This window comes from Tursiops truncatus, chromosome 21, assembly GCF_011762595.2.
Source record: "Tursiops truncatus isolate mTurTru1 chromosome 21, mTurTru1.mat.Y, whole genome shotgun sequence".
In the NCBI taxonomy this organism is placed as follows: domain Eukaryota; kingdom Metazoa; phylum Chordata; class Mammalia; order Artiodactyla; family Delphinidae; genus Tursiops; species Tursiops truncatus.
In genome coordinates this window covers 14081007-14225185 of record NC_047054.1, presented here as the reverse complement: position 1 = coordinate 14225185, position 144179 = coordinate 14081007, and the positions used below count along the sequence as shown (strand labels likewise).

Here is a 144179-nt window from a genome sequence, read left to right as displayed (position 1 = left end):
AATATTGGCAACTTAATGTGGTTCAACTTCATAGATTTTGGTCTTGTTTTTACTTCAGGAACATTTATTTTGAATTATTACTTAAATTTTAAGGTTCAGATCTTGATTGGGTTGAATCTCAAGAACAATGAAGTCTTTTCCTAGCTTTCTTCTGATGTAGTCATAATGCTGGCAACTTGACCAGCTTGTTGACTTGGCTGTGAATGACTTTCATAACAATCAAGTGACTTAGGACTGCCCATTCCCCTCACTCCCAAAGGCCAATGACTTGTTATGCAGAGGGTGCAGAATTCACTTAGAATTTAGGTCAAGTTCAGACTGAATTTGAGTTACACTTTAATAAACCAGGACTATCAATACATCTCTATAAATAGATACTGTTTGGGGCATCACTGGTGAGTCCTATGATACCAAGGGTTAAAAAAAAAAAAGGCAGTTAACATCTTAGAACATTTAGTTTGAAATTATGTACCCTTGACCTTCCCAAAGAATCTGTCTACGTGTAAATACTATTGTGTTTTTGCCTGTCAAAGCTTTGAGGAAGCAGTTTACATCTCTGAGCAATCCAAATACCTCTGAAGTTCATGGATTTCTTTTTCTCGACAAACCTAGAGTCCTTTTTAATTAATGCAAGTGTGCAAAGATTGTCAGAATAGTTGGTACAGGTTATGCCCTGAAAGGCGTGAATCACTGCCTGAGGTAAAAACCTAAAAGCATAGCACTCCCTGGCGTGAAACAACTGAGGTGCAGGAGGCCTTCATAGGACAATTGACCTCGCCTCTGCCGTCACCTGGGTTCGTGCATGGCCTCATCAGCGCTTCCTGGTAACAATATGAAGTGTCAAGCTCAGCACGTACAGAAGGCGACCTGGACTAGAGCCTGGCTGAATAAGGGATCAATGACTTGCAGGTTACCAGGCAAGACAATAAATAGAAGTGAGAAAGATGCAAGCAAAACTGGCAGGAGAAATGAGGGTAGTGAGTAGAGTGAGTAGCCAACAGCAGGGCACAGCTGCAGAAAGTTGTAGAACTAGCGCTAGAACCTGACCTGGGAGGTGCTGACTGGAATGACCGTGCTCTCTTTACAGAAAAGGCCGATTAACTTCCAATCCTTCCCTGTCCTCAGTGAAATGTGTGACTGGAGGCCAGCTACATCCCAGGAACTAGGCTTGCCCTGGAAACGCCATGAAGAGCAAAATCCACATAGTCTCCTGCTTTGTGAAGCTTGGAGTTTGGGACATGAGACAAATATCAACCACACAGATATGCGTAACTGGTATATGTCTTTTTAACATCACATTTTTGGAGGGGAATTCCAGCTTTTTAATTTTTCCCCCTTTTACTCAAAACAAAACAGGAGAAATAATACAGGATTAAACCTGCAAAAGTATTTAACTGGTAGAACACGTATACAACAAAAATGTCTGGATAGGAAGGTAAGCTTATTTGCAGGAAGGTAGTTTGTATATGAAACATTAAAAAAATCAAACATATGCTACATGGATGCCACTGTTTACAGCAATATTGAAGGAGAGAAAACACTTATTTAGAGACAGATAGACCACAACGTCTAGTTTTTACAGCATCAGTGCAGTGAGTTCACAAAACTATATTCCGTGTAGGTAAACAGAGTTTAAGAATTGTTCCCAAATATGTCTCATTTTCGGCCCTCAGAGGTTCATTCCCACATATTTCAACTACTCTAAATTTCTAGCTACTGAAAGGGAGGATGATTGATTCTCTTCTTTCCAAGGAGTTACAAAATCTCTGTAGAGCAGAGGCCAACGGTCACCACCGCAAGTCTGCTCTCACCAGTAGCCCTTGCATTTTTCAGAGAAATGTCTAGGAAAAAAGTCAGACTCCACCCTAGTCACTACCTTCTATGCCAAATCTCTATGTGTGACATATATCTCTATGTGACACATGTACATATGAAATGTGATGAAAAGAGGTGCAGAGAAGTGGTACATCCCCAAGAAAGCCTGCACCAGGGATTATCACGTACTCTGAATGGTCAGAACAGGCTTCCTGGGGAAGTAACAGTTGAGCTACAACTAGAGAGAAGAACAGACTCCTGGGAGAGATGGGAAGGGGCTGTGGAGAGAGGTGACAGAAGGTGGTGGATGCTGAGAGCAGAAGGCAAGGGGCGAGGGCACGTGATACGAGTGGAGGCTGCAGGGACCATCAGAGGCCAGATGATGTTAGGCTCCAGAGGCTACAGGAGGGATTGGGATCTTTATCCTAGAAGCACTGAGGACCATTCAAAGTGTTTTAAGCAAGGTGATTACGTATTCAGGTTTTCTTTATGAAAAGACCATTCTGGAATGACTAAACACACTTAGCAACCGAAAGGTTTCCCACATACAAATACAGTGTGGGAAACAAGTTTGTCCCAGGAGAACAGCGCCCCCTAGGATGACGCAGTTTGAGGAACCACGTGTGTTAGCTGCGGCAGTATAGCGAAAACGTAGGGAAGTGTTTAAGGCCAGAACAAGACTTTTTAACAATGTTTTATTTTCATCCGTCCAGTAGGGGTTAGCACTTGGCAGGCATCCTGCACCAGAGCTAATCCCTCCCTGGTTCTGTTTACTGAGACAGAAGCTGAGCTGAACCCCCAACTGAGTATGACTAATTACCTATATTATATAAAGAAGCTTTTTGTTACAGAAAAACAAAACATGCCAGTAGTTGGTAGAATGTGTGTTCAGTGTGACTGCAACTGGGAAGCCATCGCGTCTCTTCCTAAAGTTTGGATTTTTCTTTTTGGTCACCGGTGCACAAAGCCTTTTTGTTTATTTCCATGTCAACAATTGCTTCAGAAAGTTCCCTCATCCTGCAGTGGTCAAAATTATACCCACTCGGGGTGGGGGGAATTCCATTTTCATAGAGGCCTTTTACAAGCATGCGTGGTTTTATGTAGGATATTTCAGAAGTGTAAAAAACCACACACTACTCTCATAGAGTTTGTACAGTAAAACATTGCCTAATTCACGCCTGTGTCTGTCTGTCATATTGACATTATTAGAGTAAATCTAAGCCTCAATAAAGGGATACTAATGTTACAGTGTACGGAGAAGTGGGGGTACTGCTTTGATTATGGAATATCATTTGTCTAGCACTAAATACAGTCCAAAAAGCCTTTGTGCAACCAAGAAGTCCTTCAGGAGGAGAAGGGATAAACCGTAGTACATGCAGACAATGGAATATTATTCAGCACCAAAAAGAAATGAGCTACGAAACCATGAAAAGACGTGCAGGAAACTAAAAGGCATGTTACTAAGTAAAGAAAGCCAATCTGAACTGGCGATATACTGTACGATTCCAACAGTGTGACATTCTGGAAAAGGCAAAACTGTGGAGTCAGTAAACAGTTCAGTGGTTGCCGAGGGTAGGAGGTGGAGGGAGGGATGAATAGGCAGAGCACAGAGGATTTTTAGGGCAGTGAAAACACTCTGTATGATACCATAATGGTGGATACACATCGTTATACATTTGTCCAAACCTAAAGAACGTACAACACCAAGAGCCAACCCTAACGTAAACTGTGGACTCTGGGTGATTATGATGCGTCAGTGCAGGTTCATCCATTAAAACACATGTACCACTTTGGTGGGGGGATGTTGACAATGGGGGAGGCGGTGCATATGTGGGGGCAGGTGGGTACACAGGAAAGCACTGCATCTTCCCCTCAGCTTTGCAGTGAACCTAAAATTGCTCTGAAAATTGTCTCAATAGAAGTTTTTGTTTGTTTGTTTTTGCGGTACGCGGGCCTCTCACTGTTGTGGCCTCTCCCGTTGCGGAGCACAGGCTCCGGACGCGCAGGCTCAGTGACCATGGCTCACGGGCCCAGCCGCTCCGCAGCATGTGGGATCCTCCCGGATCGGGACACGAACCCGTGTCCCCTGCATCGGCAGGCAGACTCTCAACCACTGTGCCACCAGGGAAGCCCTCAATAGAAGTTTTTAGGGACTTCCCTGGTGGCGCAGTGGATAAGACTCCGCGCTCCCAATGCAGGGGGCTGGGGTTTGATCCCTGGTCAGGGAACTAGATCCCACATGCATGCCGCAATTAAGAGTTTGCACGCCACAACTAAGGAGCCCTCGAGCCGCAACTAAGATCTGGCACAACCAAAGTAAATAAATAAATATTTTAAAAAGTTTTTTATGAGGAATAACACACAAAGAAGATGTTTATATGAGATATCATGTTTGGCTAGTTTCAGTACAATGCTATCTAAAAGATACAGCCAGTTATATATTTGTATCTTCTGCTAAAACAGTATTTGAATGCCTCCAAGGCTATAAGCTTGCATGACTAGGACAAAAATAAAACCTATTGGGAAACGAAGAATCTAGAGGATGAGTTGGTTGTGGGGGAAACATTATGATTTCTACTTAGAAGCACTTTTTTTATCTCAGAAAAACACCCAGAACTCCTTCTGCTAATGCTGAATATTATTAATGACACGTTATAGTGGTATTAAAATACAGTTTTTGCTATACTTTTCCTATACACTGAGAGAAATGGATAAGGATTTTGAGATACACCTCTATTTTTGACTTAACTGCACTTTGTATATCCACACTAGCACACCAATATAAGGTAGGATAAAACACAGGTTTGCATGGGATGCTATGCTGGTATTTATTAATAGAACTCTACCTATACAGAAATAGTAGTAAAATAATAACAGGTTTTATGTCAATTACTCAAGTATTTTTGGAGTAAATGATAAGATTGTGTTGAAAAGTAAATTGTAAGTTTCTTTGCTGAAGTTGCCGTGATTTTTTTCCTTTGCGTGTCCTTATATATAAAATGCTCACACGTGTCGCATGCCAGGATCTAAGCAGACAGAGAGGAGACCGAAGCTAAGCAAGGAGCCTGGGAAGCACAACCTAATCCAATTCATGCCACCAACTATAGCAAGTATAGCCCCCAAGTAACTCATTGTACAAAAGGCAAGCTTAGCCCTGGTGGAGGCTATTTCTGAGACCTAAGGATGTCCAGCTGTTAAGTAAGGCAGCGATAGAGAAGAAACTTACTGTGTCAGCTCATACTAAAACACCAAGCGGGCACTGGCATCATTTTGACTATTTACTCCGTGGCAGAAATACAGCCAGCCCGTGGGGGAGGGAGGAGGTATGTATGGTATTGGTGCGACAGGTATAAAGGAAGCAGGGTCTGCTACGGAAGCTTAAGGCAGATGAATAGAGATTTGGGGCAAGGTTCCAGTCAAAGTTGGCAGGAAGGGTACTGAAATCTTAGGCAGAGGAAATGGAGGCCTAATATCACTGCGATGAACTGGCCCAAGTGGTCCTTGTTAACAATAACCATAAAAATAATAACAGCCACCACCTAGTGGACGCTTGGTGTGTCCTGGCACATTATGTATATCATCTCATTTGGATTCAATTTTTACAACAACCCAATGTGGTAGTTACTAGCGTCTCCACTCTTAGAGGTGAGGAAAGTGAAATATTGAAAGATTTGATAAGTTAGGCAAAGTCACACAAGCAGAGGTGGGATTGGAGGGCAGGCTTTCTTTCCGACTGTCCACACCCGTGCTACCAGATTCCACTAGGGGTTAAATCCTCTGACCAACTCTGTCCTGCTTAGAATTTGATGAGAATTAGATGATCTGAATCAACCGCTGGGTTTGTTGGAGATTTTATTGAAGGACTCTGAAACTCTCTTTTTTCCATACCACCCAACTGTACAGCATTACACTCAGTCAGTGAATATTCATTGTTCATTTTGGATTGTTGAAATCCAAGTTAGGAAGATTAAGGATAAAAATGATTAGAGCAACAACAGAACCTTCTCCTTTACTACCCCAGGATGAAGACTTAATGCTGCCTGGGAGAAAGCAGTTCTCTTCTCTATCGAGGCAGGATGCAATATGTATCTTCTCATAAACCATGATCCTTTGGGACCTGCCTGTACTTGCCATCTGCACAATTTTGAACAGTTGGTCAATTATGTCAATTGACCCAAATTAATAAATGTACACATAACTTGAGTTAGACATCCAGTGGCTAGCCAAATGAACTAATGCAGGATGTCTTTTCCGGGATTCTCTATTCCCATGTGTATCTGGCATATAGTAAGCTCTCAGTAAAAGTTGGCTGCTCTTATGTGTGTTACTATTATTATGTACAAAGTAATCGATGTTACAGCTAAAAAGGTTTTAGATTGAGAGCCCTCTACTAAAATGCTTCTGTGTTTCTAGTGGCCATTAAACAGGACATCATTGGAGACTTTGGAGATTAGCTCATGAGCATCTCAACTCATTGAGACAACTCAGCTGTGCCTTTTCTTCTCTTAATGGCAGATCTTCTTACTCTCCAAGGCACTATTTAAACTATTTAAATAACTGATGAGATCATTACTGTTATCAGAAAAGTTCAGCCTGAGCAGCTATCTTTACTAGTAAATGTAAAGTATTTGTTTCAGTAGAACTTCTTACACGCTTCATAACACTACAGAAGAAGCAGGTAACAGCAGAGCAGAGACGCAGCTCCAGAACTTCTGGGTCCAAACAACAGTAAGAGTATATTAACCTAATGTTACATTTTTTTCAGTCTGAGGTGTGGTTAGAGTCAATCCTTTGTGTGAAGACAATTTCAGGTTGAATTTCTCTATGATTTTTTAAATCAAATGAACACGAAGCCCTTACCTGTCAATCAGACTCACACAAAATACATTTCATACCCAGCACAGACTGTTACTGATGATTAGTAAAATATATAACAAAAGTAATAGTATGTGCAACATCGGTACCCAGGAGTGCCCAGACCCATGACATAGAGCTTCCCGAGTCCCCATTTCTGCCAGGATGAGGTTTGGTGTCTGAGAGAGAAGTCTGTGGCGAATAGGTAATACAAAGCTGCGTGTAGGGGTCTCTCAGCTTACTTATCTTCCATATCATGTAGCTTCTTCTGGTTCCAGTGTTTATTCTTCAACACAGCTGCAGCCCACACATTGCAAGTTTATTGACAGTATGTGATCTATTCTAGACAGACACGGCATATCATGCTAAAAGCGTTACTAGATGAGTAATCCATGTATGGCAACCCTGAGAGACCCCGATTTAACGGTTCACCTTTGCACAGGGTTCTGCTCATGGCCAGGTTTGCTTCTGGTGTTCATTAGGAGGGAGAAATTGTTTACAGACCTGCTAATAACCCTTTCCTTCCTAAGAAGGAAGAGAAGTGAGCTGGAAGTTCAAAGACGTTTGAAATACAAAGCAGCCAGCTGTTATTATCAGAACATCAAGTGCTATCAAGTGTCAACCACTTACGTTCCAGTCTGTTTTAACCTGAATGCTGCAGAGTGTTAAAATCACCATTGCTTGATATCACAGTGAATCAGAACTAAGATAAATTTAAGTGTGGGGGAAGAAAAAACTCTCCTCTCTCCTCCTTTTTAGAATCTTTTTAGAATCAGATTAAAAAGCAGTGGTAAATTAGCAATGAGAGATGGGTCTCTGAACACTTTGGACTTCATTGGAAAATATTAAAAACAATGATTGACCTGCAATTCCTTTCTTGACAATGATTTATCATGACTTATTTGTCTTTGTGAGTTAAAGCTACCACTTTTTGACTGATTTTTATAAACCAGTGTACTATGCTAAGCACTTTTTAATTTATCTCAATCAAACCTACAACAGCCTTGTGTGATAGGTAATTATGTCTAATTTGCAAAAAAGAAATTATTCTCTCAGAGGAAAATGATTTTCAATGGAAGCGCGAGGAGCAATGGGCCAGATGTGAGCTCATGCTTTTCTCTTTCCAATCCACTGTCCTCATAGCCACCACATCATAATTGTGCCTTCACCTGAGATGTTCCTCTTGTGCTCATCCCGGAAAATTTCTGCATATTTTTTTTGCCATCTGACTCAAATATAATTTCTTCTGTTGAGCCTTTCTTGACTGTCAGGCAGAATTCATTACTCTCAGTGATTGTCCTGGGTATTGCGTATGTACCTCTTTCAAAGTACTTTTTACGCTCCTACAACTGTGTATCTGTCTCTTCCTGGAGACTCTGAGATCCCGTAGGGTCAGTACTTGGTCTCTCTCATTTTATTGTATTCCTAATATCCAGCATAGTGTACACTTAGTAAAATCACTATATGTTTGTTATTTGAAAGAATAAATGGTGAAAACTATTTCACGAATTAGATAAGATAGAATCCAGACTGTATATGCATGTAGTGTAAAATCAGAGAGAACACAAGCATGAGTGCTAATTGGGCTGCATTGTGTAGGTGGAGCTCGCCTCTCAAATGAGGCTGATGAGTAATTTCCAGATAGGTTTCTGACATTTAGAATGAGCTGCAATTCTTCTACTTGCCAAGTTTATATATTCCTGTGGGTGATGCTCCCAAAGATATTTGTGCTTCAACTTATTTGTTGTACTCAGTAAAAGGTTATATATAAACCAAGTTACAAATGAGTAGGTAGGATCATGTTGCATCTGATTTTAAACAGTATGTATAACCAAGACTGTGTAGAAAGGGGACAAGTTGTACTCTTCACTCCCCCACTCTTTGAAGAGTTCAGTACACCAAACGTTTGCCAGCCTAAGTGGTTGACATAGAGATGAATAAGGCATATTTGTTCATTTCAAGGGTGGTGGGTGACAGGAACTCTCAGAAAAAATGTTCGAGAGCAATGCTCAAGTGCAGGTCCACATAAACAAAGGAGAGCAGAGGAAAGATTGGAGCCTAATCACAAATAATAGCATCGCTGCTCATTCCAAGGTCAAGGCTGTGACATGCAGACCTCACTGGAGTTCAATAACCATGTACAGGGTTATTCTTTCAGCAAAAGTGAGTACATTGATAAGCAAAACTAGGAATCACGTGACTTCATATGGTGCCTAAATGCATTAAGCACTCCCACAAGCATCACTGTCAGGTTGAAATGGCCTCGTTTCACCACTCCCCGATTCGTAGATGTGTGGAAAACCAGAGAGGGGAGCAGCAGTGTCAAGGGATGCCTTCATCAATGCCCACCTCAAATAAGCATACCCTCTAAATAGAAGAGAAGGCCCTTCAGCCACCTTCCATCAGAATCAACATTCCTACATTATTTTTTGTAGCAATTGGGAGCCATGAATGATGCTAAGTGGCCTCCCAAGAGTCAGCCTTGAGCTGTTTGCTTTTGGCAGAATGTCGGACTAGATATTCTGAGGGGCCCTTTCACTGGAAAACACCTACGTCCTGCATTAAACATCTTTCAGAGCTGTAAGTACTAAGTTTTATTCACATAAAAGCAAAGTCCCTGTAAGGTACAGCAGTCAGGACCAGAAAGGTGAGTGGTACCCCGGACTACACTCCCCTCCCACCCCCGCCTCCATGAAGCTGAAGTGCTTCTGAGTCAGAAGTGCTCCCTGGATCTTGGCAAGAGAAGATGCATTTCCTCTCTAGAGAAAAACATTGCGACCACTCAGGCTTTTCAAGTATTAAATTAAACCAAATATTTTTGCATTAAAGTGACTGACTCTGTAATCAAAATTTTTTGCACAGAGAAATTACAGGCCCAGATGGCTTTACAAGTAAAATCTTCAACAAAAGCCAGATGCTCAGAAATACATCTAGCGAGAGATGTTTAAAAATAGCATGGAGAACACTAGAAAACTGTGCTGAAAGACAATAACAAAGACAAAAGCCACGGAGAAAGTCTATGTTCCTGGGTAGGAAAACTCAGTATCATAAAGCTCCAAGCAGTGTACTCAATAATATTCACTCTCCAAATTAATCTAGGTTCAACCCAATTCCAGTCAAACCCCTATAGTTTCTGTTTTTTCTTTCTCTTCTTTTTTTTTTTGACAAACTTGACAATATGGTTCTAAAATTAAGATGGAGTAGCAAACACCTAAGAATAGACAAGATGCTGAAGACAGAGAATTGGAGAAATCATTTTCTACCACAGAGGAAGACATATTGCAAAACATGGTCAATTAAGAAAATGTGGTGCTGACACTAAAATCAACAGACTGAGAAGAGGAACGCAATAAAGAGCCGAGAACTAGACTAACACGTATACGCAAAACCGAAGTAAGAAAGCAGTGGTGGCATTGCAGATAACTGAAAAAAGGATCAAGCTTCCAAAACAGCCCTGGGACAATTGGTTATCCATGTGGGGAAAATTGACCCCCTTCTACACACCATATCCCAAAATAAGTTCCTGATGGATGAAAGACTTAAATGCAGTACAAAAAAACTTCAGATCTTCTAGAAGAAAATTAGGAAAATCATTTTATAAACTTAATAGTGAAGAAGGGCTTTCAATAAGACCTAAAACTACTACTAATAAAAGACGGATAACTATATCAGATTCTTTACTTAAAGTACATCAGAAGACTTTATAAAGAACGTTAAAAGGACAACCCATTGGGAATTCCCTGGCGGTCCAGTGGTTAGGACTCACTTTCACTGCCATGAAAGCAAGTGGCACAGGTTCAATCCCTGGTTGGGGAACTGAGATCCCGCAAGCTGCGTAATACGGCCAAAAAATTAAATAAAATAAAAAAGGACAACTCGTAAGCTGGGAGGAGATACATGCAATACATATAACTGAGAAAAGAATCATATTTAAGACTGCTACCTGTCAAAAAGAAAAACCCCCAAACAAGTAGAATAACAGGCAAAAGACATGAAGAGTTATTTCAAAGAGAAGGAAGCCAAATTACAAATAACTACAAGATATTTACCCTCACTAACTTTTCAGGAAATATGTCTTGAGATCTCAATGAAGCACAATTTTATAAACATTAGTTTGGAAAAATAAAGATCTGATTATTCAAATTGCTATAGCAACTTACATAATAAATTATTATAACAGTCAATATGGCAGTACCTCATAAATTTGAATACTTGCCTAGTAGCCTAGCATAAAAGTGTCATGATATCATTGTTCACAATAGAAATTGTCAATGACCTGATATCCACTGATAAAAAAATGAATAAATGTATTTTGCCTGGTAGAACATGATTTGGCAGAAAATCAGTTAGCTCCTGTTACCTGAAATAACTTGAAAAAATCTTGGAAACATAATATTGAATGAAATGGCAATTTTCTGAAAACGGCATACAGTCTAGGAAAAAAAATTTATGTAACTTAAAAACAAACGAAATTTAATATAATTTTTTCCATTTTGTGACTAAATTTTTAAAAAAGTTTTTAAAAGAGGTAATGCTAAGCATTATCTTGGGGGAAGAGGAAGTAATAAAATGAAGAAAATTCACACAGGTTGATTAAAGGTATTTGGGGGAGGAGAGGAGTCCACAGGTGTTCCTTTTGTTATTATGCCTCATTGTAGGTAACATATAGTTTTTGTCTTCAGCAAACATTTTACAATATCTTTGAAGAGTTAGTATTAAGACATTATTTCTTCAGCTAAACAAAGACACTGAAGCAAGTGTTTTCATTAAGTATTTGCTGTAACATAGAAGGAACAGCAAATCTGAGCATCGTCTGCACAGAGTAACAGCTAGAAATGCTCTCCCATAAAAAGGTGATGATTTGAGGAGACGCTCCAAAAAGAAAGAACAGAGTTCTCTTTGTTCTAATGTTAAGTGTGTGATCTTTAGGATTTTGAAAATCTTACCATAACTGGCGATTACGATGGCAGCATGTATAATAAAATGAGCTCCAAACTGAAGTTTAGATCCATTGTTTAAACTCAGATTTATCACTAATTAGCTTTGTGATTATGGGGAAATCACTTAATCTCTTGAGCCTCATATTCTGCATCTGTAAAATGTAGCTGATTTATGAGCGTTGATGTTTTCCCTAACTACTCTCTTAGCAACTTTCAAGGATACAATACAGTGGGTTTTTTTTTGCGGTACGCGGGCCTCTTACTGTTGTGGCCTCTCCCGTTGCGGAGCACAGGCTGCGGACGCGCAGGCTCAGCGACCATGGCTCACGGGCCCAGCCGCTCCGCGGCATGTGGGATCTTCCCGGACCGGGGCACGAACCCGTGTCCCCTGCATCAGCAGGCGGACTCTCAACCACTGCGCCACCAGGGAAGCCCCAATACAGTGTTCTTAACAATAATCCCCATGCTGTGAATTAGGTCCCCAGAACTTATTCATCTTGTAACTGGAAGTTTGTACCCTTTGACCAGCAACTCCTCATTTCCCCCACTTGCTAGCAACCACCGTTCTGCTCTCTGTGTCGGTCACTTTGGCTTTTTGATTTCACATGTAATTGAGATCATTCAGTAATTGTGCTGCTTTGACGTATTTCACTTACGGTAATACTTTCAAGGTTCATCCAAGTTTCCACAAATTATAGGATTTTCTTTTTTTATGGCTAAATAATATTCCATTGTATATATTTATGCATTTTTTATATATATATATATTATACATAATATATATAATGGCAGGACATCTCACTGCAGTGCTAGAGCCTTGGGTGCAGTGGAGGGACCACCAGGCTCTGCCACTAGCTGACCCTGGAAGCTTTCTGGATTTATTTTCTTACAAGTATTGATTATTCTTGGTTTGAAACTTATTTCCAAAGTGCCCCAGGGGTTTCTCAGTCTCTGTTCCAGGGGCACGGGTGGTGCTGGAGCTCCTGTCCCGGCTTATCAATTCTGTATTCATCTCATTTTAAAAAAATTTATTTATTCATTTTTTATTTTTGGCTGCATTGGGTCTTTGTTGCTGCACGTGGGCTTTCTCTAGAGACTTGAGGACGCGGAGACAGGGAAGGGTAAGCTGGGACGAAGTGAGAGAGTGGCATGGACATATATACACTACCAAATGTAAAATAGATAGCTAGTGGGAAGCAGCCGCATAGCACAGGGAGATCAGCTCAGTGCTTTGTGACCACCTAGAGGGGTGGGATAGGGAGGGTGGTAGGGAGGCTCAAGAGGGAGGGGATATGGGGATACATGTATATGTATAGCTGATTCACTTTTTTATACAGCAGAAACTAACACACCATTGTAAAGCAATTATACTCCAATAAAGATGTTAAAAAAAAGAAGTTGGCATTATTTTAAAATTCATTAATTATATTTTAGATTCACTCATTGTTTTTGAAAGAAAAAAATTAAAATATCTGAACTATAATATCATTTTCATAAGTTCTCCCAATGAAACATCATTTAACATGTCCCATTCATATAATTAACAACTGCGTTTTAAAAGTTTCTTTCCCAGTCTCTTACGCTCAGGAATAAAATGACAGTTACAGGCCTCAGAATCTATTGGAATGATTATTCTTGGCTGAACTGGCTAGTTGGCAACACAGTTCATTTTGTTAGTTTGTTGCTAAGAGTCGAATATTTTTGGCATTAGCATCTTTGAGTCCTCTGCTTTGTGGCTGTTGTTGCCTGGGGTAACTTTAGAAGTCAGATCTTGAGCTGAAATTCACTCTGAAATAATACTTTTATGTGAAAGTTTGCTGTGTACTCTAAGACTATACTCTCTTCCTTAGATATACAATTTAATGGCAATGTTGGAATAAAATATGACTTCCTAAGGCCTTATTTCCCCCCAAGTATGTGGCACTCAAATAAATATCTGCCCAACAGGCACCTCTTAGCAGAGGGCCACCATCTAGACTCACTTTACGAAGGGACCTATCTTTTTTCTTCCACAGATGGTGATTCTAGTTTAACGGTGTAGTGGCCGAGGTGTTTCGAGCCCATCCCTGCGATGTCCAGGCACAGCTTGCGGGTAGAAGTTTCTAAAGAGCTTTGTGGGAGCCAGATAAAGACGGGTAGGTAGTACCTGTCACTTTTCATGGGCTCTGCACAACTTGCCCTTGACAATACTTAAGTATCTCTGGTTAGTAGGAATAACAATTTTTTATAGGGTGCTCGAACTAACACTGGACTCCAGTAATTTTTGAAAACTCGAGGGCTACAAATTGAAGACACACTAAGGTAGAACAGCGAGGGGAATGACATTTAAGGCGTCAAGAAATTTCTCAATTCTAGACTCTAGAGTCTAGAATTAGTCTTCCGTTCACAGACTAACTGCTGCGCCCTCTGGTGGGCACACGTGGAAGCTCTGACGATTTCACACTGCCCTTTCCACGACTTGCACCTACATCACTCTTCCCTAGATTTTCTTCCCACCAGTTTTTAAATTTTTTTTGAAGTCACTAGCCAGCTGGCCGACTTACTAGACACTGTCCACAAGTCAGGGAAGATTTGTAGTCCAGGCCTTTTCTCTGTCCACAGATAGTGGACAAACCCAAATACTGATGCACATTCTGTCCCTAAGAGGGTTTCTTTGTCAAAGTTGTGAAATAGTATAAGCTTCAGCCCCAAGCCAGCTGGTCTCTGCAAGCTGGGGGGCCAGGGAAACACAGCCGGAAAGGAAACCTTGAGGAGGAACTTGACTCACGGAGTCTTGGAGTGGTTGTATCTCCATCCACTTCCAAACGTGGGTTGTGTGTGTGTGTGTGTGTGTGTGTGTGTGTGTGTGTGTGTGTGTTGAGGGGAGGTGTATTTTTCTTTTTTTTTTCCCTATCACCAAGCCCTCAGAACTCAAAGGTTTTTGCTTGTTTGTTTTAAATATTGCATCGTGATCTTTACGATACTGAGTAATTAAGGGAGGGGATTCCGTTCCCATGTGGAGCAAAGCAAGGGTGGGGAAGAGACTGGAAATGACCAGACGGTTGCGGGGTGGTAGAAAGCGCTGCAACAGCTGAAGGGAAGCCACAGAGAGATGGCAAGAAGTCCTGAGGCTTGTGACTCAGCAAGGTGGCAAGTGACAACGGGAATGGCTTGGTGGAAGACAGTTGATCACTCCCTCTGCAGTCCTAGAGGTCTTTAGGAGCACACCTTGGTACCCAGGACCCAGTGTCACCCGCTGCTGAGGATTCCTGTAGTTAGTCACTAAGGGGAAGTGAGGGGTCCCCAAAGGGGGGTGGGGGCTCTGGAGCACGTGGTTTAAAAGACAAACTACTGTCTAGGGACTCGATATTTACAACAATTATATTTGAAAAGTCAAGCGACTTTGAATTGGAAGCAGTTGATTTGATCTAATGTTTCCAGATACTACATATACATAGAATTTGTTTACTTATAAATTAAATGCATTCTGTCCAGATGCTATGGTTTAAAATGTGGCAAAAGGAGGTATCAAAGTGCCATCTAGAGGGAAAGTGGAGAATTGAGCAGAAAATACTTGCAAAACTTCTTGTCTTTTCTTTCTTTTTCCCCCTGTAGAAGCAACAACATGATATTATGTTATAATGATAATAATAATACCTTATCTTGCATGGTGGTACAAGGAGTAAAACACACAGCAGGCACTCCACAAGAGGGACATATTGTAATATTCTTTTTTTTTTAATTAATTAACTTATTTATTTATTTTTGGCTGCATTGGGTCTTTGTTTCTGCGCGCAGGCTTTCTCTAGTTGCTGCGAGCGGGGGCTCCTCTTTGTTGTGGTGCACAGGCTTCTCATTGTGGTAGTTTCTCTTGTTGGGGAGCACGGGGGCTTCAGTAGTTGTGGCATGCGGGCTCAGTAGTTGTGGCACACGGGCTTAGTTGCTCCACGGCATGTGGGATCTTCCCGGACCAGGGCTGGAACCCATGTCCCCTGCATTGACAGGCAGATTCTTAACCACTGCGCCACCAAGGAAGTCCCATATTGTAATATTCTTACTTGCATTCTTTTCTTATTCTTGTTAGTCAAAATGGTGTTACTATATTTATTAATGATACTAATTGCTGGGCCCACTGAATTTTAAGTCTAAGATATCCACTTAACAAGCTGTTCACTTTTTTTTTTTAATTTCCTCTTTGACTTCTTCAGTGATCTCTTGGTTATTTAGTACTGTATTGTTTAGCCTCCATGTGTTTGTACTTTTTACAAATTTTTTCCCTGTAATTGATATGTAGTCTCATAGTGTTGTGGTCGGAAAAGATATTTGAAACGATTTCAAGTTTCTTAAATTTACCAAGGCGGGCTTCCCTGGTGGCGCAGTGGTTGAGAGTCTGCCTGCCGACGCAGGGGACACGGGTTCATGTCCCGGTCCGGGAAGATCCCACATGCCGCGGAGCGGCTGGGCCCATGAGCCATGGCCGTTGAGCCTGCGCGTCCGGAGCCTGTGCTCCGCAATGGGAGAGGCCACAACAGTGAGAGGCCCGTGTACCGCAAAAAATAAAATAAATAAATAAAATTTACCAAGGCTTGATTTGTGACCCAAGATATGATCTGTCCTGGAGAATGTTCCATGAGCACTTGAGAAGAAAGTGTATTCTGTTGTTTTTGGATGGAAGGTCCCATAAATATCAATTAAGTACATCTTGTTTAATGTATCAATTAAAACTTGTGTTTCCTTATTTATTTTCATTTTGAATGATCTGTCCATTGGTGAAAGTGGGGTGTTAAAGTCCCCTACTATGATTGTGTTACTGTCGATTTCCCGTTTTATGGCTGTTAGCATTTGCCTTATGTATTGAGGTGCTCCTATGTTGGGTGCATAAATATTTACAATTGCTATCTCATCTTGGATCGATCCCTTGATCATTATGTAGTGTCCTTCTTTGTCTCTTGTAATAGTCTTTATTTTAAAGTCCATTTTGTCTGATATGAGAATTGCTATTCCAGCTTTCTTTTGATTTCCATTTGCATGGAATATCTTTTTCCATCCCCTCACTTTCAGTCTGTATGTGTCCCTAGTTCTGAAGTGAGTCTCTTGTAGACAGCATATATGTGGGTCTTGTTTTTGTCTCCATTCAGCCAGTCTGTGTCTTTTGGTTGGAGCATTTAATCCATTTACATTTAAGGTAGTTATCGATATGTATGTTCTTATTACCATTTTCTTAATTGTTTTGGGTTTGTTTTTGTAGGTCTTTTCCTTCTCTGTGTTTTCTGCCTAGAGAAGTTCCTTTAGCATTTGTTGTAAAGCTGGTTTGATGGTGCTGAATTCTCTTAGCTTTTGCTTGTCTGTAAAGGTTTTAATTTCTCTGTCAAATCTGAATGAGATCCTTGCTGGGTAGAGTACTCTTGGTTGTAGGTTTTTCCCTTTCATCACTTTAAATATGTCCTGCCACTCCCTTCTGGCTTGCAGAGTTTCTGCCAGAAGATCAGCTGTTAACCTTATGGGGATTCCCTTGTATGTTATTTGTTGTTTTTCCCTTGCTGCTTTTAATATTTTTTCTTTGTATTTAATTTTTTATAGTTTAATTAATATGTATCTTGGTGTGTTTCTCCTTGGTTTTATCTTGTGTAGGACTCTGTGCTTCCTGGACTTGACTGACTATTTCCTTTCCCATATTAGGGAAGTTTTCAAGTATAATCTCTTCAAATATTTTCTCAGTCCCTTTTTTAATCTCTTCCTCTTCCAGGACCCCTATAATTCAAATGTTGTTGCATTTAATGTTGTCCCAGAGGTCTCTGAGACTGTCCTCAATTCTTTTCATTCTTTTTTCTTTATTCTGCTCTGCAGTAGTTATTTCCACTATTTTATCTTCCAGGTCACTTATCCGTTCTTCTGCCTCAGTTATTCTGCTATTGATTTCTTCTAGAGAATTTTTAATTTATTGTGTTGTTCATCATTGTTTGTTTGCTCTTTTGTCCTTCTATGTCCTTGTTAAACGTTTCTTGTATTTTCTCCATTCTATTTCCAAGATTTTTGATCATCTTTACTATTATTACTCTGAATTCTTTTTCAGGTAGACTGCCTATTTCCTCTTCATTTGTTTGGTCTGGTGGGTTTTTATCTTGGTCCTTCATCTGCTGTGTATTTCTCTGTCTTCTCGTTTTGATTAACTTACTGTGTTTGGGGTCTCCGTTTTGCAGGCTTCAGGTTCGTAGTTCCCATTGTTTTTGGTGTCTGCCCCTAGTGGGTAAGGTTGCTTCAGTGGGCTGTGTAGGCTTCCTGGTGGAGGGGACTGGTGCTTGTGTTCTGGTGGATGAGGCTGGATCTTGTCTTTCTGGTGGGCAGGAACGAGTCTGGTGGTGTGTTTTGGGTTGTCTGTGAACTTATTATGATTTTAGGCAGCCTCTCTGCTAATGGGTGGGGTTGTGTTCCTGTCTTGCTAGTTGTTTGGCATAGGGTGTCCAGCACTGTACCTTGCTAGTCATTGAGTGGAGCTGGGTCTTAGCGTTGAGATGGAGATCTCTGGGAGAGCTTTCACCATTTGATATTACGTGGGGTTGGGAGGTCTCTGGTGGACCAGTGTCCTAAACTCAGCTCTTCCACATCAGAGGCTCAGACCTGACTCCCGGTTGGAGCACCAAGACCCTGTCAGCCACATGGCTCAGAAGAAAAGGGAGAAAAAAAGAGAGAAAGAGAGAAAGAAAGGAAGGAAGGAAGGAAGGAAGGAAGTTATGAAAATGAAAATAATTAATTATTATTAAAAAGAAAAAAGTAATAAAAAAAGAAAAAACAAAAAAGCAAGCAAGAAAGAAGAGAGCAATCAAACCAAAAAACTAATCCACCAATGATAACAAGTGCTAAAAACTATACTAGAAAAAAAAAAAAAAAGGACAGACAGAACCCTAGGACAAATGGTAAAAAGCAAAACTATACAGACAAAATCACACAAAGAAGCATAGACATATACACTCACAAAAAGAGTAAAAGACACATTTATCTATATATAAAGAAAGGAAGAGAGCCAAATCAATAAACAAATCTACCAATGATAATAAACTCTAAATACCAAACTAAGATAAACATAAAACCAGAAACAAATTAGATGCAGAAAGCAAACCCGAAGTCTACAGTTGCATCCAGATTCCACAGCCTCAATTTTGGGATGATTCGTTGTCTATTCAGGTATTCCACAGATGCAGGTACATAAAGTTGATGGTGGAGATTTAATCCACTGCTCCGAGGCTGCTGGGAGAGATTTCCCTTTCTCTCCTTTGTTCTCACAGCTCCAGGGGTTCAGCTTTGGATTTGGCCCCACCTCTGCATGTACGTCAGCGGAGGGCGTCTGTTCTTCGCTCAGACAGGACGGGGTTAAAGGAGCCGCTAATTCGGGGGCTCTGGCTCACTCAGGCCGCAGAGAGGGAGGGGTATGGATGCGGGGCGAGCCTGCAGCGGCAGAGGCCGGCGTGACGTTGCACCAGCCTGAGGCGCGCCATGCGTTCTCCCGGGGAAGTTGTCCCTGGATCCCGGGACCCTGGCAGTGGCGGGCTGCACAGGCTCCCGGGAAGGCGGGCGTGGAGAGTGACCTGTGCTTGCACACAGGCTTCTTGGTGGCAGCAGCAGCAGCCTTAGCATCTCATGCCTGTCTCTGGGGTCCGCGCTTTTAGCCGCGGCTCTCGCCCGTTTCTGGAGCTCCTTTAAGCAGCGCTCTTAATCCCCTCTCCTCGCACACCAGGAAACAAAGAGGGAAGAAAAAGTCTCCTGCCTCTTTGGCAGGTCCAGACTTTTCCCCAGACTCCCTCCCGACTAGCCTAGCCGTGGCGCACTAGCCCTCTGCAGGCTGTGTTCACGCCACCAACCCCAGTCCTCTCCCTGCGCTCATACCGAAGCCCGATCCTCAGCTCCCAGCCCCGCCCGCCCCGGCGGGTGAGCAGACAAGCCTCTCGGGCTGGTGAGTGCTCGTCGGCACCGATCCTCTGTGTGGGAATCTCTCCGCTTTGCCCTCCGCACCCCCGTAGCTGCGCTCTCCTCCGCGGCTCCGAAGCTTCCCCCCCACCACCACCCACAGTCTCCGCCCGTGAAGGGGCTTCTAGTGTGTGGAAACCTTTCCTCCTTCACAGCTCCCTCCCACTGGTGCAGGTCCCGTCCCTATTCTTTTGCCTCTGTTTTTTCTTTTTCCTTTTGCCCTACCCAGGTACGTGGGGAGTTTCTTGCCTTTTGGGAGGTCTGAGGTCTTCTGCCAGCGTCCAGTAGGTGTTCTGTAGGAGTTGTTCCACGTGTGGATGTATTTCTGATGTATTTGTGGGGAGGAAGGTGATCTCTGCGTCTTACTCCTCCGCCATCTTGAAGGCCCCCCGTATTCTTTTTTAAGGTACCTTCCCAACCAAGGTCGCGAGTGCCCGTTGACTGTTTATTTCACAGTGTCTGAGCATTAACACAGACCCTCACAGGATATGGAAGTTTCTGCCTGGGTACAGCACAGTGTCCTTTGAAAGTTTCTTGGAGTTACAAAGTGTGCACACGTTCCCCGGGGGTGTTGGGTGCAGTGGGGAAGCTGCCTAAGTAGATAAAAGATAAATGTTGACACTTCTTTAGAAAGAGCAAGTAAAGCAAACACATACATGCACAATCATAATCTCCACCTGGGAATCCCACCACATACTACGACGTTTATAATAAAACTGTCTGATGCTTAAGGGCAAAAGAGAGACAACTGTTCATTGAATATCTGTTTTGTGCCAGTTGCTGCAGCGGGTATTTTAAATATAGTCTCTTCTTGGAAAGTCTGAACTAAATGGATAATGACAATAATTTCTGTACTTCATGTAGCACATACTTCTACACAGTTGGGTGAGCACTTAATCCAATGTGACTGGTGTCCTTATGAGAAGAGGCGGAGAGACCCAGGAGACAAGGCCATGTAAAGACAGAGGCAGAGATCAGAGTGGTGCTGTCACAAGCCAAGGAAGGCCTAGGGCTACCAGAGCTGGAAGAGGCCAGGAAGGACCCTCCCCTGCGGGCCTCAGAGGGGGCTTCTAGCCTTCAGAGGGATTTCAGGCTTCTAGCCTTCAGAACTGGGAAAGAAAGAATTTCTGTTGTTTTAAAGCATTCAGTTAGTGGCAAATTGTTACTGAAACCCTAGGAAATTAAAACTATATCTGAAGATGAGGGATCATCAAGAGAGGCAGTGAGGCTGAGTGTGTGTTAAGTATTGTGGTTACTGGAAATATTCCTTTTCATTCTCTCCATCTCTCTCCCCAGCTCTTCTCCCCCCGCCCTCCGACAGACAGACAGACAGACACACACACACACACACACACACACACACACACACACACACACACACACAGTCACATTCCTAATTGAAAAATTGCTCAGAAGAGTTAGTTTCAGTTTGTCGATGGCTTTGGGAAGGACAGAAAGAAAGATAGAAGCTTGCCCTGCTCTGATGAATGAGCACCGCGTACATACCCCGTGAGGGAAATGGGTTGGATGTAGGGAGAGGCCCCCAGAGAAGCCTTCCTCAGGGTACCTGGCGGCCTCAGAACGTCTCATGGAGAGGCAGGCTAAGAAAGGAAACCATTGCCTCAGCACAGGACCACCATTCACTGCTGCTGGAGCCTCAGGGCAGTAGGTAAATTCTCTAAATGTGAATTTTAAAGACATTAACCAGAATGTAGAAAATTCTCTCGTACAAGGACAGGGAAAGGCCCATTCTGACTCAGGTTGATGGAGGATGTGGGAAAAGCCCATAAGAAAGGAATATTAGAGGACAAGGCAGGACCCACAAGGTAAAGGGAGAAGTGGGTCTGAACAGGACCAGTTGGGGACATGCCTCTTTATCAGAATGGATCAGAGTTTCCCTGAGTCTTTGATGAGGTAGGACAGTAGCTCAGGCCTTATTGCCATTCCAGTTGTTTGATTCTGGGGGTTTTGTTTGTTTGTTTGCTTTTGTTTTTATTGTTTCTTCCTCAGACAAATTCCTTTTTATCCCAGTCTTTGAACCTTCCCTAAACTCTCTTCTTCCTTAACTTCTCATAGAACCCTGTGCTTCCCTCTCATTTCCATTTACAATTATATCATATATTTTATACATGTGTAATTATTTTATTTTTGTGGCTCCTGCTAGCTAGACCGGAAGGTTCAGGAAGGTAGGGATCTATTTATTGGCTCACTACTGTATCCCACCAGCTCAGTCTGTTCAAGAAATACTGCACATATTGGATTGAATATTGGCATAAGTGGTTGACACGGATTGAAAACTGGTGGAGACAACGAAAATTCTAGATTATGAAACTATATCAGCAACAATAACCAGGTGAATATTTGCACTATATAACCAGGTAAATATTTACAGGGAACACCCCAGTACTGAGAATACTTTCAAGATGCTGAAGACGTTACTGTAACCATCCATTTATTCCCAAATCGTTTTCCCCGTAGTATGGATGTATTTTATTTTGATTTCTGTCAATACATTTATCATCTATAAACGTAGATTTGTAAACCCACACTCACAGAGGCAGCTTATTTTAGGAGGTCTTTAGCTTAGCCCCTCATCTTCATCAGCCCTCCCCTACCCAAAACTATGCAAATAAATATGAAATCTACGCACAAATAGTTTTCTAGGCAAGAACACCTTTAAGATTCGTCCCCTAACGTCCCACTTCCAGGTGAATTGCTGCTTTTAATCCTTTCCCATACAGAAATTCTGGAACCCACATTCACACTCACTCATAGCTTGTCTCCACCCAAACTAATTCTAAAAATATTAAAAAATGACGTGACAAGAATTCTTGATTATTCTGAAAACCTGCCATCAAATTCAGTCAAGTTCTTTCTTTACAAAAGAGATGTGTGCATGTACGCAGAGCCCAGAGTCTCGCGATTTGATGGTGACTGCCCTTGTTTCCATTTTCTCTAGTTCCCATTTTTCATTTAACAAATCTTTTTACAGTGGTTTCTTTGAGCAGTTCTACCTGATCCTTTGGTGCCACTACCTGATTCTTTTCTGGTCTATCTGGGTATGTTTTCATCCTCAAATATCTTAATCTTATAGTATTCATTTTGCTCAGGAAAGGTGCAACCAGCGAGCAAGAGACTGGGTGCTGATCACCCTCTGCTGATGGCGGAACTGGGGGCATTGCAAATGACAGGTTTGGTGTGTTCTTAACAATACCAAGCCCCTTCAATCTGTTACAGTCTCAGAATTGTAGCCTGTGGAGGAAGATGACGGTGCAGTGTCTTCTTGGGTGAAATCCAAACCCTCTTCCAGGGAATAACCTGGCTTACCCTTCAGGGAGTCAAATGGCATCTGGGGACTCTTTCAAGCTGCTTTGCGTTTTCTCCAAAATCCAGTCCACGTACTCGACCACGTTGGTGTAAACACCTGGTCGCTCCCTTTGGCCACAGCCTTCGCCCCAGCTCGTGATGCCTACCAAGTGCCAGACCTCGTTGTGCTTACAAGACAGGGGGCCCCCCGAATCTCCCTATGACAAATGGAGGAAAGAAAAGGCACGCAGATCAGTTCAGACACTTCTCATCTTAAATACACTTTCATCAGAGTGATTTCACCTAAAATTCTGTCTTGGCCCTTTAATAAACTTCAAAGAACAGGATTTCTTGTTTTTCCCTCAGTCTATCAGATTTCAGGGTTAGGAAAACAAATCCACTGTGTTCCCCACTCATTGGCAGAAGACTGCTTTAAAAATGCATGAAACATTCTAATGTGAGTGTATTCAGTTGGCTGAGAACACTGTTACCTTGCAGGCATCCTTCCCTCCTTCTTTGTAGCCTGCGCAGACCATCTTATTAGTTATTTTATGCCCTCTGTATCCTGCCTGGCATTCTTCATTTGTCACCAAGGGTACCCGGGCTTTCTGGAGAGTATTGAGTATTTTGTCTGAAAAAAATTTTTAGTTTGTTAATGGAACAACTACTTATATATAATATATATACAAATTTAAATATATGTATTTAAAATCAAAACCATACCTATCTAAAAATCCAGAAGGAAAAAAATATTAGGTTTACTTCATAGATCTTTTATAATTACAGAGTATAGAGAAGATGTTATTCTCACTATTGTGAGTACCGTTTTGTTAATGTTAATTAAGTCCAAAATTAATTACGGCTCTAACTGGAATTACTTCCCAGAGAAAATAATTGGATAACAGGCTAAGACATTTACTGAAAAGTGCTAGGTTTTGAATTAAACTGCATTAAAAACAATGTCTTTAAAGAAATTGTCATATTTAAAATTTCCAGTCAAACAGACGAGGTGTCGTCTTCACTTCAGTGATTTTTGTCTTTCCATCTTTATTAATATGTTTTCTGCAATTGAATAATATTATTATTTTACTCTCATTTTAGCTGTATGAATTGATATAGCGGAAAAGCTTACGACTAAATTGTGTTCTGTATCTAGAGCTGGAGCACACAGAGAAACATCATTTCTTACCTCTTAATTTTTTGTACCCCCATCCAGTCACCCAGCACTCAGTATACGTCACATTTCTATCTCCTTTGGAAGGTAGGCAGATGGGTCGTTGAGAATCTAAATTTTAAAAATCACAGTTTAATGATCAGAAACAAAATACATCTTCTTTCCCAGGAAAAACTTCCTTCATGTTCCATTATTTCGTGTGTTCCCTATTTATTATATTCTTTTTTTTTGTCTCCTCGTCATACATTTTCATCCCTCGTGTTCAGCGTTATCTGTCACACATCCCAGGATGAGGGAACGAGAGAGACAAGCCACAGCCCTCTCCACTAACTCTGTCACTCTCGCGAGGCCTGTGGCCCTGTAGAAATTGCTTCATCATTCTGACCCACAATCCTTTCTTCCTTAAAAAGCAGATAAAAATCCTCTTTCATATTCCAGTATATTATCAAGTTATGTCATTCTGTGCATCTGAAGAAGCCTGGGGACAACCTACCATTTCACCCACACCCCAAAATAAGATGCAGCCGTCAGGAAAGCACAACAGTCTTAAGACTAGCCCGGCACCCCCTCCCCCCAACAGTCTTAAGACTAGCTCGGCACCCCCTCCCCCCAACAGTCTTAAGACTAACTCGTTACCCCTCCCCCTTTCATGGTAATAACACACGGAGAGATTGCCAGGGTCTGGCCGTGAATCTGGGAGCGTGAAACATCGTCTCCATGTAGTCACTGTAGACAGCTTTCTGTTTAAAATTTTCCATACCTGTGTAATTCATTGTCATTTCCAGTTTCAACAAGGCGATATCATATCCACTTTCTGCCATTTCATACTGATCATGAATTATTATTTCTTGAACTCCAAAGAAAGATGTATCCTCTTTTATTTCTTCTTGGTTTAAGATGCCACTATAGACACGCAAAGCTTTAGGTGACTCTACCCTAAGGAGTAAGCAGTCGAGGAAAAGGAAGTTCCTTTACCGAATAATTCCCAAGCATTTGAGGTACAGTGCTATTTGACTGACTGTTACTAACTAGGTAATATTTTCTGCCAACGGTGGGCTTTTAAGTGGAAAGAAGTGATTTTATGCTAAGATTTTTCAGTCACATAGTCCTCCTATATGGAATGTCCTGGGCTGTCATTTGCCTTATGTTAAAGACACAAAAATCAATGAATACTTTTTCTGCCTTTCAACACACACTCACACACACACACACACACACATAAAAGAAAAAAAGTTCTGGGTTTTACTTTCATTGCTGGGGTCGTTGGCTGCGACCCTGAGAAATTCTCTTGGACTTTCTGGTACTCCATTTTCCCATATGTAAAGGGTAAAAGAGACTATTGACCTCAAATGAATCTTTGAGTAATAATATGAGTAAGTTGCATACTGATAAACAAAAACACAAAACTGTGTCTGGAAACAACCCAGAAGATACTGAGGTGCAAAGAGGAAGTTTGGCCAGCTAAAATTCCCTGGGTTACATATACTCTGAATGCTCTCCCGATGGAGCTGCTAAGTTTACCAGTATTGAAATTGACTTAAGTAGGGAATCCAGTTTGATGATGTACAATAAACTCTTCCTTATGGGTCTAGAAACACAGCGGGAGAGAAAGAGAGAGAGATGGAGGGAGAATGAGAGAGGAGAGAGAGAGAAAGAAGCAGAGGAAGAAGAGGAAGAGGAGAAGGAGAAGAAGGAGAAGGAGAAGAAGGAGAAGAAGAAGAAGGAGAAGAAGGAAGGGAGAGATTGAGGACAAGGGAGAAGACGGAGGGGGGAGGGGGAGGGGGAGGGAGAAGAAGTGGGGGAATAAATGGGAAATTAGATTCAGGGAGCAGGAAATTGTCTCCGAGTTTAGTTCTGGACCCAATGCCCAGACAGTGCACAGAAGATGATACGCTCTTAATAGGAAATAACCAGAGCTCCCCTGGGGATGTGTGTACATTTAACTGGAAAAATGGAATATTATGAAGTCAAACAGCCATGTTCCTGCACCTGTTCTGATGCTGGTAGATCATGAGTGGCTCTTCCTTTTTGCTTTTTATCACTAAAGACAGAAAATTAATTTGGCAAATAGGATAATTACATCTTTAAAATTGTACTAAAATACTAGGGATACATTTAATATATGTGTGAGTATGGTGAACAAGTAAAAACAGCAGTGGTACTGACTCGCTGAAACAATGAGCAGCTGTTAATATCCACTGGTTTCCGATGATGGAGCCTCCGCACAGGTGTCTCTGGGTGGGTGATGTGATGTACAAAGTTATCTGCCATGGCCACTCTCCAAGAACAGACTTGGTTCCTCCAACAATTCTGGGCTTGATTTTCGTTGTACACGCTACAACAGAAGGATTGCAGTGAGTTCGTTCCTACATCTTCATTTTCCAACAGTAGTTATGTTCCTTCAGGCACACAGGGAAAAAAACCTTCCCTGGATTCAATAATTTACCATGACCTTGACTTGAAGACACTTTAGAATCAAGTTGGCAAAGCACAACATGCACATAAAAACTGAATGATGAGTCACCTTGTAATCGCATGCCCCCAGGTAATGCCTCATCTGGGGCGGCAAGGCAGTCTTACCCTCCATCAAATGCTAACCTCAATGGTTCTCTTAAAGCAATGGTTGTCAAGTGTGGCCCCCGACCAATGGCATCACCTGAGAATTTGTTAGAAGTGCAAATTCGTGAGAGCCACCTCAGACGTAGTGAATCAGAAACTCTGACAGTGGACCCTAGTCATCTGAGTTTTAATCAGCCTCACTAACGTTTAAGAACTACTGTTACAAAGAAAAGTTCAGCACCTTCCACTCAGTTTGTGGCCTTTGTCCAGTTCCTCCCCATCCCCTTCCATTCCAGCTGCCTTTTGGTCCCAGTCACTCCTGCTCTACCCACACCCAGACCTGGCTGCTCTTCTGTTTGTGAGCTGCGTCTGCCCTTTGGTCTTGTTGACAGACTGGGGTTTTCTGCTCAACCTTTGATGTTTCCAAGGACTTTGATTCAAACTCACCCTTCTGTTTTCTTTCTTGCCTTAGAAAATTAATAGATCAGTAACTAAAATATATTAAGAACAACTAAATAAAGACCTTATTAAGATGAGTTATAGGTCTTGGTGTTCGTTCTATTTGGTTTCAGTTCAAAAAAATGCTTTAAATATTTGTTTTTAGCCTTACATTTTGTGTTAAGAGATGTTTCTTTGAATGGCAATTGCTCTGTATCTTCACAAAGTTAAGTTATAGCGTAGACAAATGACAGTACAAGATATGATAAACATCTCAGTTAGATATTCCCTCTCATTTTAGGGTATTATTTCATCTAATATAATGCAGCAAAACCTAATTATCTAGTTTCACTTATTTCAGAAGATGCACTAAAAAGACATCAGATTTTATTTTCCTTTATCTTATATTTTCTGCTTTAGCTATTAATCTACCCCTGATTTATTCTGTAACCTCTAGAGACCAGAGTCCCTAGATTCATTAGAAAAGAGCAGGAAGGAGGGTAGAGAATGAATTCTGCAATTAAAGGTATAAGTGCTGGTTCCCTTTTTTAAACTATGTCAACATCACTAACAGCAAAATTTGCTGCATCCTTTCTATTGCTTGGTAGAACCAAGACAACAGAATGATTGTAAATACTCCTTCTTGTCTTAGGTAAGTTTATTGTAAGAAAAACAGAGAATGTATGAGATACAACTCAATTTACTGTCTTTTTAAAGAAGCTAGAGCCATCCAGATTCCCATCAGAGCCCCTCTAAGCCCTAGAAAGGCAGAATTTCCCAGCTAGGATGCTAGCATTGGACACAGTATACAGTCATATTGTATGTTCTATTATACAAAACAAGTTCTCAGAAGTTAAGGATTTATTCACCTCTCAGTAGAGCCAATATTTCTGACACGGAAGATTTTCATACTTTGAAATCTACGACAAAGCATAATTATCACTTCCATTTCACTCATTAAATCTCAGTTGCAACTTAATTTATACTGCATTATAATATTGGGCAGTAAACAGTAAAAGTCTAAAAACATGTAGTGTATGTAAGTCAATGAACATTAAAGTCATAATAGGTTATTACAATAATTTAGAGAGGAATGTGTGTATTAGGCTCTTTCCTGTTTCATCCCTTACACAGTGTTGTTTGCCTACAAACCATCTTTTGTTTCTATGCTCAGAAATTGGCCACTGGAATGGAAGCACTGCTGATCTGATGTGCACTATGATTTTTATGTTATTATAGGTCTTGTTTAATATAGACAATCTTTCTATTTCCACCCTACTATACTCATTGTTACAAATTAATAAGGTTTTACTGTAACTTTTGCTAATATTCATAAATATGCAGAACACTTGCAGGAAATCTAAAGGCCCTGGAGAAGGAGCCACTTGAGTATTTCTTGCACAGATAGATAATTTTCCAAACATATGATGACTATGTTTGAATTAAAGATCAAGTAATAGCCAATAGAAAGAAAATGACTAATCTGATTAACCAAGATGCTGGTTGATATTTCTATTTTAAAGGGTAATAAGAAAGATTATTGACCTTATAACAACAATCAGACATCAAAATTTGGGCTGAGCCTGAGTCTCACCAGGAAATACTGGTTATACAAATGTATCAAATTATAACACATATTCAGTTAATGCCACGCAACAGAGTTTAGTCAAAGCCCAATATTTACCTTTAAAACAGGTCAGCCTGAGTGATAGCAGTGAAAATAACAGAAAATTGCATCTAAGTTCATTACTTTACTAATTTTCTCCCCTCTGTAGCTACTACTGACTCTCTTAGTCATGACATACTCAGTATACAGGGGATGTATTTTTTCAAGTGACATTAAACTCACCATTATCCATTTTACATAACCTTAACGTATATCCAGAGATGTTTCCTCTCCCATGAAGTATTTTAGTTGGAGATCCATTTGCAGAAAGTTTTAAGTAGCATTTACCCCTGCAGGTTGGAAACAAAATGGTATAAACATAATTCCTCCCTGCAGCTAGATGGGGCAGGAGCATCTGTGGAACTCATCATACGTCTTACTTCCCCCCGTTGCAAGGTTCTTGAGATGGAGAATAGGTAAAAAATTGACAGCGGATGCTGTTGGTACATGTTTTCTGGCAGGCTTCGTGCCCGTCCACGTCAACAATGTCCAGTTCTTCTCCCAAGAAATCAGTGTCACGGTAGAATGAAGAATGGCAAAACACTAGACAGCAAAGCACATATCAGATATGAGACGTGAAACCCTAGCGCACATTTGTTGATTGTCAATCAGAAGGAAGAGCTTTCATTGTTTACCTGGGACACTGTGCCGGCAGTTTTGTAGACTAAAACCAGAAAGAGCTTTGTTCTTTCTAATGCGTGCGCTTGGCAACCCACTTGTAGACGTTTTAAGTAGACACAGATTTCTAACAGTAAACAAGGGAAATACAGAGATATCATGTAAAACATATCAAAGAAGAAGACATTTTCACAGCACATACAGAAGTCAGCTCCTGTTGGCATTTAATAGGGAAGTTGTTCCCATTTTGAAAGTACTATTCATAAATCACTGACTCAGACTCCATGATCCATAGGTTGTAGACAAATTTACCAAACTGCCTCTAAATTTTCTAAGCTTGCTCTATTCAACAGCACTGTTCCTAGTACCTTCCTTTTTTATTTCCTTTCTCTCAACTCTCCTAGACTATCTCAACGATTCAAGAATTTTCATGCTACCTACAAATCTGCTACCCAGAGTTGCTGTAGGCGTAGACAGGGATAAGCAAAATCCACCACAGACTCCATTACCCAGGCAGCATCTTTCTGGGAGGAAGTAGCTTTTCCTAATTAGCACAAAATCAACAGTCTGGAGCTGTGCTGTCCAACAGAATTTTCTGCAATGACGTAAATATTCCACATCTGTGCCAGCCAGTACAATAGCCACTAGCCAGCCATATGCTGCGTCCTTGAAATGTGGCTAATACAGCTGAGGAAATGGATATTTAGTTTTATTTAATATTCATTAACGTAAATTTAAGACGCCAAGTCTTGGCTTGTAGCACCCATGTTCCTCTCTCCCCTTGTAATGCGGATTAAATGTGTTGCTCTTCTTATGGGTATTGATTGGGAATTTCATACAAGGAATAAAAAAAGGAGCAGTGATTAAGACAAAATAACACATTACAAAAGCATCTTTCTAAGTTCTGAAGTTTATAATGCCTCAAGGCTCAGTCTTTGACCTTGTCTCTTTCTCTGACTGCACTCAATTTTTTGGTGACCTCATCAGTTTCAATGGCATTAATTACCAGCTGTATCCTGGTGACACCTAACACAGATCTAGGGCATAAACCTCCCTTGTTAAATCCCAAGCTTCCCTTTCTAACCACCAATTCAATATTTCTCTCTGGATGGCTACCAGGCACCTCTTGCCTCTTGAAATCATCTCTGTAAGAAATCTTCCCCCATCTCTTCATTGGCATTGCCATCCTTCCAATTTTCTTGGGCCAAAAATCTTGGAGCTATCATTGACTCTTTACTTCACAGCTGGCATTCAGTCCGTCAGCAAACCTTACTGGCTCTACATTGACCATATATCCCAATCTAATCACTTCTCTTTTACTTCCACTCTGGTCCAAGTAGTGCAGGGTTTTTAATCTATTGAGTTGACTAATGGTATCCCCGCATTTAGAACCATGTTGAGAAAATGAAAGTAACAGATATATTCTCATGTGACAAACCTAGCATTATACTTCCGGAATTATATCCTCACTTGATAAAAAACCAGTCTTGCTTGATAAACAGGAACTCAGGGGCTTACTGTGGCTGGACGGCTTTGGGGGACACTCTCCCCAGCAATGAGCAGCAATGTCAAGCAAATAACAAGGGCTCTGAGAATTCAGATTAAGATAATACATACAATCTAGATTTTTAAGCAAATAATCTTAAGATTTCTTCTTCTTTTTTTTAGTGAATTTTGTTAGTGAGGAGCAGCAACCCCAGCAAACATCCCTTTGATGATCATAGCAATTTCCTGCGCTTTCCAATGTTAATACCCATCGGTAGGGAAGCAGGGTCTAAATTCTCAAATCTCCCTGCACCGTTACCCACGCTTCTGTTGATGAAGGCCATCGCTCCACCCCTCTCCACTTTGGATTTGACAAGTCACTGATATTTCCAATTCTTTCTTTCTGCTCCAGGTTCAGTTATTTTAACCAGGCACTGAACTAAGATGACCACCTTTATTTTCTTCATTCCTTTCAGAACTAGCAGCTCTCTGAAGGCAGAGACCTCCCTAACATAAGGAAAGGCGAGAGTCCTGGGTAACACCAGATTTGCAGTCAATAGGTGGGGAATGGAAAGAAAGAGGAACTAGGAATTCTTCTTTGCACCTTTTATGTATCCTTGACAGACATTTAGATAAAATTTGTAGTTGCTCAGAGTTTGTTTTTTTTTTTTTTTTTTGCTGTACACGGGCCTCTCACTGTTGTGGCCTCTCCCGTGGCGGAGCACAGGCTCCGGACGCGCAGGCTCAGCGGCCATGGCTCATGGGCCCAGCCGCTCCGCGGCATGTGGGATCTTCCCAGACCGGGGCACGAACCCGCGTCCCCTGCATCAGCAGGCGGACTCTCAACCACTGCACCACCGGGGAAGCCCCTGCTCAGAGTTTTTAATGGTGGCTTTTGATCAACTGTTTGAAAAGATAACACATGACACAATCTTAACTCCTTACCTTTCAGATATTGTTGGCCATTCTTGAGAAAAGAAGGTAAAGAACAAACAAGTGGGATGGTGAGTACAAATGCTGCGACAGACAAAAGCATCTGGAGCCATGACACTGTCAATGTTACTGTCTGCAAACATTGTTCTAGGGAAAATGTCCCTGATACAAGCTGTGCAACAGAAGAAACCGTATTTAGAAAGTCAGTTCACCAGCAGCATTGGCAAAGGTAAAACCCCACTCATGGTGTTCGTAAATTCCATATAAAAAGTTTGTTGGGGGATGAGGGAGGGATGAATAGGCAGAACACAGAGGAATTTTAAGGCAGTGAAAAATACTCTGAATGATACTCTAATGATAGAAACATGCCATTACATATTTGTTCAAACCCATACAATGTACAACTCCAAGAGTGAATCGTAATGTAAACTGTGGACTTCGGGTGACTATACGTGTGTCAGTGTAGGTTCGTCAGTCGTAACCAATGTACCATCCGGCGAGGGTCGTTGGTAATAGGGGACGCTGTGCATGTGTCTGGGCAGGGGGTATGTGGGAAATCTCTATCCCTTCCCCTCAATTTTGCTGCGAACCTAAAATTGCACTAAAGAAACAAGGTCTTAGTAATTTTTTAAAGTTAGTTTATCCCAAGATCTTTTACATTTTTTAAAATTAGGATAACTGAAGTGATTGTTTTAAGCTTTAAATTCAAATATAAGCTTTAATCATATAGAACATAATGAATTTTTTCTCAAGAAGAAGATGAAAGATCATTGGGTCCATTTCATCAGTAAGCACAAATTGGTATCCTAAGTTATGCCCATCGTACACATAATCAGCACCTACTATTTAATGGCTAAACTACCTCATTAAGAAAATAATAGTTACCCAGATTAGAAAGCGCACAGGGCTTCAGTGAGAATCCAGACACCACTTCACTGAGCTTTGTTATGTTGGTCGGCATCCCCGTTTGGGTGTACTTCAACAGACAAATGTTACTAAATAAAGACCAAAGTGGACAAACATTTTATCCCTCCAAATGCAAATACGGAAAAACATAAGATAATAAGAAACGCACATTTAGAGACAGCCTGGGCATGACAGCTAAAGAATTGCTCTGAAAGGTATTGATTTGAGAGATTGGACAGCTGGTTTGAGTCCCAACTCTGCCAAGAGCTGGTGGTCCTGTGAGTTTTGTCAGCTTTGTATTTTCATCAGTAAGATGGCAGCTTTAGATGGGTGGTGACATGAAGAGTAGGGGTGTAGGAATTGATGACTTCTCAAGCTCTGCTCAATTTTAGCATTTTAACTTTTTTATAATACGTACAACTCACAACTTCCTGGCTCGCTGTTCATGCTGCATTGAATCTTAGACGTAAAATATGTAAAAAGGTGTAGTTTGAGCTGAGCTAAAGAAAAGCCCTGAAAACTTAATTATTAATTTGAGGGTTTCATGCTGTGTTATCATTGCTTTTCTTCAAACAAATCTTTGACGCTTTATTGCCACTCATCTCCTTTTTGTGAATGTCTAGAGCAGAATGTTAAAATCCAAATACCAGTCATTTGAACTTTTCTTTCATTGTTGGATTTCAGATAAGTGTAGCTTCCCGTATGAATCCAGAACATCTCAAATATTTCTAAATAAAAAAGTTAATGATATTTTTCCCTAAAAATATTTTTTAAGAGAAAAGAGATCAATCAATTACAGATCAGATCCTTTTATATTCTTACACAGGAGGTTTATACCTGGAATATTTCTAAATCCAGTAGGGGGCAAGTTTTGAAATACTTCACATGGGTTTCAGTTACTTTGTCTCAGGTGGGGAACTGTTGTTTGGAAGGATATCTGAGTAGCTTTTTCATTTTGATTCTATAGCTTCATACTGTAGCATCCTTTAGGCTGAGAATGGAACTGTCAGACCACTGTAATTGTTTCAGAATTGCCACTTTAAAAATGTAGTGCTCTTCAAATTAGCTAGGAGATGCATTAAACATTTTTTTAAAGCGTCATTGAAAGACAGACTCCGTACTACAAAATGAAATGCATCCAAGTTGGACTTTAAATGCATTTTCCATCAAGAAAACTGGGAGTACTTATAGAATTGTCTTGTAGGGGTCAAAAATAAATTTTTGACCCCTGCAAGTTGAAGGAAAAAAAAAAAAGAATCCCATTTTGTTTTCTGTCAGATAATCTAAGGTCCTTGGGCTCAGTCCACAGCTCACTCACCGATACTTTATGCTTGGAAAGTGCTCTGTGGCGAATGTAAAAAAGTGACAGTGCCTGTCATTCGTACACCTCTCTTGGCATTCCTGAGCACTCTTGGTAATAGAGCTGTTATGGTTCAGGCCCTTCATATGTAGGTCCACATAAATATCTTTGTTGCAAGCTGGAAATAAAATCAGAAAATAAGGTTATCTTCCAGTCTCTGGGGGCATCTGATAATTCTATCTTAGCAACCGTCCCTCCGGACTTGCTATTTCAATTCTTTCCCTGACTTTTCCTCAGAAGGCGTCTAGTTTTATTTTAATCTGCTCAACTCCTACTCTCACGTGGAAACGGTAAGAGAATGTCAGTGTCCTTTTTGCACTGCAGCAATATTAGACTTGTACATTTCTGCTTCACTCTATGAACTGACGTCTCTTGTCTCCTTAACTCCACTGATGGATTGATTCACTAATTAACCTATTCAAGTATCTGGAATATCTCACCATTAAGACAAGGGTCATCTTAACCTTTATGGTTGCTTCCTTTGATTTGAATTAATATATTTAATAAGGACTTTCATATAAAACTTTAAGCTGGGAAGGAGAAAGAAAATAAGTGAATGATGAACTGGTGTAGTTAGATACGTCCTATGAGATAAATTTTAATGAACTATAATGGGGTAGGGGGGACATGCATGTATGCTAGTTTTTCCTCTATGAGGAAAGAACTTCATTAGGAGACCTCGTTTCCATATAGCAGGGTTTTATTTCATAACCACAAAACCATACCTGATGTAATTGCACGTACACATCACAATAACTAGTATATATCAATTCTAGCAAGACATCTTACCACTTATTTGGTCTGAGCATTGCTTAGAAGAATATCCAGAAATTGCTCCCGTCATATTGACCATCGGCAGTGTTTCTGCAACACTGTCTTTCAGGATGCAAGTAAACCTGTTTTTTAAAAAAATAACATTACTGGGTGAAAATCTATGTTTTAAAATAATGGGTCTTAAAAGTTAGCACACAGAGAGTCAAAGAGAAGGAAACAAACTTCTCTGTCTCATGCCAAAACAAATATATTCTTAGCAAGACTGTGAGCTTGTTTTCCATTCCAACTTCCCGACATTGAAAAGATCACATGTAATGCTCCTTCCTAACTGGAAACAGGAGTGGGTGAACTATGGCCTGTTGGTTAAATGCAGCTCTCTGCCTGTTTCTGTACCGTTAATGAGCTAAGAAGGGTTTCTATGCTTTTTAATGATTACATTTGAAATCATTGTGTATTTATATAATATCCTTGATCTTGCCCCTGGACCCACAAAGCCTGAAATATTTACTCTCTGCCTGTTAAGAAGAAGTTTGCCAATCTCTGTTGTAGATTCTAAAATAGTAAATTTTATAAGTTCAGGGCACTATGTAGATACTATGAATGCAGTAATAATGCACAAAGATGTTAATAACTTCATTCTGCCGTAAAACTTTATCATTAAATTTTCAAGCTCAATATGGAAACAAATATAGTGGATGGAATGTCCTAAAAATTTTAAGAATATGACTATAGAGACAAAACCACCAGATGCTATTTGCAAATCTTAATAAGATTCTGGTTAATTGCTATAAATTACACTTGGGGGACAGTTGAGATGATATAAAGGGATTCTTATTCATTTTTAATGTTTTTTGTGTAAGATAATGTATGTTGAAATATTTAGGGGTGAAGTGTTATGATGGTTTCAAATTATTTCAAATGGTTGGACATCTACACATACATAATAGGGAAGACAAAAATGGCAAAAAGTCTTGGGGGCGATAGGAAATCATTGTACTATTCTTTCAAATTACCTTTATAAATAATGAATTTTTTTCTAATAAAATAATTGAGGGAAAAGTACCAGTTTAAGTCATATCAAATATCAATAATCAGTTGAAGAGCAAAGAACAAAATGATTAATTGGCATTAAAGTAGAAAGAAATCAGAGAGAAAGTATCATTAATATTGAGACCACAAGAAACCACACTGAGGGGCATGTCTGTTCCTCCTGACCTGCCTAAACACTACCGTTTTTTCTGTAATATTTAATATTTCAATGGAAGGAAAATACATTTTCCAATTGTTAACATTAAATTTTATAAAATGGTAGACGGCAATTTATTGTTGGTAATTGTCTATCTGTCCGTCTGTCGTATAAAATCTATTTCTTCTATGTAGAAAAGCAAACATTTACCACTTGGTAGGATCTTCAGATGATGATTCAGCCATAAAAGTGAAGAGCAAACACCTTGGATGGTGGGTGCAGACTATTTGGCAGTGCTTGGCATTTGGTGTGAAAACAACAGTAATGTCTCCTCCTTTAAAGTAGGCATCTTGGAACAGCTTGGTCACACACTCTGTGTTATAATACACGACACGTGTTATTTGGGATTTTAGTGCGCACGTACCCAATCAGGTAATAATCTCACAAAGGCAAGTGAAGTAGGGCTACTTAACAGGAAATATGCCTGAACATGGAAATCAGGGCAATAAAAGCTTTTAGTTTATTGGATAAGCAGCCCCAGATAGAAAAGAAAATCACTAAATGGCATGTGTGCCTCAGTGGAATGGTGCTTCTGAATGATTGTCTTGGAGACGTGGGTGCCTTGTGAGCAATTGATTCGTTTCTCAGATCTTCACTGGCAAAAATGCTCACAGGTCTAGAATGACCTCTGCTTTTCCCTTTCCCCAGCGCCGCTCCATGTCTAAACTCCATGTTTATATGAAACAGAGGCTCCACACTGATCATCTTCGGGTGGCATCCGATGGCCCTGGATGTGATAATGTACTACATCACCTCACTATATTAAATGGACCCGTTTTTTTGGTTTGTTTTGTGTGTGTGTGTTTTGTTCTTGTTGTTGTTTTTGTGCGTTAGTTTCTGCTTTATAACAAAGTGAATCAGCTATACATATACATATATCCCCATATCTCCTCCCTCTTGCATCTCCCTCCCTCCCACCCTCCCTATCCCACCCCTCTAGATGGTCACAAAGCACTGAGCTGATCTCCCTGTGCTATGCGGCTGCTTCCCACTAGCTGTCTCTTTTACATTTGGTAGTGTATATATGTCCATGCCACTCTCTCACTTGGTCCCAGCTTACCCTTCCCCCTCCCTGTGTCCTCAAGTCCATTCTCTAGTAGGTCTGCGTCTTTATTCCCGTCCTGCCCCTAGGTTCTTCATAACCTTTTTTTTTTTTTAGATTCCATATATATGTGTTACCATATGGTGTTTGTTTTTCTCTTTCTGACTTACTTCACTCTGTATGACAGGCTCTAGGTCCACCCACCTCACTACAAATAACTCAAGCTCTAGGTCCACCCATCTCACTACAAATAACTCAATTTCATTTATTTTTACGGCTGAGTAATATTCCATTGTATATATGTGCCACATCTTCTTTATCCATTCATCTGTCGATGGACAATTAGGTTGCTTCCATGTCCTGGCTATTGTAAATAGAGCTGCAGTGAACATTGGGGTGCATATGTCTTTTTGAATGATGGTTTTCTCAGGGTATATGCCCAGTAGTGGGATTGCTAGGTCATATGGTAGCTCTATGTTTAGTTTCTTAAGGAACCTCCATACTGTTCTCCATAGTGGCTGTATCAATTTACATTCCCACCAACAGTGCAAGAGGGTTCCCTTTTCTCCACACCCTCTCCAGCATTTATTGTTTGTAGATTTTTTGATGATGGCCATTCTGACTGGTGTGAGGTGATACCTCATTGTAGTTTTGAGTTGCATTTCTCTAATGATTAGTGATGCTGAGCATTCTTTCATGTGTTTGTTGGCACTCTGTATATCTTCTTTGGAGAAATGTCTATTTAGGTGTTTTGCCCATTTTTTTTTTCTTCTGCCCATTTTTGGACTGGGTTGTTTGTTTTTTTGATATTGAGCTGCATGAGCTGCCTGTAAATTTTGGAGATTAATCCTTTGTCAGTTGCTTTATTTGCAAATATTTTCTCCCATTCTGAGGGTTGTCTTTTCGTCTTGTTTATGGTTTCCTTTTCTGTGCAAAAGCTTTTAAGTTTCATTAGGTCCCATTTGTTTATTTTTGTTTTATTTCCTAAATGGACCAGTTTAATTGACCTACAACACTGTTAGTTCCTGTCCCACAACATAATGATTGGATATTTCTGTACATTTCAAAGTAATCATCATGACAAGTCTAGTTACCATCTGTCAGCATACAAAGATATTACATAGTTATTGACTATATTCCCCACACTGTACATTTCATACCTGTGACTCATTTATTTTGCAACTGGAAGTTTGCATCTCTTAATCTCCCTCACCTGTTTCTCTCCTCCCCCTATCCCCCTCCCCTCTGGCAACCACCTGTTTATTCTGTTTTTCTATGACTGTTTCTGTTTCGTTATGTTTGTTCATTTGTTTTCTTTTTTAAGAACTAATATGGTCTTGTGGGTCAATTATACTTCAAAAACAAACAAACAAATTCATTTAGAAAGAGATCAGATTTGTGGTTACCAGAGGCAGACATTGGAGAAGAGGGGAATTGGATAAAGAAAGTCAAAAGGTACAAACTTCAAGTTATAAGATAAATAAGTACTAGGGACATAATGTACAGCATAAGTATAATTACCACTGCTGTACGTTACATATGAAAGTTGTTAAGAGAGGAAATCCTAAGAGTTTGCATCATAAGAAAACATTTTTTTCAGTTTCTTTAATGTATCTCTATGAGGTGATGGACGTTCACTGAACTTACTGTGGTCATCATTTCACAATGTATGTAAGTCAAATCATCATGCTGTACACCTTAAACTTATACAGTGCTGTATATCTACTATACCTTAATAAAACTGGAACAAAAATAAAAACCAAACAAATAAATAAATAGGCAGGAACAGGAAAAAGACTCTTGGAAAAATTATTGAATCCCCTTCCACTGAAACCATAAGTAAGTTAAAAATACAAACAAAGCTAAATTGCATAAAATTAAAATTTGCTTCTGTTTCTAGAAAGAGATATTGAATATTCCAGATTGTGGAGTTTTAGGTCATTATTACTTAGTCACTGAATAAAAGTGTTGTAGTTTTTAATTTTGGTATATTTTTATTGACAAATACTACAATATAACCCTTAGTTTTCTTAATATAAAAACAAATATATAAATATATATAAAAAAATATTTGGACAGAATAAAATATCACTTAAATTTATTGTAGCAAAAATAAATAAAATTAAAAATAACTAATTTCTATTGTAGTAATAACCAACATACCAATAAATATGTGGGAAAGTATATAGGTAAAAAACAGTAGAAATTATCACTAAGGCTTTTACGATTATACAGTCCATGGACTTAAATGGGGGCAAATTTCATCTTTATTTTCCCTAGCTTCTAACTAAAATATGGCATATCTTTCCATTATTAATGTAAGAAAAAAATGCATTAGGGTTCACAGTATCTGTGCCTTTGTCATAATAAAAATCGCAGATTTAAAAACACTATAGTTGCAGATATCTCAAAATATCATTATCACTCATTGCTAGTTTGATGGTAATTACTATGCAGTTTTAGACCCACCACTAAATCTTACTACATGAAGTGTTAATAAGAAGCACATCTATTTCTATATAATTTTTTTTTACAGTTTAACTAACTATATTTAAATATAGTTTATTTGTTTGGTAATCCTATGTATTTTCACTATTTCTTTAAAACATTATTCTGAGGATGGAGTCCAGTTCACTAAACTGCCAAGGGATACATGGGAGAAGAGAGTCAAGGATCCTGCCACAGCTCTCCTCAAAAATCCACCCCATATGCCTTCTGTATTACCCATCTATAATAACCTCTGTATATAACATGATTTTCTCCAAAATTGGCAGCTCCCTGAGAATGACCTGAGGGTGAACAGAATCTTCCTCCTCTCCCCAGGCTCTGTGTTGCTTCTAAGGAAGCTGTACGGCAGCCTCCATTAATAGAGGGTCTATTCGCACCTCGAAATAGTCCCGTTGACCAAGGAAATCCCACCTCTTAGTGCAAAGCAAGCATGCTATATTAAAATGTTACTTTTAAGAAGCTTATTACTTATTTGGTAAATTAAACAGATTTTACATGTTTAATATAGGTGCTGTATTTCTTAAAGTATACCACCTACTAATTGGATCATTTAAATTTACAAGGCAGATTGATTTTCAAAATCCAAACACAGCTTCTTAGTGCCAGTAAAAACTGGTTAATCTGTTTTTGGTGAACTAGAAAGTGCCTGTTTTTGTATATGGACTTTGTATTCCAGAATTCTTGCTCATATAATTTATTGGCTCAACTAATTTATGTGTTGGTTATTTTGGACTTTTTGAGGGACACAATCATATCATCCATGAACAATGAGAGTTTCTTTCTCGTCCTTTACCTTTTACTTCTTTTCTTTTCTTATTGCAGTGACTAGGCCAGTATAATGTTTAAGGTAATTAATAGTGAGTATTCTTGTCTTATTATCAATTCCTAGGAAAAACTTTCAGTATTTCACTATTACTAGCTTTCGTGAAGATTTTTGGTTTAGACTTTTGTCTGTTTGTTTCTTTAAAGATATCCTTTAACAGAAGAGGGAAGTTCCCTTTTAATTCCAGTTTGCTAAGAATTTTTAGCATAAGTGGAATTTTATCATATATTTTTTCTGCATGTATTTTAAATTATTATTTTTTATTATAGTAACATATATGTCTCCAGAACTTTTTCATCTTCCCCAACTGAAAGTCTATATCCATTAAACACTGCCCATTACTCCTCCCCTCAGACCCTGGCAACCACCATTCTACTTTCTCTCTCTATGAAATTGACTACTCTAGATAACTTACATAAGTAGAATCATCCAGTATTTGTTGTTTTGTGACTGGCTTATTTCATTTAGCATAATATCCTCAGAGTTCATCCATTTTGTGGCATGTGTCAGAATTTCCTTCCTTTTTAAGGCTGAATAATATTTCATTATTAATGCGTGCATACCACATTTTGTTTATTCATTTGTTGACGGATACTTGGGTTGCTTCCACTGTTTGGCTATTGTGAATAATGCTGCTATGAATATATCTTTTTGAGACTCTGCTTTCATTTCTTTTGGGTGTATACCCAGAAGTGGTTCATCCACTGATTTTTGAACACTAAACTAAGTTTTCGTTCCTGGAATAAACCCAAACTTGTCACAATGTAATCATCCTTTTTGGGTTTCTTTTAACATACTGCTGGGTGACGTTTGGTAATTTTTTTTGTTTCTGATAATTGCACCTACATTCACAAGGAAAAAAGGCCTATGATTTGTCAAAATGTCGTAATATCCCTGTCTCAATGTCCTTGTCATGTTTTGGTATCAAGATCACACTGGCCTTACAAAATGCTTTGGAGACTGTGACTAAGTTAAGCTTCCCTAATATATGTTTGCTTTTCAATTACTTAATTTCTGCTGTTTTATTTTTTTCTTCTTTCTAGTTTTTTTGCATTTAATTTGCTATTCTCTTTCCATCGTCTTAAACTGGATTCTTACATCATTAATTTTTACAGTTTCCCTATTCTAATATATGCATGTAAGTGTACACACTTGATTTCAGCACCAATTTAGCTATGTCCCAAAGTTTTGATAAGCCATATTTTCATTATTATTCAATTCAATACATTTTCTAATCTCCATTGTGATCTCTTCTTTGACTGATATTTATTTAAAAGGGTATTATTTAATTTTGAAACATTTGTGATTTTCCAGTTGTCTTTTCTTACATTTTATCTCAATTCTATTGTGATTGGATAACATGCTCTGTAGAGTTTTAATCCTTTAAAATTCGTTGAGACTTGCTTTAGGGCCTTCTATGTGGTCAATTTTTGTAAATGTTCCATACGCATATGTAAAGAATGTATATATGTAGAGATGCAGTTCTTGGGTCCAATGTTCAAAATATGTCCATTGAGTTACTACTGACCTATCAATTAAATAACAATACCATTTCATAATGATGACAATGAAGGAGTATAATAACCTGGATAAGAATCTTGTCACAAAGAAAAATGAAATTATGAACTGTAGTGTTTTATTTTAAATCTCTTTACCTAGATTTACCATTTTCCACATATGCCAGAAAAAAGTTCACTGTGCATTAAATGCTAGCAACAGTAGCAGAAATTAAATGTAATATATGTAAGGCTTTTTTTTAAAAGGAATGCTTAAACTTTCATTTTAAATAAAGAATAAATCTAAGGGCTAAAAATACTTGAACTGATATGTCCTTCTGAATATTGGTTAAGTAATTTATAAACAAACTTAGTGGACATGACGTAGAGTGGAGAATTCACAGCAGTGATTAAATTATTGAGATGCATAAACTATGTAGGAATATTTGCATTTTGGGGGACATTTTTCAGTCCAAAATTGCCTCTGTGTGTGTGTTTGTGTTGCGTTGAACTGACTGCTTTATGGAAAATTGACTAATCAGTGAGGCAAGTCAAGATTTCTGCTTTTTAATATTGGTCTTAAATATCATTTAAATGTTTGATATAGATTTAGACATAAACATAGTATAGATATGGATATAGATATAGACATAGATTCTTAGTATCATGAACAATTCCTTTACCTCAGTTTCCTTCCCTGCTTTGAACAATAGTATGATTTTCCTCTCTGGGCTTATACCCTTCTGTTTTCTCATCACAAGTCAGGGAACCAAGCTATTCCCAGTCCATACTAAAGATAAAACTCTACTTACCACCAGAAACTGAGGCAAATAAAATGAAATGTACCATTTGATATAATAAAGTCATCCTACAAAAAGAAAAATGTACATGTGTTTAGAACACAAAATGTGAATTTATAATTAACTTACTGATATCAGAGTTTACAAGAAATACGGAGGGAAAGGAGTAGTTAATTCAGTAGTGTTCACAGAGCTCTTATCGTAAGCTGAACTTTATCCTTCCCCAGCCCTAGAGCGTTCCTCAGCATGGTCGTATGTGCAGTGGTCAACACGTTCATGGTTGCAAAGGACCAACGGCTAAAAGGGAAGGGTCCTCTCACTTTCCTCCCTTCCCTCCCTCTCCTCGGCCTCCAGCTCACTATTAATCAGACATTTCTCACTGCCATCATCTGACTCTCTCCCCATCCCAATTTTTCCATTTCTTTCTTCTCTTTCAATTCATTTCCTTTCTTTCCATCTTTGAAGTTTCTTTTCTAAATCTGTCAAAGAAGCTATAAATGATTTTTTAGTAACAAAATTTTCTAATTTAAAAATTATGTTACAAATCTATTCCTAGGTTGTCTTGGTCACTCATACATGTACTTATCCCCACAAAGCCCTGAACTGACAGCTCTATGAAAAACCTGCTATGAGACAAATCAGGTCTTCTGATTTGTTCATATTGCTCTTGAAAATCTTTTTAATTTGTAAAATACTTGCTATTGAGTACAAACTATTACTCTTCTTCCGTTCTGCATCTCCCATCTCCTCCCACATGGCTTACGGTTATTAACTAAAAACCTCCAAAATGTTAAATCAGACACATTTTAAAAATCAATCATTGTCTATTGTAAAAAAATTAAAAAACCCCATGGTACAATAGAAAAAGGCACTTCAAGGAATAATTGCTGAGGGAAATCTTGAATAATAATTTTTGAAATCATACCTGAAACTCCTTGTTTGCTGCAATTCTTAATAAGAATGTCTTTGTTTTTCCAAAATGGTTTTCATCCTCCTCTAAATGAGATTTTGCAGGTAATGTTCACTTAACTTTAATATTTACTTTTACTGGTTCCCAGTGTGATGTAACATCGTCTCTTTGTACAGCATGCCTGTGAAAGTCCTTAAAATCTTTGCATATCAAACACATACCTTGGTAGAGGTGCTTGCTTTTTCAATACATTAATTTTTTTCTCTCTCATTTTACTATGCATTCAAACAAGTGACATACAGAGAAGCTTAGAGAACTTGAATTTGCCCATGTGCCTTAGCAGTTGGTCAAACTCACAATTAGGATGCCTGCTGGCCAAAGCTGCACTTAACCGCAATTTCAAATAGCAACTGTTAATCATTAATTCCAGGCTAACTCGAGTCTCACCATTTAAAAAGAAAACAAGGGAAGTCTGATGGACTTGCTGATGCTCAGAATAGCAGAGAAATGAAACTCAGCTGTTCGGGGGTTACAGAGTGGGTAGAAAGTAAGGGGCCGATTGTAGATGCCCTGCTCTTCTGCAGTCACAGTTTCCATTTATATAGTGTTACCTCCTCAGAGGCCTAGGAAGGTAGGATTCATTCTAATGAGCCCAGCTCTCTTTTATCCCACTTGCAAACACTGAATGCCTTTAGACTTTAAAATTCTTTTGAAAAATGGAAAAATATGTGACTTTCATAGCTTTCTTTTTTTAAATTTTTGGGTGCGTTGGTTCTTCACACGGGCTTCTCTAGTTGCGGTGGGCGGGGGCTACTCTTTGTTGCGGTGCGTGTGCTTCTCATTGCGGTGGCTTCTCTTGTTGCAGACCATGACCTCTAGGCGTGTGGGCTTCAGTAGTTGTAGCACATGGACTCAGTAGTTGCCGCATGCGGGCCCTAGAGTGCGTGGGCTTCAGTAGTTGCGGCCTGTGGGCTCAGTAGTCGTGGCATACGGGCTTAGTTGCTCCACAGCATGTGGGATATTCCCGGACCAGGGATCAAACCCATGTCTCCTGCAGTGGCAGGCAGATTCTTTTGGGTTTTTTTGCTGTACGCGGGCCTCTCACTGCTGTGGCCTCTTCCGTTGTGGAGCACAGGCTCCGGACGCACAGGCTCAGCGGCCATGGATCACGGGCCCAGCTGCTCCGTGGCATGTGGGATCTTCCCGGACCGGGGCACGAACCCATGTCCCCTACATCAGCAGGTGGACTCTCAACCACTGTGCCACCAGGGAAGCCCTGGCAGGCAGATTCTTAAACACTGTGCCACCAGGGAAGTCCACATAACTTTCTTTAGATCTCAGTGCACTAAGACACCAATGGAGAGCTAAGAAGTGACTGTCTAGCTGTTGAGTGACAAGCAATCCCAGAACAGCAGGTCAGTTCCCTTTGTCCATAAGGGCACCTCCTAGTGGTAGGACTTGTTGCAGTTCATAGAGAGGAAAGCTTATGAAATACTTTGTGGGGTTTCACTTAATTATGTTTCTGTTCAGAGCCTTCCCATGGACCTTGAAGAAGGGCTAGAAGCTCTATGGAAATCAGGATGGTGCATGTCCTCTGTTACCCAGATCTTTCATTAGTTTATTGGTCATGTAACTTAAGCAGAAACCAGACTCTTGCACTTACACTAGCTACCCGTGCTTCCCTGGCCAAGCTGCTTTCTCTCTCCAAACTTCAGGTCCTCGCTTAGAACATTAAACACTAACTAGCTCTAAGGATCTCTATGTGGTCCCCTGAAAACCTAAAAGAAATAAAAAATTTAAAACCTTTTAAAATACGTTTGATTTAAATAAATTTTAGAGAAAGATGTTACGGTTCAGAGAAGACTTCATATTTTCCAGAGAAAAGCAAAACAAGATCTTAGGTTTATAAATGGAGTCATGATTTTAAAAAAATATTCTGAAGACAAAGAGAAGAATAAAACGACAAGTCAGTCCCCATTTCAGAGCTTGCTGAAGTTATAGGTAACAGAGGAAATATTGTGTTTTGTTCAGGGACAGTATTGCTGATATGAGTGTGATCTTCCAAATCTAGAAAGTGTTGCCAGTTTACTTGGCTTATTTCAATATTTGGAGACAGAGAGAGACAATCTCATTTTATGTCTATCATAACAATGTTGCCATTATCTGAACAGTTTCTGAAGGTGTGGAATAGCCAGTGCCTGGTGGCCAAATGCCTATGTAGAAAGATGACCCCAGATCGGGAACACTGGCAGGTCCTGTCAAAGCTCTTACAGGAAGGGATGTATGGGGGAAATAGAACTTACTGAAGGAGACAGTAAGGAAAAGGTCAATTTGAAGCTTAGCCCCAAGGTAGGAGGCCAACGTAAAAAGGTGCACTATACTATTCTTCTAGGTTCAGATAACCCACCTCTTCCTTGCAAAAGTGCATGTTACACAGGTTTCTTCGATTCCACCCGGCAGAACAAAATCCAAGCTTACCGGCTTTTCACCCCAAGTGAGGCAGGCAGTAGTAGGTATGAACAACCACGCAGGTGAGGTCGAGAGAAGAATTTAGTATCTCTGAGATAGACTGAGACCCAGAGGAGATGGTGAGATTAGAATGATCCCAGGCACTGTGCTAGAATCTGGAGTCACATATCTTCCAGTCTGTTTCACTATCAGAAGAAAACACTTTTTAATCACACTCTTTTGCCATTTTATTTCACAACAAACAGTCGTGGAGATCCTCAGTTGTTTTCTCTCCCATTACAGCATTATTACTGAAAGTTGAAAGCGTTATGCTTCGGCCCTTTTTACCCTATGACAAGAACAGGAGGTAGACACCACTCCCCACGTTTTTGCAGATGAGGACCCCAAGGCTCAGTACTTGAATTGAACGCAGGTTGTAAAACGAATGCTCTAAGCTGGCTACTTCATCAAAGACTGACCATCGCCATCCTGTGTTTACTCTAAAATCCAGTCCATGTTCTCAGCAACTTTGGTGTAGACTCCTGGTTGTTCCCTGCGGTCACAGCCTTTGCCCCATCTGGTGATGCCCACCAAATGCCATATTCCATTGTGTTTACAAACCAAGGGACCACCTGAATCACCCTGTGTCACAGTGAGTAGAAAAAATAAAATGATAGGTTATGACAGATGTGCCTTTAAAATTCTGTAGTCACACCACACAAAAAATTTCTCAGTTCTTCAGATACTCCTGTGCCTCAGCTGTTGAATGGGGTGAAAGTGACTTAAGTCAGTAGCGTATGGCTGCAATTTCTGTTCATTCCAACAAAGAAATTTTGACATCCTCACCCAAGGTGAGAGAAATCTAATGCTCTTATATTTTAGCACAATTGTTGTATTACAATTGTCTTCCCTTAGATATGGCATGCTCCTGCAAAGATTGTGAGATGTATAATATATAATATATACAAATTATATGTGTATATTCAATTTGTTAAAGACTTCTTGTGAAGTTTTCAGATTGTTTGGTTCTGAATTATTTGGAAAACTATAGTGAAGTACTCTTGGAAAAAATATATTTTGAAATGATTTTTCTCAAGTGGCCTATTACGTGTTTTCATAATCCAATGCATTACCTTCCAAGCATCTTTCTCTCCTTCTTTATAGCCAGCACAGATCATCTGTTTGGTTATTTTATAATCTCTAACTTTTCTGGCATTCTTCATTTGATACCAAAGGAACATTTGTCTTTTGTAGGGTATTTTGGATTTTCCCTATGAGGTAAACAATGTATAACTTCAGAAGGAGGCAATCAAATAAATAGAGGAGTAAGACTACAGTCTTAAAACAAATGAGAATGATGACTTTTACATTAAGGTCATTTCTTTGGATAAAAATAGTAAAGGTGAGAAGGTAGAGTTACACACACAAATGAAGAGAGAGGAGAGAGAGAGAGAGCCCTGTATTGGGCTCTGATGCAGCGTTGGGACCACCCTAGAGCCTTAGGTTGACCAAAGAACTTTCTTTTTCTCTGCTATCCTCTCATCTCCATAAGAATCTCTCAAATTCCCTCTTATTGCCTATGTTCTGAAAGCCTAGACACTCTTATCTTTCAGTTTTTGTTTTACATATTCAAAATAATTTTAAAATTAGTATTTTTATCAACAAAGTGAAAAGACAACCTACAGAATGGGAAAACATATTTGCAAACATTTATCTAATAAGGGGTGAATATCCAAAATACTTAAAGAATTCAAAAGCCAAGAAAAAAAAAGAAAAGAAAAGAAACCAAATAATCTAATTGTCAAATGGGCAAAGGACTCGAATAGACATTTTTTCAAAGAAGAGAATGACTGGCCAAAAGGTATATGAAAAGGTGCTCAACCTCAGTAATCATCATGGAAATGCAAATTAAAACCATAATGAGATATTACCTCACACATGTTAGAATGATGATTATCAAAAAGATATGAGAGGGCTTCCCTGGTGGCACAGTGGTTGAGAGTCCACCTGCCGATGCAAGGGACCGGGGTTCATGCCTCGGTCCGGGAGGATCCCACATGCCACAGAGTGGCTGGGCCTGTGAGCCGTGGCCGCTGAGCCTGCGCGTCCGGAGCCTGTGCTCCGCAGCGGGAGAGGCCACAACAGTGAGAGGCCTGCATACCGCAAAAAAAAAAAAAAAAAAAGATATGAGATAACAAATGCCACTATGGAAGACAGTATGAAAAATCCTCAAAAAATTAAAAACAGAACTATCATATGATCCAGAAATTCCACTTCTGGGAATATATTGGAAGGAAATAACACTGTGTCCAAGAGCTATTTGCACCCCCATGTTTACAGCAGCATTATCTACAATAGCCAAGACATGGAAACCTAAGATGTTTCCTCTGACAGATGAAGGGATAAAGATACTGTGATATATATATATATATATATATATATATATATATATATATATATATATATAAAATATTCCATCATATATATAGGCATATATATATGTGTGTGTATATATATATATATGATGGAATATTATTCACCCATAAAAAACACTTCTGTATGGTATATTTGAAAGTTGTTAAGAGAGTTGATCCTAAGTTCTCACCATTAGGGGGAAAAATTTTTTTTTTTTCTTTTTCTTTCTTTTTTTTTTTTGGTGTGTGTATCTGTATGAGATGATGGATGCCAACCAGATTTATAGCAGTGATCATTTCACAACACACATAAGTCGAAACACTATGCTGTACACTTTAAACTTATGCATGTATAAGTTTATAATTGTATGTCAGTTATATGTCAATAAAACTGGAAAAAGTATACATATATAATTTTTGAAAAAAAAACAAACCTTTGACAATAGAAGAATATTTTGTTCTTTGAGTAAATGTAAGTGAGCATTTTTCACAAAGAACAATTTATTTACAAATAGTTTAATTTCCACCAGTGTCCAGGCTCCCCTTGGACATATTTTGGGAGTGTTCACCATAACATAATATCTTCAGATGGGCAGTTTAGGAAATTAGAACTCAACTAATTAAATCGTTTTTTATATTTTTCAAAAAAAAAACAAAAAACACCAGACTCTTGAAGCTGGAAGAGAACTTATGGGTCATCGATACTTACCTACAACTGCATCCTCTCAAGGATACCCTTGACAAGTTGTTCAACATTTATTTAAGACATTTATAGTGACAGGAGCTGACTACCTCATGACAAGGCTCACTTGTGGATCATTGCAGGTGTTGGAATTTTTTTCTTATTTTTATCATAGTAGTATCTGCCTTATAAAACTACACAGATTAATCTAATCCTTTTCCCAGTGACAGTCCTTCAAAAACAAAAATTTAAAACAGTCATCCTGACTCTTTTTCAGGTTTAAAGAACCTGCTTCTTTAACTATATCTTATTTTCCATGATTTCTAGATATCTCACCATTCGGGTTACTCTCCTTTGAAGTGTTCCACTTGTCTGTTGCTCCACACAAAATGTGGAGCACAGTGCTGAATAGGAAGTGCAGTCACAGTCTGACCTGTCCAGATGACAGAAGGACAAGGGCTGTCTTGTTCCAAAGACCATGTTCTCTTTTAAAGCTAGTTTGTTTTTCATTTGTTTCGTTTACCGAAAGCACTACAGGATGTTAGTGGGAATGACAGAGTAAGGACCTCCCAAAATCCTCTCCTCCATAAAAGTAAGGAGAGCGCTGGCAGAATTGTCAAAATCAACGTTGTTTCAGAACTCTAGGAATTAACCAAAGGTTTATAAAAGTCCAGGGAGAGTTTATTCAAGAAAACCAGCCGAATCTCAATAAGAACAGCAAGTTTTGTGGGGTTTTAACTTGCCCTGTTCCCAGCCCCTCTTCCCAGCTCCACAGAAGCCTTGAAAACACCCTCAACTATGGGGAAATCCAGCAGCCTAACAGCCCCAGGAGGGGGCAGATCGGAGCTGGAGCTGCCCCAAAGCTCGCTCCCCAGATCATTGTCATTATTTGACTGTGTGGAAGTTCTCAGGAAAACCCCACTCCCAAGGATTGAGTTTCTTTCACCTGACTCAGAGCTTCCTCAGTGTTAACAGCGTTTTCCTTGGAAGTATTTGTCACAAAAAACAAGTATGGGCATTACACAACATTGTAGCTGCCTAAGACAGCAATAACAGCTGGGACAAACCACAAGCCAATAAAAATCTTAAGAGGAAAACCAGGGAAAGCCTGAAAATCTCTGACATATTCCTGGGCATCTAGAAGGCCACGAGCATGTATAGAGCTGACTGTGTGCATGACCGAGGCTGTGCACAAGCCTGTGAGAGATCTGAGGAAGCCCTGAGCTGGCTGACATTGACCTTTGTGAGCTCTGTGTCAGCAGAAAGTGGAGACCAGGGCAAAGTTGCAAAATGCCTGCGGAGGCAATGTAGGCATGCCCTAACTCTCACAAAAAGCCCCTTGTTCAAGGCTGGGAAACTCACTGGTTCCAGACACTGAAGGAAACTTCTGTCCCATCATTAGCTAACTATGAAGAAAACCAAACAGAGACATCCGTGGCCATGTATAACGAAGACTAAACACTTTACACAGTTAGTTCAGGAAAATCACCGAACAGTAACAACAACACAAAATGGTAACAACAAAAATCTCTGAGGAAGGAGGGAATTTGATTTCCAGAGTTGTCACATGCTAGTGTTTAAAAAGTCTGATTTTTTTTTTTTTTTTACAAAAAATTATGAGACATGTAAAGAAACAAGGAGCTATGGCCCCTGCACAGAATTAAAGGTCAGTATAAACCATTGCTGAGGAAGCACAAACATTGGATTTACTATACCAAGACTTTACATCAGCTATTTTAAATATGTTCAAAGAACGAAAGAAAACCACGTCTAAAGAACTGAAGAGAAGTATGAAAACAATGTCTCGCCAAATAGAGAATATCAATAAATAGAAATTATATTTTTAAAAAAAAAACAAATCTGAATATTAAAAAATTAAATAATCAGTTAATTCGAAGCAATGAATCTGGAACACACTGTGGAGGAGGTGTGTCTGGGGAGGATGGGAACAGATTGGGAAAGGTGTGCATAGTTACCAACTTCCCAGTCTTCCCAGGAGCTCCCCATTCAGGGCCTGGCACAGGGTCGGCACTTGATGACTGTGTAGAAGTGACTGTTGGCTATTTGGCTTCAATAACATGTTATCATTGACATGCTGATATGCTAAATAAGGTAGAATGTCATAGCAAAGTTTCTGGATAATTCAGTTAAAATTACCTCTGTGTCTGAGACTACATGGTTTCATTGATTCATTATGCTAGAGTCATTTCACTAGATAACAGACACCACCAAGAAATGACCTTATGGTTTTCTCTACAGTGTCACTGTACTAGTTTCCTATGGCTGCTGTAACAAATTATCCCAAATGTAGTGGCTTAAAACAACACGGATGTATTATCTCACAGTTCTGGAGATCAGCAGTCGAGAAGTCTGAAGTGGGTCTTACTGGGCTTTTTAATCAAGAGGCCGACAGGGCTCCTTACCTTTTCCAGATTCTAGAGGCCACCTGCATTCCTTGGCTTATGGACTCTTCCTCCATCTTCAAAGCCAGAAGTGTAACCTCTTCAAATCTCTTTCTCTCTCTCTCTCTCTCTCTCTCTCTCTCTCTCTCTCTCTCTCTGACTCTGTCCCTTCTGGTATCTCTTTCTTTTATAAGGACGCTTGTGACTACATCGGGCCCATCCATATAATCCAGAATAATCTCCCATCTCAAAGTCTTTAACGTAATCACATATTTAATAAGCCTCTTTTGCCCTGTAAGGTAACAGATTCCAGGTATTAGGATGTGAATGTCTTTGGGGGGCTCTTTTTCTGCCTACTACAATCACAGAGTGAAGTAGGAGCCATACAATTACCAATTTCCGAGTCTGCACAGGGCTTCAGCGAGAATCCAGATTCCACGTTAGCCAGCACCTTTATACTAGTAGGTGTCCCTCGTGGACTGTACTTTAATAGGCAGTTGTTCCTGAATGTGAAGAGCAGAGGTTACTTTGCTTCCTAAACTTCCAGGTACCTGCAGAAGTCCATTTCCAGTTGAAAATGATCCATGGTCAGTGGAAAATAAACAAAGCAAGACCTTGGTGGTGACTGGGTTAGGGTTCTGTGTTATTCATCAAATAGACATCCCCCCTCTGTAGAGGGAGGGTTAAGGTGAGGATGCAGTGGGAGCCATTCTTCTGCATTATTTGCCGAACCCTCATTCTGCAAGCACAAATGGAAATTTGCAGACCAAATGGAAATTACTCTTTTCAGGAGAAATGGCGCCAAAATTGAGTAAATAAGAAGAGTGGTTAGATCTAAAAGCCCTGTCCGGTTTTCAGCTGGGAAAAAAAAAAAGGTTATGAAGAATACAATTAAATCCTAAAAACACCGTGAGAGAGAACAGACACTGAATTTTACTCACGGGTGCCCTGCACTGAAGAAGGTTTGCGTGGTGTATGTGAAAAATGGGCAGTGGACGTTGTCGGTGCACCTTGCTTGGCATTCTTCAACATTGCTCACCTTAGCTACATTGAAATTGACTCCTCTCATGTCAATTCCTTTATAAATGTTTCGGTGGCAAGCTGTCCAAATAAAACGCATAGAGCAAATTCAATCAGTTTCCCTTCTGGAAGTAAATCATCAATTTGGGCCGGGTAGTGGTTTATTTTTTATTTCATAGTGGAGCATAGTTGATTTACAATGTTGTGTTAGTTTCAGGTGTACAGCAAAGTGAGTCAGTTATACATATATCCATTCTTTTTCAGATTCTTTTCCCATATAGGTTATTACAGAATATTGAGTAGAGCTCTCTGTGCTGAACAGTAGGTCCTTGTTGGTTACCTGTTTTATATACAGTTGTGTGTATATGTTAATCCCAAACTCCTAATATATCCCTCCCCTCCATGTTTCCCCTTTGGTAACCATAAGTTTGTTTTCGAAGTCTGGGCTGGGTAGTTCTGAAGGATAATATTCCACTTTTGGCAACTGCCCCATTAATTAGGGGATTTAGAATTTTTATTACATCACTAAACTATCAAACTCTACTTGAAATAAACACATTCCAATATGTTTTGGAGTGCTAGCATGAAAAAGGGGTTAGTTTACTTCCCAGACTGCAAGGTCTGTGCAGCAATACAGGTAATATTTCATGCTGGAATTATCAGTGAGCAGTGGAAGAGAAACATTCACCCTTAACTTTGTCTTATAGACAATCCACTCACCACAGGAAACTGTAGCAAACAAGCAAATGAAGTAAGCTGCTTGTCTGAATGAAATCATCCTAAAAGAGAAGGCAACACACACATAACTCTAGTGGTTGTAGATCATATTCAACATGAACCTTAATTTAAACTGTTACAGATTTTCTTGTAAATGTCTGAATAGCAAATCTAAGCACACAATTACCAGTATAGAAAGCAAGGGTTTTCTGTACATTTTGTACCCAAGGACTTGGCACAAGATACAAATTGAGACCTCTAGACTACTGTTGTGTTTATTGTTCATTTGGCACCTATATTCTTAGTAATTACGGCAATTAAACACTTGTGAAGCCTCTTGATTTGAACAAAAAGAAAATTATTGTAAACCACAGCAATAGTATCGGTCCAGAGTCCCTAAGGAACGATATTCAAAATCTTCAAGCCCGTTTTAAAATTTAAATCATTCAGTATTCTCTGATTTAAAAATATCTTCCACTTAAATATTTCCACATATAAGAATATTAATTCCTTCTACATTCTCTAGATACACAGGGAATTAGAACATCAACTAGTAGTTTCTTCATGCTTAAAGAAAAAAAAAAAACTATTTGGAAGCAATCAGAATAACAGAAATTCTCTACCTGAAAACACAATTGCTTCGTGGTTCTGGAGGTGAGGGTGTCTCTCGCCACTTAAAAATGGCCAGTCTTTGAGCTTTCCCTATGGGGCTCTAGGCAGGCAGTATTTGCTTGGCTCCGATATTGACTTTGGTTTTCTGCCAACAGTTTCAACTTTTCGTCCTGTCAACATATTCTATGAACATCCCATTCCTGTGTTCAGCTATTAAATACATTAACTATTTCATAATAAGACCACAGAATTCATGTAGGGGCTTCCATTTTTTAAAAGATCCATAATAACATTCCTAGTTATTTGGGGTCATAATAAATCTTAACTAGACTTTTCCAATATAATAACCTGGATACACAACTGAATAAGGGGTGGGAATGGATAGATCATCCTGGAAGGCACGAAGACCCTTTTGGCAAATGGTATCCATGCCTTCCTATATCCTAGTGAAGGAATCCTGTAACACTGAAGTTTTAAGGATGGAAGGGAATTGGTTAATTTTTAGGTCTTCCTGCCATCCAGTTCAGGAAATAAGATATAGCAGGGATTGACAAACCACTGTGCACAGACTGTTTTTGTAAATAAAGTTTTATTGGACCACAGTCATGCTCATTCATTCCTGTATTATCCATGGTTGCTTTCACCCTACAGGGTTAAGTAGTTGTGACAGAAGCAGTGCGTACGGCCTGCAAAGCTGAAGAGACTTACTATCTGCCCCTTGTCAAAGTTACCACTCCTAGCATAGAGTTTAGACTTCTCTGTCAGGACACCTAGACCTGAAAGGAACATACTGGTTTTCCTAGGAGCCTGTTCCTGTTCAGGGAATTCTATTTTATTTTTATTTTTAAGAAAAAGTCTCCCTATATACTGAAGTATACCTCCTTGCCACTTCTATCCATCATTCCTAGATTAACCTACTAGATCCATACAAAATGATTTATTCTCTTTTTTGTGCTTTTAAAAATATTTAAAGACTATAATCCCTTGCCCACTAAATCCCCTTTGTTTTCTAACTAGTCTTCAAAAATGCAATACATCTTTCTGACAAGTAAATTAGATTTTTAGGGAGTTAGTTCTTAAATAAATATTTAATGCATGTTACTGCAATGCAGAACAGTGTTTATTAAAAATGTAGGATAATGTTGCCAATAAAATAGTTTCTGGCTGTAGTGAAGTAGCATATTTCAAATATTCATGCTGTACCACCATTTAAATTCAGGGTATCAACTGGTACACCAGCAAACAACAAAAGGGAATCCTCTGGCTTGTGCAATGTTAAAGAATTTAAATTGGAGATTTCATCTGCTACTGGCCTCATCAGGAAAAAAAGGTGACTGGGAGAAAAACTACCCTCTCTCTGAATCACAGCAGAAACCCTCAGAGGTTGTTTCCCTAAAAGGTGCAATTACCAATTTTAACCTATTTAAATATACTTCTGTGTTTCTTTTGAATTTTTCTTACAGTGAAACGTATGTTCTCATAATACATTAAAACTAAAAATTTCTTTGTAGATTCAGAAGAACCAAATCAGAATGAAGTTGGAAAGAGGCAGTGGTAGGCAGAATTCTGAAATGTCTCCCAAGATTTCCCACTCAGATCCCAGGGACTGAAGAAGCTGGGGTACCCTGTCTGTCCATGATTACACTATGTTACAGGACAAAAGCAATTCTGCAGATGTAATTAAGGTTACTAAACAGTCAACTTTGAGCTAATCAAAATGGGGCTTATCTGGGTGTGCCTAATCTCAGCACATGACCCCTTTAAAAACAGAGTTTCCTTCTGCTGTTAGTATAAAAGAAGTCCTAGAGACTCAAAGTTTGAGAGCGACTGGGCAGGAGGGAGGCTCTCCATTGCTTCCTCTAGAACCACATGTTTACAGCGGGTGTGGTTTGGGGAAGCAAAAGGATGAGGAGAACAGAAGGTGGGGATATCCCACGATAACTCCAAAAATAAAGAAGGTGCTGTTCCTAGCAAAAGGGGGTCAAAGTTAAATGTTTCTATCAGCATCTCATTAGATGCTGGAAATAAATGCATTTGATCCAGATACCTTCCAGGGTAAAAACTGACCCTTCTGTGCCCAGTATTTCTTTGTGAGAAAGGTCTGTTGGTTCAAAGCTGACATTCTTTGGTTGTCTATGACAAGGACTAGAACATCAATTCAACAGTCCACCACCTGGAGAGATTTCTAAGCTGTAAATCCCTGCGACCCAATGATGCTTATGGTTTTTGCTGACTCCCAGGTAGCCCTAAGAGATTTTACTTTTTGCTATCAGCTAAGCAAAACGTTCTGGTATTTCTGCTTCTCCTCTAGTTTATTCTTCAGAGTATGGGAAACTCTAAATCAGTCTGTGATAACAGTGTGAGGATCATTTTGTTAGAAAGCCTGAGTGACACTAATGACATCAACTCAAAAGTGCTTTTACTTTAAATACATTATGAATCAGTCATCCACTAACTTATCCTTTAAAATCATTCATATTTCAAACTGACATCAATGCTTAGAATAAAATGTAGCCCCCATGTTCAAAATTTATTTTTCTTGAGATACCTCTTTTGAGTAGAAGTAAGACAGGTAATGGGGATATAAATGGATATTTGATCATCCTTTAATTAAAAAAAATCAGCATCTGCATTTCCATACTACAGAAGATGATATAATTTCTCATTTCCAACTCTGACACGGTTTTGGAGAATTTCCAGTTAAAATATGAGTAACAGATTATTCTGGGGCTAAATGAAGATTTTAGTCCAAAAGGTAACATGTAGCAATATTTTACTTTACATTGAATTTCACATTTAATGTAGGGTCACTTCAAACAAACAAACAAACACAAAGGTTTAAACATAAGTACATAAAGTTGATAAATAAGACTGATTTCCACAAATAAAACTCCAATTATCCAAGGTCATCTGGGAACAAGATTTTCTACGTATATCCACTTTCTAGATAAGAAGGTTAACCATAGGATGGGACTCTTTTCTACTTGCATCACATATGTTCCTAACTTTTCCGACCAGCTTAGGGGCTGGGTGGTCTACACTGGCGTCTTTTGGATATTAAAGTGGGCTGCAGCCTATGGTGTTTCCCAGGTGGCTTTGCTTTTGTAAGCTTTTTATTTGATATCCATTGAAGAATACATCTTCCATCCTCTTAATTTGTCATTTCTATCAGCTATGGCCTTGGAAAAACTGAAAAAACAATTTTATTAAAATTACTTATTAAATGAAGTTTTAAAAAGTCACTGAGTGAGGGACTAGAGACATTGTCCATGGCATTAAAATTCAGGGAGTGGGCGTCAGTTATCAGCTTGACAGGTATGTTCTGGAGGATTGAATCTACTGAAAGTCCAATACTAAGTGAGACATGACTGGGTTACCTAATATAGATGAATGGCTTCTCTTTTCCTTTAACCATGAAAGAATTCTAGAAGAAATATGCCAAAATCAGAGGCAGAACATCTGTGTTCTAATGACATATCGAGACATGAGTTCCATAAAGCAAGAGCATATTGTAGAAGTGTCATCATAATGGGAGTGGAGAGATTTAATGACCTCTGTTGCCAACCTTATCACCCACTAGTGGCCTAAATTTGGGAAGAAACGTACATTTCCACTAAATTCATTCCCTTCTAATAAAAGGGAGTGTAGTCATCCCTGGGTATCCGCAAGTGATTGGTTCCAGGACCTCCTGCAGACACCAATCCATGGATGCTTAAGTCCCTTATATAAAACGGTGTAGTATTTGCATATGGATACACACATCCAACTGTATACTTTATTTTTTTTCTTAATTTTGTAAATATGTATTTATATTTAGGTACAGGACAACACTAGAAATAGATATACCGAGATATTACTACTATCTCCATAGGGTGATTTTATGGGTGATTTCTATTTTTTCATCTCTAATTTCCAAATAAATCTTACATAATGAACATATTTTCTTTTTATTAGGAGATAATATTTTCTTAAAGAAATAAGAAAACAACGGAGGATTTCACATCAGAATAAACTGAAAATACAGGGTCCTTAGAATCAGAGCTGTATTTGTCAATATCCTTTTTTTGTTTGTTTTTGAATGAGTTTACTCTTTTTTGAATTTTATTTTATTTTATTATACAGCAGGTTCTCATTAGTTATCCATTTTATACACATCAGTGTATACATGTTAATCCCAATTCATCACACCACCCCCACCGCCACCCACCACTTTCCCCCCTTGGTGTCCATACGTTTGTTCTCTACATCTGTGTCTCAATTTCTGCCCTGCAAACTGGTTCATCTGTACCATTTTTCTAGGTTCCACATACATGTGTTAATATACGATATTTGTTTTTCTCTCACTAACTTCACTCTGTATGATAGTCTCTAGATCCACCCACATCACTACAAATGACTGAATTTCATTCCTTTTTATGGCTGAGTAATATCCCATTGTATATATGTGCCACATCTTCTTTATCCATTCATCTGTCGGTGGGCATTTAGGTTGCTTCCATGACCTGGCTATTGTAAATAGTGCTGCAATGAACATTGGGGTGCATGTGTCTTTTTGAATTATGGTTTTCTCTGGGTATATGCCCAGTAGTGGGATTGCTGGGTCATATGGTAATTCTATTTTTAGTTTTTTAAGGAACCTCCATATTGTTCTCCATAGTGGCTGTATCAATTTACATTCCCACCAGCAGTGCAAGAGTGTTCCCTTTTCTCCACACCCTCCCTCTCCAGCATTTGTTGTTTGTAGATTTTCTGATGATGCCCATTCTAACTGGTGTGAGGTGATACCTCATTGTAGTTTTGATTTGCATTTCTCTAGTGATTAGTGCTGTTGAGCAGCTTTTCATGTGCTTCTTGGCCATCTGTATGTCCTCTTTGGAGAAATGTCTATTTAGGTCTTCTGCCCATTTTTGGATTGGGTTGTTAGTTTTTTCAATATTGAGCTGCATGAGGTGTCTATCTATTCTGGAGATTAATCCATTGTTCGTTAATTCATTTGCAAGTATTTTCTTCCATTCTGAGGGTTGTCTTTTCGTCTTGTTTATAGTTTCCTTTGCTGTGCAAAAGCTTTTGTTTCATTAGGTCCCATCTGGTTTTTTTTGTTTGTTTTTAATAAATTTAATTAATTTATTTTTGGCTGCGTTGGGTCTTTGTTGCTGTGTGTGGGCTTTCTCTAGTTGCAGCGAGCGGGGCTTACTCTTCATTGTGGTGTACGGGCTTCTCATTACAGTGGCTTCTCTTGTTGAGGAGCATGGGCTCTAGGTGCACAGGCTTCAGTAGTTATGGCATGCGGGCTCGGTAGTTGTGGCATGTGGGCTTAGTTGCTCCACGGCATGTGGGGTCTTCCCAGACCAGGGCTCGAACCTGTGTTCCCTGCATTGGCAGGTGGATTCTTAACCACTGTGCCACCAGGGAAACCCCCTACTTGTTTATTTTTGGTTTTATTTCTATTACTCTAGGAGGTGGGTCAAAAAAGATTTTGCTGTGATTTATGTCAGAGAGTGTTCTCCTATGTTTTCCTCTAGGAGTTTTATAGTGTCCGGTCTTACATTTAGGTCTTTAATCCATTTTGAGTTTATTTTGGTGTATGGTGTTAGGGAGCATTCTAATTTCATTCTTTTAGATGTAGCTGTCCAGTTTTCCCAGCAACACTTATTGAAGAGAATGTCTTTTCTCCATTGTATGTCATTTTAAATATATCAGGCCACTCCCTTCTGGCTTGTAGGGTTTCTGCTGAGAAATCAGCTGTTAACCTTACGGGAGTTCCCTTCTATTTTATTTGTCATTTTTTCTCTTGTTGCTTTCAATCATTTTTCTTTGTCTTTAATTCTTGTCAGTTTGATTACTATGTGTCTCACCATATTTCTCCTTGAGTTTATCCTTCCTGGGACTCTCTGTGCTTCCTGGACTTGGATGGTTATCTCTTGGGTGGTTATAGTTTTTGACTATAGTCTCTTCAAATATTTTCTTGGGTCCTTTCTCTCCCTCTTCTCCTTCTGGGACCCCTATAATGCAAATGTTGGTGCATTTAATGTTGTCCCAGAGATCTCTTAGGCTGTCTTCATTTCTTTTCAGTCTTTTTTCTTTATTCTGTTCCATGGCAGTGAATTCCACCATTCTGTCTTCCAGGTCACTTCTCTGTTCTTCTGCCTCAGTTATTCTGCTATTGATTCCTTGTAGTGTATTTTTCATTTCGGTTATTATATTGTTCATCTGTTTGTTTGTTCCTTAATTCTTCTAGGTGTTTGTTAAATATTTCTTGCATCTTCTGGATCTTTGCCTCCATTCTTTTTCCGAGGTCCTGGATCATCTTCACTATCATTATTCTGAATTATTTTTCTGGAAGGTTCCCTGTCTCCACTTCATTTAATTGTTTTTCTGGGGTTTTATCTTGTTCCTTCATCTCGTACATAGCCCTCTGCCTTTTCATTTTGTCTGTCTTTCTGTGAATGTGGTTTTTGTTCCACAGGCTGCAGGATTGTAGTTCTTCTTGCTTCTGTTGTCTGCCCTCTGGTGGATAAGACTATCTAAGAGGCTTGTGCAAGCTTCCTGGTGGGAGGGACTGGTGGTGGGTAGAGCTGGGTGCTGCTCTGGTGGGCAGAGCTCAGTAAAACTTTAATCTGTTGGGTGGGGCTGAGTTCTCTCCCTGTTGTTTGTTTGGCCTGAGGTGACCCAGCACTCGAGCCTGCAGGCCCTTTGGTGGGGCTAATGGTGGACTCTGGGGGGCTCATGCCAAGGAGTACTTCCCAGAACTTCTGCTGCCAGTGTCCTTGTCCCTTGGTGAGCCACAGCCACCCCCCACCTCTGCAGGAGACCCTCCAACACTAGCAGGTAGATCTGGTTCAGTCTCCTATGGGGTCACTGCTCCTTCCCCTGGGTCCTAATGTGCACACTACTTTGTGTGTGCCCTCCAAGAGTGGAGTCTCTGTTTCCCCCACTCCTGTTGAAGTCCTGCAATCAAATCCCACTAGCCTTCAAGGTCTGATTATCTGGGAATTCCTCCCCCCGTTGCTGTACCCCCAGATTGGGAAGCCTGGTGCAGGTCTCAGAACCTTCACTGCAGTGGGTGGACTTCTGTGGTATAATTGTTCTCCAGTTTGTGAGTCACCCACCCAGCGGTTATGGGATTTGATTTTATTGTGATTGTGCCCCTCCTACCCTCTCACTGGGGCTTCTCCTTTGTCTTTGCATGTGGGGTATCTTTTTTGGTGAGTTCCAGCGTCTTCTGTCAATGACCGTTCAGCAATTAGTTGTGATTCCGGTGCTCTCGCAAGAGGGAGTGAGCGCACATCCTTCTACTCCACCATCTTGAACCTCCAACTGTATACTTTAAATCATCTCTAGATTACTTATAATACTTAATACAATGTAAATGCTATGTAAATAGCTTTGCTTTTTGGAACTTTCTGGAATTTTTTTTCAAATATTTTCGATCAGCCATTTGTTAAATCCATGGATTCAGAATTCATGGATAGGGAGAGCCCCCGGCATAACTTGATAAACTCTAAGGTCCTTCGAGCTCCAAAAGCCATAAATCAACTCCCTGAATCACTGTGAGGGACGGGAGATTACCAAGAGGAATCTTTTCCAATAATGCATGATATAAAAAGGTAATTGTGATGCTCTGAGGAATGAAAGGAAGGGTATAAGTACACCGTCCAAAGGGAAATAGGAACAGAACCTCTGAGTCAATTTATGAGTGATTTGCTGTAGATGATTAAATCTGAAAAGTATCATAATGGTTATTCTTCTCATAATTGATGCCACTGATATAATTCTTGAAACTTAAGCTCCTTATGTCTAAGTACTTAATTACTCACCCTTTTCAAACAAATGTGTATATATACATGCATGTATATGTTCCTGAGTCTACAAGAATACCTTAAAAATATTCTGGAACTTCAATTAAATTATATCCTTTGGGTCCATTGATTGAAATTGGATTGGCCTGTGGATCCCTCTGCTGAGAAGCTTTTATGTGTTTATTTGGGTACAGTCATCAGTTTACTTTTGGGATCAAGACCAGAGGTCAGAGCTATGATGGTGATGGAGATATGAAAACTCACGCTTTGGTAGACTTGACCCCAAGGTAAATGGGGACAAGAAAAAAATTAGGTTTAGGGATTAAGAATATTGAGTTCATGATCTACAAATTGTAAATGCAAAGCTTCCTTTAAAGAAAGACCTTTTTGTGGTAAGAGAGCAGCCCAGTAGTATAGTTAGGATTCATTTGTGTTTCTCCTCTTCAACTTGATCCAGATGCCGTTACTTGGACGAAGAATCAGTTCTCCTGCCAGACCAAGTTCTTCTCTTTTTTGGGTGGATTCTACCCAAAAATGCCTCAGGATGCAGGAAAGAATGGTCTTTTCTTCCATCATGGCAAACTTTTGACCTTCAAATTAATGTAAATAGCAACACTTTAACGATAGATGTATCTCAAATGTGAGAAATCACAAGTCCAATTAGAGGAAGCAAGCAATTTTATATTTTCGCAGTGGGCCCTGGGAGAATCAGAATCACTTGGGATGCTTGTAAAACATGAAGATTCTTGAGTGCCCTTCCTGTTCCCACCCAGTGCATCTGAACAGCTGAAGTGGGCCAGGTATTTGTATTTTAGCAAAACTGAGATGAATCCTGGGCTCGTTTAAGCACGAGAATCACCACTCTCGACTGATTTCTTATTTGGGCCTTTAACTTAAATTTAATTTACTCGAGAGGTACTAAATAAGCATCAGATTCATCCATTTAAATCTGGCCTTAATTTACAAATGTCTGCATTTACATAAACGATAAAATGCTAGAGATTCTGAAGCTGAAAGTGTTTATAATGCATGGTGACGTGCATTCTCTTTGCTTAAGCACTTCATCTGGCCTTGTGGTAAGCATTTTGTGTTTTGGTTTTGCAAAATGCAGTTCTTAAAATCAACAAACACAGAAATTAAGCTAAATATAACTGATTGTTATAAATAGGTTTTGTACCATATGAAGTGTGTTCTATTTTAATCTAAAAGCTACAACATTTTCAAACTCTACCATGAAACTATTTATGCTTTATGTTATGGGCTAAATTGTGTCCCCCCAAATTCATAGGTTGAAGTCCTAAACCTCAGTATCTCAGAATATGACTTTGGAGATGGGAACTTTAAAGAAGTAATTAAATTAAAATGGTCAAAAATAAAATAATCAGATGGGTGGACCCTAATCCAATCTGACTGGCAGTCCCTATAAAAAGAAGAGATTAGGACACAGACACACACAGAGGAAAGACCATGTGGGGAGACAGGGAGAAGTAGATCACTTACAAGCTAAGCAGGTATTTATTACCAATCCTGCTGATACCTTGATCTTGGACTTCTAGCTTCAGATTTGGGAGAAAATAAATTCCTGTGTTTAAGCCACCCAGTGTGGTACCATGTTATGGCTGCCCTAGCAAACTAATACACTTTATGACAGTCATATTTTAAAACAGTAATGTATAGTAAAGTGGAGGGAAGAGGAAGCCAGTTTTTTAAAAAGACACTTGCCTGTGGGCTGCTACATCTCAAGAAATTTTTGTGTGAAACCCCCTACTCTGCAGGCCTGAAAGGTCAAACAAGTTCTGATGGATACAAACCTATACAGTTTCGGGGTCCAGCAGAGAAGGGCACATATGCGTATGAATGACGTCCTTTCGAATTCTCGGGAAAGAACCGTTCTGGCTTGAACTCCTCAGGATTGGGGAAGTACCTTGGATCTCTGTGCAGTGCATAGGGCATGATGATTACTTGAGAGCCTTTCACGATTTTGTAACCCGCTGTCAAGAAGTAGTCAATAGGCCATGAGTATGGAGCAAGACAGACATTAAAATAATCCACTCTCCCTCCTATTCAAATTATAGAATTCTTACCAACTTCACAGTCTTCATTAAGATTACGGGCAAAGAAAGGAACAGAAGGAAAAAGGCGAAGGCTCTCTTTAACAACACATTCCAGATATTTAAGTTTCTTCAGGTCATCTAAGGTAGGAGGACGATCAGATCTCCCTGGTTGTAAGTAAATACATGAGATAACAAGGAAAGGATTATTTGAGCTTGGAGGATGGGACATTGAAGAATACATGCATCAAAACATGTTAAATACCTACAGCTAAAGTAGAGTTTCTAGTATTACCCATAATCAAAATAAAATGAGATATGCTCAGTAAAAGAAACGAGACACCAACGGTCACATGTTGTGGGATTCCATTTATAGGAAGTATTCAGAACAGGTAGTAAATCCACAGAGACAGACAGTAACTTAGCAGTTGCCAGGGGCTGGGGGAAGAGAGGAGAGTGGCTGATTAATGGGACAGAGTTTCCTTTTGGGGTGCTGGGACTCCAGTGACATCACTGCTGGCATCAGCCTAGGACAGCTTACCTGCGGACTGCTGGTTGTGTCATAGAAAAGTTTGTCCTACCGGCTTAATGCATCTTTTCTCTCATTCGTGGCCAGACGCAATGCTGTATGAAACAGTTTTCCTTGACCCCATGACTCAATGCTTTATGTAGATATGTCTGCTTCATCTATTAAGCAGTGAGATGCTTGAGGACAGTAACATTTATCTGTGCATCCCCAGCATCTAGCCCAGTGCAGTCACATGCCATGCAATTAGCAAATGCCTGTGTTCTGTAAGTGATGAATAAGGCTTTGCTAAGAAGACTGGGACTGGAAGGGATCCCATAGGGGAGCCTTCCTGCTTATTGCTGTATCTTTAGAACAGGTCCTGCTGTTTATGCTTCATGAGCAGGAACGGCACTTGCTTCCATGGACATGGTACCCACAGTGTAACCAGTGAAGGGACAAAACATACCAAACACTTCCTCCAGTTCGTTGTCCACTTTTTCCTGGACTTCTGGATATGAACCCAATAGATATAAGGACAAGTTTATTGCAACTGCGGTCGTATCGTGACCCTACAAATGTAAGGAAAAAATAACTTAGTGGAGTAGTATTGCGAAGATCAGAAGAGAGAACTCTATTTGGAATTGTCTCTGGATTTGACAGCTGCACTGCGATTCCAAACAGAATAAATTAATTCGGTACAGTATTTCACCTTGGTGAGAAACAAACAAATAAAACAATCCCTTCAAAGGGAAGGTTCATGCTTAGATAGATACTTCAACACTCTAAGGTCCTTCGAGCTCCAAAAGCCATCAATCAACTCCCTGAATCACTGTGAGGGACGGGAGATTACCAAGAGGAATCTTTTCCAGTAATACATGATATAAAAAGGTAATTGTGATGCTCTGAGGAATGAAAGGAAGGCTGTAAGTACACCGTCCAAAGGGAAATAGGAAGAGAACCTCTGAGTCAACTTATAAATGATCTGCTGTAGATGATTAAATCTGAAAAGTATCATAATGGTTATTCTTCTCATAATTGAGAAGAATTATGCATGTGTGGTGAGAAGTGGCTAGGCTGTGCTAATAAGGGGGCCTTCCAGGGGAACTAGGTGCTCTTGACTGTTTTTAAGGGGAAAAAGCCTGACTTTTATGAGCCAGTTTACCAGATCTGTACTCCTCCACCTTCTAGCATTTGTAAGGTAGGCTTTACCTGTCAGCCCTGGACACCAGGGTGTCTGTGTGTGGTTCTGAGTAACATCCTGCATGTCAGGAAGTTGATAAATAGCCTCCCGTAATACTTGCTGAGCTTCAGGCAAAATACTAAGTACTTTGCAGAAACTAATTCAATTATCCTTCAGAAAAACTCTGTGAAATACCTGATACAGGTATTTACATTTTAGAGATTAAGAACAGACGAAGAATTTTTTTTACGTGAGTTCTGCAGGAAAAAAAAAGTTTGGAAAATCAATAATAATATTATAACCCTATGAATAAGACTTTTAGGGGAACTAAACCAAAAACAAATTGTTTCCTCTATGGAAGTTCTTACTTTTCCATTTTCCCCATGCAACACAAGTGATGGTTATAATTTTTCTTTCTCTGGGCAGAAATCTCCAAAGCACTTGCTTCATAAAACAGCTTCGAAGTTGAATTGTTTGAGGTTTATTCTGCAATTTTATAAAATACATATTTTCCGAGTCTCTGATATTGGTGCCATTGCCTCTTCTCAGGCTTGCTGTTCCTTCACAGAGACTACCCTGAGCTGCGGACCAGATCTGGCCCATTTCACTCAGTTGTTTACCAGAGTCACAGGAGGAAGTGCTCTTGCTAAAGAATTCTTAATAACTTCGCTTGAATTTATAGGCGGAAGCCTGATCCCAATGTGTAAGAGATGTCGGCTGAACTTCCTGCTTCCACGCGTCTGCTACCCGAGGAAAGCAGGATTAAGCAAAGCACAAAGCACACAGTTTATAGAAGCAGGCTGGTGGGACAGGGCAGGGGCAGGAACCTTAGTATCCAGTGGCCAGCACCTGGGGCCGGAAAGGTGTGGTCGTAATAACCTGCAACCTCTCTATGGAGGAGGTCACCATATTATAATCATACGAGGTGTGTCTCCTATTTGATGCAAAGAAGAAAAAACTTAGAATTTCAAACAGTGTTAGAGCTGGAAGAAACGGATCATTATTCTGGTTGTTTTCATGAAAGTGAGAGGTTTTTGGTAGGAGAAGGATGTGTGTGTGCACGTGTGCGTGAGAGTGTATGTATGTGGGCGTGTGTGTGTGCGTGTGTATGCAGGGCGGAGATGTGAGATGGTCTCTCCACTTTAACTTCAAATGATAATAGCCAATATCCACCACACCCTCCCCATGTGCCGGGCAAGATTCTTCGTGCGCTTTAAAAAATCATTCATCTAATCCTTATAATGATCCTGCGAGGCCCGTGCTATAACAGTGAGGACACCAAAGCCCAGAGAGGCTCCATGAGTTACCCGAGGTCCCACCTCTAGTACAGGTTAGAGGTGGGATTTGGCCCCAGAGACCCCAGCTTAACACTGCTCCACTTTTTAGCTAATTTAGATGTCCATTTTCTGCATAAAACTTCTTTTCAATGAAGCGCTCTGCTTAAAAAAGAAGTTTAAAACCACTGATCTAATCCATCTCTCTATTTTATACACAGGGAAGCTGTGACAGAAATCTGAGATGATTGGCACCATCTCATAAGGCTAGTCAGCATGGAGCCAGAATGAGAACTCGGGTCTAGGGACCCTTGACACAGCTTGCTTTCCTATACTGTGCCCCCGGGAGAGTGTGCGATCTGGCAGTATACCCAGAGGCACACTGTACCCATAGGTACACTGTACCCAGAGGCACACTGTACCCAGAGGCACACTGTACCCAGGTGCCTGCAAGCAGGGCTGCTCACACCGTCCATGGCTGGCATGTACTGAGCCATCCAAAGCCACCCATGCCCTTCACTTTCCTCCACTTCCAGGATATTACCACAGGGAGCTTTTTAAAACCATTTCTTCATCTTTATTTGGCAATCCACACACTGAGAGATTCACTCTTTGTAATATTTAATAATGCTAGAATTACCTTTTGTAAAAACTGCATCTTTCTTTTCATTATTTGAAGGTCAGAAATCCCTTTAGAATCACAATCTAGTTAAATTCTCTGTCGGAGGGCTCTTGCTATCTTCTCTAGTTTGGGCAGCTCAAAGCAAGAGCTAAGCACTCATTTGCTGGAACTTCAAAAAGGAGGTAGAGAAAAGACAGACTTGTGGGTTTCAGAAATTTTTAAAAAGCATGAAGCAATATAGGGAAAGCAATTTCTGACTTCTTTTCTACTTGGAAAAATCCAGTGGGTTTTAGGTTTTCCTGAGAAAACAATGTGTCTAGCGCTATACTCACCACGAGTCAAAGGCTTTTTCTGAAGAAGAAAGCTGATCTGGTACTTAATCAGTTCTTACATTTTGTATTTCTAATTATAATGTAGCGACTCATCCTCAGTTATATGAAGCTACTTTAAAACTTGAATAAACTTTTAAAAATGATGCTAAAGATTCTAGAAAATAACTGCAATTTGTTTAATGATACCCGAAAATAATGGGACGAGATAAAATACCTCAAACATAAAGGTGTCAACTTCTTCTCGAATCTCTTCGTAACTCAGCTTGTTCCCTTGGTCATCAGTCACATTTAAAAGCAAGTCGAGAAAACCCCTGTGTTTATTATTGCGTGGAGGAGAGTCCTTGTCATTACTTCTACCTTGTTCATGTCTCTTCATTTCATTGGCCCGTTCGGTGATGACCTGTATGAGTTAAACAATCATATGCTCTTGTTTGGAATTTGATGTAGCCTCATATTATATTTTCTTATGAAAATATACTAGCTTCTTTCATGGATTTTTTTTCCATGAAACCTTTCCTGTTCTAACTCAACAATAACTTAGGCTCTCGTGGAAAATATAGTAAAGCTTCCTGTTAACATTTTAGGGCATTATTTGATAAGACTTTTAAAAACAAATTTAATGTCAGACAAATTCAGAATATTCAAGGGCTATTTCTGCCATCTTTCTAACACGGGAATAGAGTTAGTAGTCCCCTAGGTGGTGCCCTAGAGATTTGGATGAGCTAATGAGAAAAAGTTTAGGTGATGGAGAGAATGCAATCATTATATAATAGACTAATAATGGATTGCTCTCATTACAGCTTGCATCGGGGACAAGAAACAGCAGGTTGAGCAGTCAGTTCAGCCTGTGTGCTCACTGTTCCTGCTGCCTAGATTTCTCTTTCTTCAGGTGCCAGTGTGGCTGACTCCCTCCCTCCTTTTAAGGTCTTGACCCCTTCTCACAGCATCAGAAAGACCTTCCCGGATCACTGCTAACCTGGTCCCTAGCACTCACTATCTTCCTAGCCTTACTTTATTTTTTTTCCATTTCACTTACCACCTGACATTATAGTATACTTGCTATATAATATAATGCATGAATGTACCATCCATGTGGCAGCAAATTTGTCTTTGTTCATTGATATAATTCCAACCCTTAGAACACTGTCTGGCATTTTAAGGATGTTCCTTAGATCTTTGCTGAATGAATAAAAGAATTAAAGCCCATAAACTTAATTTGGCTATACATTTCAACTTTCTTCTCCTATCAGGCAATTGACCAAACCTACTACTAAGTGATTTGAATGAATAGATCCTAAGTGCTTTGAGGACAAAACACCGTATCTCCTTTCATTCTTGGGGGAACCCCCTAGGGCCTGGCACTCCGTATGCAACTTTCAATATTTATTAAATAAATAATATTGTCCATCCAATTTGGAATTCATTAATTATTGATATTGATAGTAATGCATGTAATTTGAGGAAAAATGTGGTCATTCTCCTACTGCCCAGTAATGGAGATAACTCTGTCCTCCACTGTGGCCACCTCAATCCAACACCTCATTCATCCAACGTTTCCTGACTGGGAACCACATAATCTGTTGGTGACAGGCTGTACCTCACTGTAAGGAAGAAATGCCAATATAGTTTAAACCGAAACTGACAGCAAAGAGAGAATATATTTAAGTTGGTACTTCTATCAGTACATTTAAATCATAATTTGGTGTATATTTTCAATTAAATATTGCTTTGTCAAAAGCACATGTTTAACACAAGACTGACATCTTATATCTGAAACAATACCACTATCTCCTTGTTATTTTTTAATTGGAAGTAAAATAGTGACATCTACTTAATTTTAATCTTTTCCAAGTTGAGATACTGCTATAAATGCCCTTTGCCTTTGAAAGCTACTGCCTAATCCAAACATTTTCCCTAAGACTCTCATGACATGGATCCCCTCCTCTTTATTCATTCAACATAGCACCCTGGTTGTTAATAAATATTTATAGTTCATATCACATTTTGTAATTTTTTTAATAGACAACCTGCTCTACTAGAGTAACCTCTTTCAGGGGACATACATATCTTATTACTATGTTTTTAACACTTGGTACAGTGTTTGGCACCTAACAGGTGTTTAATTAATATTTGGTGAGTACATAATAAAAATGTAATCACACTGTCTCCTTCTTTCCATTATTATTCAACTTTTATTTTATGAGACACAGGCTCCAGGGTATGTTAACACAGGATAAAAATCTTGGACGTATAAAAGATCTAGAAATGGAGAGTGGTGATGGTTTCAGAACACTGGGAGTGCAGTTAATGGTAAATTTTATGTTGTGTATACTTTATCACAATTTAAAAAAATCAAGGGCTTACATTTTTGGTAAAATTATGTAGGATTTTTAGGCTCCTTTTGTGTTCCCATCCATCTCTAAATATAAAGAACAAAAGGTCAAGCCAGAGCCAGGGCATCTTCATTCTTTGATGTATTGAATCACTCATCCTATAAATAGGATAAAAACACATCAGCTGATACACTGAAAATGAGCACCTAATTGATGCCCGCTCTCAATGAGGGTAATATGTAGGGATGATAATGATTCGTCTTAGAGGCTACTAAGATCCAGGCTTTACACTCAACAATGAAGGCATGGGGTATTACACATCCAGTGAAACTTAAACATTTAATGGGTCCTTTAGAGGAATGAAGAATCTGTTATAAAACATCCTTACTAAATGGTCATCTGATCTCTGCTTCTTTTTCTCCAGGGAGAGTTCTTGACCACCCCAGGCTGCCTGTGGCTCTTGTAGCACAAGCTGATATGAAATCTGCCTCTCTATAGTGTCCACTCATTTGCTTTCTCACTCCTCCGTAGTGCCAGTAAACTATGGGTTGCCCTCTTCCACAGAAAAGTGCTCGTTAAATGCCCATCCGTCACATAGCTGTCACGAGCACCACCCTCATTATTCCCAGTGAGAAGCAGAAAGACCTCTACACGATCTTCCTCCTTCATGACCAGCTTAGATGTCAATTCCTCAGAGAAGACCTTTCCTGACCACGCAATCTGTAAAACACATCCCTGTTTTCCTCTCTCATATCAACTTGATCTTTTCTTTCTAAGCAATTATTATAATTTATAAGTTTATATTCATTTGCTTCAATGCCTGTCTCTCCTGCTGTTCTGTTTCATGTGCCCATATAAAACTAGTCAGTACCTTGTGCAGTGAATGGCAGATTATAGATGCTCAACAAGTAGTTGTTAAGATGAAGTGAAATGAGCCGTGGACTTAAAGATAGGATACATTGAATCAAATCCTGGCCCTGCCTCTTAATAGCTGAATAATCACAAGCAATTTTAAAAGTAAAGTTGATTATTTCAATTAAAAAATAATACATACTCAGTGCAGAAAATATAGGAAAGGAGAATGAATCACAACAAAACCAAAACACAATAAGAGAGAGCACACACACAATAATAACCGCAGCTAACATTTTGGTATAGTATCTCCTAGCTTTTTCTATGAATAATTTTTTTATACCTAGTGGTTATCAAACTACCAAAAAATTTATGTCTGTCTTTTATCACTTAGCATCATAATGTAATCTCTCGATATATTATAAAATAGTCATTTAAAATTACTGCATAATCTGGATGTGCCATAAGCATTCCTGTACTGTTGAAAGACATGCTTAAATGGTTAGGTTAACTGTTAGTATAATGTTTCACTTTGAAACGATGAAAAGGCTACAGTACAGACAGAAATTATTAGCAAGAATTTTTTAAAGCCCTGATCAATAACAATTTTATTTTATTTTATTTTTTTGGGCCACACCACGCAGCTTGCGGGACCTTAGTTCCCTGGCCAGGGATAGAACCTGGGCCCTCAACAGTGAAAGCGCAGAGTCCTAACCACTGGACTGCCAGGGAATTCCCGATAACAATTTTAGAAATAATTAGGACTTCATTTACCTATAAACTGCTTGAACATACTCGGAATCATCGTTGCTTTGAGCACCAATGTTCTTCCCCATAGCTGTTTCTGTAAAATATAGTGAGAAGCAACCATTCAATTAATGCACATATCTTGGCTACATTTTCCAGTGGCGGACACTTGAAAAAAGACATTATGTCCTGTTCTGTCCATATATATTGTAGAATTGTTCTTTTCCCACTTCTCTTACTCCCAGTTCCTGCTTCTCTTACTGCTTCTCTTACTCCCAGTTCCTGCCCTTCCTTCCCTCGAACCTTCTGGTCATGTTGGCTCAGTGACCATTTGTCCGAAGTCCTGTGAATGGCTGCTGCTTCTCAGGTGGCTAATTTAGCAATAGGACCTTCCAGAAGAACCCAATGTCCTTTCTCCCCTGCCCCGCCCCGCCCTATGGACTGTTATTTTCTATTTGTGCCATTTTATCATTACATCCTAACTTTAAAAATAAATCAGTGAGACTTACCACAGATTATATCTAAGGCACAAAGAGTGATGTAAAGAAAGCAGTTAAATGCTTCTTGGTCAACATGTTTTTCAAGCTTATTAACCAATATATTTGCTTGTTCATTCATGACATCTAAGAAATCTTCCAGAATTGTAAAATGGAAAGTGGGTGTTAACATTTTTCTCCTAGAGCGCCACCTGTTTCCAGTACTAGAAATAAAATACATGGTTACAAAGAAAAAAGAAGCAACACCTGAAACAAATAAAATATAAATATAGTCATCATCAAGTTCTCTTGAAACAGCTTAATCTACGGATTCTCAAATGCTTTGGTCAGAATGACAAAGACTCATGTATAGTTACAGAATGAATATTTTGAATACTGTTCTATATTACTAATGTTTAGAAGAGTATTCATTAAAAATGGAAACATTTAAGAATTGTTCTAAATTTCTAAGCTCTGAGTTCCTAAAAATTAGAATTTTTCTTCCCTCTATCAACATCTTAGTCCTCAGATGATCCACTGCTCCATGATTTTCTTTCATCTCTACTATCTTTGAATTCTCCAAAGTCCCCACCAGGGTCCTGCCTTTCTCTTGCTAGGCCCTTTCTCAGAGGATGGAGTCCTGTTTCTGGGTGCCAACTCAAAAAGTGAGGCTACTGTGTTCGATACACTTCTCTGAGGGTGACTGCCTTTTTCATTATATTTTCAAGATTTCCCTTCTGCAAACTATCCTTAGCTTTACTCCATTTATATATCAGTACCTCCTCATTTTTCTTGGAACACTAGTGATTATCATTATTGAATATAGTGGCTGGAGATTACCATACACCCTATCTATCAAAGGCCCATTGTTAGCTGGACCTTTCCTTCCAGCTTCTCCCATAATTCCCAATACCTCAATCTTGCTATTGGAAGAATACCTTGTGTCAGTTCCTGAAATAACAAATTACCCATAGAAATAACTGTTTCTACAAGACAGCTTTACAAATTTCCACTGAGGTACCTTGTAAGAAGTCCTAGGCCAAGCCACGGTTCTAGGAACTTGTACATATAGGATTTGTCAATGTGCTTTGAACTAGTTAAAATTACCTTTAAAAGAGAAAAAAAAATTGAGGGATATAGACATCAAAACAATTTCAGTTATAAGAACACCTGGCTAGAACACAACTAATTTTTAAAGCAAGATTTCATAATTGTTATTTCTCTGTGATTCATTTTCATTCTTGTGCCTCAAAGAAATGTAATTAGAGTTTTGAACGTATAATTGTCATTCAGTATTGAGGACTAAATGGAGTTGAAAGGAAGGAAAATGTCCAAGATGATTCCTGGTTCCTCCCACAAACTAGGAACCAAGCAGAGTCATTTCTTGAGGGGAGAGGGGAGAGGCAGGTGAATCCGGAGGATGACCACATCTAATTAGATTCCCACACCATCAGACAGACAGTGGAATATTGATCACATCTGCCACATACTCACCTCCACATTTTCTGCGTTATAAAGGAACACCAGAGGTACGGGCCCGAGCCAGAGTTTCACCAGTGGCAGGTGTCGGTATTCTTCAGTGTACTGAATCATCTGCTGAAAAAAATCTGGGAGAAAATATTTAATCTTAAATTTAATCAAGACAAGAATTTTGTCTAATAAGGATACAGCACAGGGAACTCTACTTAGTACTCTGCAATGGCCTATATGGGAAAAGAATCTAAAAAAGAGTAGGTATATGTATATGTATAACTTATCCACTTTGCTGTACACATGAAATTAGCACAACATTGTAAATCAACTATACTCCAATAAAAAGTTTTTAAAAGACAAAAATTTTGTAATAAGTTCCTTATTGTGTCTTTTGGTTCCTTGGGGTTTTTGTTTTTGTTTTACTTTGGACAAGTCACTTAATCCAAGACAAGTCACTTAATATCTCCCAGAGAGATATTTGTTGTTGTTGTTTTAGATTCCACACAGAAGTGAGATCACAAAATACTTGCCTTGCTTTGTCTGACTTATTTCATTGAGCATTATGCCCTCAAGGTTCATCCACGTTTTCACAAATGGCAATATTTCCTTCTTTTTTATGACTGAATAATATTCCTCTGTGTGTGTGTGTGTGTGTGTGTGTGTGTGTGTGTACCACATTTTCTTTATCCATTCGTCCAGTGATGGACACTTAGGTTGCTTCCATGTCTTTGCTACTGTAAATAATACTGTAGTGTACATGGCGTGCATATATCTTTTCAAGTTAATGTTTTCATTTTCTTCGTATATATACCTGGAAGTGAAACTGAGGGATCATACGGTAGTTCAGTTTTTAATGTTTTAATGTTTTGAGGAATCCCCATACTGTTTTCCACAGTGGCTGCAGCAATTTACATTTTCACCAACAGTGCTCAAGAGTTCCCTTCTCTCTTGCCAAAATGTGTTACTTCTTGTCTTTTTGATTATAGCCATTCTAAAAAGTGTGGGGTGAAGTCCTATTGTGGTTTTTATTTGCATTTCCCTGACGGGTAGTGATGTTGAGCACATTTTCATGTATCTGTTGGTCATCTGTATGCCTTCTTTGGGAAAATGTCTATTCAGACCCTCTGCCCATTTTTAAATGAGATTGTTCAGGGTTTTTTGCTGTTGACTTGTATGAGTTCTTTATATATTTTGGATATTAACCCCTTATTAGATATATGATTTGCAAATCATATATCCCATTTTGTAGGTTTCCTTTTCATTTTCTTAATGGTTTTATTTGCTGTGCAGAAGCTTTTTAATTTGATGTAGTCTCAATTGTTTATTTTTGCTTTTGTTGCCTTTGCTTTTGGTGTCAAATCCAAAAAATCAAGGAGCTTACCACTTATGTTTTCTTCTATGAGGTATACGGCTTCAGGTCTTACACTTAAGTCTTTAATCAATTTTGAGTTATTATCATGCATGGTGTAAGATAGTGGTCCAGTTTTATTCTTTTGCAAGTGTCTGTCTAGTTTTCCCAACACCATTTATTGAGAGTCTGTCCTTTCCCCATTATGTGTTCTTGGATTCTTTGTGCTAAATTAATTGACCACCATCTGTTTATTTCTGGGTTTCTATTCTGTTCCATTGATCTATGTGTCTGCATTTATGCCAGTACCATACTGTTTTGATTACCATGGCTTTGTAATATATCTTGAAATCAGGAAGTGTGATGCCTTCAGTTTTGTTCTTCTTTCTCAAAATTGCTTTAGCTATTTGAGGTCATTTGTATTCCATACAAAATTTGGTACTATTCTATTTCTGTGGCAAATGTCATTGAGAGCTTGATAGGGATTGCATTGAATCTGAGAATTGCTCTGGATAGTATGGAAATTTTAACAATATTAATTCTTCCAATCCATGAACATGGAATATCTTTCCATTTATTTGTGTCTTATTCAATTTATTTCAGCAGTGTCTCATAGTTTTCAGTGTACACCTTTTTTACTTCCTTAGTTAAATTTATTCCTAGGTATTTTATTCTTTTTGATGCAATTGTAAATGGGATTGTTTTCTTAATTTCTCTTATAGTTCATTATTAGTGTATAGAAACACAACTGATTTTTATATATTGATTTTGTATCCTGCAACTTTACTGAAGTAGTTTATTAGCTCTAATAATTTTTTTTTGCTGGAATCTTTAGGGTTTTCTACAATTTCATGTTATCTGCAAAGAGTAACAGTTTTACTTCTTCCTTTCCAATTTTGTGGAGGGGAAGGCTAGTTGGGAGGCATATGGGTATCCAGGGCTTCTCCTGGGCAATGGGAATGCCTGATTGACAACAGTGGGATTCATCCCAAACTCACTGTGAGGCTACTAATATGATGCTTGAGATTTTGACAGGGTTTTTTTTTTTTTTAACGTGGGAATTTGGGCAAGGGGAAAAACTGCTATGGCATAAAAAACAGAACCATTAAGCTCTTCAGCTCTTTTTCCATGTCAAAAAATGTGCTCGTGCTCAGTCCATCCCTGGTCCTCTTCCATCCTTAAGCTTCACCCACCCCTGAGCTTCAGGGCAAGTTGTTCAAAGCTGGAGAAGGGCTAAGGCTGGGGATGTCCACTGCAAATAAAATTAAATCAATAGTCTTGATTTTTTTAAGTGTTCGCACGCCAAACCTAATAATAATCTTAAAATAATTAACATTCATTATGTCATATTTACTTGTTATGGCAGGTTATTGTATGTCAGATCTAGTGCTCAGGGTTTCAGGTGTATTATGTCTTTTGTGCCTCACCACAGTTATATGGGGAGGGACGCTGTTATTACTGTCATTAAACAATTGAGGAAGTTGTGCACAGTTAAGCAACTTGCCCAATATATCACCGAGCTGGTAAATGGTGGAATCTGGCTTTGTACCCAAGGCAGTCAGACCCCAGAATGCACCACCTTAACCATATTACCGCACTTCTTCAAAATGTCTTCTGGTCAAGACAGTTGGTAACATTGCCATGAAAAGAGCTGGGTCAGGTCAACAGTATCAAAATATCTGGCTTCGTGCTAATATACTGCCTGCCTTGGTCTGGTCTGACAGAGGAGACAGGGAAGTCTGAATTTGTGGTTTGAAGATATCAGGTCCAATAGCAGGTGGCAGCTGAGGAAGACGGGTGCTGACATAGATGCAAAAGCAAGAGATTAGAGTTCAAAGGGCTCATGGGAAAGCAACTGCAATACTCCAGGTGGAATTACTGAGGGCAGAATTTGGACAGTAGCCACAAAATGAAAGGCACAGCCTCCTGTATAAGAGACAAAGGTGCTGAGAACAGGGAATATTTCTCAGAATATTCTGATATCCCCAATTTTGCTGAGCTCAATGCTGGGCACAAAGCAGGGCTTCAATAAATGGTTGATTGACAACTTTAACTAACTTAGTCTAACCAAGTTCTAGACAGTGATCTAGATACCACATGCATTAAATTTCATCCTTAAAATTACTCTGTAATACATTTACAAGTAAATGGTAAACAAACAAACAAAACCCCTCTAACTTAGAGAGTTTCAAACAACTTCCCCAAATCCGTCAACTTGGTTGCAAAGCTGGAAATGGAGCAAAAGTTTACCTGTTGCCAAAATCCAGTACTTGTATGACGGATCAAAAAGTCCCTTTATAAAAGACAATACACTGTCATTCTCTTCACTCAGAAAGTAATTCCAAAGAGAATTATGTTAAATATTCCAGTCAACTCACAGTTTGTTTTGAAACAGGTCTTATTCAATAGAGATTTCAATTCTTAGAAAAATTCCCAAAAAGAATATGATGAGACTCCTCTAGTGTATTGTTTCTTTTGTGGGGAGGGGAGGGTTCATATTTCTACATAATTATTTTTTAATACTATAAAGCCTTAGGATCGAAGGGGAGGTTAGCTCTGCTTTAAGTATTATCCAAGATGATTTTACAAATGTGGTTTTCATATAAATAAATGTGAGAGGGGGAGAGAGAGGGAGAGAGAGAGAGAGGGGGAGCGAGAGAGAGAGAGAGAGAGAGAGAGAGAGAGAGAGAGAGAGAGAGAGAGAGAGGGAAAGAGAGAGGGAGGGAGAGAGGGAAAGAGAGAGGGAGGGAGAGAGAGAGAGGGAGAGAGAGAGGGAGAGAGAGAGAGGAAGAGAGGGGAGAGAGAGAGAGGGGAGGGGGGGAGAGAGAGGGAGAGAGAGAGAGGGGAGGGGGGGAGAGAGAGGGAGAGAGAGAGAGGGAGGGAGAGAGAGAGAGAGGGAGGGAGAGAGAGGGAGAGGAAGAGAGAGAGAGAGAGAGAGAGAGAGAGAGAGAGGGAGATTTCTAAGTTCTAAGGATTTGCCTTGTTCAGGGAAGTTTCTGCCTTTAAGGCTTTAACAGCCAAGACAGAAGCAAAGATTGCAGTGCTCTGAGGTAGGAGCAGGTAGGAGGTGGGAAGAGAAGAAGCAAAAATTCAGGACAAAAGCTCAGAGATGCTGCAACCTACGCTGTACACAAAGAAAAAGTTAGTTGGGAACGGAGGGCACTAGCAATTTTGCCAGGTGACATAGGGAAACTGGATAGAACTGGAACTCCATCCTCCAGCGGGTGACAAATCCTCTCTCCCAGCGTCAGCACCTCAAGCCCTGGTGTCCAGGCTGTAAGAAGGCCGGCGGCGCGGCGCAGGTCGGGAGCCCCCATCCCTGGGACGGGGACTTGGCCGGCCTGGGCGCGGTCCCTTACCTCTCGCGTCCGGCTTTAACATCAGCGCGTGTCCCAGGAAGGGGTAGGCGCCCTCCAAGGTTGGGACCGCACGCATCTGCTGCCATGTCCACGCGTAGCTCGCCACCATCCGCAGGAGGTGTAGGGTGAGGATGGCGCCCGCCAGGGAGACCGCGCACAACCCGCCCCAGAGCAGCAACCTCTGCCCGAAGCTCAGCAGCCACAGCGCCAGCATCGCGCCTGCGGGCCGCTCTGCAGCTGGACTGAGGCTGCGGGGACCGCAGGGCGGGATGCTCGGGGCGGTGGGCGCGGTGCAGCCCCGGGAGGTCAAGGGCGCCGGCCCCGGGCGGAGTTTCCTGGCCTCTGGAAAGTCGGGCGGCGCCCACAGGGTGCGGGGCGCTCCGGGAGCAGAAGGGGGCGTCGCCGGCCCCGCTCACTTCCCCGTCCGGCCGGAGGTGGGCACAGGCCTGGCCGCCCTGAAGCGGGGGCAGCCCTGCTTCTCGCGACAAGGTTGGAGTCTCCGAGGCTCCTCGATCAGGCACCGCGGGGGCCCAAGCCGATGTAACCGGCCTCTTTGTTTGCTTCGAGCAGAAAACGAAAGTCCGGGAAACGAGCACTGTGGGCTGCGCTGATGTAAATGGTGGCACGTTAGTGGGTGGAGCGGGGAGGATGCTGAAGGTGAAATGGAAGGCAGCTTAGTGACGGAGAGGCGCTCCAGGGCCAGAGGGGGCTGAGCTTTGGCTTATAGGCCCCCCTCTGCTGGGGTCGGGACGACTCAGGCTAGAGTGCGCAGGATATTTTTAAATGGAAATAAAGACGTATCTGGTTTGAAACTCAGCCTCCGGAGCTCGTTTTTTTCCCGGCTGGGTACCTAAGCTCATTTCCTTGCACATCTGCCAGTGGTCCAGTCCGCTGGGACTGGCTGCCTACCCGCCCGGAGGTGGGTTGCATCTTGGCATCCGCATCGGGGTCATTCGGGCAGCTACCTACTTTGATCCAGAGTAGCCTTAGGGACACGACCTTAGGGGCACCAGTTATCAGTCTGCATCGGATAGCTGATTGCGACACAGGGGAGTTGAGTAAGGTTGTTGTGATCCAAATATTTTTCAAAATATTTTCGGGAACAAGAAAAGGTAGCACCCCAAGAGAACAAGGCAAGGGCGGGTGGGAGAGGATGGAGGTCGCGTTCTCTGAAAGCGGTGGAGGTAAGTGATGCTGGGAGGGGAGGTTTCGATAAGGAGACAGTAGTTATGGAGTGCTCTCAAAAGGGAAAGGAGACAAAACTCTGAGCCTGCGGAGGGAAAAGGTAAGGACAGTGAGGAGGATGCTCCACTTCTGCCCAGGGGCTGGTTTCCCTAACTACCAAATTCTCTCTTTTCTCCAGGTACCCAATCCTGACTCTGGTTCCCTTGTGTACACTTGATCCTTCTTCACAAAGGCGCTGGGATGGAGGGTCCCGCTCCTAGCAGCACGTCCCTAAGCTATAGGAAAAGTGCCAAGGAAGCTGGAATATTGAGAATACCCTGTATTTTTATTTTGCTTAATTGGATTAGCTTTACTTGCAGCCACCTGCAGAGCCTCTTTGATGTAGAGAAAAACATACCTAAGACTTTTCTCCAACTGAATTTCTTCAAGTCATCTATATATACCGACACAGAAAGACGTTCATGAAATATTAAGTGGAAAAAAATAATAAACAAGTTGCAGAACAAAGTATATAATGTAATGCCCTCTTTGGGAGAATTTTTTTTCTCTGCAGCTAGACTAATACCTGGAAAGAAAAATAATGATCAACTCGACTGCGTGGGAATGGAGAAGAACTTACACTTTTTATGTTATTCACTTCCATATTGTTGAATTACTTTAACACTTTAAAAAATATATCTGTGTAGTATCTTTCAGTATATCTTCTGGGCTCTCATTTCCTTCTCTCTAAAGGACTGAGGCTGAGCCACAAGGCCAATTAAAGCTATAAAAGTACAAGATTTGTCTATATCTGACTCTCTGCTAATCCCTGTGGACAAAACAAGGAATATAACCTACAACTGCAGACCTCAGGAAGTCGAGAAAGAGGGAGGGATGGGGTGGGGTGGGGGGAGTGAATGCTCCAGGCAGCACGAGAGAAGTGCTCCAGGTCAGGGAAGGGTATGAGGGGTTCAGGAGACAGTGTAGGGGCCCCTGCTTGGAGCACAAGGTAGCTCAGAGTGCCTAGAGCGAGATGATGTTGATGGGTGGCATGGAGCGAGCTGAAATAAACCTTGACTGCCAGGCGTACACGGTTTAGTTTTATTTTGAAGGCAATTTGTGGGTGAGGAACAGGACACTGAAGTTTTTTTTTAAGGGTCAACAAAAGAAAAAGCCTTGTCCCTTTGTTCCCTTTCATCTTTCCTGTGGTTTTCTTGTTACCAGATGGGACCCTTCTCATACTGCCTTGGAATATTTACATTTCAGAGGAAACCAGTCAGATGGCCAGGCCTGCAAGAAATGCACAGCACCATCCTTCTCTCCTGGTAGCAACGTACACAGTGCTGCATCTTAGAAGGTCCACCGTAAAAGGTAAGGATGCTCTGTGTAGGAAACAGTGCTGTGCCAGGGTGAAGACAATCTGTCTGCCTTTGTAACCACATTCATTGTCAGCTTCATGGAACTAATCCAACTGAGTAGGAAGGTGTGAACTTCCTTTCTCTCCTGAAGATTCATTCTACAGTAAAGGACGAATCCCTTCCCACTTGGAAGGTCTTTGTTTGCTACTCTCCCCAGCTTCAAATAAGTGCTTCTGAAAGTTAAAGTCGTGGGCCAGAATGTGTTATAAACTACAGAAGGCCTTTGTACATGTTAACACTGATTTCCTTAAATTTTATCTCACTTGGAATGATTCCCAGTATGAAAAAGATACCTAATTTAGATTAAAAAAATTAATTCTCACTGGATATAGAACTATGTTATCTATATACTCACACACATCAAATGATCAGTGTAAATTCCTACTGTCTTCAAGTCCTCCTCTTATTCTCTCCTGAAGGCTCTTCAGACTTTTGTGTTGTCCATTCTTCTAGCACATATCTTGTCAAGATCACCAGTATCTCCCATGTAGCTAAATCTTTAAGTCATTTCTCAGACCTTATCTAAATTGACTTATCAACAGCATTCAACATGTTTGAGTCCTTATCACTTCCTTGAACCCCGCCGCGCCCATTTGACTTTGACTCCATATTATCTTGATTTTTTTTCTCCCTCACCAGTTATTCTTTCTGTTTGCTTTGCTAGTTTCTCTTCACATCCCGTACCTCCAGATGTTAAGATGCCCGGGGCTCAGAACTCTTTTTTCCCTGCTTCTAAGTTCTCACTTTCTTGGTTATCTCATCCATTTCAGTACTTAAATACCATATATATATATATATATATATATATACACACACACACACACACACACACACCCCAGTCTCTACCTCCTCTCTAAACCCCAGGGACAGATATCCAAACACCTCAACATCTCCACTTCAGGCATCTCAAACAAACATGTCTCAACATGCCTCCAAATCTGCTCCTCTTGAACATTTTCTGATTTCGGGAAAGGCCAACACCATCTTTCCAAGTGTTAAGCCAGAGCTTTCGAGGCAATCTGGATTTTTTATTACCCTGCTCATCCAGTCCAATGGCAAATCCTATTGGCTCAAATTTGAGAACACACCCAAGGTCCCTGACTCCTCCCCAGCTGCACCACTATCATCTGATCTGAAACATCATCTCATGTCAGATTACATCACTTGGTCCTCAAAACTCTCCAGTGGCTCCCCATTTCGGATAATTTACAACTTCCAAGGCCAAAAAGCATCTTAAACCCTCAGCTCCTATTACTTTGCTGATCTCATTCTTTATTATTTACCCCCTTGCTAATCCCATCCCACGTCCCACTGGCCTCTCTGCTGCTCTTCAAACCTCCGGGTATGCTCCTGTTTTGGGCTGTGTGTTTTTTTCTCTGTCTAGAATTCTTTTTTCCATTTCTACATGGCTTCTTTTCTCATTTGCTTTGAGTCTTTGTTCAAAGACTACCTCTGCAATAAAGCCTCCCCTGACTGTCCTATCTAAAGTTGCAACTCCTTCCGCTGTCACATGGCCTTATTTTATATTTCTTCATAGCACTGACTGTTATCTCACCTTATGTTTCTACTGATTTGTTTACAGTCTGTGCGCTCCACTAGAGTATAAGTTCTATTAGGGCAAAACTTTGTCTTGTTCAGCCCAATGCTTAGAACAGAATCTTATACAAAGGAGGTGCTTGATAAATATCAAGTATGATTGCCGCACAGGAATGCCGTTTTCTGACATGAAGGTTAAATTGGTGTACTCATAAATGAGGTAAAACCCTCACAAACATACATGGATATGTATTTTGAATTCACAGGGAAAAGTTTGCTGTGGAGTTGGAAATAAATGTATGAGTAACCTGTGTATTAGACACTGCAGAATAGAGAAATATTTACACAAATTATATTGAAAATTGGGAATCTAAAGATTTTATAAATGTAATGAATTTTTGAAAACTCAACACTTTTATTAAAAATTAAAGAATTAAACATCCTAACCATGATCTGTAGTCAAAAGAAAACAATGACAATAAAAATATAATATGCAAATGATTATGATATTATAAAAATGTATCTCTTAATTGGTATAGAAATCCCATTCTAGTTCAGAATAACAACTCTATGGATACTTCCTTTAGTATTAAATTCATACAATCTAGTAGTTTTCTATGGTATTTTACATATTTTTATATTATTTTTAAATTTCTTCATTTCTTCTTTGGTTTTGGATAAACTGACATTTTAATTAATATAGTCACTAACCTTAGTTTAAAAATTGATCTCAGGAGTAATTTGATTTGCCTTTTTCAAACTTTGTTAGGGAAATTCTAAGATGAGACTCATTTATCAAAGTAGATTATTATGAAAACACTGCCCTACACCATCCTTGATTTAAGCATTATTTAATAAACTCTAGATTATTATCTGTATTATCTTCAATACAGGTGTTAAAATATATGCATGAGCAGGCTGTTGTTTTTTTTAAGTGAGTGGTAGAGCCAAGACTTTATGTTATCTCCAAACTAGTACTTTATTTTCCAATAGAAAATGTTTATAAGGTATGAGTCTAGACCACTGTACTTCTATTTTTTATTTTTTTATTTTTTATTTTTTGTGGTCCGCGGGCCTCTCACTGTTGTGGCCTCTCCCGTTGCAGAGCACAGGCTCCGGACGCGCAGCTCAGCGGCCATGGCTCACGGGCCCTGCCACTCTGCGGCATGTGGGATCTTCCCGGACCGGGGCACGAACCCGCGTCCCCTGCATCGGCAGGCGGACTCCCAACCACTGCACCAGCCACCAGGGAAGCCCCTAAAGTGCTTTTTTAAAAAGGTATAAGAAAGTCAGCACAATGACTAGAACAATCTGAACATTAGTCAACCTGTCATATTGTACCAAAGGTGACTTTGCTGTTTTCTAAAGGAGGGAGTAATATCTATTAGTGACTAGGACTTTGATGGAATTAATAATAGAATGAGACAAAAAATTTCAAAAGACATAAAGTTACATACTCCTAGATAAAATGGCATATTCCTAGATAATATACTTTCATATACGAAGTAGTGTGTGAATACACGCACTAAGCATGTGTGTGTCTGTGTATAATTAATAAAAGGATGAATTATAAACACATATTAGATTCTTCTGAGCAAAGCCTAAAGAACCTTTACTGGAATGCTTCCGATAATGAAGAAGGTTGGTGGGTTTGACTTGTATTCTCTTTACAGCAAAAAGTGTTCAAAATTAAGTTGTTTATTTGTTTGCATTTCTCTCAGGCAGTCGAACATCTCAGACTGTCAGACAGATATATAACAATACTTCTTCTAGTTTTCAAGTGATAAATGGTGTACCGAGGCTTTGAATGCTTCAGCAGGTGTTGCAGTCCTGGTGAAGTCACATCAACATGCCACTTGGAATCTCTTTCTGAAAGTCAAAGTTGTCCTCTGAAAAGATTTAGGTGGAAATTGTGAACCTGAAACACCAAGCAAAATTCTCATTAGAATGTTACAAATCCCAGGTCCCAAAAAGATCGTGTTATATGTTCCATGCAGATGATATTTTTTAAAACGAAAAAAAAAAAAAACTCAATGTCACTTGTACACAAATCAGGAAATAGTCATCTGGAAAAACTGCCATGCTGGGTGCTGAGAAGAAAGAGGGGTGCTTCCCCTCCACTGGGCCTTGGTCCTGGCCGTGAGTTCCCCCAGAGAACTCTGTCAGCTACCTTAAGAAGTCCTTCCCACTCTTGGTCCCTCAGCTTCTCCTTTCCTTTTTTTTTTTTCTGCTACAGGAATAATGCTGATAAGTTAATAGCCCCTGCGCTTTTGGACCTGGAAGCAAAGGTAAGCAAGAGACCACAAGCCTGTCAGAGAAGAAGAAAATAAATCTTTAGAAATATAGGAACATCTCTCTTATGTACCCTCAATCACTTCTATAGACATAAAAAAGGCCTCCAACCAGCAATAATGACAGTTGTCACAAAGTTATTGATTGATAAGAGAATACAGTGACTTAGTATTTGGTGAAAAATTAAGAGTGCAGATTTTAAACAAATTCAGAGCCCAGTTTCCTCTCCTAACCTCTAGTACTGTACGCCCAACAAACTATTTGGCATCTCCACTTAGCACGCTGCAGTCAACATCTCCGAAACTCCTTAGCCACTGTCTATTGCCATCCGCAGAATCATATTTATCAACCGTCACTGTTCTCTCTCTCACATACCATGGCTGCCTTTTAGAGAAAGAACTATTGTCATTGAAAATGACAGAGAATACTCCTGGGGAATGCACAAGGCAAAAAGCAACAAAAAGACACAGCAGCTTAGAGCTATGAGCATAGGAGAAAAATCTCAAAAGAATAGAGAAATTTTGACATCACTATGCTATAGAACTATAGAAGGGCTGACATAACAGTGATAAACCTGAGTTGTCCCAGTGCTTGAATTATACTAGATTTATTTTAAAGTTATATTATTATTTCCCTTAAAACAGCAAATTATCCTCTACATTTGAGATTATCTATAATACAAATGATTCATATTTTTTGAGCAAACAGTGTATGCTTGGCATCTAGCTAGGTCCTTTCCATACATTTTTCCAATAATTGTTTTCTCCATCTAGTCTGTTATAAAAGAACTGAGGCCTGGAGCAGTTGAGGCTCTCCTAAAGTGCTCAGCTAGTAGGTGCTCGAGTCAGGATGGAAACGAGGCATTTGATTCCAGAGTGGCACACCTCATGACGATGCTACGTTGCCTCCTTGAACAAAAATGTTGGTAACGGTTTTGAAAATTAAAACATCATAGGCCTGAATTCAGTCTAGAAACTTGATTCTTTAAATGGCATACTACCTGAGAATAAGTATTTATCTGTAAAACTCTACATCATAAAATAACTAGAAGATTTGTATTAATTTTGTGAAGCATTTTTATAATGAGATCTTCAAAGAGAATCTGAAAATAGAGTTTCATTCAGAAGAAAAACAAACATGGAAACTCTACAGCAGAGAGAGACATTGATTTCTCGTAAGACTCAAGACAGCATTTTCTTTTTTATGAGGGTGAGGCCCTAAATTAGGAAACTTTGGGCGTTTTCTCCTTTAAGATTGTGCAAATTAATAAAAGGAAACCGCAGCCAAAGTTGGGGTTGGAAAGCCAGTAGTGGGAGCTCTCATGCCCTGCCCACCACTCACCTTTACCCCACCAGGAAGACATCAGTAACTGACTGACCCCAATAGGAAGAGACCACCTTGCTCTCCCAAACAGGAAGCGCAGCTACATTCCTGCTCCAGCAGGAGGAAGACTTCCTTCTTGCCCAGCAACAAGCCCAGCCAATGGAAAACCCAGCAGGTCAGCCAAAGACAAGCTATCATCACTTGAGCTTTTACCTTCCTCCAATGAACTTTCCTTTTTTCCTTGCTGATGATCTCCTTTCCCTGTCCTGCCTTCCTTTTATAAAAGCCTTCCATGCCCCGCAGCTCCTCAGAATATCTCTGTTTGCCACATGAGATGCTGCCCAATTGATTCATGAATTGCTTACCAAAACCACTTCGATCTTCAGATTTACTCAGTTACTTTTTGTTTTTTTAACCAACAGCAGAGAAGTGCTTGTCTTTGCAGTTTTGCTCTTTATGGAGATTCCTGAGATATAGCCATAGATGACAACCTCTTGGTCAAAATTGTCCTCTCAAGGTCGATAATCTCCAATTTCTCTTTCCAAAACTTGAAACTTCACGTATTACATCATTTTATTTGTATATGGAGAACACCGACCTGTCAAAAAACCTTGACCTGTCCATGTGTGACCAGCAAATTCCCTCAGTGTCAATGAACCTTTTCGTGGTGTATCTGACTGTTAGAAGAAAAATAAAATGAGGGATGAGTTTTATCGTTTCAAATATTTTTTAAAACGAAAGTTATGGTTAACAGAGAACCGACCCAAAATGTATGGGATGTGCTGGGCTTGAAAACTGTTCCATGGCCAGAGATCTTTCTTGAAGGGGTGATCTTTCTACACGGACAGGTACTGTGCTCAACACATGTTTTTGTGGATGCCTTCCTCTGAGCTAAATGAAGGATGATATGCTCTTGTTTAAAATAAATGCAATCCTTAAAAAGACAAAAGAAAATCTATATATACTTCAATTAGTTGCTCGTTTAGCATTCATTCACTCGCTTATTTGAAAACTTTTATTTAGATATTGCTAAGTATAAGGTCCACTAAACACACCTATCAATTTAATTATGTAATTGTAATTTTTAACCTGGTAAAGTGGTAGGGCCTTAATAAGTAAATATGGATTAAAAACCTTAACTGCATAAAATTCTTAATATTAAACTATGATAGAAATGTTCTTCTGCATTTGTGAAGCATCTGACTTTTTTTAAATGTGATATTTGACTGCTTTTAGGATTCCACTCTAAGCCACAATATTCTAAAGTTAAATATTAAAGCTTTGCAACTCTTGCCTTCTGAGAATGAGTTTTACTGTTATATTCAGGGAGGCAAAGGAATGCGAGAGAAAGCCCTGCCTCAGCTGGTTTTTCTCTCCCTAGGCTTTATGTTCTCACACTTGGGGGTCTTCTGTGTTTTATAAAATAGACACAAGTTACTTGTATTGGAGTGAAGTGAGCAGTCATTATAAATCTGGGGGAAACCTGGTTAGGCTTTCTACCAGCAGCATACCCTTCCCCAGACTTTCTGTGGTCGCTTGGCTCAGTTGAGCTTGGGTGAAGAAGACATTATGCCTACCTTCCAGTGAACATGGCAAAGATTAACTGTAAAAATGGGAGCTGGGAAAAATGGCAGGGTATGTTACTGTGTTCTTAATCTATGCCAGGCATTATTTAACATCTATAAATTCATTTAATCCTTATAACAATTCTTTGAGGTAGGAATCATTATTGCCCTTTTATAAGTGAGAAAATTAAGGCTCAGGGAGACTAATTGGAAGCAAATCATATGAAGAGTTTGTGTGGCAGGATTCAAACACAGATCTGCCTGTCCCCTGACGTAATCTTCATGATATTTTCTTCGCTACACCATCCTGACCGTCAGATATGGCCTTGACACCTGGACTTTCTGATTTAGTTCGGGCCGTGTTTTTTATTTCACAAAATATTGAATTAATCCTCCCACCTCCTATAAATTCTCACAAGCCAGTTACTTTCAAGAAACAGATCATGGAGACATTTTATGCTACTGTGTTCATGTGGAAGTGTCCAAATTATGTTTGTTTGTTTTCCAACAAACAATGTAAATGGTGCACTTAAATATTAAGAAATCTGTCTTACAGAAACAGGACGCCATCCGGGAACTGCCATATTCTGCTCCCCAGTCTCTGAGCCTATTGGTGGCAACCTGCTCCTTGAGGTCTGAACTGGTGGGGAGGCCGTGCGGTCCACGCCAGTTTGCCTGTAAACACAACAACATGACCTGAGCACCCAGGTACAGAGACAAACAGACCTTACCGCGAAGCTATTAATCACAACCTGCCTCCCAAAGGAAACGCCAAGTAGGATGAGCTGAGTTTCTACAAGATGGGCAGGGGACTGAGTCCCAGCCCCAGTCACCTCTGTGTTTAGTGAGGACTGTGAGCCTGTATTTACTGAGTGCTCAGCTGTGCTAGCCCCTGCGCAGAACACGGAAGTTTTTGAATATCTAGTTCCTCTCCTTAAGAAGATTACAAAGTACTGAAAACAAATCAAGTCATTAGATTACAATGCAATGCAGTTGATATAATATAGTGCTACGGTGTCTGGTTCTGAATACAGGCACTGTAGAAATTTAGGGAATAGAGCAATCCATGAAGGATAAAATTAATTCTCAATGTGCAGGGCCTAGATGAGGAAAACCACAGAACTTTATGTGAGGCCATAAAAGGCAGAATATGTTCTCTGATGGGAAAACTACGTGTCAGTTATTCCTACATTTTTAATAGATTTAATGCTATGAGGTCCAATGTGATACTTTTTTTTTTAAATTTGACAACCAGATTGTAAAATTTATTTGTCAACATGGGTGAGTAAGTTCAACAAAGGAAGAGTAATGATGATAAAAGACCTTCCCTACCACATATTAACACTGAAAAATTAAATTGTCTAATTTGTGCACAATAGAGATGGATATTCTAGAAACAGATTCTAATTCATTTATTTATTAATAATAAATTCATGAAAATTAAAATATGACAATTTTTGATTCATCAAGTTTTAAAATATACATACTAACTAAAGCTTACAGGCTGCAAGGAAATAGGCTTGTGGATTGCTAGTGGGTCTATAAATTGGTAGAACCATTCTTAGAAGAACTTTGGAAAAATATTTCAAGAGCCTTAAAAATATCCATAACCTTTGACCTGGTAGCTTTACTTCTAGGACTTACCACCAGGAAACAGTTTAAAGACATCCTTACTAAAATTTATGTAACATAGCGTTCATTGTACAATATAATAGTGAAAATATAGAAGAAATGAAAATTTTCAGTAATAGGGCAACACAGTAAATTATTATATACCCACATAATTATATTTTAGTCATTAAAATCATGCTTTCAAAAATGTCTGATAGGGCTTCCCTGGTGGTGCAGTGGTTGAGAATCTGCCTGCCAATGCAGGGGACACGGGTTCGTGCCCCAGTCCAGGAAGATCCCACATGCCGTGGAGTGGCTAGGCCCGTGAGCCATGGCCACTGAGCCTGCGCATCTGGAGCGTGTTGCTCTGCAACAGGAGAGGCCACAACAGTGACAGGTCCATGTACCGCAAAAAAAAAAAAAAAAGTACAAAACTCTACACTATATTAAACTTTCACAGGTGGGGGAGGAATTAGAAAAGATACGCTAAAAGGGCTTTTTAGCATGGCAATAATGTTAAAAATGTTGAAAGACATGGATCTACAAATAGGGAGAGGCCAGGACAAAACAGGAAGGGAATGTACAGTTGGAGGTGTCTGAATTTATTTCAGTAAAAAATAGAAAAGGTTTTTGATGAAAGCCTGACAGTGGAGGCTGGGTGGGCTGGGAGGAAGAGGAAAGAGCCAGTAATGTGCTATTGACACGGCAGAGGATGACGAAGAGGGTCCCAGGTGCCCAAAGTGACATGGAGGAGGGAGTGAGATCTCGAAAGAATTAACAGAGCAGACTCAATAAAGCTGGAAAGAGCACTTCCGACTAGTGAAAGAAACGCTGACTTATCATAAAGCTGTAAAGGGTGCTGTGGAGTGCATCTCGAAGGAGTCTAGTCACTCGTTAAGCACTGGCAGCTGCTTACACATCCCCCCCGCAGGGGGACCTAGATGCGGTCCCTGTAATAACTCTCTCCCGTGCTGCAGGAAGCCTGGTGGCCCGGTGGTCCAGGGGCTGGTCTCCAAAGCCAGGCAGCACTGTGGGGGAGTGATCTTTGGCCAGTTATTCGACTCCTTTCAGCCTCTGTTTCCTCATCTTAGATTTGGGATAATGTGAGTACCAACTCAAAGGTTTGTGGTAGGTCACAAATAAGATAAATGTGATTCATTTAGCTAGTGCTGGGAACATGAAAGCAGTCAACAAACACTGGCTGTTGTTAACACAAGTATTGCCTCACACTTGAGTGAGTGAGAAAACTGGAAAGCTCCTTCGTAATTCTACAATAAAGGAAGAGACAAATTCCTTTCTAATAAGGCAATGATTTGATGTTGATTCCTAAGGTCAAAAGATTTTCTGAAATTCCCTACACAGAATGAAACTCACCCTTCAAGATAAATAAAAACTAATGGGTATATGTCCCTTTTATTTTAACCGCATCTTATGTACATCAGTTTTTACACCTCACAATGAAAGTATTAATTGTGTATATATAAAAGCATTAGCTAATGATTAGTTTTACAGATTCAGCCATTGAAACCCATCTAAGACCCTCTCCATCAGGAGTTTCATTGCGCTTAGCTGCCTGTGCTGTAGGTACACGGCCTGACTTTATATTCTAGTATCTAGCTAATAGCTAGTATCTAGTAGTAAGTATACTACTGGAACAAATTCATGTTAAATATCCAAATAATGAGCTACTTAGAAAACTGTCCACGTAAGATTTGACAGGGGATGCTTTGTCCAGAATAAACCATAAACCCTAATTGACAAGCATCTCTGTCCTCCGTGACCTTTGTTTTACCACCAGAGAAACAAGACTTACAGTTTCGTTCCCCTAAGAACTTCATCACTGTACACGCTGGGGATTTTTATTCTCTGTGATTCTGAGGTAAGAGAAGGCAGCCTCCTGTATGCCGGTGTTTTCTTTGCAGAAGTCTGTAGTCCGCGAGCCTCCAAGATCCTTGCCAGACGGTGCTGGGCCGAGGCAAGAGCACCGGCCCCTGAACCCAGTGATCTGTCCTCTTGCTCACTCCTGGGGGAGGGAAGTCAAGTTCATTACTCACATGTAAGCTCTATGCATTTGCTCATTACTAGGCTTTGTCTAGAACACAGCCTGGCACGTAGAATTTAGTCCTATTTGTTGAATGAATGGACAGACCAGCATTTCCAGTTCAATTTTAATTTCAGTGAAGGATCATCGACAGGGGGAAGAGATCTCATTGTTTTAAGTCTCTCACTGTTTGTAATCAAACCGTATAGCCCACAATATTAAGAATTCACAGCTACAGTCCCCTTTTCTTATCGGCCCCAACCTAACAGGAATTGTTTTGTGGTTGTCATTAGAACAGGCTGTTTTCATTCTTACGCATTGGCTGTTATGTGCTCAGACACACCTGGAGCATGGGATTAAATGCAATTCTTATCATCTCGTCCTCAGTGGTCTTTAGTGGTCGAGTGTGTCCAGCGCAGGGAAGAGGCTGGGTGATTATTTTTTATACGTACTGTGTTCTATCTGCAAAATAAGTAGGTCTCTGCTGAAGTGGTTTTGCTTGAATTGTCATCACACCATTCAAGTCACTATAAAAATTATTGGAGAAGCGATGAATCTGAGGAAAGTGAAAAGAATAAAAATTAAACAGCACCCAGAGCCATTGCAATTACGGATGCCTGTCAGGAGCCCACAGGAAACAAAGGGCAGCCTCAAACTGGCTAACTTGAGGTGCATTTAATAAAGGGACCATACTTTCTAAAGACGTGTGAAGAGAAATGAATAAGGAATGAGCAATTCCCCAAGGCTTGTTAACAGTAGGGACACATTACCACACCTAGGCTCGGAGCAGCAAGAAGTGAGGGAGAGGCTTCTGGAATCTGGACCGGGTAGCTGATGGAGAAATGCCACCAACCCACTGTGACCTGGTAGAAGGGCCAGGAGGAAACAAGCCAGGCCTCGTTCTCCTCCGTGCTCTGGCTCCCAAAAGCTGCAGGGCAGGGAGCCCTCTGTTCATTTGCTGTGTGTTCACCTTCACCAGAGTGAAGAGGGTGGACAGAGAGTCTGGAGAAGCAAAGAAAAGGTGTCCCAGCTCCCACTGGTCAGCTTGTCTGGCACCTCTCCTCCGACCCAACCCTTCACAGCTCACCCCAGTGAGCTTCCCGGACCAGCTCCAGAGCCTGGGAAAACCTGAGACCAGAGTCTGACAGGCTTGCATTTGAATCCCAGTTCTTAATGCCCCCTGCTTGGTCATCTTGGAATGATTTTTAACTTCCTAATCTTTACTCTGGGGGATAATTCCTACTTCATAGAGTTATTAGGAGAATTCAATTCGATAACCTTGGTGAAAGCATGAAGTCAGGGCTAAGTAATTATTAATTTCCTATTCCATCCCGTAATATGACCAACTAGGATTTAAAATAATATATAGCTTCAGGCAAACAGGATTTAAAAAAATATATAGCTTCAGGCAAACTAGAATTATAGTTTGAGAAAAATGTGGCACCCCAATCACATTTTCCTCATGTTGAATATATATAAAAGTAAATGTTAGAGGAATAAAGTAAGACCTATTGTGATTATCACTAAAATGCTTTGACTATTTCAAAATAAACTCTACTAGTACTTTACTTTTACTTTAAACTTTGTTGCCCATTCACTTTCTTTTAACTTTTATCCAAATGCAAACAACAAAATAGCCGTAAAAAGCATTTTAAAAAACTATAAAAAACTGTAAACACAACAAAATATCTGTTAAAATAAATCCTTAGGTTTTAAAATCTCCGTATTTTTCAAGTGTATTTATATTGCCTGATAGTTAAGTGTTCTCTTCTAGGTTGTCATCAACTGTTCCTTTATGTGATTCATACTTCAATATGAAAAGTGAGCAATACTGTTGAGCCTGTCAGAGCAGTTTAAAGAGACCAAAAAGTTCATTAAACTGGTAGCAATTCCAAAAGTTTCTTTTGAACAGCACGAACAAAGACTAACTGTAAGCCCTTAAACTAGAGGGTAAAACAACCCTATGAGATATTTCTGTTTCAATCCACTGCTCCGTGAACCTTGGGCCCTATTGCTCCTATGCTGGGTGCATATTTTTGTCTCTGCCTTGTCATCCTCCCTTTTCTTTTTCAGCTTAATAAATCTTGCCTGTCATTTAGGATTTAGTTCACGTATTACTCTACTTTGTGAGGGTATGCTACTTTCCCTCTGAGCCCCACAGCATTAATGAGCTAAAAGACATCTAATTATAATACAATAAAATATGATATGATCTATAATTAGCATCTGATTATAATAATCAAAGCTAACAGTCTGCTCTGTGCCACACACTGTACTAAATGTCTTATCTCCTTTAATTCTCACGGCTTCCTATTTCATAGATCCCGTAGATAATGGAACAGGCTTTGAAAGAAAGGGGCAGATTCAAGATCACAGTCAATAGCTTGTGACATTGGACTCCAAAGTTGTAGTCTATATCCAAAGCTCAAACTCTCATCCACTCTAAACATATCTTGTGTGTGTGTGTTGGGGGGGGGGGGTATTGTTTGGTATGGCTTGACTCCCTCCAACTAACTTGTACGGACCAGGAATCCTGTCTTATCTTTTTTCTGCTTCCCCACAGCAGACGGGCTGTGCAAACATAAAGTCCAAACTCCTTAGCACTCCTGAAGGGCTCCCATAAGCAAGCTCATCCTTTCCAGCCTCACCTTCCACAAGATCATTTTTTTTCTTTTTAATTATTTTATTTATTTATTTTATGTTTGCCTGCGTTGGGTATTCGTTGCTGCGCATGGGCTTTCTCTAGTTGCAGTGAGGGGGGCTACTCTTCGTTGTGGTGCATGGCCTTCCCATTGTGGTGGCTTCTCTTGTTGCGGAGCACAGGCTCTAGGAGCACGGGCTTCAGTAGTTGTGGCTCACAGGCTCAGTAGTTGTGGCTCACGAGCTCTAGAGCGCAGGCTCAGTAGTTGTGGCGCATGGGCTTAGTTGCTCCATGGTGTGTGGGATCTTCCCGGACCAGGGCTCGAACCCGTGTCCCCTGCATTGGCAGGCGGGTTCTTAACCACTGCGCCACCAAGGAAGCCCCTCCACTAGATCTTTGAATAGGGACACAATTCAAGAAGAATTTACTGAGCTCCCAGCATATACCTGTGTTAGGAGCTCTCACATGTTTATATGGCTTTATCCTCACAACAATCCGTTTCACAACATGTTATTACCCTCGTTCTATAGATAAAGAAACTGAAGTTTAGAAAAGTTAAACAACATGTCCAAGATAATTCCCCTCATAGGTCTCTTGATTCCAAACGCCCTGGTCTTGCCACAGTGACTCTGCTTGTCCCAGTATCTCATCCTCTAAGCCTCAGTCCAATCACTGTTCCTCTCCCTCACTCCTCCATGTGGGTCTGAATTGACCCACTCAGAATTCCTATCCAGGAAAGCCTACCCATTTCTTCATGTTTCTGTTCAAATTTCACCTCCAACCAAAAAAGATAAAGCCTCACTCCAGGCAGAATAAATCATTTTCTCCCTGCTTCTCCTACAACTCTTTTGCACAACGCTCACAGAAGACTTTGCATCTGACCTGTATCATACTCTTCACTTTACTAGGTCAGGGAATATGCTGTGTTCATCTCTACATCTCCTTAAAACACCTAAACAGTTCACTTAATACAAACTCAATTAATGTTGAATGAACCCAACGTATACTCATTGATTGAGTCTTTTATCACTTTCGTGGGAGGACAGGAGAACATCTGTAACCTTCAAATTGGTTAGAACGATTGGGGGAAAGCATTTTTTTTCTTCAAAAATATGGAAACAGCTCTACAGTTCAAAGCAGGTGGAAAGTCTCAAATCTGAGTGTCCCTACTCTATCAAAGAATCTGGTGATTCTATTCAACCCCATGAAATAATTATTTTTAAATTTTAGTCTTATTGGCCAACAGACCCAAATATCTTGATAACAGAATTTAATAGAATGGCACTCTTGACAAACTGAGGCCAGAGATATAAAGATTGAAGGAAAGAGAGAGTGGAAAAGCATCTACCTGAGGTGGGTTAAGATGAGAAGCCAGGGATACACTTCGAGTTTCAGAACTTCTGGACGGGGGAACACTGGACACATCAGCATTAATACAGGAAACGACCATAGGTGGAGATTTATTCTCAGCTACTTTTGATTTTTCTTTCTGTTTTTTTCCTTCTGTGCCAAAGAAAAATCAATATTATTAAGAAAAATACTATCAAATACATGTACTTAAAATCCCCTGTTCAAAGAGAATATCTGTTCTTGAGATACCATGAGTCTGCTGTGGCTGCTGAACCTTCCTATAGAGAGGACAGACCCCACAGAGCAATGGGCTCACACTTTCCAAGAGCATCTAATGAAATGACTGTCATTGCAGTGGTACATAGAAAAATCGGGATTATACACTGGGGCAAGGAGGATTCCTGGTACTTTATAATATCCCAATTAATCCCCTTGATTGGAAGAAGTAACATTTAATTAAGTAAATTTAATTAAGTAAAATTTAATTATTAATATTTAATGATTATTTCCCTATTATACAAATTGGTTAACACTAGTCACTACTGTCCACCACTGAAACTTCCATAATTTGTTTCTGCTCAGTTTCAAGTAGTTTAGAGAACATTTTATACAGGTAAATGAAGTGATTAATAAATTAGCTTTGTTTACATTTTATTTTATAAATAATGTCATCTATAGTTAAAAAACAATATCCCATTATTAGAGATTAGTTAGGTAATTTTTTTTTTTTTTTTTTTTTTTTTTTTTTTGCGGTACGCGGGCCTCTCACTGTTGTGGCCTCTCCCGTTGCGGAGCACAGGCTCCAGATGCGCAGGCTTAGCAGCCATGGCGCACGGGCCCAGCCACTCCATGGCATGTGGGATCTTCCCGGACCGGGGCACGAACCCGTGTCCCCTGCATCGGCAGGCGGACTCTCAACCACTGCGTCACCAGGGAAGCCCCAGTTAGGTAATTTTTTTAAGCCAGAATTTAAAAAGTGACTTGTAGCTTCTTTCTTGTGTATTTCTGTGTTTTTTTCGGGAATGCCTCTACCTCATTTTTATAGCTCAAAAAACGAGAATGTCCTTTATGAAGTGATTAAAGCTCACTTGTGAATAAAGGCAGAAAACCCAACTTCCCTTCTCACCCCAGTCAGGTCCTAGATTTGGCCAAACTCGTGGGGCAGAAAGCTGAGGAACAGGAATTATTTTTTCTTTTCATTAGGTCAACTTATTAAGTACAAATTAAGTACCTGTGAGTGTAACTTCCCAGTTTTTTCTAGTCAGCTTTTCCAGTATTTCCACCACAGCTGTCCAGATGTGATCAAACACTTCTGCAGCCACCGCGTCTCTGACACAGTCATGTGGGGAAACAGGAGGAAGTCCGTGCTTATGCCACGTCCTGTGGTGCTGAGCTGGGTTTTGTTCAAGACAGTCCTCGTCACTAAGGACAAAACCCATTTTCATCACTAAAGTGTCAAAGGTTGAAGTTCAAATAATGCCACCTATCTATCTATCCAACATGCACGCATACATATACATCGTACATATATAAATAAACCCAACATTCTTTTTTAAACAGCACTTTGCTATTTTTTAATGTATCAGCTTTCAATCAGGAGGCGAATGTTTATTATGCAATACTGATAGCTTTTGTCTAAGAACCAAATAGGCATTTAGTGCAAAGACTGGACTTTCCCCTTTGCCCCCATGGGTGGCCAGGTATAGGGCACCTGGAGCCCCGGGGGACAAAGGCCGCTAGTTGCCTTTCCACTTTCTACAACATGCTGAACACGATTCTTGTTTTCTGTCTGAGCCACGTTGTCAGTAAGAAAGGGAAACGCTGCTCTAGCATATCTACATCCTGCCAGGAATCTAAAAGCTTTGGGGAGCACGTTACTCTCAAAAGGATGGAAAATCTTTTGGATAAGTGAAAAATGCACAAAACACTAAATGAGCATATAATCAAAATACATGCCCAATAAATATTATTGTACTAAGTCAATATCAAATAAAATTCTATTTACTCTTCTTTTCTGTCAAAAGCGAAATACTCTTCAATCTTCCCATCCACATCATAAACCTCTTCTTCCAGGGATGAACATGCCGTGAGGTCCGCAATCCCTGTGCCAACAGGACCAGGCAGGGTGAGGGCTGAGAGTGCCGCCGGGACTATTTGAGAGCCAGAGATGCACAGCCTATGGGGAAAATCAGATTCTCCGTGAGGGTTTGCAGAACGTCAACAATACAATGTCTACATGATCGTGGTGGGTCTTTAAATTATCCATAAAGCCACAGAGTCCCAAATTTTAAAAATCACTAAATATTACATTTGACAAAAGTCATACACTTAAAAGCAACATTTTGGCTCAGACATCATTCAAATTTTTAAGGGCTTCTTAAAAGTCTAAATTATTCTACAAGCTTGTATCCTCTTTGCTGTAATGAAGGGATATCATGGCACAGTCCCGAATATGTGTGAATGGCATAGAGGGATTTACCAAAATCTGTTAGTGAGCAAAAGAAAACGAATAGAGCTTTATTTATTCTGTTACTGCCCTGTGGCTTAGGATCCATCACAATAAAGCAGTTTTTGATTTTGCATCTAGGCTGCCTTTCAGAGTCTTTGAAACAGTTTAAAAGTTAACTCCCTTGATATTTGTATTACACACACACATACCATCACCATCATCAACTGCAAATCAGAAGCATCTTGGGTAAAAAAAAAAAAATGCTCTGTACCTGCCCTTCATTGAAATCAACAGTCTTCCAAATTGTTGGAGCCAAGGCTCATGGCTCAGATAGACATGAAAAAGTATAACTAAAATGCAATTTAAAATACTTTTCAAAAGTAACTTCTAGCAACATACTCTCTGATGTTGCTGCTGGGTTCACAGTCGTCAGAGAAGGGTCTGTGGACGGCAGAAGCAGGTTTGCTGCCCTGAAAATGCTGGACCCCTTCATCAGTGGGCAGGACAAGCTGTCTTCCTAATACTCTGCAAGTGAAAAAAAAGGAAACTAATATTTTTGATTGGAAAGGGAAAGATGTTTTGCAATTTTAAAAGTTGGGTAATGGACTTCCCTATAGTATTTTGAAGGAGCGTGTATGAAGTGATAAGGTAGATATTAGTACATGAGCAGTGTAACGGGATCACAGGAAAACCACAGGCTTTGAGGGAAGAGGACAGACAGTTCTTGCCATTGATGAAGGGAACTGAGGCAAAGTTTTCAGGCTCCCTGAGCCACTGATTTCATCAGTTCGATTTTGTATGCAAAGTAGAATAATAGTGCCCTTGTAGGACTAACGAGTAGCTGATAGATAATGTAACCAGATTCAGACAACTAGGGTAATGCTGGGCACACAGAAGCTCTCTACAAATGTTAACTGATATATACATAATGCAGAAAAATATGTAAATATATACACTAGGCTTACAGTCCTTGTCATCTTTTCTTTTTTCTACCCTCTCCTCCTTCATTTTTATCTTATGTAAGACAACACTGAAAGAAACAGATCTGAGCTCCTGGATTTCAGGCAAGTGCACCATGATGCCTAGAAAAGTCCGTATCCATCATTAATATCTAGTGCACACTAAGGCAGGGGCTTACAAAGGACTGGAGAGGAAAAATAAAAACCTATTTAGTCAAGATTTTTAAAAAGTTACTTAGTTGAGGTAACCAGAAAACCTATCAACATTTGTACAAGTGTTCTAATTTATTCTCCCCAGATATAATATAGAGGAACTTCAGATAACTGACGTGGATTATTTTTTTTCCCTCTAAGTAGGTTTGGCTGAGTAACTGAAGGAAGAACATCTTCCCTTTTTACTCATCTACATCTTTCATCTTTGATATAAAAAAAATAGATGATCCTTCCTACATAAGGAATCTTGGTGAGATGGTCAGATTCACCTATCCAATCACTCAGCAAATAATCACTCTGTTCACCTCCCCTGCCCAACCCCGCCCTGTGCACTGCTCTCAAGGGCAGATACATGTTGCTCACAGACTAGTGAGTGTGAAGGTAAAGGATAACTCCTGCCCTTCTTCCATTCTCGCATTTGTGACGCATGCAGTGCCTTTCTGGGGATGAGCTACATTTGCTTCTCACAAATTAAAATGCACTTGAGTATCGCAATGTCTCCAGATTTCCACAGACACCATTGCAAAGGCGTGATTTCTCAGTAAAGGACATGTGTTCCAGATACATATTTTGACAAGTGCTTTTACTCAAAATATACCCAACTTATTGAACAGGTCAAGAGTGAGCGGTTCCCAAACACATTCTGGAGAATTACTATGAACAATCCCCTTACCTCAGATGGAGGGACCTTCTTGCCCACTCACTGCATTCAGCCTGTAGATTCTGGGTGTGAGGGCTTACTTTCCCTTCAAATAACATTTCCTCGACCTCCCAGAATAACTGCTGTACTTTCTGTGCATTGGCTTTGTCAAACTCCTAAAATAGAAACGCACATTTAGTTACAAGACCAGAAGTTGTAAATACGGGCTTCAGAATCAATGATACTTACAAATTTATATAGGAGGGAGCCCTCCCAGACATACCAGGGCTCCAATTTTTACTCTTCTGAAAAATTACATCCCACTTTGAGACTCAGTTTCCTTAACTGTTAAATAGAGATAATTTCTAGTACTAGAAATTCTCATAACTAGAGTTATGAGACCTATTCAAGATTGTACATAGACATAGTTTCAGGTGTGAACATACATATTGACACAGACATGGATAATGACAGACACACACACCATATATCTAAGCACTTACACATGCACACATATATGCACACAGACATGTGTCCCTCATGTAGCTGGGCATGAGACACCTCAGTACATCTGCAAATTACAAACTTTTTTTTCTAATGAAAAGGAAAATTATTTCGTAGAAAGGGCCATTCACTTTCTTTTAATCAAGGAAACAGAAAAAGAAACCCACCTTAGGTGTCCTAAGAGATGTGGTTATTAGGGCGGGGCCAGAGCATTCGTTTTTCTTGTGTGGCCTTAAGAGGTTCTTGGGCTATGGCCACAGTGAACGGTCAGTGAGAAAACCCTCCAGCCTTTCCATATATTCTCCATGATGGAGAAGTAACAGACCTATCGTCTCCACAGCCAGTGAGGAAAAAATGAACATAACTACAATTGGAAGAGCCAACACTGTACCGGGGGCTGCAGGGCGAGAGCCCTGTTCAGTTTTCTCCCCGGGGGTTGGGGGGTGGCAGGTGAACCTGAAATCTAACCCACAACTCAGAGCGACCAAGTGCGTATTCAGCCTGACATACCTGATGCAAAATGGTCAATTTAGGTTGATTTTCACAGACTTTTCATAGATTTCCACAGCAAAAATTCTATATTTTCCATGTTACTTCCCCCCAATTGATAACAAACTAGATTCCCAGACTGTAGGGGAGTTGAATTACCCCTTTTAAAATGAAAATAAGGAGAAAACTCAGAAGAATATTTGCCTCCTACGAGGGGACTGGGTGGCTGGAGTGTGGAAGAGGGCTTATTTTCATTTTTCGGTCTTTTGTATTTTGTTGCTTTTGCAAATGTTACCTATCAAAAAGTAAATGAGTGTTTTTAGATTCAAAGCAAAATTTACTGTCTAGGGGCTGGAATAAATTCTACACATGGAAGGCATAAGACTCTCTATGGATAATTACCTGAAAATTTGTACCAAAGGAATCCCAGAATTTGGACTGTATTGCTTCATAAAGCAATGGTCCTCAGCCATCTTCCCGTCGGCACACTTTTGACCGAAGAGCCAGGGCGGCAGGGCGGGGGCGTGAGGGTGCGGGCTGTTCATCCCAAGTGACAGAGTCCCATCCTGTCTGAAAGGGCCTGACTCACAGCTGGCTCCCCTTCAGTCTCCCCCCGCAGCACGGCCCTCTCCCTCTGGCCCCTTGCACAATCGCTGCTACAAAACCATCCCTGGGAGCAGACCCCCGCGCGCCATGCGGGCAAGAGTGGCCTTTAAAGAAGTAAATGAAAACCAGAACACAAACAAGAAAGGGGCAGGACTTAGAACATCCAAGGAGCTCCCCTGGGGACTCGTCCACAGCCACAGGGGCCTCACCAAAGCCTGTGTCTGCGAATTCTCACCGACTCTTGAGGGTATAAGAGGTCGGCCACCGCGCAATCACAGAGATCTGAACATGAGCCTGGGCTACAGACGTCAAGTCCCACCCAGCGGAGTCGCCCTAAAGGGTTACGGTTAACATCTTCCAGCTAGCGTTCAAAGTAAAACATCTGGCTTAGAATATGCTAGAATATTCAGGGGAAATTCCCTAATCATGGTGATTCTTCTTCTTTACGGCTTTTATTTTCCCCCAATTTTTCTCTTACTCAAGCCCCTAATTGTCAGTCTCTCCTGAATCTCCAGCCATAGGTATTATACAAGAAATCATATATAACAACCTGAGGGGGAGGGTTGGGAGGTGGAAAAAACAAAATTAACAACATCTAAGACTCTGGACTATGCGATTATGGGCAATTTTTACTTACAGTTTCTGTAATTTCACTTTTCATGTGTGACATGTAAGTGCTTTTATATTTATGTATATGTATGTGTGGACTAGGTAATGCTTTTAAAATTGGTAAAAAGATTTTTTTAAAATAAGAAAGTCATCATTATAAGTTATAACCATGGGATTATCCAAAATTTTGTGAGACATACATCATCTCTCCAAGAGTAAATGGAGCTCCTCTCGGTTGATAAGCCTGTGGTTGAACTCTGTGTCCCAGACCCAGACCAGGAGTTGGGAGCTTCTGTGGGCATGGGGTTTCCATTTGATGAAAATGATGACACGGATTCACTGTAGGAAGAAATGTAACATAAATAACATTTACTGAGAAGAGGTCATACTGGGAAGTGGCTTGACCTTGTGCCTACTTCCTCTTTCTTTATTTAAATATATTGGTTAATTTTCACAGTACACTGACTTTAAAAGATTTATACAGTGCAACATTGCAGTTGGCTAAAAATAAAACTGCTAATTTTACTTGTGGAAATTCATGGCCCATCAGTGACTTTGTTTCCCATATTCACTGTGGGCACATTTTCATTCTGCAATCAGACACATTTAACAGACTAATTCTTACCGGGTATATTTATCAATGGCTTTCTGTACATTTCTTGTAAAATGTGTAGGTAAAGGATCTTTGCTTTTCACAGCAAAACTCTGCTTTCCAGATCCTTCTGGCAGTCCTCTTCTGAAAAAATAAAATAAAATATGAAGAGTATCTGTAATGTAATAAGTGTATTCATTAAGACATTTAAAATTTCCTTTTGTAGAAAGTTGCCCCTCTCCTCCTACCATGTCCCCCTAAACACACATGTGTGTGCACACACACACCCCACACACACCTCAAGACACTGAGCCTAGTTCCCTACCATTTTTATTTTTCTTAGAATCAAGGTACATGAACTGTTATGTAAACTGGGAAAAAAACTACTTCTTGTGACTCAGCCAGACTGATAAAAGTTGCTCCAAACCTAGGTGGAGCCTCACTCCAAAACTCGGCAATGGAAACATGAGCTAGATTTCAGGTCCCTCGTACCCCTTGACCAGGTGCCCTGGAGCTTGCAAAAGCCAACCAGCCTTGCACGAAAAAAACTCGATAATTCCTTATTAATTCCGAAATATATCAACTTCGTTTGAATCACTAAACACATAAAGAAATAAAAGAAATGACTGAAACACACAAACAATAACTCACTTTAGTTTGGCATTCTAGCTTGGTTTGTAGCCTGATTTGTAGAGCGTTTTAAAATATTAAGAGTAATGGAAAACTAAAACAGAAGAAATCTCTCAATTTTAAATAAGGCATTAAACCTGGCTTGTATAGCCCAGTTAGTGTTAATCATTAAAATGTCCTTTCATTGAACCTTTTAAAACATTTACTTCCCTCTAGTTAAATACCTTCCTAACGTTTAACAGTAAACAACTTCTGTTCTTTTATAGAAATAATATTTTCCCATACAAATAACTTATAACTTAAGATATGATAGTCATTTGGGGAAAAAATGTCAACTTTCAATATTTCTAACAGGGACACCACTCATTTAAAAAGTTTGCTTTTGCTTTCAATTAAATGGTACCTAATTTTCATCATTTATATTTCTGTATGTAAATAGAGTTTAAAAAAAATATTAATCAGAGAATCAGTTCTGTCCTTAGTTGTATACCTACAGTACTCTACAAAAAAGAGAATTTTTAAAACAAATTAATTACTATAAACAGAGGTGAGCGATCATATAGATATCTTTACAAGAGAGAATAACAGAATTATAGGATATTTTTCCTCTCTTTATTGCTCAACAGTCATAAGTACACCAAGCAATCCTGAGAATAAAGCTGTTAAAGAAAGGGTAGCAGAGAAAAGAACACAGGACAATAAATTGCTTTACCTCTAGCCCTATTCAGTCATTTCCACGTGACTCTATAACTCTAGATAAACATAAAAATGCTTATGACATAAAAGAGGCAATCAACAAAAAATTACATCAAATAGATCTGCTTTGAATGTTACAAAATATATACTGGTATATGAGTTAATTTGCTTGTTATTGAGAAAGAATTTTAAACCTCAGGGTGGTGAATTAGATAAAATACTGTTCTTTTGTAATATCCATAGAATAATAACATGGATTAGAATCTTGCTCTGCCACTGACAGGCTGTGTGCTTGAGAAGTTACTTCTCCAGTTGTTGTGAGACTTAAATTAGATGAAGTCTGTAAAGTGTTTACAAAATCAAGCCGGGTAAATCAGGTTGCTTTCACTGCTATTATTGCTGGCATACGCCACACGATGAAAACACCATTTTCTTGGGTTTTTTTCACCTCTCCCGGCATTTCCTATCTCTCTTGGGACTTTAGTTTTTTATTGGGATGTTCCTGATACTTTATTAATGTCTTCTATCTGTAGCACTTAAAATACTGCCTGACACCTAGAGATGCTCTCTGTTTATTGGAAGAATCACTAGGCAAAGACTAAATTAATACCTCAAACAAAGAGCGTGCTTTGGCCCTCTAATTACTCAGAATGTTTCTGCTTAATACAAAAGATGACATTGTGACTGGACATGAAAATATCCTCCACATCCAAGATATTGCCGGAGAATTTTTCATCCTTTATGAAGAAAGAAGATCCACAGCTCTTAGCGTAGCAGATATCTCCCCAAATGACTTTTTATGGAGTGTCTAATCCACTCACATCCACCTTTCTTTCTTTGAGCTTCTCCTCTGCCTTTTGTGCAACTTGAAAGCTAAATTCACTAATCAGACTCAGGCCAGTTTGTTTTGTTTTCAATGAACAATAATTTCTTCCTTCAGAAAATTCGCCATTTTCTAAGGGGGAAAAGGGGTGACTTTTCAAACTAAGAAGAAAGCTGTTTACAAAATGGAAGAAGGAATTCCTCTCTTGACATTGTAGCATATCCTTGCGCAGATCAGCATTCCTACGCACTTCAAGGTGTAGCTGAGGACAGGAGGTCTTCCAAGACTCAGGGATGATGCTGGGTAGGGGATGGATTACCATAAAACAGATGCCTGAAAACACCAGCTGCCTCCACACCGTTTCTCCAGCTCTTTTCTCCTGGGCTTTTCCCTGCCTCCTCTCCTTCGAAGTCCCTATACTTCTGTGTAATGTCTTAAACGTCAGAGTTCAGCTTAATAACATATACGTTTGACCACAAAGTTCAGAGGAATTCTGAAGAGGAATTTGAGCCCAGTAAACTCAATGACTCTCCAAGGTCACAAAGCAGATAGGGCTGCAGCTGGTTCCAGGACCCAGGCCATCTGATCTCCATGTCTCTCCAGGAACCACATTACTGACATTGTGAATGAAGAACAGAATGTATAGAACTTGCCTTTTTTCTTTTTACGTTTTGTTTTGAATCTTGTGGTTTCTCTGTCCTCTAACCATGCATTGTAGAGCTATTTCAGGCATAATATTGAACATCTTTAATTCCCTGTAACTATCAACTCATGTAATCTATAGAGTCTAGGAAAGTATACACAATTTACAGTATGTGTCTTATAAATATCTTAAAACTTGGAAGTGCTGGGATGTCTAATAAGCTTTTATTACATAATACGTAGACATAACAGTTTTACACTAGTTCCTGTCCATACGGCTTACATTTTAGAGATGATAAAATGCTGGTAGTCGGAAGGTTAAAGGCTGTTCATTTCAGAACAGGCTCTGGGTTTTAGGGTAGACTGAAGTGCAACCACCAAACTATATTGCACTAATTTGTTGGTGCATCAAAGTTAAATTAAAGCTCAGTCTCAATCTCCCCGAGTCACTCCATTCCAGTTGTCAAAGAAATTACTAGATTATCTACTTTTACTTTTTAAAAGTTGCCTCTTGATAACCCACAAACCTCTGCCACTTTGCCCTATAGAAACTCAATTATTAGGGACTTCCCTGGTGGCGCAGTGGTTAAGAATCCACCTGCCAGTACAGGAGACAAAGGTTCGAGCCCTGGTCTGGGAATAGCCCACATGCCGCGGAGCAACTAAGCCCGTGCACCACAACTCCTGAGCCCGCATGACACAACTACTGAAGCCCACGTGCCTAGAGCCTGCGCTCCATAACGAGAAGCCACCGCAATGAGAAGCTTGCACACTGCACAGCCCCGAAGCAACTAGAGAAAGCCTGCGCAGCAATGAAAACCCAACGCATCCAAAAATAAGTAGATAAATAAATTTACTTTAAAAACGAAATTCAATTATTAAAGTGATGGCAGCTTTCAAAATTTATATTTCTGCTTAAAAAGATTGTCTGAAATGAGTACTGCATTCTGAATGGGTTGGAACGCAGGATGGTAAGCCCTGACTTATACAAGCTCATTCTAGAAGCAACCGAGGCTCCCAGCTCTTGGGACTGAAGAGATGTCATCTCAGACGCCACGAACGCTCTGGAGGGCCTGATGGCGTCAGCACGAGATTTCAGGAATGGATGCAGGGAAACAGACCAGATGGACTCTGACTTTGCAAGCAGATAAAAATCACGCTTGTAGCACAAAAAGGTGACACGAAGGCAAGCTCATCCCCCCCCCCCCCCCGCCCTTCCCAGATCAGGACTCACCCAATCACCATCAGCCCCAGGTCTGGGCTCGCGTCCTGCGGGCCAGGCCCAGAGCCCCTAGGCCTGAGCGCCGCCCGGCGCTGCCACCCCGAGCCGGCCCCCTGCAGGCGACGCCCCCGCGCCCCCGGGGCCCGGGCTCCCCGGCCGCCCAGCCCTGCGTCCCCGCCCGCTAGCCCTGCACGTGCGGCCGCGGCACCGCCGGGAACGGCGAGTCTCGAGCGGCGCGGCCAGGGGCGCTCCCAGCCCGGGCTGCGCGGTCCATGGGCGTGGTGTTCTCCGCTCGCCTGGCGCTGCTACCCCCGCCCCGGCTCCCTCGGCCCTGAAAGCGCCAGATTCCGGCGCGCGGCGCGGCGCGGCGACGCCACGCCTCCCGGCCCACGCCCTTCCCTCCTCCTCCTCCGCTGGCCGCCGCGCCCCTCGCTGGGGTCGGGCTGGGCCAGTCGGCGGTTCCCCGCGGTGTCCCCTCTTCCGGAGCCTGCCGGCGCCCCCCACTCCCACCCGCCGCCCTCTGCCCTCGGTCCGCGTCCCACTCTCCCCGGATACCGACCTCCGGAAAAGCACGCCGTGCCCCCTTCCCGCTGCCAGGGGCCAAATTTTATAACCCAGTGTCCTGAGCTTTGACCACGGGCCACTAGGCCTCTGGGCACCCGCCGGCCCCACTGCCCTCTCTGGGCCTCCAGTGCGCACCGGTCTGGCCTTCCTACCCCTTCCCCGGGGCTACCCAGACAGGTGTTTGCTGTCCTTAATCCTTTTAAATAGAATTTGAATGAACCTGAGAAATACAGACAATTTCACCTACCCCCACCCTCCCATCGAAGGATTCCTAGTTGGGCGTGGCGGGGGGGGAGGGCAGGGAAGTAGAGGGAGGTTTAAAAAAATTCAAGTCTCAGCCTGTTAAATGCAAGATGCTAATCTGATTAACAGGAACTCTAGGTCTACTTAGGCACCGAAGATTTGCTTCCGATGCCGTCCTGTCTCTCCCATCTTCAAACAGATGCTTTATCTCATACAGTCCAATAACTTTTCTACAAACCGGAGAGTACACCTGTGTTTTGGTTTATTAATATGTGCTTGTTTCAATCTTGAAGTCATACAATAATACCAGGACTAGAGTCACCAGATTCTATGCCGTGAGATAGCAAAATGGCCAAGCCACCATTTTCATAAACTGAGAGAAATACGGGTGAGTTGGCTGAAGTAATACACATTTTCAAAGTAACATGTCCAAGGGCAGACACCACCTGTCGCGTGCCTTTTCCCAGTAAGAGATTCTTAATAATTACAATGAATAAAGGGGACGCTGGAACACAGTCCAGCCTGCTGTGGGCATCCATTCTCCTTTGAGATCTAAGGCCTTCTAAATCTGAATAGGTACAAAGAAGCCCACCTATTCCTCCAGCTCAGCATTTACAGAGGTAAACCATGCCTATTACATTTAATAGTGAAAAATCCAGTTTATTTATTTTGAATCTGACTCTTAATGGACAACCTTAAGAGGATAATAAGAAACCAACTACCAACAGCAAAACAATGATCCATTTCTTGAACTACGGATACTAGGGTCCTCACCATGTTTACAAATCATCAGCTTTAAGTGGTAAGTGGTTATAAATTCTGAAATTAATGATACATACATATGTATATATATGTAGGGTGTGTATGTGTGTGTGTGAATCAGGAAAACTGATGGTACCTAAAATAAACACATACCTGCTAATACTATTTATATGAAAGGAGACATGACAGGAAAAAAAAAAAGTAAAGAATAATATTATGGGGCTTCCCTGGTGGCGCAGTGGTTGAGAGTCCACCTGCCGATGCAGGGGACACGGGTTCGTGCCCCGGTCCGGGAAGATCCCACATGCCACGGAGCGGCTGGGCCTGTGAGCCATGGCCGCTGAGCCTGCGCGTCCGGAGCAACGGGGAGAGGCCACAACAGTGAAAGGCCCGCATACCTCAAAAAAAAAAAAAAAAATTTCCTATAAATTGTGGATGTTATAATTTTTAAAGTGTAATGAAAATAAATTACTAGGAAGTAAAATGGAAAAAAAGATACACAAAATACAAATCCAAAAGTTTGTTATCAGTCAACAGACATAAAGTTACTCTGTCAATTGCTATAAACTTTTCTAAAGACTTATCCTCACTTTCTGTACTTATCACGGATTGGTAACAGGTAACTAACTGGTAACTGCTAACATATCAAGTACACACGTTACCTATCCCATTAGAAAAAATTCAGAATGTGTTTTTTAAATACACAGCAGAACATGATAGCTCAAATTCAATTTTTGAGACTTCAAATGTAATAACAAAGTAAAGAAGATAATTTAAAGCTTAAAAACCTACTGTATGACATTAAGAACAAAATTCTTTTCTTGGGTTTAAGCAAATGCTAGACATGAACGACCAAGTCAAGTTCATTACTATTTTTAACGAAATTGATGGTCATATGACTGTAATAGAAAGTAACAGTCATATGACAATTGTCTACTGAGCTCACCATTCATCCCTGTGGAAATGCAAACTCCCAGCAGGAAGCATTACTAACTCTGGGAAAACTCCAAGACAATGAAACAGAAAGGCCCAAGACAATTTCTTAAAGAAGGACATTTAAATTTCCTCTTGATTTTTATAAGGTTAGGAACCCATGAAAGTGGATTTTGTGATGAAAATATTTTCATTTATTCTTTTAATAAGTATTTATTAAATGCCTTTTGTGGGTGTGTGTTAAGTGTCACAGGACAAAGAGTTTATCATTTAAAAAAAGATATGCTGTGCATATATATAATACGATCACTGGGTAGGAATGCGCAAGAGCTATACAAAGTACTGGCTATGTACGATTTGATTTGTGATGCTACTGGTTATTCTCAGAGAAGTCCCTGCATTCATTTCATTGGCAGTCAAGTTAACAAGTCCTGCAGGCACCAACTATGATATTTCCACACTTATGTGACTTTAACAAGAAAACTCAGTCACTCAAAAGAGCAATGACTCTCTGTTATCAGCGATAATTTTAAAAAGATAGAAATACTTCCTGACCATGTGAAGTTTAACTCTACCAACCTTCATACACAGCAATTCTCCATCTATCTGCCTTATCTACTGTTAGAAATTCTTCTATTTGCAGAACAAACGAAAAGCCCTTTTACAAGGTGATAACTGTGTAGTTCAAACCGGAAATGCAAAAGGAGGTAGGAAAGAGGGCTGGGGAGACCAGAAACCAGTGTGAATGAGGGACGGCGTTATATGTGAAAGACACAGGGAGGTGAAGGTGAGGATGAAAGTGCTGAATCGCACATCTGGGGGGTGCAGTAGAGAGGTAAATAAGGCCACTCAGTATCTCGGCCTCTGGTTCAAATGTGGCCACCAGTATGTCTTGTGGACTGAAAAGGGCAAACCCCTCTTCTGTGGGCCAGTCATTTATTTAATCCATGAATCAGAAATCAAAACTCATGCTATTACATAGCACCTTGGTGAAAAATGAAAAGGCTCTGAATTGAAAGTGTGCCTATGTCCCCACTCAAAGTAATTTCACTATTTTTCGTTTTAACAAAGCCCAAGGACAGAATCAGGTCAAAGGTAAAATACATGGGTTTTCTTCCAAAAAATAGAAACTGTGAATGAGGACTTTTCTTTGTAAATGAGTATGGTGGTCTTCAAATTAGATTCATGTTTCTCAAGATTTGCTTGCACTTGTTTTACACCTATCCACATTCTCTCTAGCTGTGCTTTTCCCCCCTCCCTCTCTTATTCTTACTTTAACCATCTTCCACTCTCTGCATCCCTGGGCTTGAGAAAACCAAGTACACGATTTTGTTATTAATCAGGCAGGCTAATAACTAGCAGCCGCTAACTGCTAGTTTAGCGGCAGGCTAATAACTAGCAGCTGCAAACTGACAGATAAGGTAGTAGTTGTAAAATTTAAATCCAGTGCTGAAGCATGTTTGTTTATTCAGTGTTATAGATAGCCACCCCAGAAATCCGGGAGTGAAAAAAATATACTTCAAGATGCAAAAGGTCTATAAGACTGAAGGAAAAATTCCTTTCTTTCTTCTTTTCCCTTATCCGTTTGTTAACTTCATGATTAAAAAAAGAAAGGAGGTATGGAAGGAAGGGAACACGACTATTTGCATATGTAAAAAAAATACAAAACTAATGTACTTGAAGGGCTGTCAGACATCCCATGGAGAGAACAAAAGCACATAATTAGGAAGATCCTTGAACACACGTATCTGTACCTATTATTCCTCAAAGCAATTGTGTAAAATTCAATGTCTGCCCTTTCGGTACAATTGGATATCTTTGCTAATGTAGATTAGCATACTGTAAATAGTGCCAAATACAGTGTTATTCAAAAAGTATCCATTAAGCATTTTTGGACAATGCAAACATGGTTTAAGATGTTTAAGAACGGAAATCAACACCAGTGCTTTCCACTGGCCATGCTGAATGTTTCAGTGCTTGTTGGAAAAAAACACTTAGAGTTTAAGGTCAGTGTGTATATCTATTTGCTCATAAAACATTAATTGCATAAATGTTAAGGACCAGTAGCCAATAACAAAGGCCTAATTCCTTAGACATATGTATTCTAGCCACTTATCCAAATGCAACTGATTTTCCTTAGGGGAAAAAAAAATCAGTTGATTCATCTATTTCATAATATAATATTTTAAATGAAAAGGAACAACTTACTCTTTAACTTATTTTAGCACTGAGATGAACGTCACGCAGTTTTATGAAAATAGTTATTTAAATTTTGACTGAGTTAGAATCAGTCTTAATGCAAAAGTTTTCCTGTCCATTTTTGGGGGGAGAAGAGAGCTTCTCTGCTAACAGGCCTGACCATTCTTCCCTGACCATTCTTCCTTTGCTAGATTACAATACAGAAATCTCCATCTGTGAACGGGACTTTCTGGTTTGCCTTTGAACATTTCACTATCCTTTTGTGAAATTCAAGAAGGCTGAACATTTTTATACCCACTAAGAGGAGCTATATCTTCTCATTAAAAAAATAAAATTTGCCTTTGTTCTAAAATCCACATTTTACAAGAGGGATGTTTTCATCACTGCTTCTGGTGGTGAAAGGGTAGTATGTGAGTGTGTGTGTGTGTGTGTATGTCGGTGTGTTGAGGGACGTGTCCCCTAATTCCCATTGAGATGGCTCCCACGAAGTCAGTCAGCGTTTCCGGAGTACCTCAGGGCCCCATGGCAGCAACACAGGAGCTCTAGGCTATATGATACAAATCCATTGAGTCAGATGATGTTATACATATGTAAATCAACTCGATGTCTCACACACAAAAAATCCCACTTAGGATGAGAATTGGGGCTGATCCTTGAAAAGGAGGGAGGCGCCGTGTGTCTCACCATTTCTTAAAATTATAGCCGCCAGTGCAGGTATTGGGTACCCTGCACGTCCGCCGTATCCTGCATTAGAGAAAGGCTCCTTTCAAAGTCCTTAAGGAAACCTGGCTATCAAATGACCTGAGTCAAAACTTCAGCTAGAAAAGAAACAAAACTTTGTCCTCCTCTCCTTCAAGTCCCGCTTCATCTTCCCTCCCTCTCTGCTAGTGAACAGCAGAGGATTACCTCCGAGAAAGTTGATCAAAAGCCTGTCACAGTCTCTGTTTGAAAAGAAAAGAAAGCCGAGGAATAAGGATCCAAGAAAAGTGCAGGGACGTACCCAGGGCACTTAGTAGAAGTTACTGCAAATAGTGCAGTTTTGTAACGGGCGCCTGGCAAGGTGGGTGTGACAGGTGGAGGCGCAGGGGTCCCAACCCAAGAAGGACCTGCCTGGTCCCAGCCGTTACTCACGCTTCTCGGCCGTCCTCCGAGTCGCTGTCCGAGGCCCACTCTTCGCCGAGGTCCGGCAGGGTGAAGAACAGGGTCTTGGGGCTAGGCCCGGGGGGCACCCGAGCGCCGGGCTCTCGCTCCCCGGGGCCGGGCGGGTGACGGTTCCGTGCGCTCGCGGTCACACTGCCGCTGCCCGCGGAGCCCCCGATGGACGGCAGCGTCGCCAAGACCCCGCCAGGGCCTGGGGGCGGCCGCGCCACGGCCACCTGGGGGGCTGGGGAGCCGGCTGCGCCGCAGACGCCGCTGGAGGGGGCCGCGGGCAGGGGCGGGGGCGAGGACCGGACTTTGGCTGCTCTCGGGCTACTGGGCAGCCAGAGGGGCGTCCCTCCCGCTTCTGCCGTGCGGCTCGCGACCGAGACCCGGGGGTGGGAGGCGGCGAGCAGAGGACGGAGCGGGGCGGGTGTCGGCTGCTGCAGGGTTGGTGCCCCCCGCGAACCGGAGCGGGAGTCGGGCGCCAGGGCTGGAAAGAGGGTCAAGGGCGGGGCCGTGCCAAGCCAGGTGCCCGCCCCGATGCCCGCCGGCCCTGCGGTGGCTGCGCCTCGCGAGTGGCTGGAGGAGGCGACCGGCGAGGGAACCGCCGCGGGCGCCGTAGAGGTCTTGAAGATTTTGGCAAAGAGAGACCCAAGGTCCAACACAGCGACCTTCATGTCCTGGCCTTGGAAATGCTGTCCTGGCTGCTGCCCGAACCTCAAACCCGCGGGGAGCCGGGCTGCGGGGCTCCATCCACCGCCGCCCGTAGGGATGGCGACGAGGCGGCCCGGGGCGGGGACGGGGGTCGTGGGGTCCCCTCAAGCCGCGCACCCCGGGAGCCTCTGGTGCTCTCTCCACGCGGAGGATCCCCGCCGGGCGCTCGGCCCTGCTCGGCCGGACCTTCCCCGACGCGGGGAGCAGTCCCTTCTCTGCCCTAGTGCTGCGAGACCCCGAGGGCCAGGGGTCCGGGAGCCCACGGAGGCGACTTCTGCAGCTGCCAGCGCCACCGCGAGCTGAGGATAGAGGCCCGGGCCTCCGCCCGCCGCAGATACCCCGACGGGCCCCCGGGACCGCGCAGGCCGTTGCTAAGCTAAACAAAAACCCTGCTTAGCTCACTGCTAATTGGGCCCTAGACTGCAGCCTGGGGCTGCGTCTACAACGGACACCTGGTCCCCTCCTTGATCCGTGCCTTAAAGGAACACTCTCCAATTTCTCCATCACCCTTAGAGCTTCACCAGATTCGCAGAACTCTGGGCTGATGGTGAGGAATTTGACCATAAACCTGGGAACGATAACCCTGATTCCAAAAGATCTGGGACTTACCCAATCTGACAAGACCAAAGGAACCATGGCCAGCTCTCTGATAGGAGGGAAGGTTAATAAAAACATGTATTCAGATCATTTCTGGAGTATGAGAGTTCAGGTTTAAGCTGCTAATCAACTGATTGATTCCGAACATATGTAATTTAACTTGAATGGACAGGCAGCAAAAAGGGTCATTGCTGAGTGAAGCTTGGTTCAGCTCACCCAGTTCCTTGGGAGCAGCCCTTGTCTGCTGCCATGTCTCAGGGTTCCTGATTTTACAGGCCCAGGACCTTCATAGCTGACCAGCCTCTTAGGATGGAGCCCCACCAACATGACTCAAAAATACTGATGCGTAAGCCCCAACTCAAATGTGGTAACTAATAACTGCAGTGTTGTCCTCTGCTCTTTCCCTAGGGGAGGAATTCCTGTTGAGGTCAAATTAAGTTGGAAGATTGTTAGGTGAGCACAGAATCAAAGCAAGGGGAGTGAGTCATATATATGATATATATTCCATATACAGAGGGCAGTAACCAGAGGAGCAAAGCACCCTCCTCCACCTTGGAAGAGCAACCCTACATGAACAGTGCGGGATTCACCCACCTGTCTTCAGCTCTCTAACTTCAGATATTTCTATGCTTTCATTACTAACCACTTCCCTCTATGCACAGGATTTTCTTTAAGTAGGCAGATACTGTCAAGAAGGCTTACAGAAAAGCTCCTCCTCTTGCAAATCCCAGCCTTGAAAGCAGTCTGTCTCTGAGGTGTGTTTGCATGCATCCTATCTGTTACGGGCTGAATTGTGTTGCCCATAAAGATATGATGAAATCCTAACTCCCAGTCTGTGTGAATGTAACCTTATTCGGAAATAGGATCTTTACAGATAAAATCAACATAAGACAGGGTCATTAGCATGGGCCCTAATCCAATACCCTTAAGAAGAGAGAAATTTGAATGCAGACACCCAGGGAGAACACCACATAATGACAGAGGCAGAGGTTGGAGTGATGCAGCTGTAGGCCGAGGCATGTCAATCTTTGAAGGCCACCGCCCGAAGTCAGGAAGACGTAAGGAAGAGCCTTCCCTACAGATTTCAGAGGGAGTGTGGCTCTGCAGGCATCTGATATCGGACTTACAGTTTCCAAAACTATGACAAATACATTTCTGTTGTTTTAAGCCACCCAGTTTGTGACACTTTGTTATAGCAGCCCTAGAAAACAAATACACTATTGGGGTAGTAATTAATATTTGGGGTGCTTCATGATCATAGAATCTTCCTGGTACCTCTATGAAAGTCTTCAGTGGGTATATTTGGCTGTAAAAAGCTGGCTACAAATTAAAATAATTACCATAATTGTCTAAAAATATCTGCAGGGAGGGGAACTCCCTGGGCTGTCCAAGGGTTAAGACTCCATGCTTCCATTGGTCAGAATGGCCATATCAAAAAATCCACAAACAATAAATGCTGCAGAGGGTGTGGAGAAAAGGGAACCCTCTTGCACTGTTGGTGGGAATGTAAACTGATACAGCCACTATGGAGAACAGTATGGAGGTTCCTTAAAAAAATAAAAATAGAACTACCATATGACCCAGCAATCCCCCTACTGGACACATACCCTGAGAAAACCATCATTCAAAAAGAGTCATGCACCACAATGTTCATTACAGCTCTATTTACAATAGCCAGGACATGGAAGCAACCTAAGTGTCCATCGACAGATGAATGGATAAAGAAGATGTGGCACATACATACAATGGAATATTACTCAGCCATAAAAAGAAACGAAACTGAGTTATTTGTAGTGAGGTGGATGGACCTAGAGTCTGTCATACAGAATGAAGTAAGTCAGAAAGAGAAAAATACTGTATGCTAACACATATATATGGAATCTAAAAAAAAAAAAAAAAGTGGTTCTGAAGAGCCTAGGGGCAGTACAGGAATAAAGACGCAGACGCAGAGAATGGACTTGAGGACACAGGGAGGGGGAGGGGTCAGCTGGGACGAAGTGAGAGAGTGGCATGGACATATATACACTACCAAATGTAAAATAGCTAGCTAGTGGGAAGCAGCCGCATAGCACAGGGAGATCAGCTTGGTGCTTTGTGACCACCTAGAGGGGTGGGATAGGGAAGGTGGGAGGGAGACGCAAGAGGGAGGGGAAATGGGGATATATGTATACATATAGCTGATTCACTTTGCTATACAGCAGCAACTAACACACCATTGTAAAGCAATTATACTCCAATACAGCAGCAACTAACACACCATTGTAAAGCAATTATACTCCAATAAAGATGTTAAAAAAAAAAAAAAGACTCCGTGCTTCCACTGAAGGGGGTAAGGTTTCGATCCCTGGTTGGACAACTAAGATCCCGTGTGCCACGCTGTGTGGCAGAAAAAAAAATCTACAGGGAGGATGACAGAAAATATAAAAAGGATGGGGAACAATATCATTGTGGGTTAAACAGGGGATGTAAACGTCTGGCCAGCCAGCTTCATGAAGAATGCACAACGGATGAATGATTGATCCTTTTGTTTAAGGGTCCTTTGAAAATGACCAATAATTGCAAACATGATAAACAATTCTTCACAAGATGCTAGGTCTTTTAAACCCATTGTTCATCCATCAACAGGCTTTCAGACAGATGTTAGATGCTACCAGGCTTTTCTGTTAATTACCTGTAGCACGCCATTCTCAAAACATGAGCCCCAGGTGATGTACCACAATGGTCTGGCTCAGGCAGAGTAAGGAAATGAAAGTAAATGCAGTAAAGCATTGTTTCTAACTTTGGCAGCGTTGATTTTAGACGGACATTATTAGAAATGTCTCAGCCATGTTTTATGTGATAAAACTCTCATGCTTACATTGATCAATTAACAATTTAATGAACTGGTTTTCTGATGTGTATAATAATGCTTGGCTACATCATTGAGAAAGTATTAGGAAGTGATGGCCATGTTGCTATGAAGAAATGTTATGTTTTGAAAACCTGAAAGTTAAAACAAATAACCTGAGGAATTAATCTGTTTAGGGATTTAAATTGTCTCACTGAGCATGACACCAAGGCCAATATTCTATATAGAAAAGTACTATCAAATTTTATTATTAAAATAAAACACTAAACTTCTGGACAAGGAGAGGTATTTGCTGATTCAACAAATATTTACTAAGCACCTTGACGAAGACGGTAGGGTATGGAAGCCTCTGGAGCTGGACTTCCTAGGTTCATATTATCTCTGCTACTGGCCAACAGCCAAGTCTCTCTGTGTTCCTTAGTTTCCTCACCTGTAATCCAGGGGTGATAACGGTTCCTATCTCAAATAAAATGGGACTTTGATAGTTACATTAATTGATACATGCTTGGGAACTGGAACAGAGCCTAGCACAGGGTAAGCTCTCAGTAGATGTTAGTTTTCATCACGTTTGACACCAGGTTACATGGAAAGGATGCTCTTTATCACAGCACAAATGAAGCCCAGGGCTCAGGCAGCAGCCACCTGAAGCTGTGCCCTGACCCTTCCTGGGCTGCGTCGCCCTCCAGCCAAGCACAGGAAATCCGTGCGTGCAGTAGGGCTACCGAGCTCAATGGCATTAGGTCTCATCAGCAGATCTCTGTCCACGTCAAGGGTCTGCACGTCCAAGTTTGTGCTTAAAGAGAACTTGGAGGTACACAGCAGCCTTGTGCTTGAGAGTTTGATTCAGAATAAAGCATCAGTTTTAGCACATAATAACTGGTGTGCAAGACTTATGAAACAGAACAGGACCCTGTGGGGTCCTCCTGGGTACAAATCCTTCCATGTCCCCTGTTTCTTGTTTGTAGGAAAAGGTTTCTTCAGCCTCCTAGACCTTCCCTGGGTTCCAAAAGGCTGATTCAGACAGCTACTAATGGGGGAAGTGAGGGAGTGCAGAAACAAAGGAGGAACAATCAAGAAACAATAGTGCAGCCATTAAAGCAGGGTCCTGGCTCCTCCTCAAGGGATACACGTAACAATATCTTTGAGTTCTTCTGCAGGAACTAAGGCCCCCATCCACGTGGAGGATGGTAACTTCTGGCTGAGTCTTGGAAGACCGCCCTGTTACCTCACCACCAACCAATCAGAAGAAAGTTGCACACCCTGCAGCCCTCACCCTAAAATTTGCCTATTTTTTCCTGAAAACCATTGGGGAGTTCGGGTTTCTTGAGCATGACTCACCTGTTCTCCTTGCTTGACCTTGCAGTAAACCTTTCTCTGTTCCAGACTCCAACGCTGCAGATTGTTTGGCCTTACTCTGCATCGGGCACATGAACTGGTGTTCCACAATACATGTCAGTCTTATGAAAAACCAGTAAATTGAAATCTGAAAAAATTCACAGAAGCAAGGTAATTGCTGGGGAGAAAAAGAGTAAAAATCCTTGACTCTTCATGAAAAACATTTCACAAACTAAGATGCTCCAAAAGAGGGACAGAGAGGAAAACTTCATAACGGGTTAAGAGTTCTAAAAAATTTTTGCAATTGTAGGAGAGGAAGAAAATTTAGGTTCATTGGCTGGGCCCCGAAAAAGACTGACAAAAGATAGATTAACGAGAGAAAAATTAAAAAGTTTCCCAGTAAGGGAATAATGTTTGCACTATTTTTCTGTAATGCCAGCCAAGATATGCACAAGCCAGAGAAATAGAAAGTGTTTGCTAAAATATTTGTAACAGACACTTATGTACAAAAAATTCACAAATACTAGTTCTCCAGTTGAGGCAGAGCTCATGGAAATTACACTGGAACAGATCAAACCACTGGCTGGGATTATAAACCACATACTGATCCAGAGGGGAAGTTACAGGTAGTGGAGATTTTCAGTTTGAACATTAACATTTCCAAAGTTTGGCAACATTATGCTTTTAAATTATGCAAATTATGTAAACAAGAGGTACATTTTAAGTCGATAGGCATGCAAAACTCCATGTCATGAGGACACCAAGCACCGGGATTTCTCTCACAGACGGAGCCCTTTGTGTGCAGCGCCCAGCTGAAGGAACAGCCATGGCACGGGGTGTGCCCAATTTAAGATTCTTTCACATACACACAGGAGAACTCAGTGATGAGGAACGCAAAAGGGTGGTTAGAAATCGGGCTTATAGAACATCTTAACGAAAGAAAAATAAGTTGAAAGAGAAGTGACAATGAGGCCGGAGATAGATGGGCCCCCGGCTGAGCAGCTGGAGTTTGTCCCCTGTGGACAGATAATCCAAGGTGAAGATTATAGCAGGAGGATAATAGGAGAGGCGAGACCTGCCCAGATAAAAGATAGAGACCACATATTTCTCATTCTCAAGGTCAAGGAGAGCTTCTTGACTATACATGTGCAGAAAGGCTCCTTGGAGGTCAGAAAGGGAGTGATGTCAACCTACCCATAGGCCTCTTGGCTAGAATCCATTTTGGCTAAGAGATGCACGCACACATGGGAGGACCCTGAGCTAAACCAACTACAGACTCAGAACCAGGCAAAGCAAGATGACTGGCCAAAGGAAACCCGGAAGAAATGCCCCATGTGAGTGAGTCAAACTACCACGAGGGTGCGACTCTCTCTCTGAGTTCGCCCGTGTGTGCCTATTCACAAGTACTCTTTTTCCTCCTAATAAACACTTTACTTGTTTCACTACTTTCCGTTTCTTTGTGGGAATTCATTTCTACAAAGCTGACGGGCCAGGGGCCTTGTCACCGGCCACAGGTCAGGGCTCTCACTGCCGCAGCCTGACGTCAGTCTCTGGCTGGCAACTGAAATCCTGCTTCAAGCTGCTGCAGGCTGAGGCCACTCGAGATCAACGAGACAGAGGAAGAGGACTTGAAGTTTCTAGGGACAGCAAACTGGGGGTCGGGATATATAGGTGGAAAGTGATGGAAGACGCGGCTGCTTAGTAAGGTTTGTCAATGTAGACCTTTCTGTGGCACCATCTCCCCTCTCCCCGCTCCTGGCGTGGGAGGCACGGGGCTGACCTTCACAAGGGGAATGTCCGCTCTGCTCTCATACAGATGGGGAGTGGGGTGCAGATTGCTCATCCTGGGTCTGCTTTTCCTCAATTGTCTTCAGCTCAAGATAATCCTTAGGCCAGAGTCACACATTTTGGAGTGGTATACAGTGCATCACAGGCATAAAATATTCTTACCTTATACTGACTTCTAACACTTCGATTGTTTCAAGTTCAGTGTATCAACAGATTATAAATGATATGATGCTTAGAGTTTTAAGGTGTAGCAAGAAAAGGTCACTGTGAGGAAAACAAGTTTTAAAAAGCACAGTGATAATATGATAAATTTAAACAGTTTTTTAAAATTACAGCACTGTTGGGGAATGACTCATCAATTTGCCAGGAAGCCAATCAAGAATCTTCTTTCTTTGCACTCCTCTAGTGGTCATTTCTTTGGTGTTATGGTAATTGGCAAGAAACATTCCCTAGCTGCTTAAAGCCTTGGGGTCAATGAACACAAAGGAAAGGAGGAGGCTTAAGAAGGGAGTCAAAGAAATGTGAGTTCAAGGACAGTTTGAATACCTCCTTTTTAAAAAGTAATTTCTTATATAGCATGGACAAAATGTCATAGTGTGTTAATTACTGTCCAGGGTGCATGTAAATAAATTTACCTTTAAGAGGCCCATAAATATATATATATATATATAAGATTATATATATTAGATTATATATAATCTAATATAAATATATATATTTAATATATAATATTATATTATATATAAATATATATATTTATTTATTTATTTAATTAATATATATTTAATATATATATATTTTTATATATAAATATATATAATTAGATTATATATATTAGATATAATATATATATTATATACACACATATATATTAGATTATTATAATATATAGTAGATTATTTACACATTTTGGCTATTGTGCTGTAACGAACCTGGGAGTGCTAATATCCCTTTGAGATCCTGATTTTAAGGCTTTTGGATTGTTGACCTGAAACAAATAGACTGCCAGATATTTCTCCAGCAAAAATGCACTTATTTGGGATCAGCATAGGATTGCAGTTGGGGTCTGTAACCATGGTGAGCTGCGTGCAAGTCCCCACACAGCAAGGAAAGGAGACCATCCTTCTAGGGTGGAAAAGGAAGTCGGGAGTGCTGTAGTAAGAATAGTCCATGGCTTTTCATCGGCTGAGTCCTTGCCAGGAAAGAAGAGGAATCTTTCTTCTTCCTGCTGCGCTCAGCTATCCTCACTGGGTATGAGAGCTCCCTCTTCTGGTCTTTGTTTATTAATTTTTTACAGGCTAAATACCCAGGAGTGCGGTTGCTGGATCATTTGGTATCTCTATTTGTAATTTTTTGAGGAACCTCCATATTATTTGCCATAGCAACGGCGCCATTTTGCATTCCCACCGACGGTGTGCAAGCGTTCCAGTTTCTCCACAGCCTCACCAACACGTGCTGTCCTTTGGTTTTTCAACAATATCCATTTCAACAGATGTGAGGTGATACCTCATTGTGGCTTTGATTTGCATTTCCCAGATGTTGCGAATCTTTTCATATACCCGTTGACCTTATCTTACACCATACACAGAAGTCAACTCAAATGGATGAAAAACTTATAAACTGTAAGCCTACTAGAAGAAAATACAAGGGAAAAACTTCATGACCCTGGTATTGGCAATGATTGCACAGATCCGACACCAAAAGCACAAGCAACACAAGCAAAAATAGACACGTGGAGCTACATCAAACTAAAAAGCTTCTGCACAGGAAAGAATACAATCACCAGAGTAAAAAGTAACCTACAGAATGCGAGAAAACATTTGAAAACCATGTATCTTATAACGGGTTGTGATATTGTGAGGTATAATAAGAAATATATATTTGGCCTTTGTTCGTTTCTGGCACAGAGCTAAAGTCCTTGAAATTTTCTTAGTGATAAGAGTAATGGGAGCACCTTTTGTTATAATGTTTAGTTTCTTGTTCTCAGTTCCTGAAATCACTTCAGAGCCATAAAAGTGAAGTTGGTGTTTTGTTATTCATAACAAGCCCCTTTCCACCACAGCTGGGTTTAGGTTAATGAGGTGACTTGGAAAGAACCTCATGACTGGGGCTAGTTGCCAGCGGAGTGAAGCATGTGATCAGAGGGCTGGAAATTTCAGTCCCACCCCCAGCTTCTGGGGAGGAGATAGGGGACTGAGACTGAATTCAGTCACCAGTGGTCAATGATTTAATCAACAATGCTTATATAAGGAAACCTCCATAAAACCCCAAAAGTATGAGGGTTGGAGAGCTTCTGGGTTGGTGAACACCTGTAGATTCAGGGATAGTGGCCAAGCTCCAGGAGGGCAGAAACTCCACACCCTTTCCGCATACCTTGCCCTAGGCCTCTCTTCCATCTGGCTGTTCCTGGGTTATATCCTTTTATAATAAACCAGTAATCTAGTAAGTAAAATGTTTCTCTGAGTTCTGTGAGCCACTTTAGCAAGTTAATGGAACCCAAGGAGTGGGTCCTTGGAACTCTCATCCAATCAGGTGACAACTTAGACTTGTGATTGGTGTCTGAATTGGGGGGGCGGGCAGTCTTGGAGGACTGAGCCCTCAACCTGTGGGATCTGATGCTCTCTCCAGGTAGATGGTGTCAGAACTGAGCTGAATTGTAGGACACCCAGCTGGTGTCAGAGATTGCTTGGGTGCGTGGGAACTGCCTCCCCCTGCCACAGCCCACCCACCAGCGCACGTTGAAATTGGTTCTAGAAACTTGGGGGAATTAATTTCCAAAATATATAAGGAACTACAATTCAATAGCCAAAAATCCCTAATAACCTGATCCCAAGAAAACTTAGAACGTAAACTAAGGTTTTATTTAAGTGGGGACCTGGAACTCCCTGGACCATTCCTACGTGGCACACTGGCATGTTTCTGGAATAGGTATTGCAGAGTTGCAGGAGGTTGGAGGGAATTTTGGAGTATCCTGATTCTCTTTGTTTATTTTCTCTCCCAGAAACAGAACTACCAAATACAAAATTTCCTGATGGTAAAAATATATTTCTAAAAAAGCTAACGTGCCTATTTCCACTGCCACACCACCAATCTAACATTTACTTTTCAGCCCAGACTCTTGTTTGAAAAATTACTATGTTCCAGTCATTCATCTAGATATCAAGGCAAGTAAGATGAATAAGACAAGGCTCCCTGTATTCAAGATGCTTATGTTCTGGGGGTTCGGGATAGAGTCAGATCTAAACAGTGTGCAGAACCCGACGTGCAGTTGGACGAAGGGTATGAATAAAGTACTACGGATGCCTAAGTAGTGAAGTGATTCGTTCTGCATGGTATGTAGGGCAGCGGGTGGTATATCAAAGAAGGATTCCCACAAGAGTTGTCTGGACTAGAGTACCAATAAAAGTAAACTGAAATTCTTGCTGTTTCTTCATCACCTTGATTGACTGAACCAATAAAGTGACACTGATTACATTATGAAACTTAACTTAAGGAAGTGGGACAATGCTATCTTCTTTAATATTATCCTCTGTGAGCTCCAGAGCTTGAGTTGGTTCCCTTTTTTCTGCCTTTTCAAAATCCATAGATCAGGGCAGATTGAGAATTTCTGGAAGAGACTTTATTTTTTAAAAACAAAATGGCTGCAACCTTGCAGAAGTGCTTAAAGAAACCAGTGGAGCGATAAATACCCTAGAAGGTGTAGTGGATGCTGTAGTGAACCACCAAGCTCTCCCCGTCAAGGGCTCGGGCATCTATTCTTCCAGGTGCCCAGAGTGTTGCCTTCTGATATTTCACAACTGAGCCCCTACTTTGGAACTGCTTTGTAGCAAATCTTTTTGCTCAAGTCATACTTCCTTCCTGGGGCTGTCTGCATCCAATGACTGGTTGACGTGAGGGTATAGCAGTCTAGCCCCTATGCCTAGATTTGCGTCAACTCTGTAGGGCCATTCCCACTCCAGAGCTCCCCATGGGGTCCACTAAGGCCTCAGCTGCAATTGCAATTGACTCAAAGCTCATCATTCTCTCTCTTCCCAATCCAACTTATTTCACTCCCTTGTAAATCAGAGCCCTCCCCTAACCTGCTTCAGTTAATCTCCATCTTGGAGTCTGTTTCCTGGGGAACTGACTTAAGATAAAAGCAAGCTAAGAATTCAAAACAGGTTTCCCAGAAATTCTCACACAGAACTGGAAAAGTTCCACCATGAACAGTGCCATGACTCCTCCCTCATGATTGTTTGTTAAACTGGGGGTGGGGTGGGGGGGGGGAAGTCACATAACAGAACCAGTTTCTTCCTTGGACAGGAAGATGGATCAAAGCTTAGTTGCAAAGCTAAGAATGGCTAACATATCACCTGGTGTAATTAGTAACTAATGATCAATCGATTGTCATGCTTTGCTATTTTAATATAGATTTATATATTTATTGGGGAAAAAAACACTTCAAATCCCCTTCTATTATGTGAAAGTAAGCCTGGCTGTTTGGACTGTGAAATTATAAGTTATGCTCCTCTATTCAACCAGGTGTCACATAAATCTAAGTAACAGACCCCAAGAGGGAATTTTATTATAATTTCTGGTTTTGCCAATAGAAACCTATAACGTTACAATTTCAAACTACCTAACCCGTTGAATCTAAACTCCTCTGCCACGCCCTCTGGTTCCATCCTCCACAGTATCTCCACTGTCTCCCAACACCGACTCATGTCTCCCTCCCTCCTTTCCATCTTCCTTCTCCCTCACCAAAATCCTACCCGCCTTTGAAAGGTCTGACCTTCTTCCATGGAGCCTTCCTTGTCCAGGTCTATCCCCAAGAATTCCTTCCCACCCTAGCTCCTACTAGCCCATTTCCTACAATACATTTCATATCAAATCATACTCTGTACTGCTTAGTTAGCACAAGGCTAGGCACATGTAGCTAGCTCCTCAATGAATACAATTTTTTGACAGCTTTATTAATATATAATTTTGTACCAAAAATTCACCTGTTTTAAGTGTATGATTCAACGATTTTTAGTAAATTTACATAGCTGTGAAATCATTACCATAATCCAATTTTATAACATTTCATCACCCCCAAAAGATCTCTGATGCCCACTGTCTCTATAGATCGTAAGAAATGTATTTTGAGCTCTCGAGTTGGAACATCTTTACATTTTCTCATGATCACCGTCACTTACTACTGAGACCCTTCTACAAATAATCTAAGGTAGACATTGGGAAAAGTAAATATTGTTAAATAAATGGCATTGAAAACCCCCCTACTCACTAACAGATTGATTGCATCTACTTCTTATTACAGCCTAAAAGGTGTCATTTTTAGGTAAAATCTAAATTCCTAGATTTATTTCAAACTCCATGTTGTTGATTCAGCTGGATTTTGTTTTAAAAGTGAAAACGGGAAGGAGTTGGGGTGAACCGATTACATGATGACATCCTGAGAGAATTCAGACAAGTCAGTTCACGTGTGTAAATCAAATAGGTCAGATAAACATCATTTTCTGCACTCCCTTTGTCTTGAACCCAAGGGAGATGGACTTCTCCTGAGAACAATTAGAGAGGATAGCCTGCAGAGTTTAGGATGCTGCTTCCTGTGTGGGTCAAACACAAGTCAAGGCTTATGCCTTTTACTAGTTTTAATTATATTCAGGTAAACAGGCCACCCCTTGTATAGCCTAACCTCATAAACATTAAGCAACTTCTAAAAAAATGACATTTGAGCTCAGTTTAAATTGTGCGCATGTAATCAACTACCTCATAAACAAATAAACCAGAGAAAGAAAGCAAAATTACTTCCTGCTCTGCTTTCCACGAACCGACAATATATTGATAAATTCATAATAATAATAATAGATTTAGAAATATTTCAGTGAGGTTGAGAATATTGATAGATAACATACAAAGTGCATCAAGAAAAAACTAGTTGTGATTTTTATTTTATGATGCCAAAATAAAACAGGATTATTTCACAGTTAGAAAACAAATCTTAACCAAAAAAACTATAAAACACCTCTCAAGCGTGAGGGTGGTGTATGATGAGAGACTGCAAATGAGTTCTCCATATATTCATGTTGTTGTAGAGTCCTTCAGAACCAGCAGTACAGCGGGTATTACGTTTTTTTAGGACTATGTGAACTTAGCCTTGAGAATACGGAATTATTTAAATCAAAGTTCCAAAGTGTGACATCTCAAATGCTCCCTAAATTCAGCAGACAAATGCGTGCTTCAAGTATAGAAATTATCTCAACATGATCATTTCAACTCTCCTTTATATTTGAATACCAGAACTATAAAGGTTTTAAAAAGCTATTCATGTCTATTTCCAATAATCAGACTCTTTTTATTGTAAAATGAAAATAAAACTTAAAATAATCATAAGGACTAATTTACACACAGCATACTTTTTTATGGTATAATAATATACTCTATGGGAAGGTATTATACCAGGATCGTCATCAGTAATGATTTGGGAATAGTTAAGATTTTGTTTATCACTGTAATTTTCAAGATCAAGCAGTCGAAAAAATCCCAGTGGAACCACGTGATTTGGCCAGGGCCATGTCCTGAGTCTGTGACCAGGGGAAGACAGTATTTTGTTTCCACAAAGCCAATCTACTAATTAACCTTTAGGAAATAAGCCTTCCTGCAATACTTCTAAGTAAAAGAATAGTGTCTTCTGATGCCTCATATAGCAGAATTCCAAATATCAGGAAACATAAGTATTTATTAAAGTATTTATTTATTAAGTAATCGAAAAGAAGTTGCAGAAAACAAACGTTTTCTGTCCTGAGTATGTATATTGAAATGGTATTTAACATTTAACAAAATCAACACTGTGACAGGCGCCACTAAAATACAATGCTTTTCAGTTGAAAACCTGCTGTAATTCAGCTTTTAAAAATACGGCTGTATATTTTACTCTTTCACCATCGAAGCAGCATGGTACCCATAAAAGTTATATTTTATTCTGAGTGCATCCAGAAAAAAAAACCCAAATATAATGATCACAGACACTCATATGCCTCTAACTTTTCTTTAAATGAGGAATACTTGAAAACTTTGTTTGATAGGCCTCAGTAACCCAACCGTGTATTCGTTAGTAAAGGATATTCTTACCTGTTCATTTTGGGTAAAATTAACTCGATTGGTAATGAAGGGCCTGAAATAGGGAGATATATCTCCATAGAAGAGAGACACTTGTGGTATTCTTATTTATAAACATGAATGAACAGATTTGCATTCTTGTCAAGTAAAATGTAAGTTTACCATGGGCCTTGTTTAAATTAGGAAAGTTACTCCTTTAATTTAGTCTTTAAATAAATTTAATGTACTGAATTTCTGGAACCAAGTGCTACTTGCAATTTATGATGAAAGGCATTTACCCGTTCTTTCTGAACCGGCCAGTTCAAGATGCAGTGAGATTTAAACATCCCTCTTCGCAAACAGAGCGCATGATTCAGTTTATAATCCGGAATATCCTCAAGAAAGATCAATATAATGGAATCCAGATTTTGTTCAATAGCTTGCTGGACTGCGTGGTGCACCTTGAATCTAAGTTAAAAAAAATAACTGAATTAAGGTATATATCAATATACAGTTTTTAACAGCCCAAAGCTCTAAAATTAACATTTCCCTTGTAATTAACTTTAATCTGTCACTAAAAATCAGGTTACGTTTCTTCTTAATTTTATTTTTAAAATACTTTGAGTTGTGAGTAATAATGTTAGTAATATTTAAAAGCTCAATTTAAAAACGAGAATACATTTCAGAGTGTTCACCTACCTTTTGCATAATGGATCTTTCAGTAGATTCTGTGTTATAACAAAAATAATTTTTCTGCTCCTTCTGATGCTATTAACAATTGCTTCAAGTTCAAGGACACCTGCGTCAAAATCCCTTTCTTCCAGACAAAATCTGAGTGTATGATCTTCTTCTTCCATTGGGGAGAAGTGTTCCCAGACCCAATCCCTATCCTTATAGGCATGAATTATATATGCCGCATATTCAAACTGTTCTGGCTGTCTGTCTATTTCTTTGAAACCAAGAACTCGATGCACTGAAACATTCCAATAAAAAGATATCTTCCAGCCTTCAAAATGGATGAGGAGTACAATAAGGATAAAAATCAATAGGATACTGGTATTTATCATGAAAAGGAGTTCAAATGGGGCACTGTCTTTGCAGGGTGATATATCAAAAAGCATCACTGGGAAACCATGATATTGAGGTGGAGTGTTGCAGAGGTAACGGCTTGATAGTTCAGAGATGTTGGTATGGGTATTATTAATCCAAGTAACAAACCAGGCAATGCTTTCACATGTACAATCGAATGGATTAAAGCTCATATCTAAATTACTCAGGTTCTTGAATGCTGGCCCAAAAACGTTCTTTTCAACAGATGTTATGAGATTCTTCTGAAGGCTTAATGACTTTAGCGACACTTGATTATCAAAGACAGATGGCGGAAGGATATTTAAATTATTCCATCCTAAATCGATGCTCTTCAATTCACGTAAGTCCTTGAAGACTTCTGCTGGGACCTCATCAAAGCCATTAGACTCTAAGTTAAGGATGTGGAGGTGAGAAAGACCCTTCAGAAAATGAATAGGACCGCCAGGGTTTGCATGCTTCCAGAGGCGAGCTAAGTTGTTATGCTGCAAATCCAGAATTTCTAGTTTCTCAAGACCCTTCAACAGTTCATCATTTATGTTGGCTATGTTGTTGTTGCTTAGATCCAGAATGGTCAGGTTAGGAAGAGGGTGAAAAGGTGAAGGGGAGCTATTCACATTTTTAAGGGCCACCCTTCGGAGCATCAGTCGTTGAAGGCTTGGAACCAAGGCAAAAGAGTTGCTAGTCAGCTCTAGGTATTTGTTGTAGGAAAGGTAGATTTCAACAATATTTTCTAGACCTCTCCATTCCTGGCCTGTGAGTTCCTGCCCAATTTCATTAAGGCCAAGGTCAAGTACATTTAGGTGGCCCAACCAAGAAAAAGCACCACTCTCTATTTTTGAGATTTTATTTTTGGTTAGGTTGAGTATGAGCAGAGGAGAACCAGCAAGTGATAAAAACGTTTCATTTGTTAAAGTTCCCAAACTTGAGAAGGAGTTGGATAGACTTAAACATCTCAGCCTTGTCAATCCCGTGAAAGTATTGCTTTTTATGCCTGGAAAGGTGTTATCTTCCATATTGAGATACTCCAAAAATTTTAGCCACTGAAAGGAAAAATCATCAATCTTGGGAAGTGAAGCCAGGGAAATGCTTTGTTTAGTAAAAGATCGTCTCAAATTCAGGTATCTCACGTTGGAAAGCCCATAAAAAGAGCGAGAAGACAGATGTTGTATATTATTATACTCCAGAAAGAGGTATTCTAGATGTGGAAGCCACGCAAAGGAATCATTGCCAATCACACTTAGGCTGTTATGGGAAAGGTCGAGCATTGTGAGATTTGTCTGCTTCAGCCCAGCAAAAGTCGTGTTGCTGGTTGTGTACAGCTGGTTGTTGCTCAGGGACAGATTCTGAATGCTTGTGTTTGATAATTCCAAGCAGAGCTCTTCTATGAGACTGGGGCTCAGTTTGGCATTGTTCAGAGAGAAGCCAAATAATTTTCCAATTGCATGAAAACACCCTGGAGAGAACTAAGAGTGGGACGGAAAAAGAGGTTAATAACCAAAACACAACGAGTCTGTGTGACCCTTGAAAAGCAGGCATATTCTCTACTCAATCCCCTTTCCTCTTTCACCGCCTTCTCCGGGTTTTCTCTCCATCCCTCTGTCTCCCAGCTCCTTCCTCTGTACCATCACCCACCTCCTGCTCCAGCCCTTGCCTCCCCTGCTCACTGGTAACTCAGCATCCATGTATCAGCTTAGCTGCCACTTCTTCAGAGGGTCTTCCCTGATCTCCCAGGCTGAGTTAAGTCTCCTGGTACTTTTACTTCATCACACTGAGTTACTGTAATTACTAACACACTGAGTTACTGTAATTACATCACAGTGAGTATTACTGTAATTAATAACCTATTTGTAAAGTCACCTCTGGGGCAGATCCTATTTCCCTCTTCGTGACCACTGCTCTCAGTGAACATTCTGGAGCGAATGGGTGGATTTTACTATGAAACATTGACATGCACTTTCCTTTCTATGACTCTGAGCTCCAGCGATCCTCTCTGTCTTCCCACCAAGGTTTTCTCCTGACTATTTCATTACCGTGTTTCCAGCTCCCTTCCGCTCTGCCCCCCAGTCCCTCACTAGAAGCCTTGGCTGCTATGAGACTCAGCGCTGGAGCAAGAGAGCAAGAGGCAGGAGGGAGGGGATCCAAAGAGGATAGAGGTCAAGTCTCCTGGGAGAGCAAAGAGGCTCTGATTTCTACTGTGTCACTTGTGAGATGTTAGGGCCAATGGATGACATGAGAGAAATGTGGAAGAAAGTGAGTCAATATACAAAGCAGGAAATGATTAGATTAATTATGGTAAATCTATAGGATAGGATTATTTTGCAGTCACTAAAATTAAGCTTGTGAATAATTCTTAATGACGTGGAGGATATTCATGTTATGATATTACTTTTAAAAGGCAGGATACACCATCATTCTCAGAGAGGCAGCACAGCACAGCTGCTAAGAGCGTGGGGCCCTGGTCTAACACTGCCAGAAACCCAGCTCTGTCACCAGTCCATCACCTGTGAGGCTATGGACAGGTTCCTTAATCTTTCTTCATCTCAATTTACTCTTGTGTAAAACGATGATAAGCGTAAGTTGGTTACAGGACTAGACAAAATGGTATTAAAAAAGAACTTGTCACAGTGTTGGCCACACAGTTAAGTACTCTATGAATTTCAGGTGCTGTTGTTTTTTCTTTTATTACACGGAGAAAAGCTGGAGACAAACATACCCAAATGTTAACATTGGTTGTCCTGAGACTATAAGCTTTTGGATAATTTTTATTTTTCTCCTCATTACTTATATATTTTACATTTATTTATATATTTCTACAATAAATGTTCTAAACAACAAAAAAATGCTGTTCAAAAATGAACCTGAGTAGCTTGCATAAAATATTTAATTATATTTCAGGATAATTTCATTCACAGTCTATTTTTTAATCTGAAAATTAATATAGCTTTAAAAATCTGGTTTTGTTTAGGATTCCAAATATTCTTATTCTTGGCTTGTAAAGGAATAAAATACAGACACACCTGTATGCAAAACTAATGAATAAATTGAAGATCACAGACCCAAAAAGAGAAGGTTAGGTTTACTCCATTATATAGGAAGGTGCTTGTAAAAATATAATGCTAGTTATTGTTTATCGAGCATTACCTATAATGCCAGGCACTGTGCTAAATTCTTTGCCACATAAGCCTATGGGGAAGTGTTATTATTATACCAATTTTAAAACTAGAGAACTGGAGCAGAGAGAACTTGAATAACTTGCCCGATTGCACAGTTATTAACAGACAAAGGCCACATAGGGAGTCAGCTAACCCAACTCTAAAGCCTGTGCTCTTAACCATCATACTATTTTAATTCTTCCAGGGATTTTGCACAAGAGATAGTATTATTTCCACTTTACAGGCAAGGAAACTAGACCCAGAGAGGTTAAGTCCCCAAGGCCAAAGTCCTGGTCTGTAATGGATCATGGATTTTAACCCACTTCTGTTTGACAGCAGAGCTCCAGCTCCAAATTGCTACCAAACTCCCTTTCTTGCGAGGATGACATCAATGGCCCTAAGCAGTAAGTGTGAAGGATTTCTAGAAGATGTGACAAAGGTTATCACCTCTTTCTCCATCTCTACCTTTAGATTCTTACCCACGTGACACAATTAGGGACTGCCCACACTTAAAAGTACAACACAAAATTTTTTATCTTACCTCTTTTATTTGATTTGATGACAACTCTAATCTTTTTAAAGAAGAGTTGCCAAGGAAATCAAGTTCTTCACGTCTTAGTGCAGAAATTTTATTATTTGATAGTAGAAGCTCTTGGAGGTTTTCCAGTTGCAGCTGAGTTCCTAATTTAGTAGATGATAAACCATTATGAGCTAGGTCTAATTTGATTAAATTCTGAGGGGAAAAAATATGTATATAAGTTACAGTCTTGCCATGAAAAAATAGTTATTTTAAATGTACATGAATCTTAGAAATAACTGGACAGCAAAATGTCACATCTTTATTATTCTATAGAAAACTGACGGTAGGAGTAATAAAAAAATCTTGGTTGTGATCGAAAATACCATTGCTACAAAGACTAATTTCTTTTTTTTTTTTTTTTTTTTTTTGCAGTACGCGGGCCTCTCACTCTTGTGGCCTCTCCCGTTGTGGGGCACAGGCTCCGGATGCGTAGGCTCAGCGGCCATGGTTCACGGGCCCAGCCGCTCCGCGGCATGTGGGATCTTCCCGGACCGGGGCACGAACCCGTGTCCCCTGCATCGGCAAGCGGATTCTCAACCACTGCGCCACCAGGGAAGCCCCAAAGACTAATTTCTTAATTCAAAGAATCACTTTATTTCTCTTACCAAAATAAAATGACTTCAGCTTACTTATTCGTGATGTAAGGAATATTCATAATAAGCATTTTTATTTACTTATTTATTTATAATAAGCATTTCTTTATGATGTAAGAAATATTTATGTGGCTTATCAAACATAGTGTCATGCATCAACCTTGAAACTAAACAACAAAAAAAATGATGAAGAAATATTTTCTTAAGAAGCATGAGGAGAATGTTGCTGTTCATGAAATTTTTAAAAGATTTTCATGTTGAGAAAGATCGGTAGTTATGTAAATTTTGCGTCATGACTAGTACAGAATATTATTATTTTGTTTTGTCTGTGCTGTAGGATGTTTTGTCACTTTGTGCTACCTTTGAACATGTAAACTTCCACTCAGGTAAAATGTAAGGAAAAACTGATACATATTAGGGCAATATCTTATGTAATGTCTATCAAAGAGCTTAAGACTTCTATTTATGTTTTAAAAATAAGAATAACATTTTGCCAGCAATTAACCGGATTTTGAGGTCTTTGTGCCCAAAGACATCATTTCATCTACATCAGAATCTAAGAGGGCACAAGAAAGAATTTCAAATCCCTAGCTAGCAAGCAAATCATTTTATAAATGTCTCTAAGAATATTTAAATTTATATATTATTCTTGGTATTTGAGGTCGAGGAATGCTCAGTTTTTTATAAGCCCACAAAATGAAGAAAACAGAGTTCTGAAAATAGCTTTGATATAAGAAAAGCACTTAATAATTGCCTCAGATTTAAAGACACTAGCATATTTTTTCACAGATTTAAATTCAAGCAAAGTACTGACAAGAAAAAGGTGGTAGCTACTGAAAAGCAATACTGTAGAAGATTTCTTAAATCAAAAGTATGTAATTTTTAGCTGAACAGTTGGCTTTATCATGCCTCAAATTGTTAATTTTATTTAAATTAGAATTTGGACTCGACATATGTTTTCATTATTGCAGGTACTAAATCAGCAGTGTGGAGAGTTTATTTGCCATTCTTCATGGGATATGCTGATTCCTCTCTGGTCTCTACCTCTTGAATCTAAGTTCTATTTCTAGTGGAAGGATGCAAGAGAGGAGAGTTCTTTAAAATTACAGTATTTGCTCTCTTGAAAATATTTCCAATCATAATGGCCGTATTTGTGTGTGGAGCCCTCCTACCCATTTGGGTAGATCAGATTTCTTATTCTTCACCTTGATATTTAGACATGAAGTCTAAAGATGCACAAATGACTTGAAAACAATATTCAATAACATATTTTTCATTTCTTACATGGAAATATTCATTTCCATCTTACCTTCAGGCTTTTAAAGGGATTACTTTGAATTTTCTGGATTGAGTTGGACATTAGATGGAGTTCAGTCAAATTCATGCAGAAGATAAAGGTTTTATCAGAAAGCTGAGATAGCTCATTGTGTTGGAGGTTCAAAATTTCCAACAAAGGGAGACTTTGGCACAGTTCTGGCTCCAGCTTTGAGATGGTGTTAAATCCTCCATCCAAGATAGTAAGTTGGCTATATCTTGTAAAATTGGCAGGTGGTAATCTTCTGAGTTGATTATGGGTAAGATTCAACACTGTTATGTTTGTTGGGAGGTCATCAGGTATTTGAGTCAACTTCAGATGACTGCAGTCAGCTATTTCATGTCTAACAGTACATTTGTTGGTAGAAGATGTACACAGTATCCAGAAGGGCAACAGTCCCAAAAAGGAGTAGATACAATAAAGCAAATCCCTGCTCATGATTCTGCCTTATAAAAGAAAAACAGCAAAGTAATGGGCAGCATTAATAACATGCGCTTCCATATACATTGGTTTATTACTTGCAATATATGTAACAAATGTGACTATATATGTAATATATGTAACAAATGTGATCTCATTACTCGTAACATTTATGATATACAAGTACGTATTATACAAGTAATACATCAAATGGAAATAATTCAATCAGCACAAAAAAGGATCAAAACACAAACTCGCTTCTCGCTTTTCACCTCCACCCCAGCTGCAACGTTCCAAGGTAAACCTCTTGACTGTTTCTACTTTTAATTCTCATGGTCACTTCCACAAACCTAAATAATATGCTTGTGTTTCTACTTCTTCATTTCTGGACCTTAAGTAGATTCTTCCTACCGAAAAGATGAGGAACTTAATTATACTATTTCCTCATCCTCTTCACGTTTTTCCTTAGTTATTTTAAAATTTCATTTCATCTACTGTTACAGTTAGATTGTAACAATCTATTGTTACAACCTATTGTTAATCTATTGTTCTTTATAGTTCTAAAGCCCATTCTGAAAACTCTTTCCAGTACCATAAGGGCACTACCTCTATTTACCAACTCACAGGCATAGTCCCCGAAATATATTCCCCTCCTTTGCCTAGGTGACATTTAACTCTTCTGGAAGGGCTGTAGCTAGAGGTAAGAATTACTGAGAAGGATTAAGCCATTTACAAAACATGTAAGGACTGAAAGACATTCCCAGATATGAGATACACTTCACCTGATGGAAGAGACTCACCAAATGCCAGGCAGGATGAGTGAAAAAGGAAAAAGACACAGACTCTTTTGAAACGTCAGAATAGTGATCATCCACCAGAAAAATCCTAAAACCTTTTAAGGAGAACATATGCTCAATTACTTCCAGGGGAAAGAGATCCTGATTCCACAAAACTTTCCATCAGCAACATAAGCCACTAGAAAACAATAGTGCTAAGCTTTCAAAACGTGCAGGGGGAATAATTTTGAACCCCACATTTCATATGAGGCTGAACAATTAAAGATAAGGGGAAGAAGCGTTTTGAGATGTGCACAGACTCAGTAAGTTTATAAGTAGACAATCGGCATGAAAAAGTTATTCTAGAATGTGCTACAGTAAAACAAACAAAAAAAGCGAGAGAATGAAATTAGAGTGAAGAGTTGATGTTTCATGAGACGTAACAGAAACAAAGTTAAAAAGAGATGAAAAGTAGATTCACTGGGCCTTGCGATTTTGGAAAACCAAGGACTACACATTTCTTTGTCCAAGTAAAAGACAATATTGCATCATGTTTGGGACCTGGCGTCTGCCGCCAGGGTGCTTAATCATTATTTGCAGTCTGGCTTGTACAGTTTGGTTTGTAAATTCACAATATTTTTTCCCCTAAATTTATGCAGGCGCATCTACCTGCAGACACACACTAACACATAATCCTACTGTAAAGTTGGGAGCCAACTTCCTGAAACCAGTACCGCCCGAGGCTGACCAGCCCATGTGTGCTCATTTCTGACCTTCCTACACATCTGAAGATCTTTCCATGCCTCATCTGCTTCCGTTTTCCTTTATGTGGCCAGAGAAAGCCATTTTCTTACTCCTAGGAATACCTGAAGTGTTTTCTCCTTGTCAAGCCCGTTATAAAATGCCAGCCCCTGTCTCCTCTCCAGCCAAGAAAACTGAGAGGAGATAAACTCTTTAAAGCTCACAGGGCTCTGCATCCTTAAGACAAAGACGTGATTTTAAAAAAAGGCTGTTGCCCGATGATTTCCATCGCTTCCCTAATGTGCTTTCCCAGTTACAGAACACTACAAAGGAAAAAAAAATACTGCATAAAACGTTTTATCATGCTAATGAGGAACTGTTGCTGTTCCTTGTCTTCTGAGTTGTGATACAAGTCTCCTCACACCTATATTCTCTCCTCTTTTTCTACTCTCCATGTTGAATGATTCCGACTCGATCTCAAGCACCAGACCCAAGAAAGATCAAAGAATGCTAAAGCCAACAAGCGTTCTAGCTGTACCCAACATGAGAGATCCTATCCCAGGAAGAATTTAAAATACACACCTTCACTTACTCTGATGGCAGCTGACCGTTCCTTTTTTCATTAGTTCAAATCCAGTCGTTTTCATCTGGGAAGTGAGGAAGTTTGCTGCAATCTGGAAAGTGAAACTAAAGTTTAAAAAAAAAAAACCTTCTTTTCTCCTTGGTACATTCTAAGAAGGGCAAATGAAAAAAATCACAATCTCAGCAAGAGGTATTTTAAATTGTTTCTTAAAAATGTCTTGTTTTTTCTTCTTCTGTACAGTCCCTTGGGTTTTATTAAGAGGGTCACAGATTTAGCAACAGAGAAAGTTGAAAGAATTAAGACCTCGCCCATTGATGTAGGCAGGGCTCTAGAGGTTAATGAATATCTAACAGAGAGCGAATTCCTCTATTTTTTTTTTAAAACCAAAGCCTGATTCATGGGTGTCAGAATCGGTTAGAGGGACAGAAAAAAAACTCAGTCCCTAATCAAAGCTAAGCACTTTCACTTCTCTTATCTCACTTTATCTTCTTAGCAACTTTGTAAGACAAATAATGCAGAAATTAACCTTTTGATCAAAGAGACCAAGTTTCACAGCAGAGAAGGAGCTGGCCTTGGAGCCAGCCAGGAGCCGGTCCTAACACATGCTGCTCCACTTTACATGGTCAGAATCTGTTAGGGAACAAATTGATAAGCCTGGAGAAAGTTCAGATTCACTATTTAGTTATCAATTAGCTTTACTGACTTCAACTAGTGTAAGGAACATGCTTGTCAAAAAAGTAACACGTTTTCATTGTTGATATAACATCATAGGATAACTATAATGTTATACAGTAAAATATAACAATTGGCAGGAACTGCAGAGATCACTGAATCCAGCTCCCTTGTTTGAGAAGTGAGGAAAACGAAACAGAGCTAGGCGAGGGATTTGCCTGAGGACATACCGCAAGTTGCCTTAATGCTTTATACAAGTCAAGTAAGAAAACAGCCTGGAACAGTTGAAACATGTCAGTAGCTTGACTTGACTGCAGAATTGAGAGCAAGAAGTTAGCTGGTATCAGGGTGCAAAATGCCCTTTCCTGGGCTCCAGCTTTAGCTGGACCACATTGTGATTACCCTTTTCTGATTCTGCCGTCACATCTATGACATAATGGCATAAGCAGGCAAACGACTGTCCCCCACATCTACCCACTGGGATGTGCAGTAAAACGTTACTACTATTCAAAAGGTTTCTTCTCTGTGAGTACCTGAAGGCAGGACAGGGTGTGCTCTTTGTGTGTGACTCTCCGGCCAGTCTTCCACGGTAGGCTGTCACTTTGGGCTCCAATGAACTAGGCTGCTCTTCAGTATTCAGACCCTTGTGTGGTCTCCACATTGACCCTGGAGTTGACCACGTGACTAGCTTTGGCCAACGGGATATTAGTAGCATGCAGCAAGCCAAGGCTGGATAAGTATTTGCATATTAGAACTGTCCCTCTTCCTCTCAGAACCCAGCCGCTGTGTGGTGAGATGCCCAGCCTAGACTTGTGCAAGGCAACACGGAGGAGAACCGAGGGTCTAGCCAATAGCTCCAACTGAGCACCCAGAAGACAGCCATTGAGTAAGCCATATTGGGAGTGGATTTTCCAATCCCAGTTGAGTCACCCCAGCTGATATCCCATGGAGCAGAGATGAGCTGTCCCCACAAGTCCTGCCGAAATTCCAGAGGAGTAAACAAAAAAATGACTCAAGTTTTAAACCAAAAAATTTTGGAGTGATGTGTTAGGTATCATCAGATAAATGAAATTCATTCCCCCCACAACCCTACACACCCATCTCTTATGCCTTAGGACTTCTTGTAAATATCAGGTTTTCCATAATGTTGGTTGAACTAAAGAATGGCTTCCAAAAAATAATTTTTATTGGTAGTCTCATAATGCAATAATCAGTTTAGGCATAATACCAGTTCTCATCCAGATATTAATAGTCCTCAATTCATGTTGGCTCTAAATACAACACAGGTCAGTTTCTCTCCAGTGTATATTTCTTAATTATGCATTAACTTATTTAGCTATTATGGTGGTAGGTGCTACAGTGAAAAAGTTTATTTTTCCCTTTTTAAGAGAATTAAATCAAAACTATGATATATGTCCATAAGTGAACTCGAGACAACAAGAACAAAGAAAGAAACAAACAAACAAACAAACAAAACAGAAACAGACTCATAGATACAGAGAACAAACTGGTGGTTGCCAGACGGGGGAAGGCGGGAGAACAGATGAAGTAGGTGAAGCGGATGAAGAAGTACAAACTTCCAGCTACAAAATAAATAAGTCACCGGTGTGTAATGTACAGCATAAAGAATATAGTCAATAATCTTGGAACAAGTTTGCATGGTGACAGATGGTAACTAGACTTATTGTGGTGATCATAATGTATAAAAATATCGAATCACTATGTTGTACACCTGAAACTAATATAATACTGTATGTTAACTGTGATTCCAAAACAGACAAACAAAAACTTCCCATGGGTTTACAATGTGATGAGTATATTATGGACCTAGATAAACAGTTACATTTCCCTCAGAGCATCAGATAGACCGTCATTTTGAACTGTGCTGACCCGTCTCCCTTCACAGCCACCGTTCAGAAAGGACATGGTTCTGCTCTGAACTGTCTGAAATTCCAGAAGCCATCTCTTTTTCTTTTTTCTTTGTGAACTCTTTCTCTAAAGTAAAGGTGCAGTTCCTCTTGCCAGTGTCATTTCCATTTCTGCTCACTGAGCTTCAGCTGGTTTAAATTAAGGTCGTTGTCAACCAGACAACAAACTCAGCAAGAACTTTAATGAGAAGAAATAACACTGTGCCCCTCCTGTTACTCTCACTCATGTCCACTGAGCAGGACTGAACTTGAACTTCCCCTCTGAAAAAGAAACCAACATTTGACACACAGAGCTTCTAGCTTAATTTGAGCTTTTCCTTATTTTTTTATTTTTTTGTAATTTTATGTGGTAGATGAAAAGTGGTGATATCTTCCTCTCTCTTGTAAATCTGGGAGGTGGGTTCGTGTGAATGGGTCTCACTCTCCTTCACTGACAGTCTCAGGATATGGTGAAGGTCTCTTCAAACTCTATGCCTTAAATTTGATATTCATTTATTAATATGAAAAATAAAATTCCAGGTCCAGTGGTTAACACTCCACACTTCCACTGCAGGAAGCATGGGTTCGATCGCCGGTCAGGGAGCTAAGATCCTGCATGCCGTGTGGCACGACAAAAAATAAACAAAATAGAATAAAATAAAATTCCAGACCAAACTTCACTAGCATCCTACTTTCTTTCTATTTATTTATTTACTTTCAACTTGGACATTTTCCCAGTATTTATTATGAGTAAATTGGCCTCCTGGAATTGTTCTACAGAGTCATGATTAAATAAATAACCCTGTGGTGATACCCCTGTCTATGTGAGGAGCAGCTTGATTTCAAATCAAAATCTGCTGCTAAGACCATTTGCCCTTGTTATTCTTACTTTTTTCCCTTTCTTTTAAATTAGAGTATAGTTGATATACAATATGATATCATCCTACACTTTAAATATCCTAATTAAATTTGAATGAACTGATGCCTACTGGGCATCCAGTGAATGGAATCATAAATGTCAAACAAAGCCATTAACAATCACACTTAACACAAAGAAGTTCAAAGTATCAAAGGCAACTAATAGGGCTTCCCTGGTGGCGCAGTGGTTGAGAGTCCGCCTGCCGATGCAGGGAACACGGTTTTGTGCCCCAGTCCGGGAGGATCCCACATGCCGCGAAGCGGCTAGGCCCGTGAGCCACGGCCGCTGGGCCTGCACGTCCGGAGCCTGTGCTCCACCACAGGAGAGGCCGCAACAGTGAGAGGCCCACGTACCACACATACACACACAAAAGCAACTAATAACTTACTGTAATCAGATTAAACTGGTCATTGGTGACAGTTTAATGCTCATGCAGGTCGATCTCCATTTTATAATGCAAATTTTGAATCAACACAGAAAATTAAAGAGAGTGTCCAGTGTTGAAAAGGATAGGCAGTTGCTTTTGAACATGCTTCTTGCTTTTCTCCTAACAGGAAGCTGTATCTGTATCTGGGATGATTTATAATAAGAATATGAGAACTGGTCCTTAAAAAATGAGAAGTAAAAGTGGCAGGAAGGTGGGGAGGGGGAGGTTTACTAGGCTAAAAATTTGGAGAAAAAGTACATAAACCTAGTGAAATTCAGAAAGCTGTAAGCTAGAGTTTACAGCCTATATAAAATGTTAATCTTATTCTTTACTTTACCTAGAAATAGGCCTATATAAGAGTTGAATGTACACTTTAACATCAATACCATTTCAAAAGAAATGGTAACATTTCTTTCTGTTTAAATTACCTGTGGTACAGTGGCCTGGAGTGTGAAATGCCCACAAGGGAAATGAGTAAGTTCTTTAAGAAGAGGAGCTGACTGACCCCTGGCCAGGGCCTCGAAACTGAGTCAAGAGAGCATTTTTTAAAGCTATATTACAATTGACCCCTTGATGTCTTGACATTAGTTTTGAGTTCAGTTTTTGGGGGATATTTGAGGGCCCTAAATACAATAATAGAGGAGACTTCTAGAGATTGGGCATAATTTGCCCTAAACTGAATAGAAAACAATTTATCATGAGAGTAGAAAGGAAGAAAAGAAGTACAAGAAAGAAATCAAAGAGGAAATAAAAAAATACCTAGAAACAAATGACAATGAAAACATGACAACCCAAAACCTATGGGATTCAGCAAAAGCAGTTCTAAGAGGGAAGTTTATAGCAATACAAGCCCACCTTAAGAAACAAGAAACATCTCAGATAAACAACCTAACCTTACACCTAAAGCAATTAGAGAAAGAAGAACAAACCCCCCCCCCCAAAGTTAGCAGAAGGAAAGAGATCATAAAGATCAGATCAGAAATAAAGGAAAAAGAAATGAAGGAAACAATAGCAAAGATCAATAAAACAAAAAGCTGGTTCTTTGAGAAGATAAACAAAATTGATAAACCATTAGCCAGACTCATCAAGAAAAAAAGGGAGAAGACTCAAATCAACAGAATTAGAAATCCAAAAGGAGAAGTAACAACTGACACTGCAGAAATACAAAGGATCATGAGAGATTACTACAAGCAACTCTATGCCAATAAAATGGACAACCTGGAAAAAATGGACACATTCTTAGAAAAGCACAACCTTCCAAGACTGAACCAGGAAGAAATAGAAAATGTAAACAGACCAATCACAAGCACTGAAATTGAAACTGTGGTTAAAAATCTTCCAAAAAACAAAAGCCCAGGACCAGATGGCTTCTCAGGCAAATTCTATCAAACATTTAGAGAAGAGCTAACACCTATCCTTCTCAAACTCTTCCAAAATATAGCAGAGGGAGGAACACTCCTCAACTCATTCTATGAGGCCACCATCACCCTGATACCAAAACCAGACAAAGATGTCACAAAGAAAGAAAACTATAGGCCAATATCACTGATGAACATAGATGCAAAAATCCTCAACAAAATACTAGTGAACAGAATCCAGCAGCTCATTAAAAGGATCATACACCATGATCAAGTGGGGTTTATCCCAGGAATGCAAGGATTCTTCAATGTACGCAAATCAATTGATGTGATACACCATGTTAACAAGTTGAAGGAGAAAAACCATATGATCATCTCAATAGATGCAGAAAAAGCTTTCCACAAAATTCAATACCCATTTATAATAAAAACCCTCCAGACAGTAGGCATAGAGGGAACTTACCTCAACATAATAAGGGCCATATATGACAAACCCACAGCCAACATCGTTCTCAGTGGTGAACAACTGAAACCATTTCCACTAAGATCAGGAACAAGACAAGGTTGCCCACTCTCACCATTATTATTCAACATAGTTTGGGAAGTTTTACACACAGCAATCAGAGAAGAAAAAGAAATAAAAGGAATACAAATCAGAAAAGAAGAAGAAAAGCTGTCACTGTTTGCAGATGACATGATACTATACATAGAGAATCCTAAAGACTCTACCAGAAAACTACGAGAACTAATCAACGAATTTGGTAAAGTAGCAGGATACAAAATTAATGCACAGAAATCTCTTGCATTCCTATACACTGATGATGAAAAATCCGAAAGAGAAATTAAGGAAACATTCCCATTCACTATTGCAACAAAAAGAATAAAATACCTAGGAATAAACCTACCTAAGGAGACAAAAGACCTGTATGCATAAAGCTATAATACACTGATGAAAGAAATTAAAGGTGATACAAACAGATGGAGAGATATACCATGTTCTTGGATTGGAAGAATCAACATCATGAAAATGACTATACTACCCAAAGCAATCTACAGATTCAATGCAATTCCTATCAAACTACCAATGGCATTTTTCACAGAACTAGAACAAAAATTTCACAAATTGTATGGAAACACAAAAGACCCCGAAGAGCCAAAGCAATCTTGAGAAAGAAAAACAGAGCTGGAGGAATCAGGGTCCCGGACTTCAGACTATACTGCAATGCTACAGTAATCAAGACAATATGGTACTGGCACAAAAACAGAAATATAGATCAATGGAACAGGATAGAAAGCCCAGAGCTAAATCCACGCACATATGGTCACCTTATTTTTGATAAAGGAGGCAAGAATATACAATGGAGAAAAGACAGCCTCTTCAGTAAGTGGTGCTGGGAAAATTGGACAGCTACATGTAAAAGAATGAAATTAGAACACTCCCTAACACCACACACAAAAATAAACTCCAAATGGATTAAAGAACTAAATGTAAGGCCAGACACTATAAAACTCTTAGAGGACGGCTTCCCTGGTGGTGCAGTGGTTGAGAGTCCGCCTGCTGATGCAGGGGACACAGGTTCGTGCCCCGGTCCGGGAAGATCCCACATGCCGCGGGGCAGCTAGGCCCATGAGCCATGGCCGCTGAGCCTGCGCGTCTGGAGCCGGTGCTCCACAACGGGAGAGGCCACAAGAGTGAGAGGCCCGCGTACCAGAAAAAAAAAACAAAAAACAAAAAACCTCTTAGAGGAAATCATAGGCAGAACACTCTATGGCATAAATCACAGCAAGATCCTTTTTGACCCACCTCCTAGAGAAATGGAAATAGAAACAAAAATAAACAAATGGGACCTAATGAAACTTAAAAGCTTTTGCACAGCAAAGGAAACCATAAACAAGACGAAAAGACAACCCTCAGAATGGGAGAAAATATTTGCAAATGAAGTAACTGGCAAAGGACTAATCTCCAAAATTTACAAGCAGCTCATGCAGCTCAATATCAAAAAAACCAAACAACCCAATCGAAAAATGGGCAGAAGACCTAAATAGACATTTCTCCAAAGAAGATATACAGAGTGCCAACAAACACATGAAAGGATGCTCAACATCACTAATCATTAGAGAAATGCAACTCAAAACTACAATGAGATATGCCCTCACACCAGTGAGAATGGCCATCATCAAAAAATCTACAAACAATAAATGCTGGAGAGGGTGTGGAGAAAAGGGGACTCTCTTGCACTGTTGGTGGGAATGTAAATTGATATAGCCACTATGGAGAACAGTATGGAGGTTCCTTAAAAAACTAAAAATAGGACTACCATACGACCCAGCAATCCCACTACTGGGCATATACCCTGAGAAAACCATCACTCAAAAAGAGTCATGTACCACAATGTTCATTGCAGCTCTATTTACAATAGCCAGGACATGGAAGCAACCCAAGTGTCCATCGACAGATGAATGGATAAAGAAGATGTGGCACATATATATAATGGAATATTACTCAGCCGTAAAAAGAAACGAAATTGAGTTACTTGTAGTGAGGTGGATGGACCTAGAGTCTGTCATACAGAGTGAAGTAAGACAGAAAGAGAAAAACAAATACCGTATGTTAACACATATATATGGAATCTAAAGAAAAAAAATGGTTACGAAGAACCTAGGGGCAGGACAGCAATAAAGATGTAAATGTAGAGAATGGACTTGAGGATACTGGGAGGGGGAAGTGTAAGCTGGGATGAAGAGATAGAGTGGCATGGACTTATACTACCAAAATAGATAGCTAGTGGGAAGCAGCCGCATAGCACAGGGAGATCAGCTCGGTGCTTTGTGACCACCTAGAGGGCTGGGATAAGGAGGGTGGGAGGGAGGGAGACGCAAGAGGGAGGAGATATGGGGATACATGTATATATATATAGCTGATTCACTTTGTTATACAGCAGCAACTAACACAACATTGTAAAGCAATTATACTCCAATAAAGATGTTAACAAAAATAAAAGAAAAAAAAAAGAAAAGAAGTACAAAGAGTCTTGGTGGCCAGCCCATCAGCAAGTTCCTCATTTATATGGTATCAGCCAAGAAAACAGAACTGCAATTTCTGGAGTCTCTAAAAATATCTTGGTGGAGTTAAAGAGTGTGTTAAAATATGAGTTGTAATTTTTGTGACAATAATATCTTGGTGTA

General features: G+C 40.3%; 5 protein-coding genes across 15 annotated transcripts; all 5 read right to left on the bottom strand.

Moving 5' to 3' along the window:
- Window positions 1-22888: 22888 nt before the first annotated feature.
- LOC101339479 (coagulation factor XI) lies at window positions 22889-31909 on the bottom strand. Its single transcript, XM_019921238.3, has 9 exons — window positions 31742-31909; window positions 29329-29438; window positions 29074-29236; window positions 28877-28983; window positions 26197-26365; window positions 24791-24966; window positions 24046-24141; window positions 23348-23487; window positions 22889-23074 (listed from the first exon to the last, which is right to left on the bottom strand). The coding sequence occupies exons 1-9, from the start codon at window positions 31870-31872 to the stop codon at window positions 22889-22891; spliced, it is 1278 nt and encodes a 425-aa protein (XP_019776797.3). The 5' UTR covers window positions 31873-31909.
- A 2040-nt stretch (window positions 31910-33949) lies between these two features.
- On the bottom strand, window positions 33950-42751 carry F11 (coagulation factor XI). The gene is made up of 4 exons (XM_073798718.1): window positions 42697-42751; window positions 36166-36328; window positions 34785-34891; window positions 33950-34113 (listed from the first exon to the last, which is right to left on the bottom strand). Exons 1-4 carry the CDS (start codon window positions 42749-42751, stop codon window positions 33950-33952), a joined length of 489 nt encoding a protein of 162 aa, XP_073654819.1.
- Window positions 42752-61312: 18561 nt separating this feature from the next.
- CYP4V2 (cytochrome P450 family 4 subfamily V member 2) lies at window positions 61313-78749 on the bottom strand. Of its 2 annotated transcripts, none has more exons than XM_073798717.1 (11): window positions 78244-78749; window positions 73558-73670; window positions 73085-73170; window positions 72097-72287; window positions 71615-71684; window positions 70020-70074; window positions 67870-68055; window positions 64714-64816; window positions 63773-63907; window positions 63500-63679; window positions 61313-62278 (listed from the first exon to the last, which is right to left on the bottom strand). In XM_073798717.1, exons 1-11 carry the CDS (start codon window positions 78455-78457, stop codon window positions 62106-62108), a joined length of 1506 nt encoding a protein of 501 aa, XP_073654818.1. In that variant the 5' UTR covers window positions 78458-78749; the 3' UTR covers window positions 61313-62105. The 2 variants fall into 2 exon arrangements, with proteins under 2 accessions (XP_073654818.1, XP_019777196.2); XM_019921637.3 differs by having other exon boundaries at window positions 70020-70146; window positions 78244-78745.
- A 5292-nt stretch (window positions 78750-84041) lies between these two features.
- FAM149A (family with sequence similarity 149 member A) lies at window positions 84042-112791 on the bottom strand. Of its 4 annotated transcripts, none has more exons than XR_012329005.1 (13): window positions 112091-112791; window positions 102279-102389; window positions 101854-101992; window positions 99479-99621; window positions 98033-98158; window positions 97190-97360; window positions 96416-96606; window positions 95183-95337; window positions 91646-91749; window positions 90966-91175; window positions 88096-88216; window positions 86342-86653; window positions 84042-84279 (listed from the first exon to the last, which is right to left on the bottom strand). XR_012329005.1 is itself a non-coding variant. In XM_073798685.1 (13 exons), the coding sequence occupies exons 1-13, from the start codon at window positions 112774-112776 to the stop codon at window positions 84206-84208; spliced, it is 2310 nt and encodes a 769-aa protein (XP_073654786.1). In that variant the 5' UTR covers window positions 112777-112791; the 3' UTR covers window positions 84042-84205. The 4 variants fall into 4 exon arrangements, 3 of the variants coding, with proteins under 3 accessions (XP_073654786.1, XP_019777123.2, XP_073654787.1); XM_073798685.1 differs by having other exon boundaries at window positions 86575-86653; XM_019921564.3 differs by lacking the exon at window positions 112091-112791 and adding an exon at window positions 106271-106589 and having other exon boundaries at window positions 86575-86653.
- Window positions 112792-126098: 13307 nt separating this feature from the next.
- On the bottom strand, window positions 126099-136930 carry TLR3 (toll like receptor 3). Of its 7 annotated transcripts, none has more exons than XM_019921625.3 (6): window positions 136916-136930; window positions 135720-135801; window positions 133185-133636; window positions 131244-131435; window positions 127161-129013; window positions 126099-126929 (listed from the first exon to the last, which is right to left on the bottom strand). In XM_019921625.3, the coding sequence occupies exons 2-6, from the start codon at window positions 135772-135774 to the stop codon at window positions 126701-126703; spliced, it is 2781 nt and encodes a 926-aa protein (XP_019777184.1). In that variant the 5' UTR covers window positions 135775-135801; window positions 136916-136930; the 3' UTR covers window positions 126099-126700. The 7 variants fall into 7 exon arrangements, with proteins under 7 accessions (XP_019777184.1, XP_033704734.1, XP_033704735.1 ...); XM_033848843.2 differs by lacking the exon at window positions 136916-136930 and adding an exon at window positions 134411-134502 and having other exon boundaries at window positions 135710-136041; XM_033848844.2 differs by lacking the exon at window positions 136916-136930 and adding an exon at window positions 134411-134502 and having other exon boundaries at window positions 133185-133632; window positions 135710-136041.
- Between the last annotated feature and the right edge of the window lie 7249 nt (window positions 136931-144179).

Coding starts and splice junctions, on each gene's coding strand:
- LOC101339479 (XM_019921238.3), bottom strand. CDS start 31,872: ATGTTTGCAGACAGTAACATTGACAGTGTCATGGCTCCAGATGCTTTT. Junction 26,366..28,876: donor GTTATGTAAAATGGATAATG/GTGAGTTTAATG, acceptor CTTCTGTTGTAG/CGTGTACAACGAAAATCAAG. Junction 24,142..24,790: donor AATGACAATGAATTACACAG/GTATGGAAAATT, acceptor TTTAAAATTTAG/ATTCTCAACGACCCATCTGC.
- F11 (XM_073798718.1), bottom strand. CDS start 42,751: ATGACTTTATTATATCAAATGGTACATTTCATTTTATTTGCCTCAGTT. Junction 34,892..36,165: donor TCTGAAGATCCTACCAAGTG/GTAAATGTTTGC, acceptor TTTAAAAAACAG/GTTTACTTGCATCCTGAAAG. Junction 34,114..34,784: donor ATGCTCAGACCAAATAAGTG/GTAAGATGTCTT, acceptor TTTTATTTCCAG/CTTGCAACAAAGATATTTAT.
- CYP4V2 (XM_019921637.3), bottom strand. CDS start 78,457: ATGCTGGCGCTGTGGCTGCTGAGCTTCGGGCAGAGGTTGCTGCTCTGG. Junction 73,671..78,243: donor GTTAAAGCCGGACGCGAGAG/GTAAGGGACCGC, acceptor ATTTTCTCCCAG/ATTTTTTTCAGCAGATGATT. Junction 64,817..67,869: donor TTGACACCTTTATGTTTGAG/GTATTTTATCTC, acceptor TTACATTTGTAG/GGTCACGATACGACCGCAGT.
- FAM149A (XM_073798685.1), bottom strand. CDS start 112,776: ATGAAGGTCGCTGTGTTGGACCTTGGGTCTCTCTTTGCCAAAATCTTC. Junction 96,607..97,189: donor GCTTTTGACAGAAAAGAAGA/GTAAATAGAATT, acceptor TTTTGTCCTTAG/TGACGAGGACTGTCTTGAAC. Junction 84,280..86,574: donor AGGTCAAGGTTTTTTGACAG/GTCGGTGTTCTC, acceptor TTGGTGTTTCAG/GTTCACAATTTCCACCTAAA.
- TLR3 (XM_019921625.3), bottom strand. CDS start 135,774: ATGAAAACGACTGGATTTGAACTAATGAAAAAAGGAACGGTCAGCTGC. Junction 129,014..131,243: donor CATCAAATCAAATAAAAGAG/GTAAGATAAAAA, acceptor TCCCACTCTTAG/TTCTCTCCAGGGTGTTTTCA. Junction 126,930..127,160: donor AAAGATCCATTATGCAAAAG/GTAGGTGAACAC, acceptor TTTTTAACTTAG/ATTCAAGGTGCACCACGCAG.